The sequence below is a fragment of the Anopheles bellator genome, chromosome 2, assembly GCF_943735745.2.
Source record: "Anopheles bellator chromosome 2, idAnoBellAS_SP24_06.2, whole genome shotgun sequence".
Taxonomy (NCBI): Eukaryota; Metazoa; Arthropoda; class Insecta; order Diptera; family Culicidae; genus Anopheles; species Anopheles bellator.
In genome coordinates this window covers 78,103,677-78,239,943 of record NC_071286.1, presented here as the reverse complement: position 1 = coordinate 78,239,943, position 136,267 = coordinate 78,103,677, and the positions used below count along the sequence as shown (strand labels likewise).

The 136,267-nt window shown below is 51.9% G+C and overlaps 18 protein-coding genes across 22 annotated transcripts in view; 7 read left to right on the top strand and 11 right to left on the bottom strand.

The window, feature by feature from the left end:
• Window positions 1-18,560: 18,560 nt before the first annotated feature.
• Window positions 18,561-19,720, top strand: LOC131211095 (inter-alpha-trypsin inhibitor). The gene is made up of 2 exons (XM_058204448.1): window positions 18,561-18,904; window positions 19,526-19,720. Exons 1-2 carry the CDS (start codon window positions 18,561-18,563, stop codon window positions 19,635-19,637), a joined length of 456 nt encoding a protein of 151 aa, XP_058060431.1. The 3' UTR covers window positions 19,638-19,720.
• Window positions 19,721-19,982: 262 nt separating this feature from the next.
• LOC131208976 (dymeclin) lies at window positions 19,983-23,700 on the bottom strand. Of its 3 annotated transcripts, XR_009156843.1 has the most exons (12): window positions 23,497-23,700; window positions 23,284-23,430; window positions 22,824-23,120; window positions 22,330-22,760; window positions 22,098-22,267; window positions 21,913-22,038; window positions 21,513-21,842; window positions 21,259-21,441; window positions 21,074-21,196; window positions 20,857-21,007; window positions 20,463-20,782; window positions 19,983-20,409 (listed from the first exon to the last, which is right to left on the bottom strand). XR_009156843.1 is itself a non-coding variant. In XM_058201928.1 (11 exons), the coding sequence occupies exons 1-10, from the start codon at window positions 23,637-23,639 to the stop codon at window positions 20,858-20,860; spliced, it is 2,100 nt and encodes a 699-aa protein (XP_058057911.1). In that variant the 5' UTR covers window positions 23,640-23,700; the 3' UTR covers window positions 19,983-20,782; window position 20,857. The 3 variants fall into 3 exon arrangements, 2 of the variants coding, with proteins under 2 accessions (XP_058057911.1, XP_058057912.1); XM_058201928.1 differs by having other exon boundaries at window positions 19,983-20,782; XM_058201929.1 differs by having other exon boundaries at window positions 19,983-20,782; window positions 21,259-21,435.
• Window positions 23,701-25,571: 1,871 nt separating this feature from the next.
• Window positions 25,572-29,450, top strand: LOC131208122 (fibrillin-1-like). Its single transcript, XM_058200771.1, has 7 exons — window positions 25,572-25,672; window positions 25,729-25,849; window positions 25,916-26,076; window positions 26,139-26,416; window positions 26,484-27,107; window positions 27,178-27,303; window positions 27,364-29,450. Exons 1-7 carry the CDS (start codon window positions 25,572-25,574, stop codon window positions 29,448-29,450), a joined length of 3,498 nt encoding a protein of 1,165 aa, XP_058056754.1.
• A 194-nt stretch (window positions 29,451-29,644) lies between these two features.
• LOC131211211 (tenascin-X-like) lies at window positions 29,645-33,944 on the bottom strand. Its single transcript, XM_058204608.1, has 5 exons — window positions 33,698-33,944; window positions 33,439-33,624; window positions 32,378-33,249; window positions 30,256-31,720; window positions 29,645-30,196 (listed from the first exon to the last, which is right to left on the bottom strand). The coding sequence occupies exons 1-5, from the start codon at window positions 33,787-33,789 to the stop codon at window positions 29,863-29,865; spliced, it is 2,949 nt and encodes a 982-aa protein (XP_058060591.1). The 5' UTR covers window positions 33,790-33,944; the 3' UTR covers window positions 29,645-29,862.
• Window positions 33,945-35,911: 1,967 nt separating this feature from the next.
• LOC131211212 (epidermal growth factor-like protein) lies at window positions 35,912-37,643 on the bottom strand. Its single transcript, XM_058204609.1, has 4 exons — window positions 37,258-37,643; window positions 36,709-37,205; window positions 36,443-36,634; window positions 35,912-36,365 (listed from the first exon to the last, which is right to left on the bottom strand). The coding sequence occupies exons 1-4, from the start codon at window positions 37,597-37,599 to the stop codon at window positions 36,221-36,223; spliced, it is 1,176 nt and encodes a 391-aa protein (XP_058060592.1). The 5' UTR covers window positions 37,600-37,643; the 3' UTR covers window positions 35,912-36,220.
• A 567-nt stretch (window positions 37,644-38,210) lies between these two features.
• LOC131208121 (uncharacterized) lies at window positions 38,211-44,271 on the bottom strand. Its single transcript, XM_058200770.1, has 7 exons — window positions 44,088-44,271; window positions 41,935-42,061; window positions 39,691-39,865; window positions 39,516-39,633; window positions 38,970-39,453; window positions 38,513-38,915; window positions 38,211-38,440 (listed from the first exon to the last, which is right to left on the bottom strand). The coding sequence occupies exons 1-7, from the start codon at window positions 44,210-44,212 to the stop codon at window positions 38,211-38,213; spliced, it is 1,662 nt and encodes a 553-aa protein (XP_058056753.1). The 5' UTR covers window positions 44,213-44,271.
• A 1,062-nt stretch (window positions 44,272-45,333) lies between these two features.
• Window positions 45,334-96,031, bottom strand: LOC131208120 (angiotensin-converting enzyme). Its single transcript, XM_058200769.1, has 10 exons — window positions 95,735-96,031; window positions 95,017-95,649; window positions 93,888-94,046; window positions 93,713-93,820; window positions 93,517-93,649; window positions 92,866-93,450; window positions 92,553-92,796; window positions 92,379-92,477; window positions 46,809-46,949; window positions 45,334-45,719 (listed from the first exon to the last, which is right to left on the bottom strand). Exons 1-10 carry the CDS (start codon window positions 96,029-96,031, stop codon window positions 45,401-45,403), a joined length of 2,718 nt encoding a protein of 905 aa, XP_058056752.1. The 3' UTR covers window positions 45,334-45,400.
• On the top strand, window positions 58,028-60,231 carry LOC131209823 (skin secretory protein xP2-like). Its single transcript, XM_058202966.1, has 2 exons — window positions 58,028-58,120; window positions 58,362-60,231. The coding sequence occupies exons 1-2, from the start codon at window positions 58,109-58,111 to the stop codon at window positions 59,526-59,528; spliced, it is 1,179 nt and encodes a 392-aa protein (XP_058058949.1). The 5' UTR covers window positions 58,028-58,108; the 3' UTR covers window positions 59,529-60,231.
• LOC131209824 (uncharacterized) lies at window positions 75,786-78,279 on the top strand. The gene is made up of 2 exons (XM_058202967.1): window positions 75,786-75,873; window positions 76,538-78,279. Exons 1-2 carry the CDS (start codon window positions 75,862-75,864, stop codon window positions 77,615-77,617), a joined length of 1,092 nt encoding a protein of 363 aa, XP_058058950.1. The 5' UTR covers window positions 75,786-75,861; the 3' UTR covers window positions 77,618-78,279.
• On the top strand, window positions 88,415-90,275 carry LOC131209825 (skin secretory protein xP2-like). The gene is made up of 2 exons (XM_058202969.1): window positions 88,415-88,426; window positions 89,205-90,275. The coding sequence occupies exons 1-2, from the start codon at window positions 88,415-88,417 to the stop codon at window positions 90,273-90,275; spliced, it is 1,083 nt and encodes a 360-aa protein (XP_058058952.1).
• Window positions 96,032-98,616: 2,585 nt separating the features above from the next.
• On the bottom strand, window positions 98,617-100,747 carry LOC131208119 (angiotensin-converting enzyme-like). Its single transcript, XM_058200767.1, has 5 exons — window positions 100,508-100,747; window positions 100,075-100,438; window positions 99,643-100,006; window positions 98,698-99,578; window positions 98,617-98,630 (listed from the first exon to the last, which is right to left on the bottom strand). Exons 1-5 carry the CDS (start codon window positions 100,745-100,747, stop codon window positions 98,617-98,619), a joined length of 1,863 nt encoding a protein of 620 aa, XP_058056750.1.
• A 446-nt stretch (window positions 100,748-101,193) lies between these two features.
• LOC131208118 (angiotensin-converting enzyme-like) lies at window positions 101,194-103,327 on the bottom strand. Its single transcript, XM_058200766.1, has 5 exons — window positions 103,079-103,327; window positions 102,645-103,008; window positions 102,225-102,588; window positions 101,284-102,164; window positions 101,194-101,219 (listed from the first exon to the last, which is right to left on the bottom strand). The coding sequence occupies exons 1-5, from the start codon at window positions 103,325-103,327 to the stop codon at window positions 101,194-101,196; spliced, it is 1,884 nt and encodes a 627-aa protein (XP_058056749.1).
• A 601-nt stretch (window positions 103,328-103,928) lies between these two features.
• LOC131208117 (angiotensin-converting enzyme-like) lies at window positions 103,929-106,048 on the bottom strand. Its single transcript, XM_058200765.1, has 5 exons — window positions 105,818-106,048; window positions 105,385-105,748; window positions 104,960-105,323; window positions 104,020-104,900; window positions 103,929-103,945 (listed from the first exon to the last, which is right to left on the bottom strand). The coding sequence occupies exons 1-5, from the start codon at window positions 106,046-106,048 to the stop codon at window positions 103,929-103,931; spliced, it is 1,857 nt and encodes a 618-aa protein (XP_058056748.1).
• A 280-nt stretch (window positions 106,049-106,328) lies between these two features.
• On the bottom strand, window positions 106,329-111,356 carry LOC131212280 (angiotensin-converting enzyme-like). 3 transcript variants are annotated; one of them, XM_058206078.1, is made up of 5 exons: window positions 111,040-111,356; window positions 107,931-108,294; window positions 107,502-107,865; window positions 106,555-107,435; window positions 106,329-106,491 (listed from the first exon to the last, which is right to left on the bottom strand). In XM_058206078.1, the coding sequence occupies exons 1-5, from the start codon at window positions 111,310-111,312 to the stop codon at window positions 106,475-106,477; spliced, it is 1,899 nt and encodes a 632-aa protein (XP_058062061.1). In that variant the 5' UTR covers window positions 111,313-111,356; the 3' UTR covers window positions 106,329-106,474. The 3 variants fall into 3 exon arrangements, with proteins under 3 accessions (XP_058062061.1, XP_058062062.1, XP_058062063.1); XM_058206079.1 differs by lacking the exon at window positions 111,040-111,356 and adding an exon at window positions 109,652-109,914; XM_058206080.1 differs by lacking the exon at window positions 111,040-111,356 and adding an exon at window positions 108,398-108,535.
• A 510-nt stretch (window positions 111,357-111,866) lies between these two features.
• Window positions 111,867-114,559, bottom strand: LOC131212297 (angiotensin-converting enzyme-like). Its single transcript, XM_058206103.1, has 7 exons — window positions 114,136-114,559; window positions 113,706-114,069; window positions 113,417-113,637; window positions 113,211-113,353; window positions 112,435-113,142; window positions 112,196-112,368; window positions 111,867-112,137 (listed from the first exon to the last, which is right to left on the bottom strand). The coding sequence occupies exons 1-7, from the start codon at window positions 114,415-114,417 to the stop codon at window positions 112,103-112,105; spliced, it is 1,926 nt and encodes a 641-aa protein (XP_058062086.1). The 5' UTR covers window positions 114,418-114,559; the 3' UTR covers window positions 111,867-112,102.
• Window positions 114,560-115,438: 879 nt separating this feature from the next.
• LOC131210643 (centrosomal protein of 104 kDa) lies at window positions 115,439-119,840 on the bottom strand. The gene is made up of 10 exons (XM_058203920.1): window positions 119,797-119,840; window positions 119,553-119,720; window positions 118,520-118,972; window positions 117,858-118,464; window positions 117,415-117,798; window positions 116,860-117,343; window positions 116,220-116,794; window positions 116,019-116,161; window positions 115,853-115,954; window positions 115,439-115,788 (listed from the first exon to the last, which is right to left on the bottom strand). The coding sequence occupies exons 1-10, from the start codon at window positions 119,834-119,836 to the stop codon at window positions 115,652-115,654; spliced, it is 3,093 nt and encodes a 1,030-aa protein (XP_058059903.1). The 5' UTR covers window positions 119,837-119,840; the 3' UTR covers window positions 115,439-115,651.
• A 1,681-nt stretch (window positions 119,841-121,521) lies between these two features.
• On the top strand, window positions 121,522-128,481 carry LOC131208115 (uncharacterized). The gene is made up of 4 exons (XM_058200764.1): window positions 121,522-121,729; window positions 121,827-122,177; window positions 122,237-123,358; window positions 128,450-128,481. Exons 1-4 carry the CDS (start codon window positions 121,558-121,560, stop codon window positions 128,479-128,481), a joined length of 1,677 nt encoding a protein of 558 aa, XP_058056747.1. The 5' UTR covers window positions 121,522-121,557.
• Window positions 128,482-134,922: 6,441 nt separating this feature from the next.
• Window positions 134,923-136,267, top strand: part of LOC131211795 (aryl hydrocarbon receptor nuclear translocator homolog) — a 151,855-nt gene continuing 150,510 nt past the window's right edge. The window contains exon 1 of the mRNA XM_058205415.1: window positions 134,923-134,973. The gene's annotated coding sequence lies outside the window, so the exon portion shown is untranslated. The remainder of the gene's footprint in view (window positions 134,974-136,267) is intronic.

Below are 136,267 nucleotides of genomic sequence, written 5' to 3'. Positions count from 1 at the left end.
TTATGTCCCTCGCTTCCTTTGGCCTTTTATCCTTTTCCTTGCCCCGGTCCGGACCGGGTAATGGCAGGGTGGAAACATCGAACACGGAATTTGTGACCGGGATTACAACTCGTTCGGATTCGGGCCTTCCTCATTTGCCGTTTGCCTCGGTTGTAATGTTTGGCGCTCTCCTCGGCCAAGGGTCGGCCCGTTGCGCTCGGCCGTGGCGCAAAGCCTTCGATATGCCATTATCATATCATAGTTATCCTTGTTATTATCTCACATTATCATCTTGTTACTTCGCTTCGGTGCTTCCGGCCCGGAGTTCGGCTAGACCCGTGTTTGTGAAGCAACAAAATTACCTCGATGTCACTGTTTTCCCATTTCCCGGCCCATTGTCACCGGCCAGGTAGGCTGCGGGATGTGGAAAACTTTTCCATCCCGTGTGAGTTTCACGGGACCGGCCAGAGAGCATCGGGCAAGGTTCGTTATCGGTTTTCAATTTATGTTAATAATAGATCGTTTCTTTTTCCGAGCGTCTCGAGACGCTCCAGGATTGACCAATGGGGTTGTTGCGAGGGAGTTGTGAATTCCGCTGCCAAAAAGCAAATTAGAGAGTGTCCTTACCAACTGTTTTCCCATTCCACTGGCGTTGGAATGAAGCACAATAGGCCCAATTTAAATCAGTGCATCGCAGAAACTTCATTATCTGCATGCCACATAATTTATGTTTTCCCTTTTTTTCATATGACCTCCCCTTTTGCTAACATGTTTGGATGCCACACAAAAGAAAAATCTTCAACTTGGCATTCCTACTGGGCGGTCTCTGGTCTTCATCCACCGTCCACATTGTGCTAACAACCAATTACCTGCTCGATACCTTTCCAGATTTGCCAGACCGACTGTCGCTTAATTTTCCGGTTCCCGATTCGGTGGGCGATAGGCGGCTTCGGCGTATACAAAGTGTGATAGAATTTCGACCCAACTTGCCCTGAGGCGAAGTTCATTAGACCGATACAGTATGCACTCCAGTTGGGCATCGATAATTTGTCGAAGCAACGGCGGACGGTTTTTCGCACCAGACACTGCAAATTTTCCATTTTCCGCTGACAAATGAGCTTCCAGTGAGCGCGCCCATAAGCGCAGCTAAAGGGCGGGTCCGTTGCGTCGCCGAAGGCCCACTCGGAGAGTGGCTTGAATTCTTTGCAATCGCTCTTTTTCCGCCCGGCTCGGCGATACTGTGGATTGTGTGCTCCGGGAATGCTCCGAGAATGGGCCCACGTTGGCGCCGTTCGAGTGATTATTCGGCAGTTGGCCGCTTTTTCCACCCTCATTAACTGCCGTACGATTTTTCAATAATCCCACTAATGGAACAATGATTGATGGTGATTGTGTCTGCGGGTTGGGTTTTCCTCCCGCTCGTAGGGAAATTCCGGCCGCGGAAAGCCCTGGCCACGGAAGTGATGGAGCACGGTACAGAAAGCAAAGCCCAAGCAAACACAAGAGGAAAAAAAAACGGAAGGAACGCTGGAAAGATAAATATTCGCGTTAGTCAATTATCCGTCTTGAGGCCGCTGGATTGCCCTCAAGAGAAGCTGCTGGTAGAGCTGGTCGTCTTACGGGGGTTGATCTTAAATAACCTTAAGCGCCGGGCGCCACTCCATCGCCGGATAAACGTTTCGCTTTTTATTTCGTCCTCGCTTCGTCTTCATCCAGCGCGAAGGACACCGAACGGCAGGACCTCGTGTCGATTGTGGGCCTTCCGTGGGCCGTGCCATAAACAGACGGCTCGACACTTGTAAACATAAAAACATTCCGCGTCGGGCTCACCGAGTAAACAAGGGCCGGGAATGCGGTATGTTTACCGTGTTGTGTTTAATAAGTCGCGCCGGTGTACCATTTGAGGACAGTGGCACCCGGATTGGAGGGCGAAACGAAAAAGAAAAACAAGCCTGTGGCCGAGCACCGAGATCGAGGATGGTTTGGAAGCGATTTCCTTTTGTTTTCGTACCGCGTTTTGACTGACAATGATGCAAGGGAAAACAAATATACTCACGCAGAGACAGCTGCTTGGAATGGCGGACAATGATGGGTGTAGTGATTGAATGGAAAATATGATTTTCCTTCATGATGTCTTCCTGGCTTGGAAGGTTATGTTGTGGCACGAATGATGCTGAACAATATTCTAGGCAAGCGAAACAGGACACCAGCCTTTGGGTGTTATGATTTTAAATCATTGTACATTCGGCAAAGCATTCAAAAGCCGCATGACTGATCTTTGGACATGTTTGACAACATTTATTACAGTCTATCAAACAAAGTCTAGAAAATTGAAATGGGGTTTGCCCAGTTAGATTCACACCTTTACCACATCGACTGCCACCAGCATCCACCTACTTCATTGACTTTCCCGTTTCTTAATGCCCAAAGAGGTACACTTTTCTCATTATTCAACTCAACAGCGTGGTCATGGTCCGGTGGCTTTCCGCGCCACTCACCGGCATAACTTATGCGAAAGCATTGTTTTGCCTCGATAAACACACCTCCCCCGGATGGATCACTGACCACCGAGGAAAGAACGTTGACGCTCACACAAGAGCACGGGGCCCCCCTCCGCAGTCCGCAGCTCTCCACGGTGGCCGCATAAAAACTCAGAAATTATCCCACACAGGCCGCCCGCGGCCAGCCCAGCAGCGCGGCGGGAAGAATTACGGACTACAAAAGATTTTCCCGGCTTCCGGACAAAAGCCGCGCGGCAAGGACGCACCGCTGATGAGGATGATGGACAGCTCGGGAAAATCGGGCGAACCGGGGCGACCGTTAATGAAAGAGTTGTTTTTAGAAGTTGGCAAGTTTTGTCTCCTGTTGCTTCACGGCACACGGTCCGCCGGCCCGGCAGGTCCCGGTGATGGTCACTAACCGGATCCCGGCTGCCGGCGAGCGATATGAATTGCTTTCATATTTGGGCTCCCCGTTTATCCCCGTTTTTCCCGCGGAATGCCTAGAGATAGATGCCGGGCGGCACCGTGTCGCTTTGTTTTTCCTCTTCGCCGTTCTCGCCGGTCCTCGGAGTTTTGTTTTCCGGAGTCGCGCAAATTTTCCTATTTTTATTTGGCCATTCAGCCATTTTGCGCCACACGGCCCAAGGGTTTTGTGTTTTGCGTTGCGTTCTTTATTTCCGGACTTTTTTTTGTAAGGGGCGCGCGCGAGCATCGTTTTAAAGCGCCGGTGACAGTTTTTTGAGTGATTAAATGTTCCACGATGGGCCGGCGAACGGGGAAGCCGGTGCCCGAGAGTGGACAGTTAAGTGAGGCAGAGCCGACGAACCGTAGCGGGGCCGAGGACCGCAGTACATCAGCGAGATCACAGAGCGGCCACCGAGAGAGAGAGAGAGATGTGGGATGTAAAAGTTGGTGAAATAAAGAGCAGCAACTTGGTTCGAAATGGTCGGCCCGTTGAAAGATTTGTATCGCATCGGTGCGCAGGAAATGTCCTTCGCGTGGGGACGATGGTTCTTCGCAGACCTGTACTGCAAACTTCTATGCTGTGTGTCCACTCCCCGTATGTCTATTAATTATGGAGAATTTTCTTTGTACATCGGCGTGCAGCGCGCCCGTGAGACGAACTGTGTCCGCTTTTATATGCAAAGTTTTGCTCCGCTTCGGGTGCTGCAATTATGCAAGAAGCACCTACCGGAAGTTATGCTTTCAAGATGATTGATACAAAAAAGCCAAAGCAACGCAACGCCGTGGTTCATTGTGCCGTCGGTCCGCGCTCCGATGGCACGTAAAGTAAAGCCGGCTGCACCTGAAAAGGAGTTGTTAGAGCAAAACGGAGTTTGGCGGTACTTTTTTTTTGGAAGGCTCCTTCTGCGAGTCACCTTGGCAAAGCTTCGAGTCGCCCTGCGGTTGCTTTCGAAACCAAGAAGGACCAAATACCTCAAACATCAATTCAAATTCCTACTATCCGAGGCTCCAAAACCTATTTGTTTCCCTTAAGCCCGTTCCCCGTTCGAGCGTACGTTCGCCGATCGGAACGCGGTCTCTTGTTGATTCGCCCAGCAGTCAGAGAGCAGCAGCAGCAGCAGCAGGACGGTATTGATCTGTGGTACCATCCGTAATAGGGGACTGGAAAACAGACACCGGAGTCCAATCCGTCCCATTGCCGTGGATTCATTGCCAGGCGTAATAAGACGACACCCGACAGGACGCCCGGAGCGGCCGCAAGGATCCGGCGGGGGAGTTTCCGGCTCGCTCCCTCGCACCCGAGATGGGTGGTTTTGATTTACCACGACAAACAACCGCCATCTGCTGCTTCTTTTTTGTCTTCTCTCTCTCTCTCTGGCTCTCTCAGCCATTGTATTTCCTAATCCATCTTCTTGCACGGAAAATGGTGCAAGTGGCTGAATCCATCGTTCCACCGTGTGGGCCGCGCGGTGAGCTGGGACGGTATTACGGGCATCGTTATTATTGTTATTATTGTAAATTCAATGATCCCCAGTCCTTTACGGTGTCACCGAGTCCGGCCCGGGGGCGGCGGTGGCAGCCGCAGTAACGACCCTTTCTCTTCGGCAAAGTCTTCGGTCTTTGGTCGCGACCGAACCATAAACCATGCGCTCCGCGATTTGTTTTGTTTGCAACGTGAACCAACCGCCCCTCGGTGGGGCGTGGAAGAGGTCCTGGCCAGGACCGGCGGATCGTGGGCTAGAGAGAGCCTCTCCACCTCAGTGCCCCCTTCAGCGGGTCGGTAGCTCCGAAGAGGCATAGATAAACAGAGCGAAAGAAAATAATGCACTCGAGTGCATCGAGTGCCGCTGGATTATGATCTACCGTGCGGCTCGCTGAACTACGGTTGGACTGCGTTGGGCGTTATGACGTTCCTGCCGAGGAGAAACTCGAGATGCAAATGTCCCTCAGAAGCTGGGAGTATCTAACGCAACTTTTCCGTTAAATTTTGGTGCGTCACCGCAAATGATGTCGGCTCAATCGTTTCGTTGACAATCGGAGACTGAGCCATAATCAGGGATATGATGCTTGAGTTCTTCACAGTTCTTTATTCGAGCTGCTGCTGAACTTTAAGGACGATCGGAAAGCTCCGACGGGCAATGCAACCCGTTACAATTCAGTAGTAAAAACGGATCATTTATTAGTTACATTCTCTCAGAGTAATGCACTCGTTAAACAGCTTGAAAGCCATACATTGCGGCACGTTTTGAAAGTTGGCTCGCACAGAAAGCGCTTCCGAACGGACGGAACCACAGGCATCATGTTGATTAACAAGCTCCGCAAGCGTGGCGCTTTGGGTGTTTCTCCCAATCCATTTTCCATCCCGTTCGCCCCCGCCGTTCCGTATAATAAAATGCTTTGGAAAAAGGGGCAAACAAAACGAAAATCACTACTCCGGATGGGCCGCCCGAAGGCCGCCGGGCAGTGCCGGCGGCGTAAGGATGCGGTTTTAATAACACAAAACATATGAAACACCGAACAATGTTGATGGATGAAAGGGTTTTGGGTGTATGGGACGGCCGAGGTGGGTTTAAAAATACAAATACGGACGTACAAAAGGCTACCGAGGATGCGCAGGGCCGTTGGGCTGCAAATTAAACCATTCGCCAAATGAGCCCCTCGTCCCGATCGGGCTGGGGAAGCCGGAATGCGCCCCCAGGTGAGTTTCGCCTGGTTGTCATCCAACTATCCGGGCTCATCTATCAAAATCCCCCCGTGGTGGACTTCGGCGGCAGGTAAACCGGGGCACCGTCGAGCGTAGAGCGTTCCACTATTTTCTGACTGATTTTGTTTTCCACCACAAGGTGCCTTGGCTTTTGACACGTCTACACGTCTCATCGTCCGATTCCGAACCGAGACCCCAATCCCGTTTCTCTAAGACCGGCGCCATCTTTAACGGTCCGCTTTTCAATTTGCCCACGATGATTCGACCGGATTGATTACGCCGCGTTCGGTCAGTCAAAAGCCCGACCCCAAAGGTTCGCGGTGCCGCAATCCTCTTGGCGTTCGGTGAATTCAATAAAACCGTATCCTTAAACTTTAATCATGCAGTAAATATGTTCTTCCGGTAGACGACGGAGCATAAAACAACGGGCAAATCCACGCCCAGACCAGGACTGCGGCCAAATTTGAAATCAACGAAATGCAACGTTCGTTCGGTGGCCACCCGGTGAATCAATGCTGCGCACTACGGCGGCGGAAGCTGAAGGTTGAAATAAAAATTTCACAAACCCATCACATTGCTAGGGCGAGGCAACAAATTCTGTTGACCCCAAGGACACGGTGGTCACGGGAACCTGTATGCTCGATCCTCCTAGGAGAGCAGATTGTACTTCAGGAAAAAATCTATTCCATTGCACGATGATTATATTTTTTGCATAGCAAGAATTTTAGAAAATATAAAATTGGTTTTCCGTACTTCAATAAGATTTATTGAACGATCCTTAAACGCTTTGCCATAAAAATTCAATCATTGATCGCCCCGTCAATCGTTCCTCCGGCGGAATCACCCGTGAGAAGCTAATTAATTTCTTGAAAACTAAATTAAACCCGGTTCCGATGGAATCGAAACAATAGCGACCGCCTACGGCGCCCTGTTTGCAGGTGAAAATAAACGAAACTAACCGTGGAAGTTCGGCCAAAACTACCGTTATCGCCTGTCGAGGAGGACAAAACACGGCAGCATAAAACAACGGAACCGAAATTGGAAGCCGAGCATAAAAGCCGAAACGAGCTGCATTTTATGGAGCATCCGGCTGGGTTTCGGCGGGTGGTCAGCGCTACACAACACAACCAGGGACGGAGAACCCGCCAGGCCAGGCGCAACATATTCGTGCGATGGCAAACAAACGGCACCTTGTCTGCGCGGTGGCCGAACCGACGACAAGGACAACGCCGGCGGTTGAAAGGGCGGCTTTTCCCACCCGGCGGCCTCCGTTAACAAGCCAAAGAAAATGAATCCTTCGCTCCTTGCTTCTTCCAAGGATGACGAGCAAACCGAATCCGTCCGACCGACCGACCAACCGACCGACCGTCCACCGCAAATGGACATCAACGAGCGAGCGGGCATCATGATCTCACTGGCCCGGGTGCGGTGGTTTGGTTTCGGTTTTCGATTTGCTTTCCACCACCGGCGTGCATTCGGCTAAGTCCTCGAGATCGAGCCCCCCTCCCGCCGCATTTCCAATTCCGCCTGCCCGTGCAGTATCGATGGCCAAGCGTTGCGACTTCATCGGAGTGCATAAAAACCGGCATCCAACGACACCCAGCTTCTTAATCCTGCCCGGGCAACAGAAGCCGCGCACGGTCGAGCACGAGAGAAAGACATCGTTCGCGTGCAGTGGCCGCGCCCGTTGCAAGATATAAAACACATACACCCCTCGTCCTGGGCCACTCCATTCCGGGACCCGGAAGAGGCGAGTGCATCTCTGGTGAGCATGCAGCGAAGGTCCTTCGGCCCGAACCGCGGTGTGCCCGCCAAACAAGTGTAAAACAACCACAATAAGGAACCGGGATTGTGTATGAGTGTATGTGGGATCACTAAATTTGTTCCTTTCTCGCTCCACCAGGCCACGTTGTTGGTTGGCAACCTGCACCGGTAGATCCGTAAAGTAGAATAAAAAATGCCCGTTGAATATTTAAAAATATTTTTAAATTCAGCACCAGCAGCAGCAGCACCAGGTTTGGGAGTGGTTGGTGGCCGTGGATCGGCAACTGCATCCTTGTGGCCACTAGTCGACGCGAAAGGACACTCTCCGCCGGTCGGTGGACCAGTGTCGGAGTGGTTTAATGGACTCAGTTTAATACACTTCAGCCGGGGGGTAAAACGGTGCAATGGACCATCAACCATTGAGCCACCGTTTGGACCAATTCGCTCGGGTAGACAACAAGCAATTGAATAATTTTACTGCAACCGAATGACCTTTTTGCGACGCTGGCTATAAAGTACGCCGGCGTGGTTCGGACGGCAAGCGATCCAGTAAAGGTTACATGGAAGTTACTGCATTTAGCTGGAAAATGTTACGAATCGAGTACATACAGCAATAAAGTACACGATAAGCGGCGCGCTATTCAACGAAATGTCGACACATTCCGCACCGTTGAAAGGAGTGTTCCAAGAAGTGGTAATTATTTAAAAAGAAAATTAGTAAACATTACTGTCAGTGTTCGCAACACTCGAGACGCGAGCGATTTGAATTGGGCGAGATTCACGAGATTTTCTCGCACATGGCCGTGACTCTGGCAGACCGTTGCTTGATCATACCGCTGCTTCTGAGAGGGCCCCGCCAGTACCCACAATAATTAATGTAATTTATCGATTTTTACTCGCACGATGGCGCACGAGCCCCGGTCCCCTAAAACCGACGGACCCGTTCCGGTTCCACACGGAAGCTAAACACTGACGTAACACAAATGGGGCTCGTGCGCAAAAAGTTGGCATCTTTCAAAATCGTTGGAAAATAAATTTTCTCACCAACTCACCGGGGGTGCCGGAGCGCCGGGGCTGGTACTCTCCACTCCATTAACTCGTTTTCAACGCGCCGTAACCGAATCCCCGGCTCGGGGCGACAAGAAAGAAAAATAAACCCTTTCCCGGTCAGAAGGGGTTCCGGCACGACGACGACGACGGCACGGCGCGAGTTTTGTCGCGAGCAGCAAATGCGACAGGTAATAAATAAATATTTTAAGTACTTCCGAGAAAACGCGCCCCGCCACCGGGTGAAGTAGGGTACGGTGCGGATTACGATTCATAATTGGTCGGTCGGACTTCGTTCGGCGCGAGTTCTTAATCATATTTTCGCCGCCGGAGACGCGGTTTATCAATCGCCGGTTCGCTAATTGGTTCACGGTGCCACGGTTCGACAGCGAGTAAGTGGTTATTAGTTATCGTCATAAATCTTTCGCTTTTTACTGCGAGGTTCGTAAAATGCTGAAAATGATTCCATCGCTTTTCCGCATTTTCGGGGCTTGGGAACATTTTATGTCACTTTCGATCGAACTTTACTAACCCAAAGTGTTCTGAAAGTTCCCAATAAATGAGTGCCGAATAGTAGTAGTGACTGCCGATTCGATTGGGAGCAGTTTGAAGCGTTCAAAAACAGGAACGGCATGCAGCGGTCACCCGTCGAACTCTTAGCAAAATTGCAACTTCAAACGTGGTGGCCACAACCAGAAGTCTACAAAGGCAACGGACGGGCAACGGAACTGAAAAACCGGCGTGAATAAATAATTCAACCGAAATCCCTTTTCCCAGACGGTGTTTGGTGTTTCTTCTCACGTTTCCACCGGCAAATGAAGCAAACTGTAGCAAACACCTTGCCGTGTTTCGGGGTTCCGGAATACGCTAAATAAGGATTGCTAACATAAAATTGGTGGCCTTCAGAACTTACTTAAAATTGGCATTAAATTCGAAAAACAATAAACTAAACGAGTGCTTACCGAAGCTGGAATGGATGGAACAATTCTCCGGTTCCAAACTGACCGGAACAAGCACCGGTCAAAACTCATCATAGATTTATACCATGCATCGTGTGTTTGTGTGTGGCACAAAGTGTTATCCGTGCGGGCAGCCATAAGAAAGCAGAAGAAATTCACGAGTGCCAAAGACGCTAGAAAAAGTCGCTAGCTGGGAGGTAACAGCCCCGAAAGACAGCATAATCACCGGAGGGCGGTGGCCTCCGGAACCGGCATCTTTTCGGGCCGGGCTAAACACGTGGCCACGAAAGGACTCCGAAAGGAGTCCCTTCGGCAGGCGGACAATGAAAGCCACGTAAATTTGAAATAAAAATGTTTATGACCGTTGTCGTTCGGTGGCTGTCCGTCAACCGGTGCCATTGCTCCGCTTGTTTTCCAGCCGCCAGCAACTTTAGTGGCCCACGAAGCCGACCACAAGTGATTATGCTATGCACGGAACGAGCGCTTTTGGTGCATGTGTCATGTTAGAGCGCCGTCGCTTCCGTCTACGACGAAGAGGAGCTGGTTTTCGGTGGCCAAGTTCGTGATTAAAAGTCGTCCTGCTTAGAAAAGTATCAAACTGGCGGGCTGCGTGACTTAAAGGAGCGAAAATTTAAATGCAAAAATTGTTTCGTAACGTGAAGTTGATAGAAATTTTTTTGTGTTCATTAAAACAATTATTTCCACTTCTCACGGAGCACAGAAGGGAACACCGAATAAGTTCCACATCTTCCCGCAGTACATAACCCGGAAAGAAAACGTGGAAAAAACCAACTTTTCCACCGGGGAAAAAGTTACGGCCGGCCAAGAGGCAAACAAAAATCCGACTCCGAACAGCTGCATCCGACACCAGCCAGGGCCGGTACGTGCCGTGGTGCGAGCTCCAGAAGCAATAGAAGAAAAGCGAAACACTCCTTTCCCGCTCATTTGAATGTTGGTGGTCGGGTTGGCTTCGGTATGATACCTTCGTTCCGGCCAACGGCCAACATTCGGAGGCATGCACTTCTTATCGCATGCATGCGTTCTAATGGAAACCGGTCTCCGGCCCTTGGAATGTGCCACTGGCGGCTGGCGAAGTCAGCGAATGCCGGTTCAGAAGCTAATTGCGCACGTACCGCATAAACATGTGTACCATTGGCTGATTATTAATTTGGACCGTGGACAGGGTAAAAAGTGTGCCCGAAAAATGGTCGTAAACTCACTTGGCATCAGTTGGTCTTGGGTTGAGAATAAAAATCATGGCAATGTAACAGTTCGTTAAGTTTTTTAATCGCTCAATGTCTATGTCCTAACCCATTCTTCGAAAGTACATTTTAAATGTTTCTAAATACTTAACTTGAATAAATGTTAATAAACGTTTTCAATTCCTTAAGGTTACTAAATAACAATACAGTATCCATCGCGGCCACTTAGTTGCGACCGTCCGACCTGCCGCTGGGTCCTATCGCTTCTTGGGGGTTGCTTTGCAAAACATCGACACCGTCCCGATGGCATGTCGGAAGTGGTCAACCGTCCAGTTCTTAAATGCCAAGTTTATTGTCTTCAGCACCGTAATGCAGCCACCTAACCACGCGCAGCTCAACAGGCCGCTTTCCCGGAAGCTCATCAAACCGCCAGTGTCTCATTCGGTGAGGGTGACAGCAAAACCCGATCCTAATGGCATTGATGACAAAAATTATTTACACTTCCACGGGTCACCAAGGGCCCACCTATCGCCCCGGTAGCTGACCAGTCCGTGGTGTCCCCCGGTAACGTAGCGTGTAAAACAGCTAAAATATACGATCCAGCGTGATGGGAATGTCTGCAGAATTATGCTCTCCCCGATCGGCCCCACTTTCCTGCGGAGCTCACGTGAAACAATGAAAGTCATCCGATGGTCGGCTCGACTGGGAGTTCCGTCCTCCGTGTCTGATGCTCCCCGGCGGAGCGTATCGTACAATCGCAAAATTGCATCTCCCATCACGGCCAAACGACCTTCGGTCACTTTGGCCGGACGCCGGACAAGATGCTAACCATGGGCCCATCACGTCGCCGGCAGCCTCGCCGTGGAATAAGTTTTCCCGGGAGTCCTGCCGGCCCCCCGGCGGTCGGGCATCACATTCGCGCCAACGACGACAAATGCATTCGGAAATCGAAAACGAACCGTCCACTGCACACACTGGCCGGGGCGGTGCTCGGCCCGTCATGTTCGGGGGGGAAATATTTTTACGGTCAAGTTTTACTCGTCAGGTGGCCATAAAGTAACGAAATTTACGATCCCGACTCCGTTCTGCCGGGTTTCCAGTCAGTTTGTAGTTCCAGTTCCAGTGTCTTAGACGCAGCGCTTCGAAGGACCCGGCGAGGGTTCGATCTGTAGCAACACATTCGTTGCCACCGGCGTAACGGCGGCGGTATTGATTTCGTTGTGTAACGATCGGTGGGGAAATGGCCGCATACTTAGCTCTCGGAGCAGTGGAAACGTGTGCGGGCAGCATAATAATGGACGCGAGCGAAGGCGAAGAGATTGGTTTTCTGGTGACAATACGGTAAAAATGTTATTCAAACATTAATAAACCATAAATAGTCCCGTAACTGGCGGAATAATTGATCAGTTAAAGTTGCAAGAGAGCAGCCAGAGCGCAAGACCCTGCGTCATTATTGGCCTTCAGTATTCCAGAACGTTCCGTACATTTTTGTCAAATCAAATTTTGAACTTAATTTATCGAATTATAGCTAAGTTTTTCGTAGTATTAATTTGTTTTTTTACTTTTGGTTACTCCAGTATTGGATTAATTTTGAAGAACTAACGGACTAATTAATTGGCACTCAATTAAAATGATGGCAATTAAAGGTAATTAAATGTTGGTTTCGCTCACCAGCAAATATCCCTTTTCAATATCTCTAGCGTAAAAATATAAATCAAATCTAAGAGCAAGTTTCTTTAGGTAAATTATGCCATTTGTTTGCTAAACAACGCACCAAACCGACCCGTAGCGAAGCAGCATAACACAGATTGGGACGCCTGGTGCCGTTCGTACCGCAGCTTGATGGATGGAATAATAACAATAATAATAGCGAAACTGCTAATAACGCCAATAATCCGAACGACACCCGCGCGACGCCCGGTTGGCGCAACGTGTCGCCTGCCATTTCCCTGCCACTTGCCGCGAGGGGACCTCCGCAGGGAAAACCGCAAGCACGCTCGCGAAACCGGGACGCAGGTGAGAAAATTTATACCCTCCCGTGCACTGATTTATTCCGATATAAAAATAAATCACTCCGCCAAGCCGTGAGATGTCGCGGGACGCGGGACGCTTGCCACTTGCGGCTTGCCGCGGGTCCTTGTAGACTTTTCCCGGGGAAACTTTTCCTTCGTGCGCTTACCCGACCGCTCGGCTTTCCTTCGGCCGGCCGATAATACCGAGCGCGACACAATAGACGCACGATGGTTGTGGTTAGGCCTATTCTCGTGTACGGAGCCCAACAAACCGTCTCCACTAATTGGAAACTCAAAACGGTAGCGTCGACTAATCAGTCGATCTGCGTGCGGCAGGACGTTTTTAAAACTCCTTCGGCACCGACGGGTGGCACAGATCGAACGTTTAATTGCATTTAAACCGGTGCGCACTGCTGGTAATTAAACGCAACGCAACCTGTTGGTGGCGATAAATTTCGTAAGGATACGCGCCGCGGGTTGAACATTAGGTTAGCCTACGCCAATACACAACTACTGCATTAAGCAATCGGCGTTCGGGCCAAGAAGCGAAGCTGCATTTACCAAGCTGTGGGAACACGGCCCAAGAAATGATTATCCCGAGCCCGAAACCTTAATTTCCTGTGGCTTTCAATCATATCGGAAACTTAATTTCCATCCCCAGCCCGTACCAAATGAAGTGCACGACGACGTTCGTCAGAAAGTTGGCCCACGCGCTGAGTAGCCAGGAAGATAGGGCCACTTGCCGTCACTGCGTAAGCGGCAGGCACTCCGCACCACAGTACCACAATAGTTTTTCCTTTCGAAACATCCACCGAACCAGGGGAAAACTCACCCCTTGGTAGACGCTCGGCATGTGCACAGCTTCGTTTCAATAGACATTGTGCTTCGGGAGACTGGAAACAGCCTGCGCGTTTGTGATTTGAATGCTTTGCCGTTTTGTTCGATTAACAACTAAATTAACAATTGTATAAAAATGAAAAGAGCACACGGAGCGAAGTTGTCAATGTGTTTGGAACGAAATCCCCCCCGCAACAAAGTGAGGCACGAATCGGAGGCTCACCAACACCTCGCCCTAGACAGTGGCTTAGCACTAGAAACAAACAGAAAATAGTAGCAAGTCGATGGGCAAACAAAAAGAAAACAATGTCCCCCCCCGCTTGCTGAGCCAAGACAAGACAAGCACCGGCTAAAGTTGAGAAAGCAAGTTACAAAAGAGCCGCAAGTCGGTGAAAGCAAAAGGGTAAAGTTGTTCGTTGCATGTTCACGAGATTTTAACACCGTTTTCCGTGTACGGGCTAGAGTTTAGCAGAAAATGTCAAACCGAACCCCAGCGGCACGGGTAGACTTCGGAGGCAGGAAGGAAGTACAGCTCCATGTACGGTCGTGTCTCCCGGCACACGGACCGGCACGACAAGATCTCCAACTTTGGTGCAAAAGTTGCGCGAAAGTTATTCAAATGAAAAACAAATTGATTATTGTGTTCTGCACAGTTCAGTTGCAGCCGCTTCCCATCGTGTTCGGGCGTGCTCTGGGCTCTGCCGGTAGCATAAACTGGCACGCAGCATAAGATCCATTCCACGGAGCTCTACCGCCTTTTTTGCGCATCCGGACCGCGCGGGAAAATCCGGATCCATCCTTTTTCCACTCGTTCAATTGTTTATCTCAGTTTATGGCTAGGGCTTTTCCGCCCCCAGCCGAGCGCCACCCCAGGCCCGGCTTGCCTCTGGGCGAAAGTTTTATGAATCTCAAGATTCTGCTCCGCAATAGTCGTCCGGTTTTTTTGCTCTTTCCGAGCCCGTCCTTTCGAAGTCGAGTCAGTGACAAAAATTACATGATTGAAAAAGAGAGTTGATAAGTGCGCTGGTGGTAAACGGAAAAGTTTCGATGAATCGTTTTCTGCGCCGTCTATCGACGTTAAACAACACTGTTTAGGTGGAAGTTGTTATGGCATCTTGTCGGAAAATTAAGAACAAGGTTTTCTTCTCTGATAGCTCCGCTCGAGAATGTGATGCCGGCCATATATTTTGGGTCACCGAAATAAATGTTAATCAAAGCTCCCGGTTGACCGAATCTCTCGGCAACAATATTTAGCAACTCCATAATCGCTGGCTAAGCCATCCGTTAACCGCACTGCCCCCAGATTGCCCACAAATATCCTTTAAAAGCTATTTCATTACCTCCCGATAGTCGGCGAGCCGGGCCGGAAGTCGCCGGAATGGTTTGCTCTGCCGTCCAGCCGTTTGCTGCCGCTGACCAGCTGCGCTTGGCTGGCCTTCCGCTGGGAAATGCCGCTACAAATCGAAATCCGGACACACAACGGAGGCCACTCGCTGGAGGAAGAAGCGAAGCACTAAATCACGGCGGAAAATTGTACCGGGGCGAGAAAATCCATTGAGAAATGAACTAACCCTCCCGGTAACGCCGGCCGCACATGCTGGCCGTTCGGCTCCGGTCGCTGGGAAGACCGTGTACGAAGGGCGAATGTGAAATTAAGCTTCGCTTTGCTGAAAGTGCAACCAGCGGACAACCCCAAACGGCGGACTGGGTGCGTGCCCATGTTGTGCTTGTGTGGTTTTCGCATTGTTTCCTCAAGGAAGGATTACGATTACGGTAGCATGGCGTCACCCGGCCAAGGAGTAGCCGGGAGTGTGCCTTCAGCACCGAGCGTGTTGTATCACATGATAAATCCGGCGCTCGTCCAGCTCTGCGGCTGCCGAAAGGCGGTAACGGAAGAGTTGTTGGATGGAACAGATTGTAAATTATTTCATTACTTCAACACCTGTTGCTGTTTGGGAAATATATTTTCCTCTTTGGCTGCGTTGCGCTAGATTTGTTCGAGCGGTTCTCGCATTTTCGAGTGTGTCATCGGCTTTTTATCGCTCCTTTTCCTACGAATAAATAGTTAGATGAATGAAAAAGACACAAATACCAATAAAGCAGATTCCAAATCAGTTTTAAGAACATTTTAAGATAATTATAATCAGTCTTGCATAATCATAGAAATTATGTTAGAACGGTTCATCGAAAGAAATGTGCCGATCCTTTTTGGTAATCGTTGTAACTTTATTGCTTAATTGCGAACAATTGAAATATAGTATATAGTATTGTTCTGAGACTATTTATGATTCGTTCAAGACACGTGCTTTAAGAGGACAATGTGATGACGCGTCAATTTGAACTTGACGTAAAGTTAAGCAATTTTCCAATTTCATACCCTACACGCCATTTGGGGTGTAGATTTGATTGGCTCCAACCAAAAGATCAAAATGAAAAGACCAAAGCTTCTAATGGAGTTCCTCTAACACAACATAATCCTTCCAATGTGAAGCGTTTTCCTTTCAACAGCCTCCCAAAAACGCTTGCCAGCGTTCCCGGTCTCTGTTTTTCGTTTGAATTCAAAAAGAAATCGCCAAAAAACCCATTCACTCTCTTCACAGATCTCTTACGCCGATCGTACCGAAAGCGTCGATCGCTTGTTTGGGCATTTGTTTTGATCGCTTGCTTCGCGTGAAGCATACTCAATGAAGGGTCACTGAACCAGCCGGTGGGTACGTCATTAATCGGATCGCCCGGAGCTACGACAAGACGACAGCCTTGGCACGCGATCGGCCGCAAAACGTGAAACTTAAAACGACTTGCGACTTGGCCGGGCGTGACTAATGCTTTTTGCCGACCCGGCCCCCGGTTTGATGGCGCCATAGCCGTAGCCCTCCGGACCGGGTCCCAATTGAAACGGGCAAACAAATTTCGCCGTCACGTCGAGTGCCGGTAATCGATCTCAAGTGTGATGAATGGATGACAGTTTTGCGGTAAATTTAGCAAACGAAAGTGAATTTTGATCCATGTTTGAGGTTCGGTTGTGGATACCATTTTGCCCAACGCAGGCGAAATGTTTGACAGCAAAGAGCTAAAAATCATTGGGTACTCAAAATTGGGGAATTTCGAAATATTTTTTGACATTTTGAACTAATCCGCTCGAGTCCGCTCGAACTTACGGTTCCTCACCCTTGGCCTACCGTCTAGAAGCTTCGGGGACATTTCTGGAAAATTCGTAGTCATTCCCCTCGGTCTCGCGGCTGTTATGCAATAATACGTTCAACTTCCCCCCATTTCATTGAGTCGTGATTTTTTGCCACTTTTACGAGACCACGATCCGCTCCACCTATGGCCCCCCTCCGGTGCCAGTAGGTGAATGCGAAAAGATTAAAGCCAAAAATAAAATATTACATTCACGATGATGTCAACGTGGGTATCCCGGGCTCGGGCGGGCGCGACCAGAATACCAAGAAAGTGCCTCGCGCGCCCACCAGGGTGAGCGGGTATACGGAGCTTGGAATCGGACACGGGGCCAGATTCACCGCTGCCCCGGGGTGCAAGAGAAATGTTGCCACTTGCATGATCCTTGAAGTTGTTTACGAGGTGGCCGCGCTTCGAGGCGGTCACGCGTTTGGCAATTGTTTTCGCCGCAAACGGTAATCGATTTCAAATGCCGTTCGTTCATGTCGGTGGCGGTGTCGCCACTCTAGGAACAGCCCACACCTGTTGGCACATTCTTGCATCAACAGTTGACGTGATACAAATATTTCATAATCGTTGATTAATTATCATTCTAATGAGCGCCGAAAACCGTGTCCATTTTATTCTACTCGTCTAGCGAAACGCTTGTCAAAGAATTGCTTGGTATGCCGTAAAAGTAAATCCCAGATCCCCAATTGGCAAAATTATGACGTCAGTCCTCAAAATGGTCACAACCGTGTGTGATCACCCATTCACGATTCCCAAACGATGGCTTATGTTTATTTATGTGCCAAGCACGGCGACGTGACGTCGAACATGGCGGCCCCGTTTGTGACCAGCATTGGGAAACAGTTACTCAACACGTGTTTACTCACAACCACGCCCGCCCCGGTTGACCCAGCACACCATTCCTCCGCAGCTGAATGCTGCCCGTTGTCTTGTTGTGGTGCGGAATCTCGGAACCATCGACCGGATACCGGGCGAGGGCGCGCGCTCGCACCATAACTGTGCCACTTGAGCCACTGGCTAGCGGATATCCCAAGCGCAGGGGATTTTCCTTCCCAACACGGAATCGGCCCACTAACTGGCCCCGCGAGCTGACGCTGCGTTGAGCCAAAGCAGAGTTGCGAAAAGCGAGGCCAATCGGTTCGGTCGGCTTAGGTTTGAGCTTTTTGTGCAACTGTCCGCTTGCGCTTTCTATTTTCCATTTCCGCACGCCGGCCAAACCAGGCGGCATACGCTTTCGGTTGTGGTGACGGCAACTGAAACTGATTTTCAACATTTCGATCACCGAACCAGGGGCGGTGGTGAAGCAATCGACATTTCCCTGTCAACGGATCTCTGCATTAACACTTGTAATGGCGCCAGAGGATGCCGGTACGGAGGGGTGCGGGGTCATTTATGTGAGGTCAATGGCCACCGACCGTGTGCGACCTGTCATGTCCGCAACGGTCCCGCGAGTGGTCAGGTGGTGAAAGAAAAAAAAGGCCGAAAGGCACCACCGGGTTGAGGTTCATCGCTTCACGTACCGTTGAGATCTTTCGATCCACTTTAAACCCTCCGGGAGCGCTGGCGACCCCACGGATGAAGAGGATAGTGAGTTTTTCCCCTTCACGTGGACACAACCGGTTTCGATGGTGTGCGCGCTGTCGTCATCGTTGCGGTGCACTTGGTCCTCTTGCTCTCCGCTGCCTGTGACGTGCCCGGCCCGGTGGTGCGAGACCCAAAGTAAATATAAGATCGCGCGACACACCGAACACCGTAGTCAGTAGTGAACGTGACACGAAACCGAACGGATCAGGTGGTGCCCAGACTCCGCGCAGAGAGTGAAAGTGACCCAAGCAAAACGTGCTGGACTCTCGGTGTGCAGAAATAGTTTCAATTCAATCCTGCCTCACAAACGACACAGAATGTTGGGCTTCCATAGGAATCGCACGGCAGGCGCGCAAGCAGTGGCCACCGTCCTGGTGCTATCGAGTGTGGTGCTGCTGTGTTGCGTGCTGGACTCAACCGCTGGTCAACCGGTCGATATGCTCGACCAGATTGGTTCGGAAAGCCGTCGAATGTTCTACAAAATGCTCGAATACCTGGGCGACTACGACGAGCTGGAAGACGATGGTGCGCAGGAACGTGAGCAGAAGGGTGCCTCCCTGCCCCTGCAGACGAGCAATCGGGTCGAGGTGGCCGGACGAGACGAACAGTGCAAGCTGCCTCCACGACGTGGCGTGTGCCGAGCGCTGCTGCCCCGTTACAGGTAAGCCCCTGCTGAATGTTCCGGTTAACCGACGTACGGTATCATAACGAGGACTACTTACAGCTGGAGTGCCGTCTCTTGAGCAGACTGCCGGTTTCTCCTCGCTGGCTCCCTCTCGCTCTTTCCTTATCCTTTGACCATCTTCGCGAGGAGCGTTGATGGAGCTTTCAAACGCAAATATTTACTGTCTCTGCTGGCATCTTGAGGTGTGAATAATTGCAGTGAAAGTTGCGCTAAATTGCGACGCTTCATCTGCACCGCGATGTGATGGCGCAAATTACACCACACCTTCGGGGCGCGGTTCAAATTCCTTCCGTTACGCCAACGGCCCCCGTGGGTTACGTGGATAATAATTTGATTTGTTTGGTCATCGATCGTGACATCGCCCGTTGGTTTGGCAGGTCAATGCCTTTCCAATGGGACAGAGCTGCATATTACTTAATAAGTAAAAGTAAGGCATGATAATTTATGAAGTAACCAAGTATGACTCAAAGACCTGATGCCGGTACGAGCAGCGATTGAAAGGTTGAATTCTTCTCTTCTAAAATATCGACACAAACTAGCCGGTTTTTTACAACTTTCTAAGCCATCATTCATTTCTTCACTAAATTTCATTCACAGATATGACCCCGACCAGAAGGAGTGTATCGAGTTCAAGTTTGGTGGGTGCGACGGCAATGCGAACAACTTCATGTCCTACAAACAGTGCATGGAAGCGTGCCAAGGAGTTTAACCGTCGTACTGGTCGGTGAATGAACCACCGCGGGCGAAAAACACATTTGCGACACGTGCATCATTTGACGACATTTTCGTAGCCGACATTTCAGCAAACCGTCGTCCCCACCAAGTGATATATAGTGTTTTAAGTAACTGGCTGCCGAAGTAGAGGAGACATTCCAGAACGTTCTCGCTTCCCGGGGGCAGTGCATTGGGTTAGGTTTCCTTCAAACTCAACCTCCTATTTTTACTATTTATTTTATAGTTGCTCGAACCATTACATTGTTGTAATAAAACATTAAAACATTTCCAAAACAATGGTCAAGCTGTGCTCATCTGTGTCGTTGTGTGATGGGTGATCGAATGGTCATCATGTGGAAGAAATGAGCCCCACGCGGTACAGTTTCTTTTCGGTTGTTTAAATTTTTTCGTTTGGTTAATAATTTTAATTTGTTTTTTTTTTCATTTGTATGCGCTTCTAATGCAACGCGATTAACGTTTTCCTTCACATTCCTAACTTTGCACATTGCCCTGCACGGTTACATGCGCTTTGGCGCTTCATTTGTGGCAGAGTGTCACGAAGCGACTTGTTAAGCTTTCTTTGCAATTTAAGAATATTCTAAACATCCTGCCCCAACCTTGCTTGCGTTTCATTCGAGTCCATCGTTCCCTGCGCGTAGCTTTCCTTCGTTAAAGTTTATCCTCTCACAACAACACTCTGCTGAGCGCAAATAAGTCTCGTCTTAAGAACGCAGAGAGTGTTGGAAGTTATTATTATCATGCCCTCGCTGTAAAGGGTTCGTTATTGCCTGTTACTGTAGCCCGTATGTTCCAGTCTTACCGGTTTTGCTGCCAAGGTGCATACGGCCGTTGGTCTGCTGAGCCCAGAGTTCGATCGTTTCTTACACGGTCACCAACACGAAAACATTTCATAAAAATTGATAAATTATTCACGAACACAAAAAAACAACAACAAATTGCATAAGAGAGGTCATAACCCAGTAAGAGCGTGACTGCGGCGCAAAAAAATCCAATAAGCAGCTTCTTGTGGGAATGCATTTTAAAAGTTGAAAAAGAATTGAAAAACCGCAACTGCATCGTGCAGTTCAGTAGCATGATCAATAGCGCTCTGCAGCATAGAATTAATTCAAAATACCAAACCTTAAACATAGAAAGGAAGGGATACTTTAAAAGACCAAACAATAATCTACAGCGTCAAGGGTACGGGTGCTTACGTTAACAAACGATATCCGTCGTGACACCTTTGATGGTTTCGGAACTAAAGTGTACACAGCCAGCCTTACATACGAGGGTCCAGACGTAGGGTATGAAAAATTCCTCTGGCGCATCTTCCTCCACGTACTTGAACTTCAGATCGGGGAATTTCTGGGGAAAGAAACAGGTACCGAGTGAGGATTTCCTCTCGATTCACACCGTTTTGGTGACACCTACCCGTAATCGATCACTAGACCACTGACTAGCACCTTTCGATATAACTTCCAGCACCTCGTTCACGCCCAGCTCACCACGTTGGTCCTGTACCCGTTGCAGCCGCGATGAAAAGAATCCTACCACCTGAAATGGACAATAATTCTTTAGATAATCTGTCGAACGCTGAGTCAATTGCATGTGTCTACCATATCAATGTTCTGTATGATATCCTGAAATGCCGAATGACTTCGGAAGGCCTCGAAGACGCTGCGTTTGTACAGCAGTGTGTACACCAGATTGGGACAGTACACTAGCTGATGGGACAGACAGGAGTTTAGTATCTCCAGCACCATGCGGAGCACTTCCTCTAGCACCGAAAGATCCTGCAACTAGAAACAATATCATTGTATACTATGAGGAAACTGGTCGTTACTGCCTAAAAGCTGCCTGCCATCCATACCATGTCTTCAGAGGTCAATGCGCCTGCCATCGATATCGAGACGTCCGTATCACCGTTAGCTTCGGGATTTTTGAGCTGTTGATCCAGTCGTGCGTGCTTCTTGGCTAGCGTTTCAAACAGACTCACCAACCGCTGGGCGACGTACGGGTGTAGGGAGCGAAACTGGCCAGACATGTTGGCCAAGGCGGCGAGACAGTTGGTGTGCAGATACTTGTCTCTCATCTTTAACATGTTGTACTGAATCGTCCGGATGACGACCAGTATCAATAGGCCACCGAGGGAGATCTCACTGATCGAACGTTCCGTGTACCAGGTGACGTTCTTTAGCATCTACAGTGGAGCATCAGAAGCAAACGGATTGAATTCTATGCGCAGACCCGAAGCACGATGAATCACTTACTGTCTGGTGAACGCTCTTGTTGAAATTATCGTCCTCGCTCAGAATGAGCAGCACAATTAGCGACATGTAAATGTGATGTGACGTACTGTCTGGAGCGTTGTAGAGGGTCTGTAGAATCGGAATAACCTGGCCGAAAAAAACATGTCGCGGATTAATCGGCCAACATTGCCACCGGATATACTTACAAGCTGCTGTAGGTTCGACTGTGCCATCACATACTTGTGAAATCTTTGGTTTCGATAGAGCAACAGATACAGCAGCAGGGTGGCCTGATCGATGGTCACTATTCGGCACAGTGTGTTGTATAGGGAAGAGAAATCGATCTTGAACGTTGCCGGTTCATCCTTGGGAGAATCTGATAAAAATCCGAAGCACTTATTAAAACCCGCTGGTGGAACCAGTGTCCGACGGCACTACCTTGTGAATCGCAACATCCAAACAAGCTGATCCGGTACGGGTTGTCTTTCGTCGCGTGGTGATTGGTGAGGATCAGGATCAGCAGCAAACTCTGGTTAGCCAGCGGGTAGTGCTCCCGAAACGCGCTTGGAAGATCGTGTGCGGTCAGTATATCGGGTTGCTTGCGTGCAAACGTCAGTATCGACCAAAGCGACTCGGCGATACCGAACACGAACGAACCGCCCGTCCCGAAACCGAACATGGTTTGCGGGGATTGGCTCATACGGCTCAGGAAATGCAACAGGGCGCTCATTAGCGTGTTGGCATGCTGGCACCGATAGATCGCCCGATAGATGGTTGACTTTTCCATCGCGTGCTGCGAGAACAGGCTGACGGAAAGGAGAATGATCATACAGTTCACCGCTTCCAGGTGAAGATGATATGTGAATTCCCTGAAAACAAGAAAACATCGCATCAGCCATCGACCATGCTGATCGCCGGGCGCATAGACCTACTTCACCGGTATCACGACGATGATGTTGACCAGCGCTTCGAGAAACGTTTCGAACTTAGTTCCATCGACCAGCTTCGCTACGGCGGCTCGCGTTTCCTCCACGACCCGCGCGTCGATCGCAATAGCATGCGTGTTCGGATCAGGCGCCGCACCCGACGGAACATCGCTATCCGGCGTTTGTGCGGGCAGTGCTTCGAAGTGCTGCAACAGCTGATACTCCGAGCCCGTTTCGATCATATATTTCACCAGGCAGCGGATGATGAAGAGCGCGTTGAACGCATGCCAGATGTGTACATTGCTGCAAAAAGAGGAAGTTGACGGTAAACTTTGGTTTCCCAAATTTCCACCAATAACCACGCTCCGAACCAATCTCCTGATTCGTCACCATGATAAGAAGCGGGTTGTAATGCTATCGCTGGTCGTGTGTCTCGTTTGCTCGTTTGTCGAACATGTTCACTGACCTTTCGGCGTCCGATAACGTCAGCAGTTCCGAAACTTTCAACAGGAACACGTTAACCAGCGAACCGAAGTTCCCGGTCAGCAGATTGTGGCTGATGAAGCTCTGGCAAAGCGTTTCCAGCCGCGAATCCAGACTCAGCTGCTCTTGGCTGTGGAATGAATGGGAAACACAGCATTATTGAAACAATTACGGTATGGACCACCGGAAGCTGTACCTATTCGTGGGCAGATTGATGTGGTATTGTAGGAAGTTGTTCCAAAAGTCGTCATCGTATGCCGGGACGTGGGTTTTGCCGACAAAGCGCTGCAGATATTCGTTCTCACTCAGCTCAACCTGGCGGCTTACGTTTATGCCCATTCTGCGGAACTGCTTCCGTGGCACCGTCCCCAATCACCTCACCACCAAAGGAATAAGGAATCGCGCGGATTTCAGAAAAACGGAACACGAAACTAGTTCTGGAACATCAACGAGCGCATCGAAAAAGTGCCAGCAAGTTGCTATATTTTTCTCTCTGTTTTTCTGCGCTCTCTCGTTGCTATCTCGCTCTTCCATTCCACGCTCTCTTTCGTGTTACGTTCCCGAAGGGTTATTGCGTTATTTTGACATTTTGACAATCGTTTGTCAAAATAACTTGTTGAATTATGCTGGTCATGCAAAATATGGCTAATTCTACTCATGCAAAAAATATGGCTTTTTCTGTTCATCCAAAATATGGCTAAATCTGCTCATGTAAACAGTGAAATATTTCATCACGGTGGCGAAAAGTATCAATCGGAGTAGTAGATTTGATTATGAACCGACAAAGTTCCAAACGGATGGCCAAGAAACCGAGAAACCGCAACCGGAAACCGCACGCACCGGAAGCCAAACTGTGGCATTGCATGAACGGTGCCGAAAAGAGGATAATTGCAACGTTTGGTGGTAAACCACTGACCAGAGAGAGTCAGGAGAGGCTGGTGCAATTTATCTGGGCCCTACATCTGCACATTCCGGATTCGAATTTTTAAAACTCGACTTTTCGCACATCAGGTACATTTACTTTTTAGTAATTTCGTGTGTTTTCTTTAACTATTTTGCCTCCCGCAGAAGCGCTATGCTCCGTGGAACGTAAACAAACCCTCGAAATAACAATCAAATCCGAAGTTTACGTGAAAATTATGAACAAATCAGAACCAAATTGTTAAGGTAACAGATTTGCAATCGAGCCGAGGCAAAAGATGAGAAAACAAACAAACCGAAAAATCCATCATCAAACCGATTAGTTCTGGACCTCGTTAGTCATCTGTTGACACACATAGCCAAAGTCCCATGCAAATACGGGTCATCCGATAAGAGCAGCGGGTGACTCGATGACCCAACGAGGACCCAACGTTTCGGTAATCTCAAACATATTTTCAGGCTACATGGTGTCGAATTGATTAGGTTCCGGAAACGACTGCGCGGATTACGCACTAACAATTCTCTGCACAATGAAAAAGGGAAACGAAGTGGCATCTTATCGCTGGCAATTGATTTATTTTATTTTTGCACAATAACTGTCGCTTTTCGCATGAAGCGATAACAAATTCATCACTCTGTCACGGCAAATTTGTGTTTGCCTTCCGGTGAAGATTATTGGCTATTAATAAATGGTAAGTACCTTTCGGCACCAACGCTTGTAGATTACCGATTCCTCCGTCCACTTCGGATGCGCTTTTGGACCTTTTAAAATCAATAAACGTAAGCGTACTGTTATCAGGTATTTTTCAGATAATTACTGTATTAAATTATGAAAGCACTTTCATTTGACGGAATGCACCCATCAAATTCTTTGGAACCGTTTCAGCGCGTAGTACTGATTGCAGTGTCCATTTGAAGCCCCAGCGATGCCTTCGGACCCGGTTCACTAATCGAGTTGCGTGAGACCTTCGACCACGAAAATATTGTCATCGGCAAGTGATTAAGATTAGGCGATGTAGCGAGACAGCATGGGTGATGGACGTGTCCACGCTTTACAGAAATACCGTCCGTAGAATTTCGTAACATTTTCCACAATCACCCAGCCAGATAGGAGCCGAAGCACCACGGAAGATTCGAGTGTCACAGTGGCCCGTTTTTTAGCAATACCATCGGCCCATCAGCGGCTCAGCTTCCTCAGATTAGCACTTGTCGCACGTCGTTCGACATGCCTTCGATTGCTCAGAATTTTGTCCCGAGGCCAGCCCGAAATCAGTAAGCATTTGGTGGCCGTTCCGGGATCACGCATCGCTCGTGGGGATTCTGGAACCGACGCGCCCATAGAGATCCAACATGGGACAGCATGTGGGAGCGCTATCCGCCGCGTTTCTGGCACTCTCGTGGTGTCTGCTTCCAGTTGCGGCTGTGGGAAAGTTGTGCCACGAAGAAGAAAAGTATATGAGCGTTAATGGGTTCGAGAGTGGTTCCAATATCGTTTCGATCGTTCCAGAGTGGCCAAGCTAGTGGAAAACACCAGCCAGATCCTGCAGTACGGCAGCACCACGTACTACTGCATGTTCAGTGAGCACAGCATCCGAATTTCGGTTCCGGTTGATCAGTTGAGCTGTTCCGTGAGTACGCCGAAGGGAAGGCCATTCGGTCGCACTGAAGCTGCTACTTTTTGTTCTGTTCCACAGCTGGACTACGAGGTACACAAGAAGCCGGTCTGTTGCGAGGGATACCACGCAGTCGGATCGGAGTGTTCGCCGACGTGTCGCTTCAAGTGTGTTTTCGGCCACTGCGTCGGTCCGGATACGTGCGAGTGTTACAGTGGCTATCGTAAGGTGGACGACCATCGGTAACTTCCAGCTAGCGTTGCTATCCACAGCTCGGGAATTCATTTCTCCACTCATTTCTCAGTTGCGAGCCGATCTGTGCGGCACCTTGTGAGCACGGCCAGTGTGTAGCACCGGATGTCTGCCTTTGCGAGGAAGGTTACGAGCGTGAAGCGGTCAGTGGGTTATGCCACCGGAAATGTGACCGGGTGTGTCGGTTTGGCCGTTGCGTAGACGATGTCTGCCAGTGCGACGAAGGATACCGCCCAGATCCGGTCGATGGCGATGCCTGTGTTCCGCAGTGCGACGAGCCCTGCCAGGATGGCGTTTGTGTTCTACCGAACGTGTGCCAGTGTGCGGCAGGTCAGTGGTGGTCACCGATTGGACACGAAAACTCCTTCCCCATCACGTCTTTTTTTCGAACCCACAGGATACACCATTTCGACCGAATCCAAGTTCCGCTGTGAGCCGGTCTGCGCCGACGGCTGTGTCAACGGAAACTGCACCGGTCCGAACGAGTGTCGCTGCGACGAGGGATACGAACAGGACGCGACTAGCCGCTGTGTGCCCGTCTGTGAGGAATCCTGCCAGGGTGGCCATTGTGAGGCACCGGAGCGCTGTAGTTGTGCTGAGGGCTACAGTGTGAGCCAGGATAGCGGTTCCGTTTGCGTGCCAACCTGTGCCAATCCTTGCCAGAATGGGGACTGTGTAGCGCCCAACACTTGCGTGTGCCGGCTTGGCTATCGGGTCCTGGATCCCGGATCGCCCCACGTCTGCGTCCCGGAGTGTGTGGCCGGATGTGCCAACGGTCAGTGTGTTGAGCCCGGCGTTTGCCAGTGTGCCGAGGGGTTTGCCTTCAACGAAACCCTCGGAGTCTGTCAACCGAACTGCCAACAGCCATGCGCGAACGGCGTTTGCATCGGTGGAAATCGGTGCCAGTGTAACGACGGCTATCAGCTGGATCCGAAAACGACGAACAAATGTGTTCCTCGCTGTCCCAAGGCCTGCGTCCACGGGGTCTGTGTGGCTCCGGGTGTTTGTGAGTGTAAAAAAGGTAAATCCCTCCTGCATGGTGCCCTTGGGAGCCGCGTCTGCATTGATGGATCTTTCGATTCTCGTTCCAGGGTACGTCAAGAGTGAGAACAGCCGGACGGTGTGTGAACCACAGTGCCCGAAAGGATGCTCGAACGGGCGCTGCGTGGCACCGGATCATTGCGAGTGCCTGAAGGGATACTTTGCCACCACAAGCTGTAAGTTCCGCCGCTTAGCCAACTGGAGCCCCAATCCACGACGGTTCTTTCCTCTTGCAGCCATCAACTCGAAGGTTTCCATCTGCACGCCGTACTGCCGCAACAAGTGCCTCAACGCGTACTGTATCCGGCCCAATGTCTGCCAGTGTCTGGCAGGTCACCGGTTCGCCGCCAACAGTAGCAACGTCTGCGAACCGATCTGCGACGAGCTGGTGGTGGATTGTACGCACGGCCGCTGCACTCAGCCGAACGTTTGTGAATGCAACGAAGGCTACAGCCTCGGTATCCGCAACGGGCGGATGATCTGCGAACCGGTGGCCTGTGGGGAGCGGTGCGTCAACGGGTACTGTGTGGAGGAAGGACGCTGCCAGTGCCATCCGGGATATCGGCGATCGAACCACTACGCAACGGTCTGCGAACCGGTGTGCGACGGTGGCTGCTCCGACGGAGTCTGTATCGCTCCGAACGCTTGTGTCTGTAATGAAGGCTTCGAGCAGGACCACTCTGGCCGCTGTCAGCCTATCTGCGACCCGGCCGTAGTTGACTGCTACAATGGCGCTTGTTTCGGATCGAATCGATGCCAGTGCTTCGAGGGTTACTACCTTCGTGCTCCTGCGACCGGTGGTCCTATGGAGTGTGTTCCGGTTTGTGTCGGAGGATGCAGCAACGGAAGGTGCCTGGCCCCGAATGAGTGTGTCTGTGACGAGGGTTACGAATTCCACACCGAAACGAACCGCTGCGAGCCAGCCTGTTTCCCGGAGTGTCTAAACGGCCTGTGCGTAGAGCCGAACGTGTGCAAGTGTCTCGAGGGATTCCTCCCGGCGGAAGTGGCTTCCCAGGAGCAACCTCTGAACGAATGTGTCCCGCACTGTGACCCTGCTGTGGTCGACTGTTCGTATGGGATTTGTGGTGGTCCCAATGCTTGCCGTTGCTTCGATGATTTCTATTCCACCGCCGATCCCGTGACCGGAGTGCAAACGTGTGAACCGGTTCCAGAGCCTCCGGGATGTGGTGAAAGTGTTGCCGTGCCGTTCAGCCAAGAATGTGTTTGTGAGAGATCCACCCCATGCCCTAGCTGTCCAGAGGGAGTTCCGGTGTGCAACGCAACGTGTCCCTCGGTGCCATCGACGACTCCGTGCCCGGAGGTAGTCTGCCCCACCGTTGCACCTATCAGGCCCTGCCCACCAGTTGTGCCATGTCCGGAAAAGAATTGCCTAAACCCAGCACCGTCGTTGTGTTCGGAGTGGCCATCTCCGGACCCGTTCTGCGATGAACTGTACGTGAACTGTACCTACGGCGATTGTATAGAGCGGAACGTGTGCTCCTGTCACTACGGGTACGAGTTGGCCATTACTCCCGAATCTGTAGTCCACTGTCAGCCCGTATGTACTGGCGGTTGCGGTGCCCACGGTGTCTGCGTAAACCCGGAAGAGTGCGTTTGCCATCCTGGGTACACCCAGACGTCCGACGGTCTTTGTGAGCCGTTCTGCGAGAACGGCTGTGACGCGGATGCGTATTGTGCCGAACCCAACCAGTGCCAGTGTCGGGATGGGTTTTCGGAGGACGTTGAGGGAATTTGCCGACGACGGTGTGTCCTGGGCTGCGTTGACGGTGAGTGCGTCGATGGACAGTGCTTCTGCCACGAGGGTTCCGTACTGCGCGGTGGACACATCTGCGTCGAGTCGACAGCGTGGCAAGTCTACGATGCTAAAGATGACCTAGAAGTGGTAGTTCCCGAGCTGCCCAAAGTTGGTCCCCGTTGGCAGCTCTACGACGAACAGGATGCCAGTGGTGACTGTGCTGCCGAATCGCAGCAGGATTGTGCGGAAGGATTTCGATTTGTGCCGGAAACGAAAAAGTGTAGCCCTGCCGTTCTAGTCTCCGGTGGCAATTGTCTCGTTGGTGGCCAACCGTCATCAGAACCCGGGTCCAGTTTGGAGCTGGATGAAACGTTTGCCAGGATCGAGAACGCGGAACTACTCGTTCCGGTGCAGACGGCGGAGTCTGGCTTCTTGTCGTCGATCGATCGTGATCAGTGGATCCTAATAGCAGTGATCGTAAGCTGTGCGATCATCGTCGTGACGGTAGCCGTGTTGATGTCCAAGTGCATGAAGCGAAGAAACACCATGGAAACGACCATCGACTAGCTTCACGGACTGGGGAAGGTTTACCGGAATTAGTCTTTAATAAAAAAACAGTCCTTAATCGAGCTCTTCTCTTCATCACCAAATGACTCGGGTTACTCGAATTAGCCAATCAAATATGAAACATTTAAATTCAGATGGTTTCCATTTTCTTTCCATTCTTTTCAAACATGCCAATTCGCATCCATTAAGGACCTTTCATCAAATCGTTGTATATTTCATTCTTCGCCCCCAAAACCCAGTGTACGCTAAGAGGTGATCAGTTCGGTTGTTTGGTGCGTTACGTGGTCGGTTACTCGAGAGCAGTAACTTTAAGCCTAAGCCCTACCGCAACTACTAGCAACTACAGGTATTTACAGAGAAATAAGGAAAACCAGCCATCTCCTTACGCGAAGTGCCGTAAAAGGGTTGCCCCTCAAATGGTTTCGATTTCGAGATTCAATTTCGTTAGTTCGTCGGTTTTCGAGTCCGGATTCGGCATGAAGTAGACGCAGTTTTCCTTGCTCTCTGTAGGGAAGAGAACGACCAGATTGTAATCGTTATAGTCGGCCGAACTGGCACCGTGGTTGGCGTGGCGGTGGCGCGGCCTTCGCCGTACGTTACCCAACTTGCCCACGTGGTAGTCCTTCTGGCGGTTCCGGACGATCGTTTTCACCACGAGAATCGCCACGATCAGGGCGACGGCCGCGATCAGCGGGACGAAGTAGTGGATGTAGGACATCTTGTAGTAATCGGTCCCGGTGCTGCCACTGGAACGAGAGGTTCGAGGTTCACTGGCCACCCCGTTGGGTTGTGCCCTGCGGCTTACCTTTGGTCTTGCGATTGCAGGATAACTCTGGCATCGATGTGGCACAGGAGCGTGTCGTCCTCGTCCAGGTAGTAGCCATCCCAGCAGCTGCACTCGTTCGGTGCTACGCAGACACCGTTCGTACAGCCGCCATCTCCACAGACCGGTTCGCAGGTGTTTTCGGCCCCGGCCGACTGGACGTACCCATCGTGACACTGACAGCGCCCGGGCGCCCCGCAGAACCCATTAACGCAATCCATTTCGCAGATCGGACCACAGACGAACGGTTCCACGAGTTCGTACTGCTCGATACACTCGCACGAGTTGTTGCCAATGCAACGACCAAACTCGCAGGGTTTCTCACAAAATGGTCCACAGTCCAGCGGGTTGTCCTGCGCCTGGCGGAATCCCTCCCAACATCGACACTCGCCGTCCTCGCACCATCCATTGTGGCACTCGAGCTGGCATTCGGCTTGCCGCATCCTAGACAAGCGTTCTTCGGGAGTTTCTTCCTTCAAGCACACGTTGGCAGCTTCGGTGTCACTTCGCACGTAACCCGCGTCACAGGAGCACTCATCGGGGGCTACACATCGACCGTTGACGCACTCAGGATCACAGACCGGGTCACAGCGATGATCATCGCCGGGGCTAAGTCCGTACCCTTCCCAACACCGACAGCGATCGTTTCCAGCACACTCGCCCTTCTCGCAGGACCTCTCGCAGATCGGTTGACAGCGGAAGGGCTCCCCGGCGGGGGCCTTGTAGCCCAACATACAGAAGCACTGATCACCGTGACACTCTCCGTTCTCGCACAGAGCCACACACCGTTCGTGGGCTTCCTGGCGAAGCTCTTCCTCCACCCGACAGTGACTGGTGCTTCCGTTGACGAACACGAAACCCGCGTTGCACTCGCACCGCTCCGGCAGGACACACGTCCCATTCCGACATGGTTCACCGCACACCGGGCTACACCCGCCACTACCCGCTCCTTCCGGTTTGGCGTACCCTTCGTCGCACCAGCACTCCCCAGCCCGGCACTTGCCGTGGCGGCAACTGCGCCGACACTCTGCCGCTCGCTCCTGAGCCGCCCGTTGCCGTGCTAGGTCCTCGCTCGACTCACAGCGGGTCTGGTTTGCGTCGACGAACTCGTATCCCGCGTCACACTGGCACACGTTGGGCCGGATGCAACGTCCGTTGGTGCAACCCACGGGACTACCGTAGTCGTAGTCCTCGCCACAGATCGGCTCACACACGGAGCTGTTGTCCAGCTGCAGCCGGTAGCCGTCGTGGCAGAAGCACTCCCCAACGCGACAGTCACCGTTCGTGCATCCGTACGGACACGTCCGCTCGCAGTGACCATCGAGGGCACTTTTCACGAATCCGGTGTTGCAATGGCACTCCGTACCACGGCACTGGCCGTTGACGCACCGCAGACGGCACAACTCGACCGGGTGGATGCACGAGTGCTCATCGTCCTGCAGGTATCCTGTGGGGAAGCAAAATTATCCCATATTTAATTATACTATCGGACATATGAAATTTGAGGTATTTGATCCGCTGTTAGATAGATTAACTGAAATGCCTTGGTTTGTGGCGAATAACACAAGACCAATTAGATCTTAAGGCAAAGAAATCGGCATTCAGATGCAGGATTATCTACCATTTTTGAAAATAAATCGTTTAACATAAAGAACGAGTAAAACTTTTTAAATTTTGGGTCCTTGACGACAAAGACATGAGGAAAACGCTAATTTTTCAATCAAAATTAGCTTCGACGATGAGGCAGATTTTTCACTTGGTGGCTACGCAATATTTCCGAAGCAATATTTCCGCATCTGAGGCACTGAAAATCCTCAATCGCTGGAAGATACTATGTTCCGTTATATTCCGAAAAGGCGACTAAGAACCCTAAGATTTAAGAAATGACGAAGCAATTCCGACCGTTACTGCCAGATGATGACAATTAGTTTTGGGCTGCAGTTGAAGATATGGACTTAGAAGATATGTGCTTTCAGAAAGACTGGGCAAATGAATGCTCAAAAAAGTCATTGAAAATTATCTTTTCAAAATAGACTGTTGCCATAGCTCCTGAGCAAATCACAAACGGCTGGATTGGTGAACGGTCGCTGGCAGGATCTCTTACCTTCGTTACATTCACATTTCTGCGGAGCGACACACCGCCCATTGATGCACTCGGCGTCGCAGACCGGCAAACAGTCGAACAGGGCGTTTATGTCCGTGTAGTTGAAACCGGGCAGGCAGGTGCATGCGTTCGGCCCGGTGCAAACCGCATTCTTGCACTCCGTCTCACAGATCGGCACACAGTCCCCGTCGATCAGCTGGTAACCCCGATCGCAAATACACACATTCGGCCGCACACAGTGACCGAGGGAACACTTTTCACACAGCGGCACACACTCGTCTCCGATCTTGCCGTACTGGGGCCGGCAGATGCACTTCCCCGGTGCAACGCAATCCCCATTGCTGCATCCTCCGTTGCACACCGGCCCACACTCGGCCGAGGAGCTCGAATTGTCCGGGGCCGAGTAGCCCGGGAAACACTCGCATCGATCCGGCCCCACACAGACCCCGTTCCGGCAGGGTTCGGTGCAGATCGGCTTACAGGCCCGGCTACCGTGTGGCTCCTCGATCGTCTCTTCGTATCCTTCCGCGCAGCTTGGCGTCGGGGCCGGTGTGGTTGGGGGCACGCAATCCCCCGAGGGTCCTGCTTCGAAACCGTCCCGACAGAGACACTCGCCCGGAGCGACGCACTGCCCATTCGGACATCCACCGGGGCAGACCGGGCGACAGGAGCGCTCGTCACTCGCGAGCCCTTCGAACTCGTACCCCTCGTAGCACTGGCACACGTCCGGCTGGGCACAGAAGCCGTTCGGGCAGTGGCCACACTCCGCCAAGCACGTGCCATTCTCGGACGCCCGATAGCCGGTGTGGCACTGGCAGTGGCCCGGCTTGGTGCAGATACCATTATCGCAGTCGCTGCAGTACGGGATGCATCTGTCGGGGGAGATAAGGGCGGACGGACATTATGCTCTGTGCCATTTCCTTTTCTCACGCCCGACCGAGGCCGAGTGCAATTCCCCCCGGTGGGGTTATCAAGGGGTCGGGCCCAGCCCAGGCCAAGTTGTGCGTTGGGATTCAATTATTCGCACAGCAGCAGTTAGAGCCGTCGTTTAAGGATCTTACCTGTGATTCGAGAGCTTCTCGTAGCCCTCGTTGCAGCTGCAGACGTCCGGTGCGGTACACCTGGCGTTCTCGCAGGTCTGCGAGCACGTCGGTAAGCAGCGTAGCTTCACGCGCTTGTAGCCCTGACAGCACGGCTGCTTCACCACCGGCACCCGTTTACCGTTCTTCGACGTGTACTCGATTTTGCTGCTCGATCGAGAAAAAGGACGAAGAGACATTGGAGTTTAACACGACGGGGAACCGGACTGCAGTGACTTACACCGTCGTCTTGGAGCAGGCGCCATTGACCACGGTCGTGCCGAGGGCCATCATCAGCAGGATGCCGGCCACGATGATCTTCAGGTAGAGCATGGCCACACGGAACACTGGCGCGCGATCGACTAGGACCCGGAGAAGTTGGCTGGAGCGCTGGACTGGACGTCCTGCGTGGTTCCCGCTCGGCACCCGACTGATTCTCGGCGATCGATATTCTGCGCTGTCCGTCACTTCCTGTGCGTGCGACCTCACCAGGGATCCGATCGTGCTTCTGGAGACGGGCTGTGTGCGGGATGATTTATGCGGCACCAGAAACCCCCGCTCGACGAACCGTCGCTCTTGGCGAGAGTATGACAAATACCATAAGCTCCGCGCGAAAGGGACGCTCAGCGTCGCTGGACTTATCAAGAATGCTGAAACCGTCTTGGTCGTCGTCGTCGTCGGCCACAACATATGCTAATGCGCGTGCGAGGCTCATGTTGCGGCCAACACCACACACAAGCGCACAGTTCCTCGCACACCAACGAACCCATTCTTCTTTCACCCGACAAGTGGGTTCTCGGCGGGTGGAATGACGAAAAAGGGATCGCGTTGCCTCTGGAGCCTCTGGAGAGGAACTGCTGAACCTGGCCCAATTGAAATGCAGCGCACGGAGCACGCACTGGCAGCGCCCCCGGCCCGGGCGCCATTACCATCCGCGGAAACAATCGAATTCTCGCCTTTCCGGCAATGTGGCAACCCGCACTAATGGCGGGTTCTAATGGGTCCCCAAATGCGGGAACACTTTGATCGGAACCGTTGGAGAGGGGCCGGTCGGTCCGTTACTGTCGCCATCGAGCTATTTATGGTTGCCCATTTCGACGCCGATCGGTCCACATTGTCCTGTGGCTATTTCTGTGCGCTGTTCTGATAAGAACAGCCTAAGTCCATCCCAAAACACATGGCGGTGGCGGTGGTGAAAGCGACAAGTGCCCCAGCGCCCGGGTGTTTGGGAAACGTACATTACATGAAGTGTTGAAGTGTTGAGAAACGGCCGCACTCGAGCATGGACGAGATGAAGGCGGTGGGAAACAATAACAAGCTTTGTAGATTAATGGGCCGCCAAGGGTGGCGGTTGTGGCGAGTAAGCAGCTAATTGCTCCGAGGTTCACGATAACCGACGGTTGGAAAGTGATTCATGGGGCGTGCGGATTATCGGAGGGTTTTCCTGTGACCGCAAACCTCAAACCCGCTGTTTATGGTTGTGGTTAGCAACAATGGTTTGAAAGGTGCCATGCCATGGTGGTTGGCCATCGGAATACCACAATTTCGTTTCATTCTGAACCCTTTGGTTAGTCTTCCACATCCTTTTTTTTTCGGCATCGAAATACTGGAACCATGAAAATTAAATACCTTTTTTTCTATTTATTGGAGAAATGTGTTGATTGAAGCCTTGCCTGTAGTCCGTAGTGCTGGTACTGAATTGAGAAGAACAATGCTGACGCGAAGGAAACGATGTTCTAACCAAATTATTGTCGATTTGGGAGATTTAAGACGAGTGACAAATACCGCTTCGGGGAAAACAAAGTTCATTGTTTTTGAGTGAAATTCAAAACCATTTTACAATGTTTCCGATTGTTGTTACCATTTTTGGTCAATCGCTAATTAATTTAATTAATTAATGAATTAATTTTCGATTAATTTTCACTATTTCTGTATTTTTATCGACATTTTCGACAACGGCCCGTGTCTGTACGTGTTGTTTCTTTAACGTTTTAAATAACTTAACCGGGTCGAGGAAACCAAAATCTAGCAACTAGCTGTTAAAGTTAAACCAACATTATAAACACCATGCACAATTGAGGCGGCCTAGATTGAATTTTCGCCTTTATCAATGAAAAACTGTAAAATATGTCGAATTTTTTCTTTGTTGACTTCCATTGATAAAACCCTGTATCTAACAAACGGAATGGAACACACACAAAACAGTGAACGCATTTTTTTGAGTGTGAATTTCCAGCATGAAAACGATCGTAAACTTGAAGCTGTATGATTGGTACTTTACGAGATATCGATAACTAAAGCCATCTATCGAGAAAATAATGGATTTCTTTCAGATCGGTAAGTTTTGTAGCGAAGAATTATCCCAATACAGCTCATGAATTTGGATGTAGTTTTTGGCCATAAACTCGATTAGTGAAGTTAATAAGCATTTTACTCAAAAGATGTAGTCCTTCACAGATCCTGGCTGCGTAGTTATTTAATAAGCATATGCCACAACATTCATCTGCAATCGGAATGAAATCGGATCGCTCGCTTTATTCATTTGTTCCGTTGTTTATGGTCGAAGCATACGCCGGTCAAGATAGTTTCCATCTTGCACCATGATAACCGCTATCAAATCAGCGCTGGTGGTAGTGGCGTAAACAAATCTGTCAAAGAGCCGAGGTCCGAGTCTTGCATTTGCGAATGCATCCGCCACTTCCATTTCTGCGATCGGTCTCTGGCAACCAGCGCAAGGCGGAGGCGTGCTATCTCGCCCCACGCGTTACGATTTGACGGAATCATAACGCCGCACGCAAGCTTGACTTCCTTTCAGCGAACGATCCTTGACGTAGCCATCATTGCAGAGGCACATGTTGGGTCCCGAGCACACACCGTTCCGACATCCGTTGGGGCAGTGGGGAATGCAGCTGTTGAAGACAGAGAGAGAGAGAGAGAGCATAAAGCCGAGCGGATTGATAGCGACATTCACGGCATGGCAACTTACTGGAAGGGATTGGCCGCATCGTTCTCGTAGCCCCAATCGCACGTGCATACGTTCCGTCCGGTGCAATCTCCGTGCAGACACGGTTTGTCACAAACGGGCATACACTGGCCCACGACGCTCAGGATGTAGCCCGGGTTGCAGGAGCAGGTTTCCGGAGCTACGCAAGTCCCGTGTAAACATCCGAACAACATCCTGAAACATCCCGTGGAAGACCATAAGAAACCCGTCACAGGACCCGTCATCCGGCGCGCTTTTCCGGTACTCACGGGGAGCAGATCGGTTTACATCCGGTGTCCCTCCAAGCGTAGCCGACGTCACATTCACAAACGCCGGGAGCGACACACTTCCCGTTCCCGCAACCATCGGCACACCGTGGGGCACACTTTTGGTGCGGGTGGAACTCGAATCCTTCGTCGCACTCGCATCGCTCCACGTCCACGCATCGACCGGCTTCTCCGCAGCCACCGGTACACCGCGGAACACACAGCTTCCGGTCGTTCCGATCGAGCTCGTAACCCTCGTGACATTGGCAAACGTTCGTCCCGGGTTGACACTCACCGTGATCGCACCCGATCGGGCAAGTCGGAACGCAGCGGCCCCGCGAGTTGCGGACAAAGTCCGGATAGCACTCGCAGGTGTCAGGTGCTACGCAGAGTCCGTTCAGGCACGGCTCGGTGCAGATCGGTTCGCACTTGCGGAAATTGTAAACATTCCGCTCGTACCCGGCGCAACAGACATGCACCCGGCTGAGCGACGGATCCGACTGGAAGATCGAACGATCAGTTGGGGCCTTGGTCCCTCTACCCTATACTCACCGCGTTGCCAACCGGGACATTACCGCGGTGATAGTGGCTCAGCAGCGAAGCAATGGGAACCTCCTCGAAGCACACTCCGGCCGGCATCTGAGCCTTGGTCTTGTTCAGGAACCGATCCAGAGCGCTAACGGATTCGTTCGATCGGTGCAGGTCGACCATCGACCCGGTCTGGTTCTGGCCCAGTTCGGCAGCGTCCACCATTTGCGTCCCATTAGCGGCCGGTTCGTGGCCACCCTTGACACCACCCTTGCGCCACGTTTTCACTCCTTCCTGGCAGGGGGCCAGTCCAAACTGGCACAGGAGAGCCACCGCCACGAGCAGACACCACTTGAGGCTTTCCATTTCGCACGACGAGAACTACGACTGGGCGCTCTGGAGGCTCCTGGTGGATTAAACCCGGACGACCCTGGAGACGGTACTTATCGAGAGTTTTAGAGTCCGGTCAAGAGGCGGCGATGACGATATCCCGCGTCCCGCGCGCGATAGTCGGCGGTTGAGCCGTGGGCGACGTGATGTGATTTCTGCCAAGTGTTAGCCACCCCCCGAGAGGGCATTCTAGGAAACGATTAAGTTTCACCGAGAGAGGGCGATGGCATCCAGCGTTCTACAACGCAAATATTATTTCTTCTCTCAGACCCCGACGATCCCCGTCGGGGACTGGGTTTAAATAATTCAGCAGCGAGAAACGACAGCCCGATGATGGATGAATTTGCACAGAAATTCATACTTCGCTCACGGTTGACAGTAAGTTATGGTAATTGACGGGGTCTGCGGCCATCGCCGTCTGGTGAAGACGATACGATGATGAAGACGTTCTCTGAAGGATCGGTTCTAGTCGAAAGTGTTCTGGCGAACAAAAAAATACAGAGTCGGAATAGTATTTTGTTAACAAGTTAGGATATATTTTTACAAAAAAAAAAAACCCCGAAGGCAAGGTCCTTCACCGCATCGGGCTACGTGACGACCGCCGGGTTGCTGTAGCTGGCGTCCGTCTCATCTCGCGCGAGTGTCGCGGTGCTGCTTCCGGCCACGTCCGGCACCGGAGGATACTGGATTTCGTCGTAGATATGCTCGAGGCTGTACTTGCGCGGTGCCTGTTTGTTGTTGACGGAGAAGTTGTAGTTGTACGGTGAGGACTTGGCCCGATGGATGAAGCTGTTGTTGGCCGGTACATCGTAGTGTTCTGTGGGGTGCAAGAAACCTCAAAGGAACGTTAGGCCCCTAGGCATGGGAAGAAACAGTGGCTGGGACGTACCGATATCACCGTTTCGGAAGGGCTTTGGCTTCACCCGAGTGTACGTGACGTGCGGCAGCTCCGGCAACGGTTCCGACGATCGGTTCGGATCGGGCCCGGTCTGAACGCTTTCGTCGACGATCTTCACCGGGGCCGGGCTGACCACGTTCGTCGGTTTGGCCAACGTTTTGCGATCCAAACGCTTCAGGTACGCCACGACCGAGATCAGCAGTGCCAGCGTGATGAGCAGACAGGAGATCGTTACGAACGCCTGCCGATCGTTCACTTCGTCCTGCGCCCGGTTCCGATCGGCCCCCGGATCGGATATGCCGACCAGGACGGGTTGATTCGAAGACTCGAGGTAGACGAGCTGGGTGTCGGTGGTGCCGTTCGAGTGGACAACGGCTCCTTCGCCGTCATCCTCCTCCCGAGAATCGTTGCCCGGTGGCTGATGATGGTGATCGTCGACTTTTTTGACCGCCGTATCGATGAAGGTGATCTCGACGCGGGACGTCGTCGTCACGAGCTCGTAAACGCTGTCATTCTTGGCGTGCCGCGAGTGTCCCTTCGTCAGCACCATACTCATCTCGGTGTTGTTCGGCAGATACTCGTGGTAGGACTCGGCGTACGTCGCACTCGAGCTCGCCCCATCCGTGTCGGTTGCCGTCGTTGTTGTAGTGCTGCTGCTACTATCGTTAGTACCACTAGCAGTAGTAGTAGTAACTGGTCCAACGCTGCTCACCTCCGTATCGTTCCCGACCTTAATCCACTGCTCCGCCGAGATGCGCTCGGTGCTCTCGACCGAGAAGCTGCTCTCGACCGTGCGCGTAATGTTGTCGAACATCACCACCTCGTCGTCCGGCAAACAGGCTCCAGTGTGCGGATGGCAATGTCGGGTCCGACAAGCGCACCGACTGCCACACATCGTCCCATAGTGACCCTCCGGGCAAGGCGTTTCGCAGCTGCAACGAAACGTGATCGGTTTAAATCGATTCCGAATCCAATCCGATTCCCCATACTCAACTATTTGCCCATCCAGCCTTCGACGCACCGACAGTGACCCGTTTTCGTGTCGCACAAAGCGTAATTCTGACAGTGGCATCGGTTTTTGCAGTTCACACCCCACGTTCCGTTCCGACATCCTGCGACGAAAGAATCGGCTGAAAAAGTGGGCCCGAAATGATCCGATCATAACTTACGCTGCAGACAGTGCTTGCCACTGAATCCGGCCTCACAGCTGCACACGTTCGGGGCCAGGCACACCCCGTGGACGCAGCCGCCACGGCAAATCGGACGACACTCGGTGCCGCTTCCGGTCCGGTGCTCCTGGTAGCCCTCGCAGCAGAACTCGACGCGCCTCGTTTTGGTGACGTTCTAGACAGGGTTAGACTATTATTAGATGCCGCCAAAGAGGCGATTTCCCAATGCCTCGGTCAAAGCCATTCCCGATGCATCGCCACACTGCAGTGGGTGGACGTTTTGTATCATTTGACCGACCCAAATGATGACGGATGTCGTGTCGTGCCGCGTGTGGGTTTGCAAACGCGCTTCAAATAAATTACACACCCAGGCTGCGCGGTTCATTACGGATTCAGAACCTCATTCGGTTCGGTTCGGTGCACGGGCCGTGCAGGTTTATGAGAAGCGGAAGAAACGGACGTTCGGTACCGCCGAACATGGTGTGGCGCAATAAAACACGATCAACATGCAACATCCGCGCGCATTTTACGATCACAACAACGCACATTATGTTCGAAGCCATTTCGCACTTCCATTTTGGGGTCACCTGGATGCCTGGGTTTGATTGGAAGGCGGGTTTTTTTTAAACTTAGAAAAAGGACACCGAGTTGGCCAACGAGAGGGCACCTCACAAGAAAAGGTACCCATTTTGTGATTTATTAAATGCTTTTAGCCTCTTCGCTGCTGAAGGTAGTTTAAATAATTGTACATTGATATTGTAGACTTTTAAGACGAATAGTGTTATGCATTACATAATAAACAAAACATGGAATGAATAAAATAATACTTGAAAATCACGGATAACAATAGAATGTCTGGAATCATAAATTTACTCGAATTAATTTAAGATTCCAGACAGGTATGAAAACTGAAGATATAAAGGAATCTTTAAAATGAGCAGAAAAAATATCCAAATGATATCCAAAAGATCGAAATCATGGAATATAAGAAGATGGAAACTGAAAACCTCCAAAGACAATTATTCGAAAACGTTAAGGTAACGTGCGACAGACGAATCTTAACCTAAGTAAAATGAGAATTAAAATGTTGGATGCTTGTTGACGAAATCCTTTTCCAAGTAGTGAAGATGTAGATAAAAGCTACATCCAGCAAGAGAATATTTTTTTTACGAAATTGATTCGTTTTTCATTTATTATCTAAAGCGCACGGTCAAACAAGCTTGACAAAACATGCTCGCAACATATTTTGGGCACATAAAATTCATTACGCTTTGTTAACGTGCACTTCCGCTTCCACCGGATTCCCAGCGCAGGCCGTCAACCGGTTAATGTCTTACTTAGGTCCCACCTCATACCATCGCCAGATCGCCATATCGTTCCCATGACCATGAAGGAAGAAACATTCTTCCGAACCGAGCCGAAAATCACAAGTCCCAAACCGTATGCCCCGTGCGCCTGTCGACAACAAAGGGCGGACGTAATGGACGGAGCTTCCCGGTCCGGATCCGAATACTAAGTGAGCGTCGGACGGCCGAGTCCCAAGAACGGCAGAAGATGGACGTTCTCAGCTCACTTCAGCGCAGAGGGAGGCGCGATATCTGCCGCAAGATAGCTCATGATGGGTCTTTTGTTTTGTGTTCGCTGAGCATCGCTATGTTCTGCTCAGACACTTCCTGCCAGGCCGGGGCCAGGATGTCTCTGTGTGTTCGTTATCGTTCCTGGCGTTTGGCGTTTTGCACAGTGTTTTGGTTCGCCCTGTCATGCTGAAGACAAAGCGCGCGAGTCCTTCTTCGCGAGCGGAAGTTGCAATCTAAACCCCGTTCAGCGTATGGATAGCCGATGGGCCGATCGTTTGAAGTTGGCCGTTATTTTGGCGGGCCACCAAGGCGGGTGTCTTCACACCCGATGACGGTAATTGATGTTTATGAGCTGTTGCGGGCGCACAGCGCCCCTCGTTTCGCCATTTCGCCATGTTCAGTGCGCAAACGAGCATAATGGGAGAGTAACCGACGGGAGAACCGCAATCTGATTGGGCGGCGTTCGCAGCGATATGCAAACGGTCGGTTTGTTTTCATAAGTGCCTTTTTTTTTGTTGATTTATGTTTATTGTGCGTCAGGTTTCGTGTTGGGTTTTGCTCTCAACAATTTCACGCTTTTTTGTGGGTTTCGAAACCCCTAATTAAATGTTGCATTAATTCGAGTAGCGATGCGATCGCGATGAGCACTGAAAGATAACTCACTTACCTGCTTCACAAACACTTCCTTGATTTCGGTACGATAAGACGTGCATCGGGGAGGAATCTCAAGGCACCACTGTCGTGTCAGAACCTGCACCGTTTGATTGCGCGGAATGGTCTCAGTTTCAGTGTAGCTACAATAAGGAGAAGAGCAGATCGACGAAGTAATGCTCCAGTCTGAGATGATCAATAATAATAGTCACCCTTCAGCCTTTCGACACCTTTTGGGCCCCATTTAGGGCTCGTTTTGAAACCACTAATCATGTTGTCAATTTCATAAATATCCCTCACGAGTCTCATCGCCACCACACAAAATCCACACACAAAGAAAGTGGTTAGGTTAGTGATCAACGGCTGTGGCAACATTTTTGCAGTTAATTTAGAAACATTAACACGCACACCACGCGGCAAAGAATGGGAATCGACGCCTCGGCAGCGGGATCGCACGTGAAACCCGCCACAGCATTGCATTGCATCACTCACGATGTTCACATTTAGTGTACGTACACCTCGCGCGGTTTGCTTTCGTTCGGCCCGCAATTGGAAGATTTGGATTTCTTTCACTTTTAATTGCGCCAAAGATGCAAACTTTGCACTTCGTGCGCCGCACGATTAACTGCCATCTGTGCGCGTGTTGCGTCTCTCGGCGCTGCGCGCTGAGTGCGTAACGTTCGGCAGGTCTGGAGATGCTGCGTGCCGGGCTGGGAAATGGGAATTGGGAATCCCCCATAAATCGACTTTACGGGTGTTGGACCTCAAAACTTATGTTCAACGTTCAACCTCTCAACTCGCAGCATGCAACTTCCTAATGAAGCTGTCGGTGATCGATCTTGGGGTCCTTTTCAAGAACACGGCACGGCTCCCTTTCGCCGATACGAAACCGTTCGGCACACTGGCGCAATTGGGCATGATTTATGCTCAACAAGCACCCAACCCGACCACCCGAGAGCCGCACTTTCGTTACGCAAGAACGAACCACCGAACGATGCGATGCGTTTACATTTTCCTACGCGTGCCAGCCAGCCAGGGCTCAAGGGTACACTGGCCATCAAAGTTCCAAGACCATCTCCGATCATTTATTTATTCGTTCAGCCTCCTTTTGCTCGCCTTTTTCTCAATCGGTCACCCACCGATCCATCGGCACACATGCCCCATGGACTCGTTAATGGCCGCCGGGTGCACCGACTCGGCTTTTCCCGGTCAGATTTTCTCATCAATCATCCGCCGGTTGCGTGGCGCGGCGATTGGAAAAGTGACACCCCGGGGAGGGGCCCGTAAAACGGTCCCGTTTCCCGGTTCATTTTGTTGGCCAAATACCACTCGAAAAAAAAAAACAGGTATTTCCCTCTCCGTTACGCAATGGCGCGCCACCGTAGGACCAGCCGTTGGGACGGGCAGGAACTAGCAAAATGCGGAAAATCTCCGGCCAGCCTCCGGGAAGGAGCGCTGGAAGGCCACTAAAGAGGTGTCATTATCATCAATGTTGCGCCCGCAGATCGGGCGTGAGTTTCTGACCCGGGGACAGCAAAGTGCAACATAACGACCGATTAAGGAGGGTTCAGGCCAGGAGATCGCTATTATGGCGATGCAAAAACGCGACAGATTAGTGCGACCACAATTGGCGGGCCGGGCCTTGCGGGTTCAAGCCCCCCTGGTCCAAGGGTCGTCGGGCTTCAGACAATCGAGTCACCAGTCGACGATCTCCGGAGTGCGGTTATGTAGTGCGTTTTCCCGCGCTCCTCTTCGGTGGCGAAGGACGCACCGGGCTTAACAAGCCGACAAGGTTGGTTGGGAACGGCCTGCCTCCGCTAATCGGCCCACGGGGACCACAAGGTGAGACTATTACGTCCTAAGCAGTCCGGCACTGCGGGCTACGGCTTCCGTGGAGGCTGCTCTTGTTGGTGGCCTCTGCGGCCGGCCATTCGCCGTAAATTGCAATCTCCAATACTATCCAATTAATAAATCGTCAATTGACACCCGAAAGGCTAGCGGACAAAATGGCCGGCCGTGAAGGCGGTCACGCACTTTAATGCACTTTAATGAGACGCCAAAGTGTGGACAGGTTAATGGCGGTAATTTTCCGTTTCTCTAACCCACTAATGGTTATCATCTCGGGGAACACAGTAATAGAGCCTTCGCCCAGGTTGAATCGTTACAAACCTCTCGTAGCGGTAGCAAACGTTATCGCCCTCCAATGATAGCTCTCCGGATGCGATCCGCGAGCATATCGCCAACAGAAGGACCCCGAAGAACTGGCCCACGCAGCGTGCGGCTCTAATCCTCATTTCGGTTTCACTACACCAATATTGGCATAACTTCCAGTCAAACGAGGACGAACTCCTTTATTCACCAACAAAACTCGACCACTAATAAACTGTTCGCTTCACTCTCGATTCCGGAAGTGGTTTCGATCCCGGTTGCAGCCGAAAGCTGACTGCGCACTGACTCACTTCTCACGCACCGGTTGCCGTTTCGTATCGGTCAGAAGTCACCAGAACACTGACACATCCGCATCAGCGGCCAAGATCATCTTGGCCGCCTGGAAAATCGTAGCTCGGAAGCGTAACAAGATAAAATGATCAAATTCAATTTAGCTACCCATCCGCGGCGAGGCCCCGGACATCCGCGCCGACCGCCGCATTTGGCCTGCACTCGGCGCATAAGGCGGCACTGATCGGGTGAACTGCACTTGATCTTGGCCGTTCGCGTCCGTCGTCGTCGTCGTTGTCGCTGCCGTTGCCCGTTGATCCGTCAACGGTTATGGCAGGCAGCAGGCAGCCCCGCATTGGCCCCGGTAAGGGCAACGTCGCGCGATGTTGACCCTTGGCAGGCTATATTTATCAGCGCGAGCAGCGCAAAGGGCTACGCGCCATTCCCCGTGCGGGTTGGCTTTGGAGCTGCAATTAAAACATGCTGCTCGTACATTCGGGACCCGCTGTCGCTGTGTTTGTTCTGGGGCAAAGAACTAATTAAAAGTGGCCCGAAAAGGAGCTTCACGCGTCGTTGTGACCCTAGAACACCGGAGTTCGTCAGCCGAATCATAAATGCGCATAAGATGGGGCAAGTATTTGAGCGCATCAACTCAAGTGCGGAGCCTCCGTCCTCCGTCTCGAGAGGGTCCGAAGCGAATCAACGGAGAAAGATCATCCAATCGCCAAGTGCCGGTTCCCCGTTCGCCATCGCCTGAAATCGAGTCGGCGAAACGACGGAGAAACAAAAACCCGTCACTCGTCAATTGAAGCAAATTGTCTTCGCTTTACGGCGCTGGCGAGTTCCGATTTCCTGGGTGCGGCAACCGAAGCGAAGCGGCAATGAACTTGAATGGGCCCCGGGAACTGCACAAACATAATTTGGAGCGCATGATTTATTACTCAACACTATTACTAAACAACGAAACAGTAGGGGACTCTACGCACGGTGCGGTTCATTTCCTATCTCTATTTTGCTACGAAGCGGGACAACGGTTATGTTGCTTATGCTAGCTGATGGCGCACAAGGGCACTGATCAAGCAGGAAATCGTTAGCACCAGCCAGCTGGTTAGCTGCGCCTGCACGGCAACATTGTAGAACCCGCCAAACACTTGCAGGTTGGCCGTCTCGATGCTGTGCTTGCAGTAGTCCCCGTCGTAGATCCAGCCGACGTACTCGTTGTTGCGCAGGTTCTCGTTCCGCAGCCACTCCTCGAGCGGGCGGAAAAATTCACGCAACGCCGACCCGTCCAGCCGGCCCTCGCCGATCACCTCCTGCAGGACCTGCTGCCACGGCTGTGACGTGCCGCGCTCCATTAGCTTTCTGTAGGGCGAGAGAGAGACAGAGACCAAATGGAGGTAAAATGAGCAGTTTGTGGAGACTTATTTAGTTTAACATCGCGATACGGATTGGCCTCACAGATGGCGGTAGCTGTACTCGCCGAAGCCTCTTGAAAGGACCGGACCAAACTGCACCGAGCTGCATACGGTGGCCATTTGGCGCCCAGCTCCACGCATTACGCAAGCGGCCCGCGGTTGGACCCAGCGACCCGTTCCCAGCGGGCGCAAATCAAACGTTGCGAGCTACAATTACGCGAGACGGTCGATGGATCATCGCCGACCTGAAAGGACCGCGCGAGCGGCTGATCTGGCCCGCGTTTCGCTATCCGTCAGTCATCCGGGCAACGTCAAGGCAAGAATTATGGGTCTTCTGATTGGTGTGAAGCTGGGAGAAGCCTGTGTGACAGCGAACGGGACCTTTCAAGTGACAGCCCTGCCGGAGTGTGATGGTTGATTTGGTTCCCGGAAAAAAGTGACTGAATCGGACGATCGGAGCCTTCAAAAACATCATAATCCGAGCCCCGAAAAGGGGCGCTCATCGACCATCAAACTTTTATTAGGGACCCTGCGTTTTCTTCTTTATCGACCACACTATCCACAAACAAGGTACTTATCGTCTACTTACGTGAGCGCTCAGATAAACTGTCACTGCGTCTAACAGCCGCGGGATCAGCCCACCTTTCCCGATTACTTAATCGTCCAGAAAAAGGTTCCCCCCCGATCCCACATCATCAACCAGGCGAAGGGACGGTGAATGGCACCGGCCACCCGTAACAAGTGTTTCCATCCATCAACCGGCCACGCACCGGTTGATGTAACTATCAAAAACAAACTTTTGGGGTCCGGCCAAAGAACGGTAGTCGGTCCAATTAAAACTCCGCCCGAAACTGGGTCACATTGGGGTTCACTTTTCCCCGAATTTCGTCCACCGTCGACGCCGTTCCCGATATCGGTGACATTTCGGTGTCGGTGTTCGTTTTCGTTTTGGGCGCCAGTGGCCAGTTGGGATGGTAGGAAAATCTTACGTTACGAAGATAGCAAACAAATCCCGAGCCAACGGGATGCCACTTACTTGAGAATGTTGCCGGCCGCCGGCTGGCGGTAGATGTCACACTTATGCAACGGCTTCGTGGGGTCCTGTGGGTCGTACTGTCCGGCGGCGGTGCAAAGCGAGCGATAGATTTGAAACTGCAGCACGTTCGAGAAGAAATACCTACGGAGCAGTGGCGAAAGGGGTGAAAAAAATGAATAATAATTAGACATACTCGGACAAGCGGACAATCGCCCGACTCGACCGGCCGAAAGTCGGTAGATCGGCCGGGTCTGATATGGGGGCTGCATTGCCTAATCCCTCCAGCCAGTGCACCGAAAAGCCTACAACAAAATGAAAACAAGATCAGGAAAAATAATGGTTCCCTAAACCCGGGAGAAGGAACAAACCCGGTGCGCTGCATTGCCTGCGCCATACACGATCGCCGCATTGCACAATGATGCTGCGGTGCTGGTGGGTCGGCGTAAAAGGTACCCCACACGTGGGGTCTCTTTTCCTAAACCCCACAAGTCATTGTGTTCTGGCGGAACCCCGGTGGGGGGAGACCCATAACCGTAATAAGCTGGGATCGTCGATAGCACCCTCGCCCCGAAAGGGAGCAAGGCGATCGCTGATCAGCTGAATTGAAGAAGTGTGTTTCGCAAAATCGCGTAAGCAAATATTGTAATTGCTCGCGAAGCCGACAGCGATAATGTCAGTCATTAGCGGTGGTTCCGTCTGATGGCCGTATTTAATTAATTAAATGTAGCTCCCCCCGGTAGGGTTCGTCGTTTCACGCCCGTCGAACTCTCCCGGCACGGTGCCGAAATCTGATCGGCGTCCAATCCCGCGGCGGGCGATTAGCGATGATTGATTAAATTCCACTCCACGCTGTCGATGCCGCGGCCTCGTGTTGAACTCTGGCGCGGCGCTGAAGGTCCTTTTCAGCAGCGGCTTCGGTGGAGCGTTTCGCTGATTGATAATTCTGATCGATCAATTTGGAGCGCGCGCGCAAGGGCCTCGATCGGTGGCGCTGATTGATAGCTGCCGGTAGCCGGTGGCTGACTAAACCCCAGTAGCCGACCCCGGGATCACTATTTTGCGAACGATTTGATACTAATCTGTGGGCCACTGATCGAGGTAAGCCTTTCATCGGCAACTGACAGAATGGACAGCGCGTCCGTTCGTTCGTTGGATCGTTCATTTTCTTTCTCGTGCAATTGGCGAGCAAAGGCTCGGTGCGTTCCCCGGGCCCGGGAAAGTACGAGCCGGTAAAATAATGATACGGCCACAGATAGTTCACTTTTACATAATAACCGCCCGACAAACGGGAAGCCGTACGTTCTGCCCCGTCGACGATCGTAATCATGCCCGATTATGCTCGATGCTTCGAGGAAATTGAAAAGAAATGCTTGCGAAGGGATCACTTTGCCGGACGCCGCTAAATTTATCGTTTATCTCGGCTGTGTGGGGTGGCCACGGCCTCCCCGAAACAGCTCACCCGGGATGAAGCAATCGAACGTGCGGCGGCCAATCTTTCGGCAAAGCAGGTCGCAGTGAGGTTTAAGTTTCTAATCCCAATCTGATTTAAGGCCTGGCCACGACCACGGCGACGGCAAAGGTCAGCCAAATGATGATCGAATGGAGGCTGCGTGCGTTCAGGTGCGCTCCACACAAGCCATTTCGCAGAACGTGCTAAGACGGTGCCGAAGAGCCGATGGCCGAGAAAGAAAATGTCATAAATGGCATCACGAGAGCGTGTGGTTCGTGATTTACTGCTCTTCGGATTATGGATTGGCTACGAAATTTGCGCCTCGATTCGCACCACGGCCGGTGACGACGTCTTCTTATTTAATGGGCCCCAAGTGAGTTTGTAGCGAGCGGCCCCATTTGAAGGTGCAGCCAAAAATTAATTACCCACTAAAAGCCCTCCCGGTTCGGGCTCACCCGAGGCTCAGCAATTTACGGACCGCAAGAGAAATGAATAAAAAAATCGACAAACAACAAACAAGTTGTCATCTCGGGGATGGGAACAGTCTCTGCAACTGGAATTAAATGCTACATTATGCAACGCTCGAATTGAACCGCAAATATCAAGGCCGGCCCGTGAGCGACATTCACGACATCGAAATCTCGTTCTGACAGACGGTGTGTTATCAAACCAGTTCATCTGGCGATCTCGTCGACAAATGTCGACACCACCGCCGCCATTATTTATGCTGGCTGAATTGCGCTGAATGGCCTCTGAGACGGGGCAGCCCATCTGAAACGTTTCTATCAATCGTCACCGATTGGGAAACGATCGGTCCGCCGATCGGTCATCTCTCTGGCCGCACAGAACCTTCGGTGGGGTGACATTTTTCACTTGTCAGCCGCCGGAAGGCCGTTCCGGGCCTCGGTGGGGTAGGGTGAAGAAATTGGAGATTCGCACCGCACGGGACATTAGCCGCCTAATGCGTTGCGCGGGGGTCTCTCTCTCTCTCGTCCCCGGAGAGAAGCCGGTCACGGTTCGGCCGGTCCGTCCGCGACCATGTGGTGAAGCTCGGTACGTTAAGTACGGCGGAGCACTACGCTGTTGCGTAGTGGCGCGTAGTCGATCAGCGTCGTTGGCCGGTTAATTAGCCGACCGTTGGCCCGGACCCGGGCCCGGGACCCGTTTAGTCCGGCGGTCGCATTTACGTAATTTGGCTGCTCGTCCGAATCACATCGTCTCCTTTCGCGCGATCGCCACTATTGAATCCGCTTCAGGGTTGTTGTCGCTACCTTTGTTTGTTTGCTGCGCTGCTGACCCACATCGGGCGGACCGCAAGCATATCTTGCGCCCTTCATTTATTCACCGCACCGGCTGCTTTCACGAACGACGACGACGACACCGTCGCGAAATCGGGCTCCGCGTTTTTTTTTTTTCATTTTCGGGGCCTTCCTTTTTCCGCCAGCCATTAGGTCAGTGTTCAAGGTCGTGCCCCTGTTCCGTGTTTCCCGTCGCGCGCTGCGATGACCCAATTTTCACCCGGCCCGCCAAAGGGCTTTCACTCGGCGCCCTCGCCGGACTTGGTCGTGCATTCCGCTCACCGATGATGGAATTATGTCCGGTCCGGTCCCCGGTGGTCACGATGGGGCTTGCTTCACCCGGGCCCGAGTCGTGATCGGTGATTCCGCATTAGATCAGGTCTCTCCAACTCGGTTACCACATTCGACGGACGGCACGTCGCGGAATCCGGATCGCCGGAGCCGGAGAACCGTGTCAGGTTGCGCGATACCGGCGTGTCAGGTTCCAGCATTTGTCCAGCGCCAGACAAACGAGACGGACGCGTGCCGATCCGATGATCTGGTTCGATCCGTGCGATCGCGTGATCTTAACATTTGTTATGCTTCTCTGCTTGAGCTTGAGCCAGTTTTTGGTTATTTTATTTTAATGATTAAACGCACTTACGGGGCAAAGTCCTTCAGCGGGTCAAACGATCACATTTTACTGCCGAGCGATGCAATGCGCATGTACCATTTTTATCGCACGCTCATAAACTCCAAACTTCAACTGCTCCACTCGGTTACTCGGTCGGTCCTCGATTTAATGACAATCACCGTAAATCAACGGAAATCGGCGTAGCGATTTGATGTAGCTCGACCGCAAGCGTGTCTCTCGGTGCTTCCGATTCTGTGGCACGTTCCGGAGCAAACAATGCCAAATCGATTACCAAGCTTCTGGTGGCGGCGGGCGAAAGGAAAGGCTCGTTTGGGATTGCATCGCACTTGACCCAATTGAACCGGAGTCCTTCTTCGATCGAGTCGCCGTTAAAGTTCACGGCGTTTCTTTCCCCTCCAACATAAAAATGCAAGAAAACCTCAAGATTCGCGTTGGAATAAATTCGGATTGCGATGGTCCTTGTGATTTATGTGCGCTAATCGGGGTGTCCAGCCGGCACGCGGCCTATCACACACTGTGCCGCACCCGATGTCTGCCAGCGATTCGATGTCGATCGATTTATTACCCTCGGTGGCGATTAGAGCCTTAGACCCCCCCGCGCCAAACAGCATAATTGTCGATTCGTGCCCGGCTCGATGCGGGCTCGCGAAACCGTTTGATTTATTGTTTATTTGCTTCTCGCCTTTCAACGAGCGTTCGCCAGCGATTGATGATCGGGCCCGCATCGTGGCTCGTGGATGGTGTGGCTCCGGTTAGCATAAAAGATGGGCCACCACCAAACCCAAAGATGGTTGTGGCACGAACAACCCAAAACCAGGGCACACCACCGAAAGCGTACTTCAGACTGGAGGCGCTTGCGAAAACATCCTTCGGGTCCATTATTTATGCTCGCGCGCGGCTTGCGATCGTTCGTACCGCGTAAAGTGGCGTTCTTTCGCTCAGGCGTCATTAGTACCACAAACTTGAGCACTTCAACGAGCTGGCCGATCGCCGTGTCCTAAATGGATTCTGACGGGCCGACCAGGCCGATTCCAGCTGGCGGCAGGGGCCGGGTGTAATTAAATCTCTCATCTCACCTGCTCGCCGCGAACGATCACTTTTTTCCTTCATCGCACTCTAATGGTGTGCGATCGTAAGTCGGGTTTTTTATTCCCCCTGCGCCTAGGCTCGGCACTTGACTTGGCACTCGGCCCAACACGCAGAAAAATGGTTTGCCGGTTCGTTCGACAATGTCATTAAATTTCTTCCACCGCCACCGTGCTGCAGAGTCGAACCGACGGGGTTCAAGTACGTTCATTGGGGTGCACCAGCCGCAAAACATCCGCGTCGTTGACAGCCGCTGCGCCAGGCTTGCGATGTGAGTAGAGCGATAGAGAGAAGCACCCAGCCGGAGGCCGATTGCGAAGAACCGGCGACGCGACTGCGCGAAATGTCTCAGTGACGGAAGGGACACCGGTCGCCCCATCGATCAGCCGAGGCCACCAATTGGCCCGATGTTAATGTGCGCTTTCAATCAATCGTCGCGATTCATCGAGGCTCAAGAATTTGTTGCAGAGCGAAGCGATTTTAACGATCGTTATGCAATTATTGGATTGGTGATTCTCAGCGTACACCAGGTTGCAGCTGGTGGTGGTCGATGGATTCTTTCTTTTCGAGTTAGAAAATGGCACTTTGGGCAAAAATAAACATTTTATGTAAAAAATCCTAGACCGCAGTGCAGTGCTGTCCGGTGGGATGATGAAATCCTCCATTTATCCCACCGCAACTGTAGTGTCCGACATATCCCGCAATCAGATAATCTGCTGCTGCTGCTGCTGCTGGTTTGGGTTGGTTGTTGAAACGGCTTTTGTCACAACTTTGTAGCGTGAACCGGCGCCACCGCCGCACAGTCGGTGGCAGAGATGCAAATTCTATTGCAGAACCGGCCACCCGGGGGCAGCGTGTGGCTCATCTTGAGTTGTTTGTGCCGGTCGCCACCATCGTGACTGACCGTGGTGTCCGTGTTATAACGAAACGGTTGCAGGAAAACAGCAAGCCGAAGCAAACTCACGTACCGTACCACTCGAGACGCTCCGGGCCGGCTGGGAGTCCGGGGCTGTCGTGGGAGGCCGGCGCAACGATCGGTCGAACATGATTTTCCTGCCGTGGCCGGTTTGCCGGGGCCAGCCACTACCGTGACGCTCAGGCCCACCTCAGGGCGCGTAAGACCATCATAACCTATTTTTTCGATTTACCCGGGCGACGCCGGGGTCCTTCGCTTACTTTTCACCCGTCCCGTCCCCGAGAACACCAACCCGTGTGGTGGTGGTGGTGGTCCCCACGGGTGGCGGGCACAACCGGGCCAAGGGGACTCATTACATAAAGGCTCTCGAGAAGGCTGCTACGTAGGCCGTTGCTGCGAGTGGCAGCCCCCTTGTGTCTATTGCGCTGCGGTGGCGCCGGCCTTAAACGCCGCCCCAGCCACCCCTCCTGCTATGCATATCCTGGATCGATGAGGTAGGTCTGGCAAACTAAATAGATCAGCAACCACCGGCCGAACAATATCCATCCAAATGGGCTCGGTTTATCTCATTACTACCGTAAGTGGACAGGGCCGACCGCCTGCCCGGTGGCTGCATGATCTGTCGCTCTGAAGCACTTGGAAGCAGCGTTCCGAGCGGCCCAGCGGCTCGTTTATTAGCTTAAGGACAGAACAAAAGTGTCCCAGTTGGTATGATTTGTGGGCCGCTGACAAATGCGCTGTAGTTCGCTCGCCGTGGCCATTAATTTTGTCATTCACCTTGCCTTGCGGTCCGATCGATCGGCCAAAGAATGGCAGACGCCAACCGCACGACACAGAAGCGCTCCCGAAAAGCGAATGTTATTGTAATGTTTTTTCCCCCCGCAAACGGGACAATAAATCCGACAAAAGTCCGACGATCCTCGGGCGCGAAACCGTGTCATTCCGGGTTATGCAATGCACGGTCAGACGATCGAACGTGCGGCGATCGTCTGGCCGGTGGGGGGCCCCGGGCTCGTAAACTGATACGGTACGGTGAGATTTATTGCACTTCCGTGGATGTTTTATGTGCGCTGCGTTTGGCGAATTTTGTGACGTCTTATCTTTGGCCGGGCCGGGTGGCCCAGATAATGGGTGCAAGTAGGGCAGACCTTTCGGAGTCGGAACTGGTCGGAGTGGTTCCGAAGGTTGCAGCGTAAGCCATCTTCGTCAACGGCACGACGACGACGACAGGCCGACGATGGCCGGCCGGTGAAAGATGCATAAATAATCAATCATGCATGCGGCCCGCCCGGAATACTAATGGCTCGATGGCCGGCTCCGGTTGCATGATAATTATTTTATTAATACATTTTTTTTGTTAAGCGAATATTCATCGCCAGGAGGTTGTGGGATGAGTGTCATAAATAAGTGCACACTTCTGTGTTTCCGTTTCCCAGCGGGGCTGGACGGGGTGACAAGCGACAGCCAGAAAGCCCCCCAACCCGCCGGGGGGGGTTCGTCGCTTCGCAGATGATGAAATCGTTCGTCTGCAGCTTGACTGTAATTGACTTACCGCGAAACCGTACCGGCGTACCGAAAACCGAGCCGGCCGTGGTCGTTGGCGTCAAACCGAGCCGGGGTGATGCAATTGTGCATCGCGACGCGACAACGGCAGGATGGCAACATACATATGCGGCCCCGAGCATAATGCATGACGCATGCCTTCCCGGGCTGTGGTTGCCGGGGAAGAAACCCGAGCGGCGAAGGCGGACGGTATGGTGCGATCAGAACGTACCGAGCAGGGGACACTCGGGTCGTTCGATTCGAGTGCATCGAATAAATACAGACCACTCGGGAGCGGCGGACGGTTTCACAACACATCCACCCGGTGAGGTTCCTTTTATGCGATCATTTCGATGCCGGGGGGCAGTACGTTGCAATGCAGTGCATTATGACCCCTGCGAATGCCGGACAAGCGAACTCGCGATTGTGACTGTTTCGTTTCAAAACAATTATGCTCCTTGAAATGGACATCAATTCGTTGAGTCGAGCTGAGACGAAAAATATCATTTCATTGAAATAAATGATGAGTTTTTTTCAAGAATTGCTTCAGCCATTTTAACCAAGGCACTGATTTCGGATCTGCATTCGGAGCTTTGATGCCTTGTCATAAACAGTCGAAAGCGTGTTATTATCAACCGCAGCGATGGCGGCAAGTTGGGCAAGAAAATATGATCCCACCGAACGGGTGAGGAAACTGAGCTCGCTGCGATCGTGAGCTCCATTAGGGCCGATCTGTTCTCTCGACCGGGCTTCAAGTTCCCACTCAACCGGCAGTCGACTTCTTCAAGCATACTTCTGCCAGCCGAGCCGTTCGAGCCGGGAGCGTCTGCCGCTGAAGTGGAAGAAGATTAAATCATTTCATGCTTGTATCGCACCACGTCGTGTTTGGCACGCTCTCGCTCTCATTATCTTGTCGCATCTTGGAGCGAGATGATGAATGAACTTATCACTGGCCGTAAATTTATCGAGACGGCCTCGGTTGGCTCACTAGCGATCTCTTAAACGAACAACGTCCCTAGCGGTCCCATTTCAATGTTGTTGTATCTATTTACAATTTCACTTTACCGGAACACTATTCGGCGGTGACAAGCAAACGGAACAGGTTTTTCCCACGACGCGACGCATGACGATTCGCATTCCGCCACGCATTTGATCATTGATCAAAGGCGCGTAACGGTTACATTGTAGAGGCTCCACTCGGGCGATTGGAAGTCGATGGCGATCGCGAAAAATGGGATCATGTGAACGAAGGCGTGCCCCGAACGAAGCCATCACGCAGTCAACTCACATCGGTCATCGGCGTGGGACGATGACGTGCATCCTTGGGAAGCGCCGTCCAAGGGTTTTGGGGACAACCGAACTCCATCGGAAGGGCGATGCCCTAAAGGGGCGCGATAACGAAACGCCATGCTGACAGCCGTCGGTCGAGCGCGGACCATAATTTATGCTGTCCCTTGATTTGATGAATTGAAGCGCCCACCAATCAGTCTGACCACCGTGCGGATAAGGCGAACGGTGACATCATTATGCCGGTCAGGAGCACTTGTGACGTGCGGCTAGTGAGACAATTTATGGCGCAATTGGCTTAATTCATTATCAAAATCTTACTTAAACCACAAATTTTTCTTCCTTGTTCTAATTACAGATTAATCACCCAAATGTTAATGCAGCCCGGATTGAGCGGGGCCGATTTACGGACCACACCCGCCAAAGACCCTCACGCTCGTGATACAGCGTTTTCCACTTTTCTCGAACCCCTTTTGCCACGACCGCACGATCACTCGGTGTGAGTTCTTGTGTAAACAAAACACAATTATCTCACCATTTAATGTATACCAACGGGCGGCCATTCATTTCGCGCCCGGGGTCTCCACCGTGCCGTGATCTGATGCAGGACCGGAGATAACATTGCGGACCCCCGGGACACGTTACACATTTTCCACATGCCATTTAATGCTCGACATTTGCCCGGCCAACCGCGAGGTTCTCAGCGTGAAGCCGGGCGTGATCTAGAACGTGGTGCCCGTTGTCGGTCGAGTCGGCATGCGGAACCCATAATTCTGGGTATCCGCCGGCGGTATCGCCCTGACTTCACATGGGAGGGTCACAGCGACTGCACGATTGCCGAATATATTGAGTAATGGAATCGAAATCAGCCGTCAAGTCAAGGGTCACGTCGGGAGGTATGCTGCCTGGTTTTGTTTGTCGAGCCGATTGTTGGCGCCGCTGATTGCCAGTAGGTCACACCGAGTGCGTTTCTCAGCATCGCAGCGCAGCGTTTATGTTTATGTTGCAAAAGAACTGTCCCCCCTCCGGTCGAGCAACATACCTTCGGTTCAGTTCACATTCCGAGGCACCCCAAAACAAACCGAAACAACGAAGTGGCCCACCGAAAACGGCCCCGCACGAACCGGCTGATGGTTAATTAATTTATGGATGGTCATTTGTCGGGCACTTGATGCGATTATGCCGCCGCAAGGTGTCCCGCTATGCTCGGTGGGCCACTCGCCAGATCGCTGGCGTCATCGCTGGCGTTCGAGTATCGCAATCGGTGCCGGTAATCTTGAACTAATTATGCCGACCAGACTACACGGCCGCCCAGGGCCACGGTGCACTGTCACGACAATGTGCAGACTGCCCAAGGCTGAGAATTGGTCCGACGGGCGATGATGCTGATCATTGGCCACCGGGGGCCCAGCTTCACGCACGTTGACCGTTGGACCGTTGGAGGCCTTCGTCCTTGCAGGCACTCGTGCCAGAACCTTAAAAAGGTTTCGATCCCACTAAACGACACGCTCTTTTTTACGATCTGCGAACAAACGACACCCAGCCAGCGGATCGGTTAATTTATGATGCGAAGCTTTCCAAATCGCCATCGTCGCGTGCCCTCGGCTCCGGTAGCCTAATTTATTGGTGATGATTGGTTTATCTATTGTTCAACATCGCGACCACAGTCAGCAGAAAATGTGAGAAAACTGTGTTCTAAACGTGACACGCATTTTTCACAATCTTCGCCGAACCGGAGAAGGTTGCTGTGGCCAATTGTTTGCCGGTGGGTTGTCTAGTTGCCATCAGGTCTACGACTTGTCACGGCTCTTTGGCGATGCCTAATGACGTCGCCGTGAATTACCTGAGAATGATTAAAATGCTATCATCATCCTTCGCCGGGTGAAGACCCGGTTAAGACACTGCGCGACCTCCGGACCAAGAATTAGACGAGTGCTCGAGCTGTAGAACCGCTACTGCACACTGCGGGCCGTACGTCATTAGGCGTGGAACGAGTGCCTTAAATTACCACGCACTTAACACACGGTGCAGAATTTCCCTGTCGACGGCCAGGGGTTCTGCGAGATGTAGGCCACCTGTGGCCAAGGTTTACACTTACACCTCGCACAAAACATTGATCAATTATGCAGAATCTCCCCGCCATTGTTGGGTGGCTGTGACTCCAAAACCCGGCCTACGATTGATTGCAATGTATGGCCGCGCAAGGAAGTCAACTTCCTCCCCGGAGCCCAATCCGGTGCACCGCGGCCCTGCACTGCCAGAGGCCAACTCAATCAACAAAAACAACGAATTTGCAATCGCCCCTTTTGCATGGTGCTTGGTACCACCGTTCAAGGTCCCCAGTCAGCACCTCGCAAGGGTGGGTTTCATTTTCGTCGCGGGAAATTATCTGCGCCATCTGCACCCATTGCCCACTTCCTGGAACTCACGCGCGATCGGAAAACTCCGCACGAAGAACGCACAGCGCGAACCGAGAAGAATTAAGTCATTAGAGCAGTGGCTGGTCGGGTCGGGTTCGGGTCGACCCACTCCGGTAACCCGTACCGAACCTCCGGGGGTAGGGTGAACCTTCGTGGCCTTCCGGCGTTCCCACAGCACGCCACCCCAGGACACGGTGCGGTGCTCTAGATAAAGAAACCGAAACCGATGTTTACGCGGAACGATAGGCCATGTTGGGGTCCATGAATGAAGCGTGGTTTGCCACCACTCCCGAGCGGCACTCACCGAAGCACTCACCGAAGTAGTAGCAACCACAGCAACCGCCTAGTAGACGCACGCACTTTTCGCAGTCACTCAGCTCGGGTAAGGGAGCTCAGCGCGCTGAGCTTTCGGTTTCGTTTCGAAGGTGGGATGGCCGCCCCAAAAACCAGCGGCACTCACCGCGAACGGTACGGCGGCGGGGCGATCGCGTTGCCGATCGGGGCGCACACAGAATCGAATGAAAGTGAATTCCGCAGTTTTAAGTAGTATAAAAGCGGCGACTTAGCACAAATCAGCATCCAGTGCAGTGTCTGGAACCGCACAGTTGCGCACCGCCTAGCAGGAGTAGCAGCAGCAGCAGCAGCAGCAGCCGTCCGCTGAGTCGCAATGAAGTTTTTTGTGAGTACGCCGTTCGATTCGATTTGTCAAGTGCATCGCGGGCTCTTGGGCCACAGTTGTGAAGTTTGTGTTCCCCGCCCCCAAAAAGTGGTCCAAATTGAATGAACTTTTCCGCTGGATTCAGACAGGACATTCCTTAGTGTAGTTGACGATCGTAGCGTTCGACAAAAAGGACCTGTTGCTGGAATGGTTCGAAGCTCGCTCGGTTCTAACGGTTCCTTTCTTCGTCTCGCCTTCGCAGATCTGTCTGTCGGCGCTTTTGCTGGTTTCAGCGGTCACCGCTGAAGCAGAGCAGAAGAAGTCCGAAGCCACCAAGGGCGACAAGGGTGCTGTGCCGTTGGAGAAGAAGCTGGACAAGCGCGGTCTGCTGAACCTGGGCTACGGGTACGGCATTAATGGGCTGGACGTGGGTTACATCGGCGGTGGCCATCACGGTGGTGCGTACCACGATGTCCACGATCATCACTACGGCCACGGGGTGTTCCTTGGGGGGCACACGGACGTCACGAAGACCGTGACGCTCCTGAAGGGCGTCCCGGTACCGTACACGGTCGAGAAGCACGTGCCTTACACGGTCGAGAAACACGTCCCGTATCCGGTGAAAGTGCCAGTCCCGCAGCCTTACGAAGTAGTAAAGCATGTCCCGGTGCACGTGAAGGAATACGTAAAAGTTCCGGTCCACGTGCCGGCTCCGTACCCGGTGGAGAAGAAGGTCCCGTATCCGGTCCACGTTCCCGTCGACCGTCCTTACCCCGTCAAGGTGCTGGTGCCACAGCCGTACGAAGTAACCAAGCATGTTCCGTACCCGGTGAAGGTTCCGGTTCCGCAGCCGTACGAAGTGACCAAGCACGTTCCGTATCCTGTGAAGGTCGAGGTGGCCGTCCCAGTGCCGTACACCGTCGAGCGGAAGGTCCCGGTCCCGGTGAAGGTCCCGGTTGACCGTCCATATCCGGTCCACGTGCCCGCACCGTATCCGGTCGAGGTGGAAAAACCCGTCCCCTACACGGTGGAGAAGCCGGTCCCGTACCCCGTGAAAGTGCCCGTCGATCGCCCATATCCGGTGCATGTCGAGAAGCCTGTCCCGTACCCGGTGAAGGTTCCGGTCCCGCAGCCCTACTACGTCGAGAAGCACATCCCGTACACGGTGGAGCGGCCAGTCCCAGTTCCGGTGAAGGTTCCAATTGACCGCCCGTATCCTGTGCACGTGGAGAAGCACGTTCCGGTTGAGAAGCCGGTGCCCGTACCGGTGAAGGTCCCGGTTGCGGTTCCGGTTCCGGTGCACGATCACCACCATCACCACCATCTCGATCAGCATCTTGATCATCTGCATGATCATCATCACCACCACCACGACGTGAGCTACACCAGCTTCAGTGGTTACGGACACGACTACAGCTACCACCACTAGATCCTGCCTGTGCCTGTGTCCTGTGGAAGTGATGGCACTGCCAACCGGAAACCCCACTAACCCACGTACATCGGAAGGGCGGTTAGAGCGACCGTTAGGTCCGGTTCTCTCTCTCTCTCTCTGCCTGGCTCCCTCGTGTTAATAGCTATTATCACCATCGACCGTATCCTTAGCTCTCACTCACTCACTCACGTACCTTCGGCGGAAACGAAGGAAACGAAGGACTCACCACACTCACTCATTGACGAGCGGTTCGAACCGGAAACACTCTCGTAAAAGATCTACGCACTCGATGTGATAATGTGATCGTGCAAGCACTGTGCCCTTAAATCCCTAAACTTTCGATCACACCGTCCCCGTCTTTAATTGTGCATTATTTTTACCCATTGTTTCGCTGTTGCTGCCTGGCCGGGCCGGGGGAAAATGGAGACGCCCAACGGTGGCACCAACCTTTTTTGGGAGTCCAGTCCTTTCGGACCCAACGAAATTCTCAACGAACCCGCGACCGGCTATTGTTTTTTAACCACTTTTTGTGTACAAAAATTGCCCATAAAAAACAAAACTCTCGGACACTTCGAACCGCCGACGGCCGGCCGGACGCTGAGGCAGCATTCGCCCGAGGTGGGCAACATAATGTATATTTTTTTTATGATATTTTATGTGTAAATAAGATGAACAATAAACGAAACAAAGATGTTGTACAAAAAACAAAAACGGAGTAGAAGTTTCCCCCCACAAACTGGTTGAATATTTATCAGAAGACCCGTCACTTCTGGAAACCTGCCGAGGTTTAGGGCTCGTTTCAAGGGCTTTCTCACCATCGCTGGGAGATGTTGACCTCAACCGCGATCCACGGACAATGGGCGACACTCCGGGCTAGAACTCCGGATGTGAACGGCCCATTAAACGCGAGCGCCAAGAATCGCAGGAAGTGATGGTCCCACCACCGGCGGCCATTCATTATGCAAACGAGTCGCCCTCCTCGTCGGTGGAGGCGCCTGCCTGCCCAGCGGAACCTCGAGTGACATCGAGTCGTTCTCGACGGCACTACGGCGAGGCTGGCGAGGCTGGCGACGATTTTCCGCGCTCAAGACGGGCCTTGCGCAACATCTGTGCACACACGCGCATAACACGCGTTGCGTTGGTGGTGGTGGGCGAAATTTACGGCGCAGGTTGCCCGTTTTCCTGGGTCGATTCACCGCACGACTGTGGAATGTTGGGCTCTCTCGCTCTTTCGCCCGCCCAGAACCCGGCGCATCTTCCCAGCGGCATCACGGCGTTCGGGCTCAGATCGACCCGTGGCATGCCACAATCGTAAGACACCCAGCCGACGTCTTACGAGCCGAGCCAGCCGAGAAGGTATTCACTTCTCAGCCCTCACTCGTAACCGATGGCGCGCGAGGGCCGATTGTTCCACGCGCGATGCGGTAATGCTGGGGAGATTCGCGCAAGCCGGGCTCCCTGGCGGGTGCCCTCGTTTCTTCAACGCCACGGTGTTTCTGCCCGCCAAAGGTCAAGTGATCGCGGTTTTGGGAGTCGCGTGTCTCCGCGTGTTTTCGGGGTGTACATTTTCCGCCCACTTTTCCCGATCCCGCCATCGATTCATTGTTGTTTTGGCTGGATGGGATGGGCTGGCGGGGCTCGAACTCTGGCTCCGGGATTTCTCAATCGTAAATTGCATGGCATAACCATTATTGGTTCGGAGCGCCTGGTGCCGGCCTGTGGATGGGTATTTTGGAGGGTGAATTTTGCACCATGCCGGAGCGTAATGAACGGAGAGACAGAGTCACAATGCACACCCGGCCATTTGATCTTGTTTTTGGAGCGTGCCGGCGGGAAAACTCGGAGCACGAAAGGTGTTGGCGTTGTTGGCGGATGGCGGATGGATACAAAGTGCGAGGCGATGAAAATGGTTAATTTGTTGTGTGAGACCCACGAGCCGCGATAGGAAAGCTGTGTTGTTAGGTTAATGATGCCGATAACGTTTGGGAGAATTAAATTTACTTCTCATGGAAAGAAAATTCTTCTCTTTTGTGGGGTTCGTTAATTTTATTTTATCTAAATTGTTGATATTGTAAATTCACCCTCAAATACAGAACAAAAGAAACGTTTTTAAAATTACTCATTTCAACTTTAAAGTCCACAAATATGACTTACAAACTGTAATTACGGACGGTGAGAAAACTAATTTTTATCCTCAGTTTTTCATACGAATATTATGATAGAAAAGACAAGATGATGTTTAAAACATAACGTTACAGAAGAAAATTAAAATAGAAAATAAATTATTAAAACTGATAATCAATGTTCAACGAAGAAAATGTTCAGTAAACTATTTTGAAATGAAACGGATATCTAACACCACTAACAGATGTTCTTCTGAAGACGTTTCAAAGTCGGTAAGTAGTCAGAAACGAGACACTGGCCTTCTTCGATCGCATTAAGAGAACAGATGGTGTCAAGAGCATGTTGGCCCTAGCCTGCTGCGTTGTCCTATTTACAACAGTTCGTTTCAAATTATGATGTCATTTTCTGCGTATATTTTTCGTCTATTTTCTACGAACAGGGAATTGCGAAACCCAAACGGGAAGCATTATTTAACATCGAACGCGTCTCAGGCGCCGGACTGTAATGATAACGTTACACGGAAATCATACCATCTACTTACAATGTAGCCATGGGGCGGGATCGGGACGATCTGCCCACCGATGCCGATGTTTTCTGCACGAACGTCATAACGATCGCCATTGTTTTTATTTTGCGCCTCATTAATATTAATCCCTCCAGAGGTAGCGTCCGCAGGGTCCACCCTCGGGTAGCCCAGTCTATCGATAGATCAGCCCAGCCCGACCCTCTAATATACGTTACACAGGGCCCAGCAAAACATCGTTCCCTGGTCAACTTTTACTTTCGTCCATCCGGGTCCAGCCTCCGCGGCCGGGCCCACGGCGGTTACGTTGCGGCTCACGAACACGGGCCACTTTGCATCGCAAGAATCGAGCGCGGCGAGTAACGAGCCCGGGCGGTTCTGACTTACGAGCTCACGGACACACGGAATCCTGTTTTAATTGCTATCCGACGGATCCGCATTGTGATCGGCTATTAGATACATCTGGGGCAACCTGCTTTCAGTCGGCCGGTGCCGTGCCGTGTGCCGGTAATTCCACTTCACGACGGGCTGGTCTGTCAATCGCGATGACCATAGTGGGTCGCGATCGCGACTCAGAATATTCATCTGGCCCGTGGTCAAGGCCGCGATCCCAGAGGCTCCGGGTGGTCAGCTCACTTCCCAGCGCCACTTAACGACATTCCGCCGGCGAAGGATGCCGTAATACCGGATCGGGTAGTGCAAGCCGAGAAATTGGACGACCGTTCGCACGCTAATTGCGACCAGTGGGGCCCGGACCGGACTTCCTCTCCAACGGACTGGGGTCGCAACATAATTCAACTCGTAAGCAAATTGGTCCTCCGGTTCACGCCATGCTTCTGGCCTACACTTTTTCCTTCGGCGCTGAAACGAGCTGTTTATGATCACGGTCTTTGCACTTGGCTTTGAGCCGGCCAAATCGGTGACTTATGTCAAGTGCAAACAATGAATTGGCCAACGGATTACGTGGGACCTCTTTCTTCGTTGACGGCGTGAGTCGGCAGTTGGCGGGCGAGCATGGCCGGTGAAGGCCAACCATTTCGTTGGCTTAATTTTCCGCGCTTTCATGTCTTCATTAATCCCTTCCAGTCCCAGTTGTGGCAGGTGCGCTAGGAGTGAAACAATAAAAGTGTCGCGCCACGATTGTTGCCCAGTGTCCACTCCTTAACACCTTTTGGGGTACACGTTTTTGGTGCGCGGTGTGGTCGATTCTGCTCGAATCTAACGACCAGCCCGTCCGCTCGTGACCGGTGGAGGAAGATAATCAGCGGTTTGATTGTCGGGTGTCTACAGTAATTTGTGGCCCATTTGCAAACTGGTTCAGGCGGATCGATCGGCACTGTTGCTGCTGATTGCTGATTAGTTTTGTGCTCGATTTTCTACACGCTCACGACACACCGGCTCACACCTGCTTCTGAGTCTGGATCTCCTATGGGTTTGCAGTGTGGCCATTGATTAGGTTGCTGCTCCAGTGTCGCCCGACCGAGCAGAAAGGATCTTAAAAGCAATCGCCAACGGCGGGGCCCATTATGACCATCGGTGTTGAGTTAATTACACTCGGAGGACAAAGAAGGACAATCGTTTCTCGCTCGTACCGCAACGTTCATCACGGCCCTTAATGAGCGTGTATCATGTTGCGAGAAACTTATTTTACGTTTATCGGTAACTAATCTTCGATGGGCCCGGATTTGGAAACTGACCGGTTGCCGAACTGCAGTTGCATCACGATAAAAACAGGTGTTGAGAGGGCGCGCGTGGCCAGCAAACGGCCCGAACCGGAGACATTCCAAAATGTCAATCAACCCAAATCCATCAACGCCAGCCGGGACATTAGTTTATCTAATCCCAACCGACTAACCCAATATTTTCCATTTGACAGATTGTGGGGCGCCCGTCAATACGCCGGCTGATAGGGGCGTGTGCGATGCTCACGAAGCCATCCGATCCGGTACACGCTTACGGCCAGCGATCGGTTTTCAATTCCCCGCAAAACAGAAGACTTGCGCGAGCGAAGTCTCGGGAACCCGTTATTAGGGCACGCCAACCCGGGTCCGTTGGCTTCTGTTCGGTCGGTCGGTTCGATTACATAAATTCTTCAAACCCCGGCCACAAACGGACCCCGGTGCATTCACGTCACGTCTCACGACGACGGCCAACCTGATTTGAATACTGGAGGAAGGCGCGAAAAAAGCCCGAATGCTGCGTTCGCGAATTCGCCGAACCGCGAACCGTTTATCGATCGCTGCCCAGCCGGGAGGCGGAAGAACTGGATCGAGTTTCTTTCACTCTCGAACCCTCGCAAACTGTCCGCAGAATCCCGCCCCATCGACAATGGGAAGGCACATACGCGAAATGACCGCATGTGCAGCAGAACAAGTTTCGCTTTCCGTGAGTTCCCCACCCGAATGTTGAACCCGAACCCTTCCCGCGGCAACGCGGCTTCCATTGCAACGGGAAAACTGGCCCGCGTGTGTCTCATAATCCTGGTCTCGTTAATTTCGTACACTTACCATCACGGCGGGTACCCGGTTGGTCCGGGACGCTGGACGACTATTTAAAAGTTTTCAGCTCGGCCAGCCACTTCCTTATTGCTCCGGAGCGCGGCAGTTTGCGACTGCACAGCAGACGAAAAAGAAACACAAGACGCAAGTTTTGCTCCACAAAACAGTGGAGCATTATTTGCATTATTCCTGCCCGATTCGCGCGAAACAAAATGGGGCGCCTGATTTGTTCCGTCCGTCCGTGGAGCGAGGCGTAATGTGCGAACATTATCCTTTCGCCGGGGCGGCCATGCGAGAGTTACGGTGCTGCGATGCTGCATGCAAATGATGTGCGGTGCGTAAGTGATTTAAATCTGAGAACTAGCAAACTGGTACTGTTGCGCAACCGGCAGGACCCGTCGGTGACTAGCGTGAGTAGCGGCGGCTAATGATCGCAAGCGCGGTGATCGTGATTGCGCACCACACCACGCGGCGCGGAAGAAAAGAATTTATGTGTCCCATTTGTAACCGTCCATCCACAAAGAACGGTGTGGATAAAAAGGTCGGAAATTCGTTTGGTTTCCGAACGCTTCGGATACGGTTTAAATAAATCCACTAGCGCGTACCATCTAATAGAGACATCAATCAGCGATTACTGGTCGAATAGGCGAATCAAGATGAACCTGCAGCGATTTAATACTTTTTCTTTTCTCCGCTATGCCAACCATTTCTGCACCTTTCTGCCCACCCAGCGATCGCGTCCCGCTGCTTGGGCGCACGGTGCGATAAAAATGCACGTTACGTAAGTGCTGAGTGCCGATCTGAAAGATCAAACCAATTATTGGCCAGTGACCAGCGCGGTCGTCGCAGCGGCCAATGCAATCAAAGTGGTTGCCTCCGGTAACCAGCTTATCGGGCCACTGGAGTGTGAACAATAATGCACGACGATTGGTTGCATTCAAACAGTTGCCAATAATTGATCATCTGTTTGCCGAGCGTCCGGTGATGCATTTCGTTGAAAGAATGGTTTTAATGGGCGCGCACGGATCACGGAGTGTTGTAGCAATTAATGTACTAAATTTTACTAACAACCATGTTTGGCCATGTATGACAACTCCCGGCAGCCGGGTTGGCAAATATTAACAAAGTAGCAATTTGGGAGCCACGAGCCGACTGTTTCATTTGCGGCTGACTTATAAAGGCATCCATCGTGGTCGGGTCGGCCGAAGCGGTCATTTCCTTCGATGCCGGTGACCACTAATTAACATTTCAACCCTGCCACACGTTGCCTAAACACAGCTACACAGGTCGGGTGGTTCCACAACCAAACCATCCATTTCGAACTCTACCCGCACTTTTCCATCAGAAGAAAAGTGTCCATCGAGCGTATGTCCCGGTGATGTGTTGCGTAGCGTTTGGCCAAACGGTAATTACGAAGATTGATTTCAGCAAAATGTTCTCCAACGAGTACGGTCCGCTAGCAAACGGTGGCTCCATTTGGTAGCTCCAAGGTCTACCATGCTCGTCGTATGTATCCCCGGGAAGGATGGCTTGCCATTCAGCCCTGCGCGCGATCGAATCACGCCAGATCCGCTACGGCGGTCGCGAACCACAGTGATCTCGTTCGTTAATCATAACTCGGTCGAGCGCTCCGAACCCGTCGCTCGGCCGAATGGCCAAAAGACATTATGTATAATAACAGTCACATTAAACGAAAGCAAATTAATTTATTGCAACATCACGACCAGGCGAATGTGGAGCGCTGTACTGACTTACTGACTGACTGACTGACTCGCGACTTGCGAGTTGACTGATTGATGTACTAGTTTTCCATCAACGTTGACTTTTGTCGATGACATGCGAACTCATTGCAATTCTTTTTTGCGGCAATACCCTCTTTGCGTCGTCATTATGCGGCCGGCAGTTGTGCATAGCTGCGCCTCAACTGCGCCTCAGTTCAAGTTTCAAAAAGACCAATCAACGCACCAAGAGCAAAAGTCGCTAACGCGGCGCTCGGAAATGGAGTGCGAAATATTTCGCCGTTAGAAAAAAGCGTTGAAACTTTTCAACCGAACCCGGGTGCCCAGGGTGTTGCCTACCCGCAAGGGCAAACTTTCCCACGATCGCCGCGTGCCGCTTTGGGGGAGAAAAACAAACCCCCGATCGGACGAATCGCTCGAAACCATAGCAACGGGCGGACTCACGAGCGGATCGCTTATCAGCAGACAGCACTCACTCTCTCGCGGAAAACTTTGTTGCCCCCTGCCGATCGTGAGTGACCGTGACGGGGGGGGATGGGGCAGTTTTTCACCCCGTTCGAATATCGCCCCGATGCGTCAGTGCCGTGCGTTCCGTGCGTCGAGTGCGATCGCTCGCTGTTGACGCCACGCCACAGCCAAAGCGTCGGACCATCGATCATCGTTGGCGAAGGCTTACATAAGCCATACGTGCCGTGCCGGTTTGCCACTACTAACACAGTTATTTTCCCATTTTTCCCGTTCTTTCTGCCTCCGCATCCAGCATCGGCTTTGTTTTTTTTTCTCGCCAGCCAATCACTTTCCCGAGACCGGACCGTTTTGCAAACGGCCCCCCGGGGTTCAGGTTTCTGATCTGCAACGGCCGATACGGCCCGCAAACGGCCGGAAAACTAGTTTTGCCGACTCCCGCCAAACGGCACGGCACCATAAAATGATCAACGACCCATCATCAGCATCAGCAGCACCGTTCTGGGCCCTGGGCCGGCGGGTTATGTTTTATGTGCCAGCTGATTATGGGCCGGTTCGGAGTGTTTGGTTGCAGTTGTGGTTGCGTGGCGTTTAATTGTTTATTGGCAGCACTGGTTGGGCACTGGTTGCCCACTGCACCCCCAAGGCCATGGAGTCCAGAGTACAAGATTGACAATAAAATTTCCCCTGTTTGCTCCCGCTCAATGTGGACCCCTTTCTTTTCTGCATTCCTATATTTATTGCCATCGATTGCGTCTTTATTGGTTCCTATTTTTATACCGTACGAGCGTGAGTTAAAAATAGTCGGGGCCAGTTTTTCCACTTAAACGGTTATTTGTTTCAAATCAAACAACCGATTCCGGCAGCAAGCGACGAACCCGCGAGGCCAACCAGCCGACCCATTTCGCAACAGTAGGAAATCCTTTCGGGAATTCCTTTACCGATTGAAATCGCGCCTTCGTGACTGAGTAATCAAAGTGAAATAAACTCGATTAGTTTGTACGCTGGCGGCAGCGCGCGCTTGCTTTCGTTACACTTCCCTCTCGTTGTCGCATGTATGCAATCAACTTCGCTCCTACGCAGGACCACCACCACCACCACGAACGTAAGGTTCAAACAGACCCCGGCCGCAGTGGGGTCCAACGTCATGCACTCTAATAAAACGCCAATAAATTAACTCACTTTCTCTCTCACTCACTCTTCGCGTTGCTTGAGGGAGTTTTTGCGTGGCTTCTTTACCACCCGAACCAACCTGCCTGGGGGTCTCATTAGGGGATCCGACCTGTCCGTTTGTCCGCCCGTCCGCGTGTTGTGTGAATAATTGTGTGACGCGTCGGTCGATCGGCACTAATTTTCCACCCCGTTTTATAGACACTTTTCACCCCGCTCGCCCAGATGGCCCCTCGCTTTTCACGCATTTTCCACCAGCGGGGCGAAATCGAACCCATATTTGTTTATTGCTTCCGTTTGGCCCGCTTGGTTGGCAATAGGTTGCAGGCAGCCTTCGGCGCCGCGTTCGAAAGAAAGAGAAACCGATTGCATCCTCCGAGTGGAGTGGCCTTTGGGAGGCGATTTTAAAGATGTGTTTTTAAAACAAAAGCCACAAAGTGGAAGGAAACCCATACACAGAGAGAGAGAGAGAGAGATGCCGATGGCCGCGTAAGGCGATTGGCTTGATTGATCAAAAGTTATAAAAATTCGAACCACAGAGGGGGGGAAGTAAGACGCCTGTTGAAAGGTGCCAACTGAACCGAGGAGCTGATGTGCCAACCGGCAGCGGCGGAGGATAGGATAAACGTTTAATTGGATTAACTGAAATTTTCTCGTTAAACTACGCATGAAATGAGCACACCTCCGGCGTGATCGCCGGTCGCAGCGAACATAATGTCGGCGATGTTGTTGGCAGATTGGTACCAGTCACTGGCCTGCCTGCGATTGGGGCAATCGCTCCCGAGCCCGAAAACCGCACGCCGCCGCCAGTTCACTTTTATGTGGTGGGCCCCCGGGGCCCGTAGGGCCGCAGTAAATACAGGTGCTCCATTTCTACCGTCTTCTTTGTCGGCAGAGAGACAGGTGCCGGGGCCGTAAGAGATCGGTTTGCATAAAATTTGCACCCGAGAAGTGTGCTTCGTTACGTGGGGAGCTGACGATGCACCGATTGTCTTTCGCCTTCAGCCCGAGGACTGCAGCTCGATTGCACGCTGATGAATGTGGAGCAGCGCAGTTGGGCAGCAGTGCCAGAACACACAGCATCCCCCGCGCTGCATTCAAGGGAACTGAAAAATGGCGCACTTACGAGAGATGTTACGGTTGGAGGTGTAGCCTCTAGCCGATGAACGTGCTCCGTCAGGGTAATAGGAAAAGACCCACAAGGGGGGGCCCCACTAGCCCAGACAAACAAACGGACCGGCCGCAACAAAAACAGAAACAACGGCGAGCCCGGCGAGAGGTGAAGTAATAGAGGAGCGCGCAAACGGCACTGCTGCATCGGGAGCACGTGTGCCGCGGGAAGAGCACCGTGCGTCTCGCAAACGAGAGCGAAAGTTATGTTGCGTCGTTACGATGTACGTGCCCACCGGCAGCATCGATGGACGGTGCCCGGTTGCCTAATTGAGTCGCTGCCCAAGGTTACTGCTGCGACGCTGGCCGCGGACGGCTTTGGGGCCACTCAATTGGGCACAGCGAACGGAGTTCGGTGTGGAGTTTTTCATTACTCCAAATTCCTTATGCTCTGTCGGTATTATTATTTAATCGTTTTAAAAAATTAGCTCGAATCCACTTACTGGACGGTGTCTCTGCCAATTTTGCTTTTTTGTCTCTCTCTCTTTCGGGTCGGTCTCGTAATAAAATTTGCTAGAAAAATGTGCAAACCATTTTTCAGGATGATCGCAGCTGTTTGTGGCAACGATGGCAACATGTGATTGACCTCACCGACGCACTTCCCTCAATCCGGCCATCCGGGACCTTCCCTGTCAGTCAAGTGCAGTGTGGCAATTAATCGCGAAATGGTTTCCTATTTTCGTTCCACCATTTTGTTTTCGCCATGCATTCGCCTGCATTCCTATCTCGCTCTCACTCTCACATTTGCCCACACGATCACGCTCCGTCGGAGGTCGTTAGGTAATTGAAACGAACTGCGAATGCAGAGCGCGGTGCATCGATCGACCCGCAGCTGAGGATTGTAAGGATTCTTTGAGGAATTTCGGGTGATGAAATAACTATTGGAAGCGATCGGCTTGTCACACGGGGGGAGGACTTATTGAATCTTTTCGAACCGAAAGTGTCGTGCTCGAATCGGCCAACCAAATCAATCCAACCGAACGATCGCGCATTTATGCGGCTTTATGCTCCCCTCGTCCCGACGACGCTAGCGAGAAGGTCAACAATTCAATTTGTGTTTTCTCGCCAGTCCGTCGACAGGTCCGAGGTCCGAGTACCGGTGCTCCAGCTCCCGTAGTCCGGGCAACGGGCACGTGCTTTTTACGGTCACATAATAAAAAGAGAATGCGAGTTGATTTATGTAATGGTCAGCGGCTGCAGTCGCACTGTCGGGATGCATTTTGTCATCGGGTCAATAAAAAAGGGGCCCAGAGGGCTGCACGAAGCGGCAGCGTTCCCCTTGCATGTGATTCCATAAATCAGTTCGAGCGATGATTGGGGCCACCGGTGCTAAATAAGTCATTTGAATGAATTTGTTCCCGATAATGATTGCTGTCGATTTAAAATTATAACAAAACATGTAGAGTTTTAGGATTTTTTTTTTGTTCCTTTTCGACCCATTCGGGTAGCTCGTTCCGTTGAGTTGACCAACAAAGCTGGCCTTAACTATCGCACCACAACATCTCCACGGATACCAGAGGCAGAGCAGTGACGGGGAAATCGGCCCCCACCGGGCACTGTTGGGCGGAAGGAATCTTCAGCAACGAATTCTTACACCGAATTTAATTACGCCAAGCGCCGTATTTCCGCATTGTTGGCCGCGTGTGTGCGCTTTAGCGCTGCGCTGCCGGAAAAGGTGGATGGAGATTTGCGCTACGACGAACGGATTCACGATCAAAATGTGACGATGGCCCTGAAGGTGCTGTCAACGAAGCGGAAAGCGTTTCAAGCTAAACAGTGGCGTTCGGGTAGAAGTGGTTTGCCGTTTTCCCATGAAAATATACAAGGCTTATAAATGTGTTACATTTTTCAACTTCTTGTATTAACAGACCGCAACCAAATTTGAAGCAACAATCATCGTACTTTTGTAAGAAATAAATAAACAATGATCACATAACGGAGGGCTGCTTCCTTGTGCCACGATCACCAAACGGTGGCCCGCTTGTGAACATAACATTTCAATTGCCAATCGTGGCCCAACATCGTGCGTTCGGCCAGCTCGCCGCACCCTACACTTAAACGGCCGCGCCTCAACCCTTTGCGCGCCGGCGGGACAATAATGGAAGAGGAAAATTAGATTCCACCCACCGGAATGCCGCCCATCGAGGGCCCATCCTGTTTCGGAAAAAGGCGGGTAAGGTGAAAAAAAACCCCAAACATCAATAGTCCATGACCGGCCCCGAAGGATTACCGAGAAGCCCTCCGCTGATGCAAATGTTTATGTGTGCTCATCGGGCCTCACTTTGCCAACTTGGCGGGTGCGATGCAACCCATCCCTTCGTTAAATGCACCGGCCCGACGGTCACCGAGGAGCCCCATAATTAGTTCGACTTTAGCGCGTGACCATCATCGCCGGGCGGACGAAAAGGGCTGGCGATGTGACGACCGCCATTATGTCACCGTTGCACCACCCCGGCCGGTCGTTGTGGCGATTGGAAAAATGATGCGAAATCAATGGAATTAACACAAAGTGCTGTGTCAGGTGGTCGAACCGCGATGACGATGGCTTTCGGCGTCGATGATTGATGCACTCGAGTGGCCCCCACCGAATGGGTGCTAATTTTTTATTTATATTTTCCCATTGCCCACCGCCGATGGGCCGCGGGCCGGGTTTAATACAATCGCACCACTTTCGGTAACGGCTCGGCGTGGAAATGATTTCCCGAGGAAATTGAGTTACCACCGGGCGGGGAACTGTTTTGTCGGTGCTCGGCATTCAATTTATGCAACCTGAACGGTCCGTTGTCCGGGTGATGGTTTTGGGGCTTTTCTTTTCTTCGATCGTCATTAGGAGACGTGTCGGTGAGCCGACAAAAACTCTGCTTCTTGCGATGCTCCAAATTGCCGAGAACGAACCGTTTGCCGAAAACCGCGGCGTCCGTAATTGCGTCGCCAGTTGACGCTACCTTGACATATGCGCAGGTTTTTTGTCCTCACACAATCCCTCACAATCGACTGACCCACATCGGGCGCGCAGATCGTGTCGATCGATCGGCGTCCGCCGAACCAACGGAAGCCATCCGCGAGTGTCACGACGATTGGCCACCGATAGCCCGCCCACCGAAGGCAGAGAATTCGTAGAACGGCGTCAAGGCCTACTTTAAGTTGTCAGCCCCATTTAGAAGTCGGCGTCGAAGTTGGCGCCGAAATGGAACTGAGACGCGCACTGAAGGTGAAAGTATCGCGAAGCTGACGTACGGTAGGATGCTCGGAAAAGCGTCCGCACGCTCGTCCTTGGTGAACCCCCCGCGACGTGATAGCAAACTTTTATTTTCGATTTTATTTTTATCAACAGCACCGGTTGCACCGCGCACGAGTGACTTTTCGGTTTTAAATCCCCCTCGTAAACGGGCCGGCGGTCGTGTGAAAGCGACGTGCACCTGAACCGGTTCGTGGCCACGGGTACGTGTGGTGGGCAGGTCGAGCGTAAAGATGTGCTCGAGTTGCGTTGATACTTTCTTACCACTGGCCGGCCGGCGATGGTGCAAAGTCGGAAGAAAACTCCAAGCGGGCCCGATTAGCTCGGGGTTCGTCGCTTCACGCTTTGCCGTTGAAGTCTAGTGAACCATAGCGCTCGGTAGCCGAGGAAATGGACGCGACGCGTCGTCATAACTGGCCGATAGTGGCACCCCTGTCACTGGTTCGGGAAGGGGTGGCAGTGGCCGCGTTGTTTACTCGCGGCCGACCGAAGTTTTCGTTTTCCACCTTCGACAACCCGGCCCGATTATCGCACGGCTAACATCGGTCGGTTATGTGATACGGCTGCCTCGGCGGCCCCACATGCGGCTCACGGCCACGGACGGTCAGGAAAATGTGGCCAGTCGAGTCGCGCTTTCCGTATCGGCAGAATTTTCCCACTCAAAGGCGGTCAAAAAAAAAAACGTCACAAAAAAGGCGAACCCAAAACCAGTGACCGGCCGGGTGCAATTGGCAAAATGGGGCTTCAACAACACGGCACGACGTAAATCAACCAATTACGAGAGCCTTTTCGAGGGAGGGGGGCTCCGCGCGAGAGGGAGCCTCTTTGGGTTGTCGAGTTTTCCGGTGTCTGGCCGCGTGCGAAGCGTCGAATCAGTTGGAACCGAGTCAAACGAACGCAAGGTTTACATAAATCCCGACCGGTCACGTCATTAACCCGCGCTGCCCGGGGCCGGCATAGGCTTGTGCCTCTTTATCTTCGGCGGATCATCGGCGGCGGTCAGGTCAACAACATCCGCCGTAAGCGTAAGTGCACCGTCCACCGGCGGCTTGTCAAGCGGCCCCGGTCCGGTCCGGTCCGGTCGGTGAAGCGGTGATTAAGAACTGTGACGATACGCCAGTACCAGAATGGATCGCGCGGCCCCTGTTTTGCTTCCTCTTCCGCTCATTGAGACGAGCCCGGAATAAATCTTCGGGCGGGCGGAATTAATGAAGCCTTCTCTTGGGCCAACATCGCACCAGCGAACATCTTAGTGCGGCGCAAGAAATAGGGAAGGGCAGCCGGAATTTGTGCTGCTTAAGACGTTGAGAAGCTCATTATTTGCAGATGCTGTTTGAGAGCATAAATCATCCCAAAAACTCTGTTCACTAGAAACACAATAGCTTTGCGCACTGTTTTCTACAAAATACCAATTGGGGCCCCAATTGCTTACACCTCACAAATAAATTATCTATAATAATTAATATCAAAAATGCATCTTTAATGATGGAAGAATGTTTCCGTGGGCGTATTTATCAATTATCTGTTGGCAAGTAAATTTTCTTCATATTTTAATCTCTTTGCGTTATTTTATGGCACTTTCTCCCTTATTATTCTCGTCTTTCTTTACTCGTTTATCTGCTTAAAAATTTTTAATAAAATTTTTCTCGATATCTTTTCACAGTGTAACTTATTTTGTAAAACTTCTTGGAGGTCGCAGAGCCATGCTTACGACACGGCCATTGTTTTTCCAAGCGGCAGAGACGCTGTTTTAATACTGTTAATCGCTGTAAATCGCAACGATCTGCTGGCAACCCAGCGGCGATCGATTATCACCATTATTTGACAGCAACTGGCAAGCGTCCGGTGAATTTCTATTTTCCGAAGGACTTTTGAACATCCATTTGAAGGACGCCTGAGCCGAGGCGGCTCGGCTCAGGCAGCTTAAAGTTCACCTTCACGCACCTTCGCGGACTCGCGTTGCGCGCGTACAAACTGAACAAATCGGCAACTTGGGCAGGATGTTGCAAGTGTCGCCAGCCAACAACACGCGTCCAGTTGTCGGTCGGGGATTGGCTAACAAGTAACGATTTCTATTAAATTTTGGCCCAGACTCGCTCGATCGCGCTCGATCATCGTGTGTCGCGTAGCCATTTCCATCTCCTTGAGAGCGCGTTGGTTTGGCGATTTACGAAGGAAAAGCGATCAGATGGCCGCCGACTGACCTTGCCGATCACCGCTCGAGATGGTGGCTTTTTCTTCTTCGGTAGGTCGCATTTTAGCGGAGCTGATTTCTATTTTTTTTGCCTCTCTCACTCGATACCAAAATTGATGTCCCAAACGAAATGCATTAACCGGTGACGGCTGCGGAATCGTTCGTCCGAGTGGCGTTCGGAGCAATGCAATGGAGTTAAATCTTGACACGGTGCTGTCGAATGCATGACCAACGGGCTGAGGCTGGCGACGGTGGGCTAATGAGCGGCAGATTATCGCAATCCGGTGTGTTGCATTGAAGCGCTGGCTTAATGTCGCTGGCGCGACAAGTGCCTGACGCGAAACTGTCACGTGCGTTGAACATTTATGTGATTGGCCAATCCGCGGCAGCAGAACATTAAATGTAACCCCCGCCAATGTGGCTTTCGAAAATTGTCACCTTCACCGGTGCAGCGTCAGCTTTTAAGATCTATTTTTCTGCACCAAAAGATGCACCCCGTTTTTCCCGCGTCACGGCACGTGCGTCGGCTCTTTCAACAGGACTCTGCAGCGCCGTGTGAACAATTTTAGAAAACAGCATATCGCGTGCTCCTTCATTCGAATCCGATTCCGAACCGCAACACATCATATTTCACATCTTTCTCGCAACCGCTTCCGGTTCCAGTCCGTTCGCCACACGCCAAGAAAATGGCCAAAGAACGGCGCGAATGCAAAGCCTTAGACAGAACCCATTCGGCGACCTTCGGACGGTCAGTCGGTGGGTGCGAAACGATTGAGAAATGGCAGAAAGGCTCACGGCTCACAGGGAGCTCCACGGATCTTCCTGGGGAAGCGATCGAGGACGAAGCACCGATCGAGCAGCAGGATGCCTTGCCCAGGGAATGCCAGCGCGCGAGTGCGCAATGTCACTCACTGGCTCAGTGGGTAACTCTCGCAATCGGCGTCACTCACTCCGGTGGCCCCGCAAGACCCTCTAGTAGGGGGGTAGTAGTCGGTGAATCGGGTCGGTCGAGCGGATCGCGCGCAGGCCCGAAAGCCGCGCAGTCTCGGGTGTTGGGGAGCTGTGTGGGGCGCCAAAAGTGTACCATAAATGCGCCTTTTGTATAAAAGACGTTGGCGGCCGTCCGAAATCATCCAGTACCGCTTCGGACTCTGGTGCCTCCAGTAACCCACGACTGTTAGTTAGTACAGTTCAGATTGGCGTATCACAATGAAGTCTCTGGTATGTGTCCCTGTGGAGCGTTCTGTGTCCTGTGTGGTGTGTGTGGCATTCTTGGCGCAGGTGGATTTCGGTGACATTTTCCGTGAAACAGTTTTTGGACTTTGATTCGAGGGAGCAATGGATCTCTCCGAAGTGCCCGTGCGAAGATTGCCCCTTCAATTATGAAAGCGATCGAGTGCGTAATCCTAGACCCGTGTCCCGTGGCGCGGAGTGAAGCACCGCAGGACTAGTTAATCGAGCCGCGCAACCACATTTGCATGCAAACGGCGGACGGCGCTAGTTCCGCAACCGGGTGACGCGCTGTCAAACGTGTTTGACTCCTTCGGTCCAGTGCAACTTTTGGTCCAGGAAGCTTAACTTTCGCCCACTGCGGTGCGCTTGGCATTGGCGCACTGGAGTTGCAGTGACTTCTTTAAGACAGAGAGAGCGAGAGAGAGAGTGAAAACTAGACCGTGGGTTGTCGCGGCTGACTTTCTGGTCACCCTGGTGGGCAGACCGTCGGAAGATAACGAGACGTGGAAATTAGCCTGCGGCTCACGGAGGAAGCCTGCCAAGAGCCTCATTACGCGCTACGATTACGATTACTCCTGGTGATCGATCCGATTGGTCACCGGAAATTGATAGCCGCACTCCAGTAACGCCTTTTTCGTTTCGTTTCCTCCAGGTGTTGTTAGGTTTGGCCACGCTGCTGGTCTTGAGTTCAGCGGCCGAGCAGAAAGAGCAGTCGGCGGCGGCCGAAGAAGCGAAACCAGCGGCGGAAGCGGCGCAGGGCGACAAGCGCCACGATAAGCGCGGTCTGTTCGACCACGACTTCGGAGGACACGACTTTGGGGAGCACTCGTACGGTGGCCATCACCTGGAATCGTACGGCCACGGGCATCACCACGTTGATCTGCATCCGCACCACGAGAAGACACTGACCGTCGTCAAGAAGGTCCCGGTGCCGTACCCGGTCGAGAAGCACATCCCGTATCCGGTGGAGAAGCATGTGCCCGTCCCGGTGAAGGTCGGCGTGCCGAAACCATACCCAGTCTACAAGACGGTCCACTATCCGGTCAAGGAAATCGTCAAGGTGCCAGTCCATGTTCCGGCCCCGTACCCGGTGGAGAAGAAGGTCCCTTATCCGGTCCATGTGCCGTACGATCGTCCCGTCCCGGTCAAGGTGTACGTGCCCGCTCCTTACCCGGTCGAGAAGAAGGTCCATGTGCCCGTGAAGGTCCATGTTCCGGCCCCGTACCCAGTGGAGAAGAAGATCCACGTGCCAGTGAAGGTTCCGGTCCATGTTGAGAAGCCGTACCCGGTCGAAAAGGTTGTCCACTACCCGGTCCATGTCCCAGTCGATCGTCCAGTTCCGGTCCACATCGAGAAGCCAGTCCCAGTCCCGGTGGAGAAGCCCGTGCCGTATGAGGTCATCAAGAAGGTCCCGTACCCAGTGCATGTCCCGTACGATCGTCCAGTTCCGGTTCATGTCGAGAAGCCCGTGCCAGTCCCGGTGAAGGTTCCGGTTCCGCAGCCCTACCCCGTGTACAAGCACATCCCGTATCCGGTCGAGAAGCACGTCCCGTACCCGGTGAAGGTCCCGGTCGAGCGCCCCGTCCCGTACACCGTGGAGAAGCACATCCCGTATGAGGTCGAGAAGCCGGTGCCGTACCCGGTCAAGGTTCCGGTCCACGTGCCAGTCCACCACCATCACGAAGAGTACCACCACGACGCCGAGGAAGACCTGCACCACTATCACCACTAGAGATTAGACGTGTAGCATTGTGATAACCATAGGAATACCCTTCCCCCGTTTCTTCCTCGACATCCTCTTCTCAACGACGCCCCAGTAACCTTCTCGCCTCAGTCCTTCCACCTGTGTGGCCCAGGCCACGATCATCTCACACAATACTCACCAAAATCGCCCACTCGAGAGGTCGCCGTTGGGGCTTCGAGAATCGATTTCAGTTCGATTGATAAGTTTAATGTAAGCGAAAATCATCGTAATCAGACCCATACAGTCACACACAGCATCGCACACACACCGGCACATGCCTCAGAAAGACAGCCTTAAACAGGCCCTGAAGTGATAAGCGGCGGGTGAAAGCGGATCATAAATTTCATATCATGGATTCGGCGGGGAAACCGACGGTGACGACTCCCAACCCATCCCGAAGGGTTTCCCGAAGGGAAACTGTTCCGGCGGGAGAGTTTCGTCGGGTCTCGCCGGTCTTGCCAAGTGCCTTTTACCTTCGCCGGAGCCCGCCCGAGCGTCGTTAGGATCACAGCTCCAGCTCCGGTTGAGCGAAGATGGATGTGGTGCGGTGTGAACTATGGTAACAGCGATACTTTACTAATACGAAACCGGAGAAGACGGTGGCCGTTCCGGGGGCGAGAAACGTCGAAAACTGAAATAAAATTATTGTTGAAACCAAAGCCCCGTTACTGTGCTGTGCGATCGTGGCCGTCTCGTGAACCGGCCGCGGTTTATGTGAGAGAAATTCCATTACAATTATGACCCTGTTTCGGTGCGAAAGTTTGTTTTCTTTCACAAATTGCTCAACCGTATCGATAGGCGCGGGGGGGGGTCGGGCCCGGGGGGCCCCCCTTTCCCCCAGCCGGCCTGGGGGGGAGCCCCGGGGGGGGAGGCAGCGGGGTGGTCCAGCACGCCACGCTGTGCCAGATCTTATTAATCATTATGCACCGCTAGATGTCGATCATCGTTTACTCTCGTTTAGGAGCGCACGAGCGCGAAGGTTACATATCCTTATAACTCGTTGGGCCATTGCGCAACCAGAAGCCTCGAAACGTTGCGCACTTAAGAAGGCACCCACCACCCCCCCGCATCGCAGCGCATTCTCATACGATCTCCCCCGATCCAGTTTGATCTCCACCAACGATCGCAATTAAGCGTCGTCGTCGTTGCGGTTGCGCCAGGCATTTCCTTTCGTTCCTCGTATGCTCCAAGAACACGCTCCGCGCTCGGGCGGCCGGGCAGCAGTGTCGTAATGGCTGCTGCCTGCAACCGTTCGAGCGGGCACGAAAGAACTGCGGCCACCACTCTGCGTGGCCCACTGCCCGACATGTGTACCGGGCGCACGATTCTTGCGCTGTTGTAATACGGTTTCCTGCCATTAATTTCCAAACCACGTGCCGCGGCCCACCGTACCGTTTCTGTAACATTCTTCTTCACCGTCGACTTATGCTGTGCACGGTTGTGGTGGCTCTGGAAGCATGAGACAGCAGCAGACCAGCGGGGGAGCGTTCCCTTCGCGAGCCCTTTCGATTTCACCTGAGCACGGAAAACAATGTCGATTCTAATGTCGGCCACGGTGCGCAACAAAGGTTGGTCGTCGAGCCCGTCCTCGGGAGCTACCACATCTGCCACCGGTCGTCTGGCTGGCTGGACGATCGTGACTGTATCTGCTGTGAAGGATCTTTCCTTGAGCCGACGACACGAACCGAAAGTGGAGCACAGGCGATGTGACTGGCCCGGACAAACTGGTCCTGGTCCCGCTGTGGGCAAAGTCAGTGTCATCGCATTAGCGATGCAGAAATGCAGACAGCTTAGTAGCAATTGAACAGTTTCTTGTTCTACGTGTTTTGCATTCGCATTCTGCTGCTGAAGAAGATTGCTTTATGTTATTCTGAAAGAATTGTGATAATTTAAAAGTGAAAAAAAGAATGGTTTTGTTTACGTAGCAACATTGTTCGAACTTCATTTCATTATTGGAACAAACACGGACACTTTATTAAAGCAATTTACAGATTCCGTTCCAATTTCCACATGCTAATTTACGAACCGTTCAGGCAACCGTTAATAAGTATAATTTAAAAATCCAGCACGTGCCGAAACGGATCGGTGATTTCTTGGCCCGCGAAATATTTCACAGTACCGTTTCAATCGGTCCATCGAACGGTTGAGCGCCTTAAGTTATGCAAACACAACGCAATGAAGATTTGTTGGTTTGCAAAAGCTTTGCAAAGCTCTGAACTTTTACCAATAAACCCTTTGATGTTAATATTCACAACTAATTGTTTTGAAATTCTTTTTAATCGCACCTCTCTCAATAACCATCCAAACAAGTTTTAAATTTAAAACATACATCACCAAACAACAACAAGACGGCTTCAAAAACAACAAGACGGCTTGCTCCTAAATACGCGTAAATTATTCATTTTGTATGAAGAATTTACATTTGAGTTGAATAGTTAAAAATAATCGTTACATTCAACAGCCTCTGAGTTCAAAATAGTTCCAAAATTAAAGTGTCTCGGGAAAACCGCACTGTTAACAAAGACAAAAAAGTGTGAACATAACAAACGACTAAAGATTCTTATAAAAATATGTTCATAATACCCCAAGCATCTAATATTTTTTACCATTTTCATATTGCACTGATTAATATAAACATCTTGGCAACAAGCTCACGGTATCTTTTGAAAACGGTTTTGCAACAGCTTCTACAGCATTACTGTCCTTTGTAACACACTGGCCACGGCCAGCGATCACCTATAAGCCCTCCAATGGCACTCGTCAATCAGTTCAATCTCAAAAGGTTTTTCCTATCGCCTAATCATACAGCGCCGAGAAATCTCCGATTGGCGAAGAAAAAGCGAAAAACTGCGGCAAAAAGCAGAGAGCGAGAGCGAGAGCATGACAGATGCCGAAAAAAAGTAAACAGTGTTGAAGAAAATCGCGCTGTGCTCGCTACACCAGCGGCGGCCGTTACCGATCGATCCTATTTACTTTGCCGCCCCTCGATGGTAATTGCATAATTTATGATTGATCAGCAGCAACAGCTCTGGGTGGTGCCGTGGTGGTGCATCGATGTGAGACGGCACGGTGTCATTAATCCACCGCACACGTTGGATGCAGAATGTTTTCCAGGCTCGGGAAACCCGATCTGCCGTTTGCTCGATCGACATCCCGCGGTGTGTGTCTTTAGATTGATCGTTCACCACCAGGCGTACGGGTCAAACGAGGCCTATCGTGTGCCATGTAAGCCATTACCACCACACACGGTTGGATGCAAAAATCGATGAAGCGAAAACCAGAAAACAAAATCCTACTAAATCACCGGCCTGCGGGCGCGATCGTGCCGAGGCAGCATAGAAGCGGGATGAAAGTGAATGAACGCGAGAGAGAGCGAGAGAAAGATCGCAGCATAAACACACTGGACACACTGGCGCCTGCTTTTTACCAACACAAGCCCACGCCCGGTCCGCGGCTCCGCGCCTCGGAATGGCAACCGTTTTGGGGGCATTACAGTGTGTTGGCCCGGTTGGCTTCCCGGTTAATAATGGTGCAAAAAACAGTAAGCATTCGCGCAAACGCCACACACCACCGTACGGGGTGCCACTGTGCAAACTTCACCATTTTGTCCCCTCACTTTGGCCCACCCCACTTGGTGGAGTGCCGGGCGGATGGCGTGATGATATAATCGAACATTTAGAAGAGCCCATAATTGTCCCGCCCGGGCGAGCCTATTGAGCGTCACTAATCGATACGATGCGCGGCGACGCGAGGTGCCCCCGAAAAGTATTACGAGTGGCACACTTGCGACGCCCCGTCTCTGGTCGCTGATCCTTTCTGGCGCCTGTGGCTCCGACCGGGTCCGGGGCTGGATCGGCGCAAACCGATCCGTCATACAGTTCGTGGCACCCGCTGAAATGTGTCGCAACAAACGCCACGATGCCATAGAGAGAGAGACAGAGAGGGAGCGAGAGAGAAATTGGAACCAATCGAGAACGGCATCGGCACATTTTCTTTGCTGCCCCTTAAGAATCTCGTTTGACGGTGTCCCCGCCACTCATCGCACCACACCCGGGTGATTCAATCCTGCCGACAACGATCCGGACAATCCGGCCCGCCGTCGGAGAAGCCCGCGGATCGGTTCGGCGTTAGATAATTCTGCGCACGCGTCTGCGCGTGTATCTGTCGAGTGGCGTTTGGCGCATATGTTTCTGAGCGTGGCCCCTCATCCTTACGTAACCGCGATCTCCCGCACGGGTGGCTCCGGGTGGCCTGGTTCGGTTCGGCGCACGAATGGCGCCTGATTGGCGGGCACACGCAAAAGGATGCAAAAATCCGCGCAAAAGTGCGTGAAAATGCGCTGACCCAGTTTGCTCCCCCTCCTGCCCGCACCGCCCGAGTGGAGCCGAGGAAGGATTGCAAAACACTCGAAATCAATGAACGACCCATGAGAAACAGGATCGGACAGGTTTCCTTCGGCTCGGGCCAATTAACGGGCAGTCAAATGTCTCGCGCAGGGTCTGTCCTAAAATAGATGGAAGCATTTCTTTGCCAACGTTTGAAGTTTGTTTGCCTAGAAAATAAAAATCCTAGAAATTATTTTGTATTTTGCCAACCGCACCGAACCAAAGCTACCGTCAGAAATATCCACGAAAAGTAGGAAAACCTGTCTCACCCAGTTACGTCGTGTTCGAGGAAAGAAACTTACGTTTCGCTCGATTGAGGTGCTCGCAAGAAGCAAAAAGCCTCCTCGCACATATTGGCGGCGAAATGGATTTGATCGGCCAGCGGTACGGCTTCCTGCTCGTAGTTACGCTGTGGACCAGGTGTGGCTTTCGTGGGGCCGTTAACCATTGGCTTTTAGTTTTCCGCTTTTCCAGAATGCTTCACGGCTTCACGTTGCCTCGCGCCCACGGCTGTCACACGATCGGTGAGCCCATTTTTCACATCTTCCCGAACGCCATTCACCAGTTTCGCCCGCTCTCGGGGTTTTCTTCGCTGCGGGTCGTTTTTACTACCAGCTCTTCGGTAGTAAAACTGTCCAACCGGCGAGCCAAACGGACGGCCAGCTGACTGGCTGGCTGGCTGACACATGAAAGCGGAAAATCCAAGGCTGGCCAATTTTCCACCCAAACCGATCCCAATCAGGGCGATCCGAAATGCATTCACCGCCCAGCGCCCCGCACCGTCCGCGAGGCACACCGAACGGAGGCCTCCAACTTTGGTGGCAGAGGCGCAGAAAACTAATAAATTTAATTGAGTTTCGCGTTGCGTACATCGATGCATCGAATCGAACATAACGAAAGCTGGCCTCGTGGCCACGATGCAATCGTGTGGTACCCGCAGAGGGGTGATGGAAGCACGGCCATCTTCACGATCATCAGCGGCCGCCAAAGGGATGCCCAACCGGTTCGGCGAAGCTGTTCGGATTGCTCTCTGATTGGGCACACGGGGAATATACACGCTGCTCGGTGTTCGCTCAGCCATGAAGAGTGAAATTTTTCGATTGACCTCACCATAGGACACGGTCTCCGGATGGGGCGAACAGCAATTTCAGAACACCCCACTACGATCCGCAAGTGCCATTATTATTTGCTGAGCTTCGAATCGAATCGATTCATTCTAATGCTTCCCCAAGAGGCGCCGATCATCTCCCGGCAACATTGTAACCTCCGTCGGGTAGGGCCTGATAATGCTGCGCACATAATAATCAACCCACCATAGGCCCGGGGCGGTTGTCTTTTATGTAATGCACGAGGAAAATTCGGTCGTGCGTGTTCGAACGAACAGTGGAGCTGAGCGGAAAATGCATTACTCAATCCCCGGCTGCCACCCGCTTAGGGTCACCAAGGGGTGGTAGCGACGGTGATGGCGTGTGCTGCCGCCTGTGTCGGATCGACATTTTCGGTGAAGGTTGCGCGCGGTGGCGATTCGAATTCACTCATCGACCACCGAAGGATGTCCATTCGGAAGCCACGCGGCCTTCGGCTGGAACACGTGTAAAAAGTTTTCACCCGACCTGGCCCCCAAAAAAACACAGGCCGCTAATGGCCATTGCCGAAAGTCCGGTAGAATGAATCCAGCTCAAAATCGGTGTTGATCGTTGATCGCTGTTGCAACATCAACCCAAAACGATCGGAAGGCTGTCAATCGACACATCATAACGTCGCAACCTTTAAACCCGTCGGTGTTTACGTAAGTAACAATAATCGCAAACACGCGCGACCGAACGAAAGACTTCAATGCACGGCAACGCCCGTCGAAGCGACGAACCCGGCCCCAAATCCATCCTATCCCGCTCCGGCTCCGTGCCATTGCTCTAAATACTGATCGACCTAGTTTTGGGGTTTGTCTCACCACCCCACACACCCCTCTGTGGGGCTCATCAAATGAGCCTCCGGTGGAACACGGTGGCACGGCAGCGCACACTCTCCGTCCTCCCCGTTTTATGCTTCCCCCCGGAGGCTTGGCCCCTGGGCTGTCGTCACCGACCGTTTCCAATGCTGAATCCCCCCCGCGGAGGCCCGGCGCTGGTTAAAACCATGCCAATGGGACACCGATCCGGCGGGTGACGGTGGTGACCAATTTCCCGTCGACCCGGTGAGCTTTCGAAGGGCAAAAAACCTATCTTGAGGGCCCCGCTCCCCCCCCACGGGGTCCGCGCGCTCGGTGTGAAGAGCGAATAAGAAACACAACAAAACGAAAACGATCAAGAGCAGAACTAATAAAACTATTTACGTCCAAACATGCGGCATCCGTGGCGCTCGGCCCGGCCCGGCGGGAGGTGTGTTCACCTCGGAGCGTCTCGGAGGCATGAAAAGTGAAAGCATAGCGGGTCAGCGCCACACTTTGACCGTGCCACCCCTCCCGGGTGGCCCCAGCTCGTCCCTTCTAGTGGTGGCCCCAGTGGATGCCTCCGGGGCACGCTTGTTCAATATGGCGTTTTCGCAGTGCGAGTGCGCATTCTTTCGATCGGCCCGGGTGCTACGAAATAACGCCAAAAGCTGACGGGCTGAATGAAATCTTCATCCGCCAGCTGCGGGAAGCGAAATGGAAGCGCCAACGAACGCAACAACGACAAAGGACAAGAAAAGTGCACTCATGAAGTATTGGTTCATGGGTCGAAAAACGGCATTAACGTCTTGCGCGGCGCCATCAGCGATGGCAATCACGCCATCAAGGGTCTGGGGTGCCTCTGCGTGCCCTCCGCCCGGGGTGGGAAGCCATTAGACGGCACGCGCAATGCTAAAAACATACACGCGAAACACCACCACCACAACAACAAAAGAAAAAAAGCGGACGGACGGACGGCCCCGGCATTGTTGCATAATACAAAGACCTATCATCAAGACCGTATAACCTATATCTCGCTAATTAATCTCGCGTACCACGCCACCGGTGCGGAGACGCACACGGAGACGCAGAAAATGCATCCTTCTTCGGGCGGATCGCCCTCGGAGTGAATTATTGAAATTGCAAGAAAGTGCGCGCTGGCGCAGATTCCTTGGTGCAAATGACCGCACCGGCACTAATCTGGCCAATCATCTAATTAGTGATTTGCGCAAACCCGTAACCGGGCCCCGAGGTTCAGCACCCTTTTATGCGGCCCGTGGCACCATTGTTCTGCCGCAGCCTTTTATGAGGCGGAGGCCATTCCTGCGCTCCTCGAGATGTCGCTCGATTGTTTGACGGTGGAGACTCCATGCTAAACAATCACCTCGACAAGCCGCCGGTCGCTGGTCGCTAAAGTGTAGGTGTCCTCAGACGCACGGCAGCATGTCGAAGTTGTACGGCCCACGGAACTCTCGACCAGCCGTTCACCGGCAGCAGAGCGATCGGCTAGTTGGTGGTGCGGTTTGCATTCAATCGTCATAATAAAGCACCGGGCTTGGGACTGACCGAGGGCCGAGGGCCGTCCGTCGCGGGTACCAACATAATAGTGATTACGATTATGATTTATTTATGACACCTCCGATGCCTTACAAGATTGCACGGCGCTGGTGTTCGTGCATTTATTATCACACCGGCCGGTCCTGCAACACGGCACGGTCCGAGGGGCCCGAAAGTCATGCAACTCACCCCAGGTGCCCAGGGCTAGAAAGTGCGATCATTGAATCAATTAACCAACCATTCTGTCCCAGTGGGTGGTGGGCGGGTGGTCGGTGGGTGGCCGTGCGCCAAGCGGCGCGTGTCGCCGAAATTATAAATTTCAATTCGGTTGCAACGATATTTTCTCGCTCTTCCGTTTCGGGACCATTTTCACGATCGATCCTCGGTGATAAGCGATGGGGGGTAGGTACCGACTTTGATATGCTCCGACCATCGGCCATCGGTGTTTTGGGCGGGTTTCGTCTTTTTTTCGAAGGGGTGTACACAGTGCGATAAGTATGTTCGGGTACTGGGGCTGAAAGGATTCATCCTGTTTTACCACAGTCAATTGCGAAGGTTTCCACGATACATTTCAATATTCCAAAAGCTACAAAAATGTGTTCAGGATAGTTAGTGATAGTGTTTTCGCAAGCTTTTCAAGGTCTTAAAAATGTCCAGTTTAAGAGAGTCCTCGAAATTTTGAAAAGAAACTTCCAGCAGAACGCTATCCTTCGGGCCGAAAAACGATAGATATCCATTTGACACCACGTCAAGTGTTGCACTTACAAGAAGTCAATGGGTTTGATTTATTCATATTAACCTTTCAATGTTTAAACTTCACAATGTTCAAGGACATTTTGAGGCTCTTAACGAATACATAATAATTACTACTAATATCAGAACAATTAAGAAAAGTACACTTTGAAAGAAGAAAACAAAAGGACGATTGCTTCCATTCACTTTTACCCCGCAGTACCGAAATGCAGTAGTCGCACTGTGCGATGGGCCCACCGAAGCCACTCGTGGCGTTCGGTGCAGAAATTCGCACAAAATTCTTGCGCACACAGAATTTGCCAAGAATCGGTAGCCCATCCATAACCTAACCGCCGAATACGTGAATGAAGGGAAAAAAACGGAACCGCCTTTTTCTTAATTTGCCCAGCTCCCTGTGGCGTGTGTGGCGAAAAGTTTCCCCAAACCGGGTGGGCGCGAAAAAAAAACCCGAACCAAAGGAAATTAGGTTTTTGGCCAGTTTGCCAATTTTTGCACACATTTTCGCAAAACCCCCGGGGTCCGTTCCGTTCGCCCGTGTGGTTATGTACCAACAACAACGGCATCGGACATCGATTGCATAGCACACACCCATCGGTCGGAGCCGGCCGCTCTGTTTGCGCTTTCCGCCGGGTGATGTGCATTGATTTTTCACCGCCCTCCGCCACGCGTTCAGGCGCTTGGGCCATTCCATTTCGGCATTTTCCCGTAACCGACGACTAGCTGTGGCGGATTCGTTGCGGATAGGCGCTAACCAGTCGTGCGCCCCGGTGTTTCATTTCTCTGCCCGCTGCCATTTCGCTTCTTTCGGCAACGTGGCAACGCGCTCTTTCTATTAATTTATATATTTTAACGACGGCCACTATTTACTTTTACTTCTTGTGCCTCTCGGTTTGCCCGGCCGGGCTTAATGGCACGGTGCACGGTTTGGTAAGCAACGCACACGGCGGTGACGCTGGGCCGCGGTGATCGAAATCTGCGATCTCATTAGCCAAAAGCTTTAAATGGGGAGGATTTTCCCAGCGCAGCCGGGCGCGAAGAGGTCAGTCACTTTCCCGCCGTTCCGGAGCGCATCCCGTGCGGAAATAGAATCGTTAATCGAATCAACATGATGCGCGGCTGATGAAGCCTGACTTGATTGGGCTCGAAGTGCGGAGCGCCGAGAACGAACCCCAAACTCCTGACCCGATTGTCCACCGTGGAAAACCCTATGCAATCCGTATGCCACACGGCGGAAAACCTTATGCAGCGTGTTACGATCGGCCCCCGGGGCCGAGTCGTAACGCCGATGGCCCAGGCGGCGAGGCTTGTTTTGCTTTTTTTCTTTAATTTTTATTTTTATTTCGGGGTTTCCGTGGTCGACCGATCATCGACCATAGCACCGCCGGGCCGCCACATGGCCGATCACATGTTTCTCTTCTCTTTCTCGAAGGCTCCAAGGCTTTCCGCGCACTACTGCGCAACACTGGTTCAGATCATCAAACTTTACACACAACCTCCCCGCCCCCGGTCGGTCTGGGTCTAGGAGGGGTCTGTTGGTGGGGAGCCCCGCAGCCGTCAGAATCGGCACAAACACTCTCGCGCACCGGTGGTGGCCGTTCGCCGAAGGCGCCCGGGAAGCTTACTATGTTGACGGTGGTGACGGTGGCTCCCAGGGACCCAGGCTGCCTGAATTTCTTTTGCCCAATCCACCCGGCGGACCCGGGGCCCCGGAGGTGGTCTGGGGCCGAAGAAGAGCACGGGGAGCGCGGAGAAGCCGTCACCGCTGCTGCTGCGCTTGGGGTGCGCTCCGTTGCCGATCCACGAAGAAGAAGTTGTGTCGGTGTGGGTAATGGGTTGGAAATGGTCCACCCGGTCGGTGGGTGGCCAGGCTGGGCCGGGGGGGAGTGGCGTGAAAATGGCGTTATTCACTCTCTTTCTGTGCGTCGATCGCCGTATAATCCCCACCACACGGTGGCCGCCTGGCGAAGGCCCGCGCTCGAGCGCCCCGAGAGACCATCGAGGAAGCCACCACTTTCGTAAGGGAGGACCTAGAGGGGGACGGACCGCACGGGGACCGCAGAGCGGGGCGAAACCCGTCGGTATAAAAACCATCGGCAGCGCCAAACTCACCATCAGTTGTCTACTTGCTTGGTTTACAGAACACAGGTTTCGCTCGGATTAAATATGAAATTGTTGGTAAGCGGCTAGTAACAGGCTTATTGGAGTTCAGCGGGGTCGGGGGCCCAGTGTAGGGTCGGGTGCTAGGATTGTTGTGAGCTGAAACTGTGACAGTGCCCAACGGAGGAACTCTCCGAGAATGGCCGGTGAATCGGTTTTCGTGAAGGAATAGTGGATGTGCCCAGAACTCCCGGGCAGCTCCCGGGATTCTCCAGTGACAGAACAGTGACCGACTTACTGGTCTAGAGCGCTTCAGCGTGTTAGTGTCTGTGTGCCTGTGTGTGTGTCTATCACCGCATTCCTGGTGCCAATTGCCGCCCCCATTTCTCTTTTGCTTTAGTTTGGTCTTTCAGAGCGAACTTTAAATGATGCCGTTCGGGGTTCGAACTGTCGCCTTTCGCATCAAAGGATCGAAAGATCGGTGCAGCGTAGACGGATGATCGTTGCTTTCCCCGGAGAGAAAAAAAAAACAGAGCACAGCTGTGGGATCTTCGTTCGGTTCTGTTACTTTCTGGCGGCCGGAAGCGGTGCACATAAATCACTTGCTACACTGCCGATCGAGATCGAAATCGACTTTCGTTGGGCAGCGAAACGGAAAACTGGCCGCCTTTTGCTGCGCCCAATTATTTCTTTTCCCTCTTTTTGGGGTCTTTTCGGTGGGGTGGGGCGGGTTGGTTACGGTTTGTGGAGCCGTGTAATTGTGTATTCCACAAGGTCGTTGGGCTTCCGGTGAAAACCCGACACGCTTCGCCCAATGGAAAATTCCTAACAGTTCTTCCTCTTCTCCACTCCGCAGGGCGTTGTCTGCCTGCTTGCCCTGGTGCTTTTCGCAGCGGCCGAAGATGAAAAGAAACCAGTGGCGGAGGCCAAAGTAGATGACAGCAAGGCCGACGAGAGCCAGAACCTGGACGATAAGAAACAGGACAAACGGGGTCTGCACGGATGGACCGGAAGCTTCGGTGGCTACGAGGAACACCACGAAGTGCCACACTTTGAGACGCACGAGGAAAAGACACTGACCGTCGTCAAGAAGGTCCCGGTGCCGTACCCGGTCGAGAAGCACATCCCGTATCCGGTGGAGAAGCATGTGCCCGTCCCGGTGAAGGTCGGCGTACCGAAACCATACCCAGTCTACAAGACGGTCCACTATCCGGTCAAGGAAATCGTCAAGGTGCCAGTCCATGTTCCGGCCCCGTACCCGGTGGAGAAGAAGGTCCCGTATCCGGTCCATGTGCCGTACGATCGTCCCGTCCCGGTCAAGGTGTACGTGCCCGCTCCTTATCCGGTCGAGAAGAAGGTCCATGTGCCGGTGAAGGTCCATGTTCCGGCCCCGTACCCAGTGGAGAAGAAGATCCACGTGCCAGTGAAGGTTCCGGTCCATGTCGAGAAGCCGTACCCGGTCGAAAAGGTTGTCCACTACCCGGTCCATGTCCCAGTCGATCGTCCAGTTCCGGTCCATGTCGACAAGCCAGTCCCGGTCCCGGTGGAGAAGCCCGTGCCGTATGAGGTCATCAAGAAGGTCCCATACCCAGTGCATGTCCCGTACGATCGTCCAGTTCCGGTTCATGTCGACAAGCCCGTGCCAGTCCCGGTGAAGGTTCCAGTTCCGCAGCCCTACCCGGTCGAGAAGCACATCCCGTACCCGGTCGAGAAGCACGTCCCGTACCCGGTGAAGGTCCCGGTCGAGCGCCCAGTTCCGGTCGAGATCGAGAAGCACGTCCCGTATGAGGTCGAGAAGCCGGTGCCGTACCCGGTCAAGGTTCCGGTCCACGTGCCGGTTCACCACCACGAGGAAGAGCACCACCACGAGGAGGTCCACTCCGAGGGTCTGAGCGAACATCACGACTTTGACGAACACCATCACTAAAGCCCAGAAGAGCTCCCATCATTTCATTATTTATATCGCAAAACTTGTGATCTTAGTTGCTAAATCAAGCCCATGCTCCCGCACTCCCTTCCTACCATCCCGCGTGGGCACCCCATCCATCCGGCCAGCTCCGGCAGTGAGCCCACGGTCCGGGCCCACAGCTCTGACAGGTTTAGCTCAAGTTTCATCCAACCGCTCTGTAAAGTAAAGTCGAAAAACTGATCAAAACGAAACGAATCTACGTGACGGAGGACGACGGTCAAGAGGTCGTCAGGGTGTGCGGGGTTCCGGTCAGCCCTCGGCGCTCCAACCAACCAACCGTTTCCGGGTGGCCGGGTAAGTTTCAGCGGAATCCTAACCTCGAATTCCGGGAAGCGGCCCCACGAGAGAGAGAGCGAGAGAGCGAGAGAGAGTCCAGTTCCTTTCACCCCGTTCACGCCACGACCGTCACGACGTGAAGTTCCAAAGTTCCAACGGTGAGCGAGCGAGCGCGGTCACGGTGGGCGCGGTGCTTTAGTCTCGCCAGCCAGCCCCCCCAACCCCACAGCTGGTCCCAAACCCAAAACGTTCCTAGATCTGCACTGGCTGGGAGCAGAAAGTCGGGCTGTAGGCCACTCTAGTGACAACTTCCGCCAGATGGCAAGAGAAAGCACCGCGCGACCTCACGACCACACGACCCGCTCAGCGCTCCCGACAACCCAACCCAAGACTTTCCCGGTGAGAAAAAGAGAGAATGGGAGAGCGAGAGAGAGAGAGAGAGGAAGCCCAAGACAACGAGAAGCGAGAAAAGATGATCATCCACAATTCTTTGCATATGCACATCTACACCGCTAGCGGACACACGCCGGGCCCAACGCAGGATTCCGGTCGGTCGATCGGATCGGTTGAAGTTGTTTTTCTGTTGTTATGTAGATTTTTAAAGCAAGCCCGGGGACGGGTGTGTGTGTTGGAGGCGGTGTGACTCGGTGTGCAGTTCCTGACCGTGACCTGGCGAAACCAGGCAAAATCTTCTTCAAAGTCGGTCGGGCCGAAGAGCCGAACATTTCAAGATTTTTTCCGTCGAAACGCTTTACGTCGAAAACCAAACGAAAACGGAGGCCCCAAACCCAAGGGCCCGTGGAAAATCGGGATCAGGGTTCCCCCTCTAGGGGGTTGCCCGCCCCCAGGCAGCTTTCCCCAGTGCGCTCCTTCTTCCCACATATGCATTGATTGTTGTTTAGTTTTTTTTGTTTTTAAAGCTATTTTTTTTTGCTCTGTTTACCGAATGTAAAAAAGAATGGAAAAAATGAAATAAAAAAATGTGATTATAAAAAAAACGCTCCCCAACCGCCGCTTGGTCACTCTGTGTTCGCCCGATCCTCGCTCCGATCGTACTCTGAAGGAACTTTCGCGAAGGAAAGCCATTGATGCAAGATGCGGCTCGGAAAAGCGCTTCGGTGGAAAGAAAGGCACCGCCGGTTGGTTGCGCAAGGACCGGAGCCACCAACAACGCCGACGACGACGATGGTGATGATAGTGATGATGAGAAGGAAAATCATTGGCCGGCACCAATTTATGTGCATTATGACATTACGCCACGCGGCCGCCCGCGGATCGGGGGCGGATTTTCTCTCGCCCAGTGTGGCCGATACCGTGAAGTAACAGACAGGGTCTCACATGACTTCCTGGCCCGGGGGGCGCCAAAAAAGCCGAAGTGTCGAAATGTTGGGCCACTCCGACGGTTACGCATAACCAGCCCGGTGCACGGCGTGCTGCAGTTTGCGCAAGATAATGGGCAAATGTCAGTAACGGAGCTGATTGCGCGAATCCGAGACACGGCGCGTTTGGTAACACATATTATGCTCCAGTGCCGATCGCACACACGGAGCATAGCCACGGGCGCACCGTGAAAGTGCAACCAGCCAGCCCGATGCACCCAACGGCGGAGCCGAGCACGATGAGCAAACGAGCTAATAACCCGTTTTGTGGGCCGATAAAAGGGAAATCCTTGGGGTCGGAGAAAGATTTTCCCCCTTCGGGATGGCAATCGAAATCGCGAGTGTTACGAAGTGTTCATATTCATCATATTCAGTTCATTCATCGTAAGAACGCCGAGGTACTCACTTGATGTACGGTATGTTCGCCGCGACGTGGTACTTGGCACCAGGGTCAAAGTCAAGTTCGGACCTCAGCACGGGCGGCTTAACACCACCGTACTCTTCCCTGGGCACGAAAGAAACGAAAAAGGAAACAGTTCACCGCAATGCCGGAATTTTGCGACTCCGAGGCCGGTCTTACCTTAGCAACCACCAGTGACAATTGTACTGCTCCTTGCGTATTCGCTTGCTGAACACGTCGTACCGCCAGGCTTCAAGGGCGAGCGCGAACGGGAGAAAGACCACCTTCTCCATGGCCAGCGAAAACAGGAAGTTGATGTCGTGCGCCGTGTCATCGACCGACTTCTGGACGAGCCCCAGGTTTTGCAGATGCTTGGGCGATGCCACCGACAGCGAGATTGCGTCACCGAGGGCCTCGTGGAAACCTGTGGACGTGCGGACGAGAAAGTGCGGTTAACGAGGGGTGAGGGCCCTTCCGCGGAGGGCTACCTTACCTGGATTGGCACCGTCCCGGAACACCTTCGGATTGTTGCGGTAGTTCAGGAAGTACTGTATGTGCGCCATCTCGTGGTGCACCGTGATAAAGTCCTTGTGTGTCACCTGCGTGCACATCTTGATCCGGTAGTCCTTGCCGGTGCAAAAGTCCCACGACGACGGCTGGCACAGGATCGGTCGGTTCGGGGGCTGCGTGAGGATGGAGTTGGCCCAAAAATCGGGCGGCATCGCGGACATGTTCATCGACACGAAGAACTCCTCGGCGATCTGGAACATCACCAGTGGGTTGTAGCCCTGCCTCTGCATCTCAGGCGTCACCTCGAGGAAGCTGCGGCCCGGGTACGGAATCACGATGTCCAGTATGTTCTGCCAGCTCTGCCCGTACATATCGCCCAGGATGTGGTCCGGTAGCGGGGCGTTTTTGTTGATCTTGTCCGGCCCGTAAAACTCGCGCAACTTGCGGCGTACGTACGCGTGGATCATCTCGTACAGGGGCAGGATTTCGCGCCACACCTGTTCCATCTCCTCGCGGAAGTTGCGCGATTCGTACGGAAAGGTCCAGTAAGCCGAGGCGTCCGTGAAATCTATCAAAACGGCAAATGGTATCCACATCATTCAGACGACCGGATCTCCTTACACGGGTTACTTACTATTGACCCGCCCAGCATCGTTGGTCAAATCGACGAGCTGCTCGAACAGATCGCGCATGTTTCGGCCCGACTTCCGGCGCCACTCGATCCAGGTGTACTGCAGTTCGTTCCAGTCGCGACTTTTCGCCATGATCTAAAGCAAAGATGCTGTAGGTATTGAATCAAAGCTCGGAGTCCCTAACAGTCGCTAACTTACATCCTTCAGATGAGGCTGCAGACGAAGACCACACTCGAATGGCTGCTCGTACGCACAAATCGACGCACCGTTGAAGATGGCCAGCATATCGTTTACGATGCGATTGTACTGCAAGGAACGGGTAGGTGATGGGTTGCCGATCGGCACGAAAATGGCGATCAGGAGAGCTACTTACCCTATCGAGTTGATCGGGTGGCAGAGCACTGGGACCAATGATTGACATTAGGCGCACCTGGCGGTAGAGCTTATCGTCGAATATTTTCGTCTGATCGATTCGGCGCATCTGATCCCACAGCAGACGTTGAAAGTCGTTGTATCGCTGCTGTGCGGAAAGCTAGATACGAAACGGGCATAAATGATTATTCAAACAAAACTAATCAAAAACTAATAACAGCTGCTACAAAATAAAAAATCGAATTTAAATATTCATCCATTTTCTCCAAACCCTTTCACAGAAGGCATCTTCTAATATACGGCAACAATTTTTCAAATATCTTTACATCGCTCGAGACGATATCTGAGAATGGACCTTGCTCTTTCGACATTTTTTAAGTTGAGTTAATGGTCAAATAGATCTGAATAGACAAGTTAGACTTGAAATAGAGCTGTGAGAAACAAACTAGTTGGAAGATTTGAAGAGGCCTTCAAACTTGAAGCCATTACATCATTACAGTTTGATCAATTTAGTAAAATAAGATTCTCAACATTAGACTTATTGGAGAATTGATACAAACATTTTTTTTTTTCAAACAAGAAAGTACAAACAATCAATCCACGAAAGATCTGTGGGGCATGTCAACTAATTATCATAAATCCAATCATCTCGCCGGCCTAAATCAAAAATACAATTTCATCAAAAGAAGTTCAATGTTAGGTCAGTTGTGCGTTCCCCACAAATTTCCCACATATATTTTGCTAATCAGCAATGCAATGTGGTCGCCGGGCCTCACCCCGTAGTTCGTGGTTACCCGTTTTGCTTGTCTCTAAAACTTCGCCGGCATCGGCAACCCGTTAAACAATGCTAATTCCCGCATCACAAGTACTCCCAGGCTCGGCGGGTCATACATTAACCACCGGTGGACAAGGCGAGTGGCCGTGGCTTACTGGAACCCTTACCAACGCGCGCTCCCCATCGAGAGACTGCAAGTCAATGTCAAATGCCCCACGACACAAATCTTGCGCACCAAGGGACGTTTTCCCACAACTAATTTTCATCCGTCAAATTAACTGCAACGGTACTGTCCGGGTGGCAACTGAGGCCCCAAGTACCGTTCGGTGTAGACTGACACGAGTAAACGACCTACCGCTTCGACCTGAGTCGCATCGTTGATGTTCGTCTCGAAGTTCCACTGGGCCGCAACGTTCAGCGAACACTCGAGCGAGCTCTTGCGATCGATGTCGGCCAGAAAGGAGCGCAACTTTTCCATTTCCGCCCGGAAGCGTCGCTCGTTCTCCGCCCGATACCGTTCTTCCTCCGGACTGCGGTAGGGATCACGGTAGCCCGGATCTCCCGGGAACCGTCCCGGGTCACGATAGGCTGGATCCGCTCCCGGGTACCGTTCGCGGTTCGGGTCCCGATAGTTCGGATCACGGAAGCCCTGATCACGGAAATTCGGGTCCTGATTGCGTCCCTCGAATCCCGGATCGTTCGGGTTGTAAGGACGCACGTTGTTGGGGTTATTGTAGCGATTGCGATCATCGTCACGGTTCGGATTGTACGGCGTACGATCGCGATAGAGCAGCGGATTTTCCACGTCCGAAACGAACCGATTCGGCGGACCCCGGTTACCTTCCCGGTCGCGGTACAGCTGCGGATTATCCACGTCCGGCACGTACGGATTGGGACTGCGATCTCCCGGGTACCTGGCTTCCGGTGTCCGCGAGGGATCGAACCCACGGTTCCCATCGTATCGATTACGATCGTTGATCGAATAGGGCTGTGGGGAAACGAAACATCAGAAAGGATATCGACCGTCGATCGAACTACCTCTGAGCCGGGGAAAACTGGAGTCCTGCTCTTACCGAGTCGGGACGGTCCCGTCTATCGTAGTCATTGTTAGCCCGACCCTGCGGTTGAGGATAGTTTGGCCGTTCCTCCTCATCGTCATCGTCGCCGTACGGAGGTCCAAACCGCTCGCTGCGACTTCGATCGAACGCACCGTTCGCCCCGGCAGCACTGTCCCCGGGTGAAGTCCTCACCGATGGTCCCGGCGCTGGGGCCAGCGGCGGAAGATTCAACTGGGGATCCGCCTCACAATGGATGGATTGTGAGAGTACCACAACATAAATGGTGCACTTTATCACCACGGACAACAACATTGTGCAATCGGTAGCCTCGCGTGAAGGTTTCTAAGGGTCGGTAATGTAACAGCACCTTTGACTCAGCCTTTTGAGGGCCTTCACCTATGGGCTATGCGAGCGAAAATTTTCGACCGGATTATGCTAATCGCATGAGGGTGACGCTGTTTTCGTATGCGTTTTCACTTTCACTGCCGCTGTAATGTATGCAGGTAGCTGATGGAATATTTATTTTCATAAACCTTTACTTGACATTTCGAGCAACTCAACAATCGCTTTGTCACTTTTGCCCTCAATCAAGCCACGCCTCAGCACTTGGAAGGCTCCAACTTCACTTTGTAACACGGAACGTACTATTCACGCACGTTTGCGCTCATTTCTTTAACGAGAAAAGAAAATTAACATGAAACGGTTGATGGGGAACAACAAAATTGTATAAATTAAAATAACTCTCTTGTTGAACTTTTGGGAACTCCTTGACACGTAATATTTCAAGCAATGCAATATCAAAAACTCGATCACTAGAAACGCATTCACAAATTACCCATCACTCGGTGCTTGACTATAATTGATTTTCTTCCAACTAATAAGAATGCCTGTAGTGCCCAGAACTAACGACTTTCAACCCGCGACTCAATCTCAGTTACACACTTAGTGATCTAACGATCTTCCTCGAGTCGAGTAGCACTTCCGCCAACTGCCTCAGACTTAGAACGCTTGCGAAACAGTCCATCCGCGACGAGCACCCGAACGAAACTGAAAGCTCCCGGCGCTGGGATCCCTGCGGTGTCGATTTGGGAACAACGTCGCCGTAGTGTCGGAAGTGCAGGTTGCTAGTCGCCAGCCCCGACCGGCCGATTGTTGTACAGCATTAGCGTCCCTCTAACAGCATTCAAATTAAGTGTCAAAGCGAAACGACTCTCTAGCTGGCCTCACGGCCATTCGTTGGTTTTTCTCTCATTTTGACAAGAAAACAATTACGGTGCACCCGGCCACATATCACACAACTGGCGACGGTGGTTTACTACGACACAGGAGCTTCTAGCCACCGTTCTTACCGGCCCGTGCACACCAACATGGCCGCACCAACACACGGACAGGAGTGACTCGGCACGCACAGAGACTCCCCACCGCTTCCTGGGGGTAGATGAGATAAGAATGGCAGCATTCATGTGGCGAGCGCATGTTAATGAAAATTAAACTAAACTCAACGCGCATGACTCAAAGTGCACACCGCTGGTGGTGGTGGTCGCAGCATGAAACGCCTCCTACCACCCCCGCCGCCCGCACCGATAGTGGCGCATACACCCCCTATCGGTGGCCCCTGATACGGGTCATACGCGCAAAGCTTCGCGAAAGGGCTGGCCGTGGGAAAACAGTGGGAAACCCCCCGGCGACGAGGGCTCTTCGTGCGATACGCGGTTCCTTCAAGCCCCTCACCTAGGGGCACCGGAAACAATAGGATTCTTTCTGCGGTTTTCCACCTTCCGAAACCGCACATGGCTGACGAAGGCATTTGGTGAAGTCGAAAACCGAACTGTCAACCAATTTTATGACCCTCCGGAGCTCATTCCGGGAGGTCATCTGACCGGGACACGCGGTGGTCAAGCGGTGGCCGTGAATCGGTCGTGTTGAGTTAGCGCGTGCCTCGCGGTTACCCTGTAAAGGCGTGGTTGCAGTTCACAATCTGCCCATTGCTTGTCACCGAAATGTGTCGTAAAACTAGCTGTGGCAGAAGGTTGAGTGGCCAGGTGACTGCGTAACCGTTCGCCGGAACGCAGCGGTGACTCAGGGTTTCAGGGGATAAGTAAACCAAGATGCTCAATATTAGGTAATCATAGGGTTATGTTCATAGCGTGCCCGTCTACCCTTGAATGGCTAAAAATGTGAGAATGTTTTGAGGTATTTTTAAACAATAGCCACTAATTCTACGTTCAGCCATTGGTCTAGGAAGAATTCGTTTTTATATAGGACGGTTCCCTATCATTTCAGCACGTCCTAAGACACGTCATGCGCAAACCGAATCTTAGCCTATTGCTCTTGCTGATTAGTTGCACCGTTTTCCTGGTCGCTGCTGCCAATGGCTGCTGTTATGCAATCATCAGCAACACGACACACGAGTTTCTTGTACCGAGTGCCCTAGCCGATCCGGGAGAAGATGACAACCCGTTCGTGGTGGCCTCGAGAAGCAGTGGATTTGCCAGCACCTGGAAGCTAGGACAGCATCGCATCGAAGGAAAGCTGTTCGTTACGTTCCAGAACGTGCGCTCCAAGCAGTACCTATTCACGGGAGTTCACGCTTTCCTGTACACGGCCCCGACTATTGCCGGTGCAAGCTCCTACTATCTGCTGCCCAACGGAATCCAAGGAGGATTGATAGCGCAGAATAAACCAAGCGGCGTTCAACCAGTGTATGTACGCACCGAAAAGTACCCCGGCTACGAACATGCGTTTGTGAAAGGCGGAAAAGTGAGCGTTAAGAGCTACTGGACGTTTATTGCTCGACCGTGTGTTTGTTAGCGTAACGGAATTTTTGAACTTTGTCGAACAAAGCTTTGTCCTAAGCGCCTAGTGGGTATGCAACCGGTGATGCGGCAGCGCTCAGCTCATCCAACGCACACTGGAATAAATGAGTAAAATAAATTGTAGTTTGTGTTCCACGCTGCTTTCGTGCACAGTAGACTTACTATTGGTTTCTTCCCAGCCTACATAAGCATCCAGCCGGTCGTTCTCAACCACCAACCAATCGTAGAGCGGTTGGAAGTATTCGATCAGGGCGTCGGCACTCATACGCCGTTCTCCCGTCAGGACTTCCATCGCATCTGGCCACGGTTTCGACGATCCCATCGCCAGCATCGCTTTAATTAGGTTTCCAGCATCCGTGCTCTGGTAGATGTCACAATCGTTCAACGTTTTCTCCGGATCGTCCTTCACGTATTCGCCCGCCTTCTCGCATGCTGCCCGATGGAACTGGAACTGAATAATGAACGATACGAAGTACCGCAGGTATTCCACATCCGCAGACACATGGTACTTTGCTGGAGCGTCTAGATCGGCTTCGGAGCGCACGACCGGTGGTTCAATGCCGGAGTATTTCGAACGCATCTCCCAGAATTTGCAGTTGTACTCCTCCGGTTTAATATCACCCCGAAAGATGCCCCAACGATACTTATCGATCGTGTAGGCAAATGGCAAAAATACAAGCTTATTTAAAGCCGCACTGTAAAACTGGTTCAACTTTGACTCCTCATCCTGCACGAAGTCCTTCAGCAGCCCAATCTTCTCCAGGTGCTTCGGAGTGGAAACGGAAAGTGAAAGAACATCACCAACCGCCTCATGGAATCCGGGATTGGCTCCATCTCGATAGACACTCGGCAAGTGTTGGTACTGCAAGAAATACTGCACATGGCCCAACTCATGGTGCACAGTGAAGAACTGATCCATCGTCACCCGGGTGCACTGTTTGATCCGTACGTCGTCCGTTTTCGAAAACTCCCAGGCACTGGCATGGCACACCAAATCACGGCCATCTTCTGGCTTCACGAGGATACTCTTTTCCCAGAAAGTACTGTCAATGGGTAACGAAAAACGGATTAGCTTCCACGCTCGGCTTCTCTCAATAGGCTCCTTACGGTGGCAGCTTTGTCATGTTCAACGATTGGAAAAATTCATCGCCCATCTCGAACATCTGGATCGGATTGTAGCCCTGGCGAACCATCTCTTCGGTCACGTCCAACAGCTGACGGTCAGCGAAGGGGCTTGTGATGGCCGCGACACCAGCCCAATCCTGCGCCCACATGTTGCCAAGCAGATGCATCGGAATGGGTCCTCTCTCCGATACTACCTCGTCGCCGTAGTACTTTCGCAGCTGATAACGCACATTTGCATGAATCTGTTCGTACAGTGGGCGCAGCTCCTCGATCACCGCATCGACCTGCTCTTCAAAGGTCTCATCCTCGTACGCCTTTAGCCAATACTCGGCTCCGGATGCGTAATCTGCAAGTAATATCTTATCTCACCCAATTGTTTCGATTTGAATTAATTTCCTCCAAAACCAACTCAACTGTTCAGCCTTGCCGCTTCACCGTTCAGATCGACATAGGTTTGGAAATCAACCCTCGTCGGTGCTCCTGCCGCATCGTACCACTGCTGCCAATAGTACTTTAGCTCCTCGGGGTCACGGCTGTTGGCCAGTATCTCCGTCAGCTCAGGCTCTAGTGCCAGGTCGCACTTGGTACGATCATGGTAATCGCAAACCTTCACCTTGGCATAGTTTTCCTGCATGGCATTGATCGCGTCCAACATTCGAGCAAATTTATCTTCTGGCAGCGCTGCGTAGCCCAGGCTGGATAGCTTCTCAACGCGACGTTTCAAATCTTCATCCTGGAAACTTTCGTAGTCGTACTTGGCCAGCGTATCGGCCACTTCCTTCCAACGAGATCACGTGTTGTCGGTTATATAACTATCTCCAATCACACAACGTTTCGGGGTACTCACTTTGAAGAATGCGGCGTTTGCAGCAGCCACCTCGTTTTTCACCTGCAAGTTTTCGTCGTTAATGTCCGACTCGTAGGCCCACTCGGCTTCGGTGCCAGCATTGCGACGATTGAGAATTTCTGCCTCTATTTCTTCCAAGTACCGCCAAGCTTCTTGCTCATCATCCGCAGCACGGATTGTGCCACCGTGGGCACCGCTCACGAGAGCAACCGTAAGCAGAAGCAGCTGAACGATCCTCATACCTTGGACAGATGAGATGCACCTCTCAAACGAAACTGACCTGAAACGGATCATTTGCATGTGCTTTTATAGCTACCATTTTATCTGTCCTCACAACATGTTCAAGGTTTATCTAGAGCCTGTGAATTCATGGGGGCTTCTTATCGTGTTATTTGGCGCACGCTGATAGATTTCATGCGCGTGTTATTTGCTGCATTACATCATTCTGGTCTCTACGCACGATGACACGAAAAATAAATGATATTTGATTATTTTAAATCAAAATCATCTCTACGGCTACTAGTATGTGACCGACTACTGTAACGAAACCGTCACATAGCCGAAAATGACCAATTTGTACATTTAATTGATCAGTCTAAAGATCATATGAATTTCAGATGTTTTGCTATTAAAAGTAAGTATTGCAATGAATGTACATATTTATTGAAAAGCGGAAGAGACATCATTTAGTCTTCATCTTCTGAGATACATTCTGAAAATAGAAAAGGCAAAAAGGTTGGTAAAATATTCCTTCTCCTTAATCTGCAAAAACCTACTGTCGGATGGTTCCCAGCCAATGTATACTCCAAGACGATCGTTTTCAACCACCAACCAATCGTAGAGCGGTTGGAAGTATTCGATCAGGGCGTCGGCACTCATGCGCCGTTCTCCCGTCAGGACCTCCATCGCATCTGGCCACGGTTTCGATGATCCCATTGCCAGCATCGCTTTGATGACGTTACCAGCATCCGTGCTCTGGTAGATGTCACAATCGTTCAACGTTTTCTCCGGATCACCTTTCACGTATTCGCCCGCCTTCTCACAAGCTGCCCGATGGAACTGGAACTGAATAATGTACGATACGAAGTATCGCAGATATTCCACATCCGCAGACACATGGTACTTTGCTGGAGGGTCAAAGTCGCCCTCAGAGCGCATGACCGGCGGCTCAATACCGGAGTATTTCGAGCGCATCTCCCAGAATTTGCAGTTGTACTCCTCCGGTTTAATGTCACCCCGGAAGATGCCCCAACGGTACTTATCGATCGTATATGCAAATGGTAAGAAGGCCAGTTTTGTCAATGCTGAGCGATAGAACTGATTAAGCTTTGATTCCTCATCCTGCACGTAGTCCTTCAGCAGCCCAATCTTCTCCAGGTGCTTCGGAGTGGAAACGGAAAGCGAAATAACATCACCAACCGCCTCATGGAATCCAGGATTGGCTCCACCACGATACATGCTCGGTTGATGCTGGTACTGTAGATAGTATTGCACGTGGCCAAGCTCATGGTGCGCAGTAGAGAATTGCTCCATCGTCACTCGAGTGCACTGTTTGATACGCACATCATTCTCTTTCGAGAAATCCCAGGCACTGGCATGGCAAATTAAGTCCCTGCCATCGTCTGGCTTCTCGAGAATACTCTTTTCCCAGAAGGTGCTGTTCGAAAAATTGGATTTGATTATGAAATTTATTTTTTGTTAACTAAAACCTACTTACGGAGGAAGCTTCGTCATGTTCAACGATTGGAAAAATTCGTCGCCCATCTCGAACATTTGAATCGGATTGTATCCTTGCGCAACCATCTCGTCCGTAACGTCCAACAGTTGTCGATCACCGAAAGGGCTTGTGATGTCGGCAATGTGCTCCCAGCCTTGGGCCCACATGTTACCCAGCAGGTGCATTGGGATTGGTCCTTGTTCCGATACGACATGCTCACCGTAAAACTGCCTTAACCGATATCGAACATATCCATGGATTTGTTCGTAAAATGGCCGCAGTTCTTCGATCACCGAGTCTACTTGTTGCTCAAATGTGTCGTCCTCGTATGCTCTGAGCCATGATTCCGCACCCGACTCGTAACCTGGATGAAGAAGAAATTGTAAACAGCTACCGAAACTGGTCCCTATTCTACTCAACCGTTCAGCTTAGCTGCTTCGCCATTGAGATCGACGTATGTTTGGAAATCTTCCCTCGTCGGCTCCCCAGCTGCATCGTACCACTCCTGCCAATAGTACTTCAGCTCCTCGGGGTCACGGCTGTTGGCCAGTATCTCCGTCAGCTCAGGCTCTAGTGCCAGGTCGCACTTTGTACGATCATGGTAATCGCAAACCTTCACCTTGGCATAGTTTTCCTTCATGTTGTTGATAGCGTCCAGCATTTCGCTAAACTTATCCTCCGAAAGAGCGGAGTATCCTAGGCCAACAAGACTCTCAATTCGACGCTTCAAATCCTCATCGCTAAAACTTTTATAGTCGTATTTGGCGAGGTGTTCTGCTACTTCCTAAAAAACGGTGCAAACGTAACAAATCGCGTATTGGTGCTCCATTTAAGACCTCTACTTGATGTGATACCTTATAGAAGACAGCATTCTCGGAAGCCACTTGATTTTTAACTTCCAAGTTTTCGTCGGTAATGTTGGAATCGTACGCCCAGTTAGCCTCACTGGCCGCGTTCCGGCGTGACAAGATCTCCGATTCGAGTTTGGCTAAATATTCGAAAGCCTCCTCTTCCGTGGAATATACTCGCCGATGCGGAATGGCACCACCACTCACGTGACACACAAGCCAAACGGCACACAATATCCCCACGAAGAGCTTCATTGTGACCGATCGTCAGCCTCTACAGTGACACTGGGCTGAGCTCCCTGTTTTGCATAACTATATATTGAATCCTTTTATCATGCTTGTCTACAAAAGTTTCAACCATTGATAACGATAAGGCGCAATCAGTACAGCATTCTAATTTAGGTATTGCGGTTGCGCAATCCGTAACGCTGATACCTTAATGACTGTCAATGGAGCGAATGGTGCATTACAAGCAACTGTGATAAGCGAACTCATCGAAGATGTAGATTACTTCTAACTTGTTAAATGAGGAAAATTTATAGATAAGTGCATTATTGAGGCGAGCTTGTTAGATACATGGTGCCGCGTAGATCGATCAGTTTGTGAGTACTTATTGATGACAAGCAGGAACCATTCATTTTTAAACAAATTTACATTTCTTTCAGAATACTATTTCTAAGAGCCAAGGTGCATGACAATTGTGAACCCTTTATTATGGGCAATTCTACAACTAATTGGTTAGGAAATGACGAAACTAATGCTACATTTGAAGATCTGAATAATGATCTTTATATACCGAAACTCAAAAAATCGAGATGCTCTTATCATGCTGTCAATCCAATATGATTCCAACGCTTTATAGGGATTTACATTCTGCATAGAAAACAATAATAAACAAATATAACTTTGGTGCCATTGAACGGTGTTTCTTATTGTAAAGTACTTACTATCGGATGGTTCCCAGCCAATGTATACTCCAAGACGTTCGTTTTCAACCACCAACCAATCGTAGAGCGGTTGGAAGTATTCGATCAGGGCGTCGGCACTCATACGCCGTTCTCCCGTCAGGACCTCCATCGCATCTGGCCACGGTTTCGATGATCCCATTGCCAGCATCGCTTTGATGACGTTGCCAGCCTCCGCGCTCTGGTAGATGTCACAATCCTTTAACGTCTTCTCTGGATCACCCTTCACATATTCTCCCGCCGTCTCGCACGCCGCCCGATGGAACTGGAACTGAATAATGTACGCTACAAAGTATCGCAGATATTCCACATCCGCCGAAATGTGGTACAAAGCGGGAGCATCCAAATCGGCTTCAGAACGCATTACTGGTGGCTCAACGCCGGAATACTTCGAGCGCATCTCCCAAAATTTGCAGTTGTACTCCTCCGGTTTAATGTCACCCCGGAAGATTCCCCAACGATACTTATCGATCGTGTAGGCAAATGGCAAAAACACAAACTTATCCAATGCGGCGCTGTATATCTGATTAAGCTTCGACTCCTCATCCTGCACGAAGTCCTTCAGCAGGCCAATCTTTTCCAGGTGCTTTGGAGTGGAAACGGAAAGCGAAAGAACATCACCAACCGCCTCATGGAATCCAGGATTGGCTCCACCACGATACACGCTCGGTTGATGCTGGTACTGTAGATAGTATTGCACGTGGCCAAGCTCATGGTGGACAATGAATAAGTGTTCCATCGTAACCCGAGTGCATTGCCTGATGCGTACATCGTCCTGTTTCGAAAAATCCCAGGCACTGGCATGGCAGATCATGTCTCGATCATCTTCAGGTTTCTCGAGGATACTTTTTTCCCAGAACGTCCTACAGAAAAATTAAAATTCTTAATAAAATTATTTTTTTCATGGCTCAAATTTGCTTACTGCGGAAGCTTCGTCATGTTCAACGACTGAAAGAACTGGTCGCCCATTTCGAACATCTGCATCGGAGTGTAGCCCTGGCGAACCATTTCATCGGTCACATCCAGCTGCTGACGGTCTGGGAAGGGGCTTGTGATATCGGCGATTTGGTGCCACGCAAGAGCCCACATGTCGCCAAGCAGATGCATCGGAATTGATCCCTTTTCCGATACAACATTCTCACCATAGTACTCCCTCAGGCGGTGCCGAACATAGGCGTGGATTTGTTCGTAAAATGGTCGCAATTCTTCCATCACCGTTTCCACTTGTTGTTCGAAAGATTCATCTTCATACGCACTGAGCCACGATTCGGCCCCAGACTGGTAATCTACATAATACAACATATTTCAGTGACTCCATAATATGTTTACGTGTGGACGATACTCAACTGTTCAGCTTAGCTGCTTCGTTATTCAGTTTAACGTAGGTTTGGAAATCATCCCTCGTCGGCGCTCCAGCTGCATCGTACCACTGCTGCCAATAGTACTTTAGCTCCTCGGGGTCACGGCTGTTGGCCAGTATCTCCGTCAGCTCAGGCTCTAGTTCCAGCTCGCACTTTGTACGATCATGGTAATCGCAAATCTTCACCTTGGCATAGTTTTCCTTCATGTTGTTTATGGCATCCATTATTTCGCCAAATCGATCCTCCGGCAGAGCGGAATATCCTAGGCTAGCAAGTTTCTCAATTCGACGTCGCAAATCCTCATCGCTGAAATTGTTGTAGTCGTATTTGGCGAGGTGCTCTGCAACTTCCTAAAGTAGTTCAACATTATTCCTTATAGAGTGTTTCTACTGCACTAAAGCTTGTTCCCAAAGTGATACCTTGAAGAAGGAAGCATTTTCGGAGGCCACCTGATTTTTAGTATCCAAGTTTTCGTCCGTAATGTTGGACTCGTATATCCAGTTGGCTTCCATGGCTGCGTTTCGACGTGCTAGGATTTCTGGCTCGAGCTTAGCCAAATAGTCGAAAGCCTCCGTTTCCTCAGAACTCGTGTGTGGTCGTGGGCTGGCGTAACACAGTGTGACCAGCATCAAGACCACCCTGAACTCCATTTTTGACAAACCTTTAACTTCCTACTGAAATGTAACCCACTTTGCATTCCTTTTTATTTGACATTGTTATCTTTTCCTGAACAGCTGTCGAAAGATGATAACGTTCATTCGTCCGTATTGTTCGGATGCGGATGCTGCTGTCATACATAATCAACACCTTCACGGATGATGCGCCCTCGAAGATAAGGGCATTGTTTTAATGGCATGGATTTCCCCAAACAGTAAGCCTGACGTGCGACCATTCATTGTATTGAAGAAAATGTGCCGATTTTTACTCGGATGCAAGTACGTTTATTGTGTATAGTTTCAATATTGCTGCCCACGTATAAAGATCAGATTTATCATCAATCAATTGTAACGATGCGTTACCGAAGATCGTCAGAAAGGTGCTTCAAACGCACCGTCAAATCAATATGTGTCGAAGATTTAGGCTGATTTACATTCTGAAACGAAAGGGAAAACGGTCAAATAAATCTTCTTCATCCTAAACCCTAAAGCACACTCACTGTCAGTCGGTTCCCATCCAACGAAAGCGCCGATTGCTTTGTTTTCCTTCACCAACCAATCGTACAGCGGCTGGAAGTACTCGATCAAGGCCTCGGCACTCATTTTGCGCTGCCCGGTAAGGACCTCCATCGCATCTGGCCACGGTTTCGACGAGCCCAACGCTAGCATCGCTTTCAGCGCATTGCCAGCCTCGGCACTCCGGTAGATATCGCAGTTATTGACCGTCTTCTCTGGATCTCCCTTCACGTACTGTCCCGCCTTCTCACACGCAGCCCGGTGGAACTGGAACTGCACGATGTATGACACAAAGTAGCGCAGGTACTCGACATCCGCCGACACGTGGTACTTGGCGGCCGCATCAAAATCGTCCTCGCTGCGCACGACCGGCGGCTCGACACCGGAGTACTTCGAGCGCATCTCCCAGAACTTGCAGTTGTAGTTTTCGGGCTTCACTTCACCACGAAAAATCTGCCAACGGTACTTGTCCAACGTGTAGGCAAACGGTAGGAAGACCAGCTTCCCGAGCCCGGACTGATAGAACTGGTTCAGCTTCGATTCTTCATCCAGCACAAAGCCCTTCAGCAAACCGATGCGCTCCAGATGTTTCGGACTCGAAACGGACAGGGAAAGCACATCACCAACCGCCTCATGGAAGCCCGGATTGGCGCCCTCCCGGTAGACACTGGGCAAGTGCTGGTACTGCAGGTAGTACTGGATGTGGCCGAGTTCGTGGTGCACCGTGAAGAAATCTTCCATATTGATGCGAGTGCACTGCTTAATGCGCACATCGTCCGTTTTGTAGAAATCCCAGGCGCTGGCGTGGCACACCAATTCCCTGCCGTCCTTGGGCTTCTCTAGGATGCTCTTCTCCCAGAATGTCCTAAAATATTGGCGTCAAATTATCTAAACTGGCAAGGAAGGAGAGTTACCCTCCAAAGTAGCTTACGGTGGCAGCTTGGTCATGTTCAGTGACTGGAAAAATTCGTCGCCCATCTGGAACATTTTCACCGCAGTGTAGCCCTGGCGAACCATCTCTTCGGTGACGTCCAGCAGCTTCTTCTTCGGGAACGGTGTCGTGATGTCCGCCACATTGTCCCACGTTTGTCCCCACATATTGCCGAGTAGGTGGATCGGGATGGGTCCCTTCTCGGACACGATCTCACCGCCGTAGTATTTCCGCAGCTTGTACCTTACGTACGCATGGATCTGCTCGTACAGGGGTTTTATCTGTTCGATGGCTGCATCGACTTGTGCCTCGAAAGTCTCATCCTCATACGCATCCAACCAATACTCAGCGCCCGACGTAAAATCTAGAAGGTTGGTTTGTGGAGCAAACAAGTCACAGTCCCTGCTCCAGAGCAACGGTGCTACTCACTGTTCAGCTGGGCAGCCTCACGGTTCAGAGTGACGTACTCGTCGAAATCCTTCCGCACCGACTTCCCGGCCACATCGTGCCACTGCACCCAATAATACTTCAGCTCCTCCGCATCGCGGCCCTTCGCCAGCCTCTCCGTCAGCTCCGGTTCCAGCCCAAACTGGCAGTTGGATTCATTCCGATACTCGCACACCTTCGCCGTGGCGTAGTTCTCCTGCATGCGCGAGATCGCATCGACGAGCAGCGTAAACTTGTCCTCGCTCAAGGCCGCATACCCGAGGTCCGTCAGCTTCTTGATCCGGCGCTTCAGGTCGGCATCCTTGAAGCTGTTGAAATCGTACAGCCGCAGTTCACGGGCAACTTCCTATCGGTAGACGGGGGGGGGTGAAAGAAAAGATCAGTCGATCGCTGGGTAACAAGCCACACTGATCGCGCGAAAGCCACCACTTAACGGCTGTGATTAGCACCTTCCTAAACGCCGCGTTATCGAGTGACACTTTCATCGATAACTGGGCCGTGTGGTCCGTTATGTTCGAATCGTACTCCCAGGAAGCGATCGTTTCGTCGTGCGTTCGCTGCAGGTACTCCGGTTCGATCGACTCGATGTACCGTCGAACGCGCTGTTCTCCGATGCTCACCACACCGAGTTGAACGCCCCCGGACCAGTTGACGATCACGGAGGCCGCGAAAAGGACGGCGTGCCAAGGAACTGGCCCCATGCCGGGAAGAACACGCCACACGCGTCTTCGTCCAATCGGCCTGCCCGATTGTCGATCCGCGACTGAAGCCGGCATTCACCGCACAAAGTGTACCGGGACCACCCCGAACGAGGGTTCCGCGGTTCATTCTCAGCCTCGGCGGATTCGGATGATCACGTGCCGGAATGAGATGCAAAGCGGGCAAAAATGGTTTTATCATCCCACCTCCCACCAGAACGTGCTCGGTTATCGGCTCGGCTCTCGGTTGACCTTGAGCGTCAGGGGAAAAGCTGCTTTTACGGGGGGGGTCCAAGTACAGCACATTGGTTAACTGGCTGGAGATCTGGTCCGGGCTCGGCGGTGTTTCGGGTTGATTAACGACGGACGGAAGTGGTCAAATCCGTCGCTACAACGCACAACGCTCGGCTCGGACGCTCGGATGTACTCGAACCGCAGTGGAATGATTATCGACTCCGGGTGACTCACCAGAACACTTCCGAATGGCCTCCCGGGCCGCGGTGAAGCGGTTGAAGGTGGTGTGCCGAATTGATTAACGGCAGTCGCGAATAGCATCCGCCGTTTAGTGAAGCAAAGCGAATGGACGTGACTATTTCTACAAAACTTGTTTGTTTGTTGTCCAACATTTTCGACCTGTTTGTAACCTGGACCTTGGCACCGCACGGCAGTAGTGACCGGTAGGCAGCAGTGCTTAGGGGGAAATTGACTTCAAACTGTACGCTATCATCAGCTCATAACTCGCCGGTTCTCGCCGGTGTTCTTTCCAGCGGTTTGTTCCTCGCGAATAGCGTACGGCAACCTTCAGGTCGGTCGTGAGACTATCAACTTCATCACTGCGTCGACCGCGACCGCTGATTCGCGACGGTCAGAACTCGCTAATGACCTGCATACAAACTAACCCACCAACGATTAGGCCGGCTACCCCAGGGCCATTCCAGGGGCACACACAATCGACGCCCACGTCCACGGCACACAAACCGAAGCACGGCACTCGGGGAATCGCACCTTGAAAAAGTTCGCATTACGCGATGCGGCCTCGTTGCGGCGCTTCAGGGCCTCCTCGGTGATGTTGGACTCGTAGGCCCACGAAAGCTCGGTGGCGTTGTTGTTGCGGGCCAGCACCTCGTCCTCGAGCTCGCCCACATAGCGTTGGGCGGCCAGCTCGCTGCGCTCCAGGTCCGGATCACTGGCTCGGATGGTGACTGCAGCGAGCGCCACCACCAGCAGCAGAACCGACCACATCCAATTAGTTCCAACTACTTGCGCCATGCTCGATGCAGCGCGTCCGACTTGGGCTACGTTCCGGCGTCAACTGAGCCGTTCGGAACCGGCAAAAGCTTTCTTATAGCACCGGCTCCGCGAACCTGGAACAGCTATGCGGGTCCGCCGACACCGCGGGAGAAGGTTGCCGCCAAGAAGCAGAACCCGCGAAGCCGGCGAGGTCCACGGCTAAGCGGGTCCCCCACAGGAAGATTTGAACTGGATCGGCCTAATTTGTGTGCGATGCCAACCTAAGAAGGGCAATGCTCTCTCCCGCATGGAGGGGATTTTTGGCGGAATAATTGCTTATAGGACAGTGACCTTTGCCAACGCCAACGAAAGTCAACTTTACACGAAAGCAATCATGTATGAAGCTCAACGATGGAGACAATTTCGCTTTGTATGTATGACTTGCTCTCTCGACAAAAAACATGCTGTTTACGTATTCACCATACGCATCATGTTTTTTTCTGTTGATGTTGACAATCACCCCCCCACCATGAATTGACCACTAAACATTTGCACACAATGACTGTCCGAAAAAAAAAATAACGTTGTTTATAGAACCGACAGTCCAGCTGCGACATCCATAGAACTGCTCTCCAATTTGGATAATAGGCGGCTACTGGAAATAATGAAATAATATGCGTGAGCTTTTCGAGGACACAAAGAGAGAAAGTTTTGCCGAACAACGCTGCGTTTCCCAAACTCTCAATATTTAAATCAATTTCAATTCTTTGCTCCAGACACTACGCTTAAAAGCACGCAAAGAGCAGGGATTGCGGCAAAGAAAACAACGAGCGGCCACACCCAATGCAATAAATGCGGTTCCCTTTCTTCTTCCCTTGGACCCACTACAGCTGACACGGGCGAAACAGGATCAGTACTCTTCCTTATACCGGTTCCCGGCGTGACGAAGAACACGGCCGCCGCCGCCGGTTCCACCCAAAAACGGGAAAAACGAGTTCAACGAAAGTGAAGCACTTTGGGGGAATCGAGCATCGTTACGGGGAGTTTCTGGTACACTAAATCATTCCATCGTCACGGTGTGCATTGGACCGCAGGCTAAACTTTCTCAAACAACAGGACCCCAACAAGATGGATTGATAGATCGGTTGTCGATCTTAAGCTACCTTCAGAAAGCTCGTTTGCTCTGCGACGGCATCGTCGCGCAGCTTTAGCGACTCGTCCGACACGTTCGTTTCGTACGCCCAAGACTCCAGCGTGGTGTTGTAGTTCAGCTCCAGAATGTCCGGTTCGTAGCCATCGACGATGGCGCGAGCAGTCGATTCGCTTGCCGCCGGCTGTTCTCCGTCATTCGCACGGAGTGTCGCGGAAAGGCCAGCGATTGGGCCAATTATCACCAGCAATAGCAGTAGTGTCACCTGCCACGCAATTGCTGCCATCGCGACCCTGGCTCTTCGGCTCGACTACGACTCGGTACGACGTGTTTATTTGATCCGCAAGTACTGGGCCATATTGATCGGAACCGATCGTATTTATAGTGACCGGAACTTCGATGCGAGATCGATTGCGCAGTGGTAGCAGTGGAGATGTGAATGTGATTGATATTTTCACATCACGAGATCTCCCTTTGGCATCGATCACTCAAAGGGGACGGTAATTTGCCAAGATTTATCGACACATTGTTCACCGCAAATGCGTCGCGATCCGTTCACGGGCTAAGAAGTTGTACAGAAAGCGGAAAAAGAACTAATTTTGTCTGGAAAACCGAAATCAGGCGGAAAGATAAACATGAAGAACATCCAGCCACGAAAAAACGCAGTTCAAGGTTATATGTCGGGTAACGTCGAATGACGCAAAATCGATCCGATCGAAACCTGTTTCGGATTACTAATTACAGCGCCGTAAATCAGGAGAAATTACGCGAACGGCAAATTTTAAGCAAGCCGAAAGATTCTTTCGATGCGTTAGGACCACATGATAGGGCAAAGCAATAGGGTTAACAAACACACGCAAAAGAAACAATTTTATTCCGTATACATAAACCTTAAAGTGGCCTGCCTAACAGTAAGAATCATTGTTCAATTTCGCATTATTAACGTTGCTTAATGATAATGATAATGATGATTGATAATGATAATGATTTTGATAATGATAAAATTAGTTTGATGTTGATCATCTCTGTCCTTTCATTCCACAACAACATAACACGCATAACAACGAAGCATCCTTCTACTTTGCGATGAAATCAATAGTTTTGCCGCATTCTGAAAAAAAGAAATGAATAAGGAAGGTTTAGTTTTGAATTCCTCCCAAACTACTCACTGTCCGATTCGGTCCATCCGACGTTTGCTCCAAGTCGCTCGTTCTCCGTTTGCAGCCAATCGTGCAGCGGTTGGAAGTACTCCAGGAAAGCGTCCGCGCTCATTTTGCGTTCACCGGTAAGGATCTCCATCGTATCCGGCCACGGCTTTGAGGCGCCCATGGCAAGCATTTCTCTGTGAACCAAAACCATTTTGACCCCATTATGCTTGTGCCTCACAATCGTCAACCAGGGCGCTTACTTCAGTTTGTTACCGGCGGCCGTGCTCTGGTAGATGTCGCAGTTGTTGAGCGTCTTCTCGGCGTTGCCCTTCTCGTACTCGCCCGCCAAGGCACAGGCGGCCCGATGGAACTGGAACTGAATGACGTACGATACGAAGTATCTCAGATACTCCACATCCGCAGACACATGGTACTTTGCCGGAGCGTCCAGGTCAGCCTCCGAACGCTTCACGGGCGGTTCAATGCCAGAATACTTCGAGCGCATCTCCCAGAACTTGCAGTTGTACTCTTCCGGTTTGATGTCGCCCCTGAACACACCCCAACGGTACTTGTCCAGCGTGTAGGCGAACGGCAGGAAGACTAGCTTCGTCACACCGGCACGGTAGAACTGGTTGATCTTCACCTCTTCGTCCTCTTGGTAGTCCTTCAGCAGCCCAACCTTGCGCAAGTGTTTCGGAGTGGACACGGAGAGCGACAGCACATCGCCTACGGCCTCATGGAATCCCGGGTTGGCACCGGTCCGGTACTCGACCGGCTGATGCTGGTACTGCAGATAGTACTGGATGTGGCCGAGTTCGTGATGCACCACGAAGAACTCGCGCATGTTTACCCGCGTGCACTGTTTGATGCGCACATCGTCGACGGAGAAAAAGTCCCAGGCACTGGCATGACAAACCAAATCCCGTCCATCGGTCGGCTTCTCGAGGATACTTTTCTCCCAGAATGATCTGCAAATGGGTGAAAAGGGCACACGGTTACGATCGATGATCGCGCTCGCCTCATCAAGTATATTTACTCGGGCAGCTTCGTCATGTTAAGTGACTGGAAAAAATCGTCGCCCATCTGGAACATTTTCTGCGCCGTGTAGCCCTGGCGGATCATCTCGTCGGACACGTCCAGCAGTTTCTTCTCCGGGAACGGAGTCGTGAAGTCGGCAATCTTTAAACGGCAAAAAAGCGCGTGAGTTTTGAACCCTTGCTAGCCGCCGGCGTTGTTACGTACGTTGTCCCACGTCTGTGCCCACAGATTACCCAGCAAGTGCATCGGGATGGGTCCGGTTGGCGAAACGACCTTATCGCCATACTTTTGCCGCAGCTTGTACCGTACGTAGGCATGAAGCTGCTCGTACAGGGGTCTAATTTGTTTGATAACATCGTCGACCTGCTGCTCGAATGTACTATCATCGTACTCCTTCAGCCACGCCTCGGCGGCGGAGGTAAAACCTACCGAGATAGGAGTCAGTTTGGGTGCCGGTCGTTCGATTCACGTCTCTTTTCGGCCCTTTACTTACCGTTCAAACGGGCAGCTTCATTCTTTAGCTCCACGTACCTCTGGAATGCTGCACGCGTTGGAGCTCCCGTGCGGTTGTACCATTGGACCCAGTAATGCTTCAACTCTTCGGCATCACGGTGGTTGGCGAAAATTTCCGTCACCTCCGGTTCGAGTGCCAACTCACACTTCGCTGGCTCACCGTACGTACAGAGCTTCGTTTTGGCGTAGTTGGACTCCATACTGGCGATCGATGCGAGCAGTTCGCGGAACTTATCATCCGGCAGCACGGCATAGTCCAGTTTCGACAGCTTCTTAAGGCGTCGCTTCAAATCCTCGTCGTCCACTCGGTCGGCCGAATAGTTGCTTACCTCTCCGACAATGACCTGCAAAACGCCGGGTTCGCCATTGTAGTCCAAAGATGGCCCTTACAAAATGGCGCCACGACTTACCTTCGCCAGCTGGGCGAACTGACTGGCGGCTTCGGTTTTTTTGCGCAGATTAAACTCCGTCAAGTTGGAACCGTAAGCCCAGGCCGCGTGAGTTTGGTGTGCCTTCCCCAGCCGGTAGCGCTCCTCGAGCGCTTCGAGCGCCCGACGAACTTCATCGTCATACGAGGAGGACGGCGAGGAATCGTTCGAACGCCGCTGAACAGGCCCGGCTCCGATGGCCACGAAAGTACACACGAGCACCACCAGCCAGCTAATCGTGGTGCCTCTCCAGCAAAGCGTCATTTTTACTCTGGGATTTGGGACTTGTGACAATGGTCTCCGTTTGGTTGCTTTCGCGTACACCACGAATGGGTTAAGGACCTCTAGTATCGCATTGAATCAAGCTACAGTCCGCCTTGCACCGGAACGATCCTTACACTGTCACTGCCGATGGCACACTGAACACTGCAACCCTGCACGGGAGCGGGATAGCCTCCGGCCTGGGTTGACCCGATGAACCCGCTGGGTACCCGGGGAGAGATAAGGGATGCTGGACTAAAGCGGTCCCAGGAACCAGCCGTTGTGGAGAGTTGCCGAGGGCGAACAGCTAGACATGCGTTTAAATGTAATATTGCACTGAATGTGTTACTTTATTTGGTGAGAATTTTGCTCGCCCAAGGACGGGAAATTAGTTTACTTAATCCGAATGATTCGAGTTGGACTCCCGCTACTTTTGGTACCCATCGGCGCTACCGGTACCATGTTGGACGACCGTTGAAGAGATCGAACGTTGATTGATTGATAAGTGTAACCGTTCCGTTTTGAAATCCACTGCATCAAAACCGGATACGGAATGATTCGTTTGATTTGCTCGCGTTAAAAAATCTAAACAACAAAATTATGCTACCCATAAAAGTTTCAAGATTGAATCGACACATCGTCCCCCACGGATCGGGTGGACTCTCACCGCCTGTCGATCGGTTGCATTAGCTTTACATAGTGGCCCGATACCCGGTCAGAGCTTCGGTTCAGTCACTTCCGTTACTCTAGTCCACTGAGGTGATTGGCAGCCAACCGCTCGGTGGACGCGTGCTGGCCATTCAGAGAAGAGTCTTCTGCGTTACATTAGCCCGGTGGCCCTGTCTGTGTTACCCTTGCCCGATTCCTTCCGGCCTCAATTCCGACCGGAACGGGTTTGCAGTAGTGCGTTGCCAATGTTCGTAGCAAGTTAGCTTAGTCAGATGTAAAATATGAATTTGTAGTCGAATGACGCTCTCTATTAAGGTGTGTAACAGCCCACTAAAGCTTAACTTCGTACCGCGCTTCCAGCCGGCGTCTTGGCCGCTGCGATCCGGTTGAAGGTTTGTATCATTAGGTACTAATTTAAAAAAGCTCCGCACGGAATGTGGACTTGCCACGTCATTTTGCCAATCTGTTTGCTTGCTTGCACTGAATTGCTACCTAAACTGTGTGTGCTTGGAGTATTTTTAAATGGAAATATGAGAGAAATTGGGATCCCAGTACGGTGTCCGCCCCATCACTGCAGGACCACTCGACGCCGGGCATTGCCGAGGCATCCGGCACGGCTCAGTAGATGCCGCTTCCAACCACCGTCCAGCGGGAGCAGCACATCGTCATGGCAGAGTGGACAACGGGCTGCTCCAGTGGTTAGTTCTGGGGAAGAAATAGTCGGCTATCAGCCCGCACTGGAGCACGGATGAAGAGCTAATGCGCTTACCCCGACAAAAGTCTTCCATCAGATGGTACTCGAAAAGATCCTTGTGTACCGATTCGGTGCACCTTTCGCACGTCAAGTAACTCGTTTTGGCCTCACATTCATCTGCAAGTGAGGAGAAGTGCTGAATTGAAGTCGTGCCCTTGACGGGTCGTAGAAGACCACTTACTAATGAGATGGCCGGTAAGTGCTGCCACCTCCAGAATCTGGCTACACTGGGGACACTTGGTAAGTACCGGGCACGCCTTCCAGTAGTGCTTATCGAGCTGCGTAGGATCTCCCTGACAAATCCAGTCACAAAACGGACAGCGACTGAAAGAATTGGAGCATTAGTGGGGCGCCTTCCTGCAAAGTTGGGAGTGGATCTCACATTTCACTGTCGATCCCTTCGAACGAGTCCGAGTTGGAGCTCTTCCGGGAACCGTTCTCGGTACCCTCGGTACCGGGCAGGAAGCCAATCGTGCTGTCGTACATGTTGGTCTTGTGCTGGGACAACTTCTGGCGTCCGGCGTTCTTGCCGTTACAAAGGCTCAACCCAGTGCCAGTGTCCAGTTTATCGTAGTACGTGGATCCGTTGCTGTCCCGGGTGCCACCATCGTCGCCAGTGCCCGTTGTGCCGGTCCCGGTGGTTGCCGTCGTCCACTGACCATGCTGGCCGATGGCATGGCCACTTTTGCTCTTGATAATACCCGCCGTCGTTGCGTCCAGCCGACGCACCGGACTCGAGTGAGTGTCCTGCAATTTCATGGAACTGAAACTAGACTGCCAACCGGTCTGAGTGTCGGAGAAACTGACTATGGTCCGTCCGTCGTAGCGCTGGTGGGCCTTGTTGCGGGCCTCCACTGGCGGTGAGCTCTTCGAGCTGCTCGACATGGGCGGCGAGCAGATGCCGGAGAAGGATACCGGCCCACAGAACTGTTTGTTTTCCAGCATCTCCTTTTTGCGCTGCGGGACGAAAGGAAACGCTAAAGCATCTCCAATCAGGACCCACCACAACTTCCCCAGCTTACTTGAAGATCTATTTTGTCGAACTCGGCAAACAGCTGACGGTAGAGCAGATTGCGCCGCGTGATGTCATCGTCCGGTGGCAGCTGTTTGCGTACCAACCGTGGGTTAACTTTGTACACCAACAGCAGCACCCGTTCGGCCACCTTCCGCACCGACTCCGCCGGATGGTGGATCCCGGAACAGCCCGCCTCCGAGAGGGTGCGGCAGGCGAGTCCACTTTGCTTGTCGTTCGAGATTCCCTGACTCAGCACCAGCTGCTCCAGCATCTGCATTCGGCTCAACGCCAACCGCGGATGGGTCCCGTTGCCGACCGGTCGGGAAAGGGCCGGGGCGATGAGGTGCTGTGCGCGCACTTCCGGACATGCCGCGATGCTAAGGATTGTGTGCTGGGCAAGCGTGTGGACACGGGCCGAGGGGTCACCACTCTTCGACAGCAGCTCCGGCAGCAATCGATCGACCGATCGGGCCACTTCACTGCCCGCCACACTACGGAAGTAAGTGAAGGATGTGAAGGAAAGTGCCATAGCGTCCCCCCACCCGCCCGGGAAGGTCCTTACCGGTTTGGGACGAATTCCATGAACAAACTGCGCACCGTTTCGGTGGCCTGGCTGAAGGTAGAAAAGACGGCATCACGGACGCCCCGGTGGAGTAGTAGGGTCGCCCCACGGCATATCTTGTTCGGACCGGCCTGAGCCGCCTGCAGCTGGGGTTCGGGCTCAATCTCCTGCTTCAGGATGCCCCGCAGCCGGATCAAGCCTTCCTCACGGTCGGTAAACTGGCGGGAGTAGATCAGCTCCACCAGCTCCATGCCGAAGATCAGTATTGGCAGCGCGGCCTGGCGTCGTTCGCGATCGTTCAGCTTGCAGCGAATCCTGCCGCTCTCCTGCTCGATCATGGCCGCCGTGCCTTGGCACTCGCGCAGAAAGTCGTTCGCGTGGGAACTGAAACGGGGAAAGGTGCAATTTACTGACGGTGATAGCTGGGGGGAAGCTCAACCTACCCCAGCGTGGGGATCGCCCGTTCGTCGTAATCCTCGTAGCTGCTGCGCGGGGCACTCTTGTTGCGCCGTCGCAGCGATCCCGTGTTCGTCGGCGATCGCATCGGGCTGCGACCCTTGTGGCTGAGCAGGGGCGAGTTTTGGACGTAATCCTCTGGCCGGCCCAAGCTTTGCTGGGAGCTCCTACCTTCCGGTTTGACCGTGCAGCTGGAGGCGGACGCCGTCGTAGTCGTCGAATCGGTCACTTCGGCAGCCGCGATCTGCGTGTGGAGGTGGTGCGCCTGTGGCAGGGTAGCGTCAGACGATAGGGCGCTGGCCACATCCTGCAGGCTGGGCGGCGAAGGCAACGACGGTTTGGAAGCGTACAGCTCCGAGCAGGAATCATTGCTCGTCACGCTTTTGTCACTCTGCAGCAGCAACTCCACGCGCAGCTGATCGAACACGGCCTTCCGGTACATTTCGATCTGCTCCTTCCGCAGCCGTGCGGTCGTGAAGTCTTCCGCCTGGACCGCCTGCCGTTTCGCAAGGGCATAGCGCCCCAACCGCTCGCCAGCCGTTCGAAGGGCTCCCATGCAGAGCTTCAGCTTACGGGCATACTCGAAGCGTTCGTCTGGTGGGAAAGGTGCGCGTTAGAGCGGAATTACAACTCCGGGGCGATCGCTTACCTTGCACGGCCTGAATCTTGAGTACCTCCATCTTTCGGACCACTTCGCAGATACTCTCCTCGACGTACATCGAGTACGAGAGATCATCGCAAACGGAAGCCAGCGGTCCGTTCAACGCCTCAATGTTGGCAGGAACGGCGTTCAGTAGGGCCGACGCGTTGCCCTGCATCGACGACAGCTCCTCGGCGGACAGTTCCTCCCCGAGAATGTTGATTGCCAGCAGGGCCACCTGGCTGTTCTTGTTGAACTGATTCAAGTGGGCCGGCCCCAACCGTAGCTTCAGGTGGGAGCCAACCTTCGGGACCACCGTTACGCTTTGCAGCTCCCTGGACGTGTAATTTGTGCTGGCATTGTCCGAAAGGGCCACGAAGCCCATATAGTCGAAGCTCTGGCTGGAAGGTGTGCTTGGTGCACTTTTGCTCGAGTAGTGAATCCAAAGCTCGATGCGTTCGGCTGGGAAAAGAAACGAGATAGCTTTTAAGCTAATTGTTCCGGGTAATTGAAATAAATAATTCTAGTAAGCTACTATAAACGAGTTCCCTATCTCTATCTAGGTCTCTATCTAGTCTACGATAGGAGTAAAACATTCAAAAAAATCGCAAAACATGCCCATAGTTTCGTCGGGCGTCTAACTGCGACGAATTAGCCTAAAACAGAGGTCCTCGTCAGCATGTTGACACTACAATTCACTTCTTCTCTTCTTCCAGCAACAGATTACTACTAAGACGTGCTGTCATCGGCCGGCGAAAGTTCATTGCCACAAACACGCGCCGAATACAAACAGCACTAAATTCGCCACGTGTTTGGCGCGTGGCTTTTCCACTAGCCGCGCTGTGTTTTGATTTCCTTTTTCTGTTCCACTCGCACGCGCGAAAAACCCGGGAAAACTTCAAATTGACGCTGGTGCCCGCGTGAACACGGCCACCGCAGGACCAGGAACTTCGTCCTGGTTCATGCACAGTCTCAAATGAACCATCACGACCCACTGGCGAACCACCGCTTCTGTTGAACGGACGGACGGACGGATACTCACGGATGTAATATTGATGCGCCAGCACCTGTATCCTTACGATCCGGGCCGGATTGAAGAACCGCAGGACGATTTCTTTCGGGCTTACGCTGCTGTCCGCGTTCGATCGCCATCCGTGCACGGTTGGGTCATGCTTGTTCAGCTCGGAAGCCGGATAGTCGGAATCCTCGTCTGGAACGAAGACGACACAGGCGCTGGGACTAGTACGACGATCGATTGCGGATAGTGCAAGTTTAATGCGACATACCTGAGGAAAACACCACCTTGAATGGGATTTTACGAGCCATCCTGGTACAGATCGGGGCTTGAGGAACTTTACACACGGCGATTCATCGGCTGTCTGCCGGGGGGGGACATGATAGCCTCTCGGTGATCCCGTACGACGATGGACGAATTATGGATTTGCAATTTTAATTGGTGGTCGTTATATAACCCCCTAGGAACGCTGGCACAAGCTTGCGGTCAATACTCTGCAGTCCAGCGGGCTGCTACTCCGCATCATCGCGACGACAGGACAACGCGCTTATTGGGTACCTATCTCATCGTAACGTTACATATTTCACTTTCGATTGAAGCTCGATTTTTGTATGAGGCACTGATAGAGACGAGTCGGTGATACACCACGCCATTTAGGGGCATTCTTCGTTCGGGATGGATAATGTGATTCAATGGCGCAGAGAGTGTTTGAGATTGGTCATCATCATATTCATAAGTATGCTCACTTTTCCTCGTTTTATGCTGCACTGCACAACTTACGAGCCAGGGGAAAGGACAATCCGAAATCACTGCAAAATACTTGGTTCACAACACAGTCAAAAACCTGGGCTATCAGTGTAAACGGTGGTACGGTGTAGAATCTGGGGAGCCGCTGGTGAGCCGCAGAAAACTTCACACTTCCCCGAAAGTGCTGCTAATCAGGATGGAAGTGGTCCTTGCACGGTGGTGGCTGCAAAAGGTCTGTCTGGAGTGAAAAATGGAGAAAATGCTTCGGGAAACGAAAACGGCCTCAGCGACATGCGCGCTGCGGACGAGCTGTGCCACTGTCAACGGGCCAGGAATTCACGCACGGAACACATATAGTGCTGTAATTCATTTCTCCCCCTAGCGTGCCGTTAAAACACGCCAACCGGAAAGCGTGCGCTCTGCCAATCAATTTAAAATCACGCTTGTTGCTCGATACGACAGTTGCTGTTTGCAGTAAACACATTTCGAATCAACGAATCCTGGGGAGAGTGAGTGATATTACAGGCAAAATTAATTGTAATAGAAGAATAAATTCAAAATCAAATGCAATCTGCATTTTGTTTGAAAGTGTTTTTTTATTTTTAAATATTAAATCACGCTGCGTTCGAACTGCTCGATTGCGAATTTCGTGCAGTTCGTGCCCAGCCCTGCTAGATTTGACAGTTCTCAATTCTCACTTCTCACTTTGACATTCGTTCATTCTCACTTTATTTATTATTTATTTTTATTTTGTTTTGAAAATTTCGTTTAAAGATCATCATCCGCTGTTCTATCACTCATCCGCTCTTCTATCTCTTCATTTTGGTAAGTGGATAATCTAACGCCCAACGCTAATCTAACGATAATCTAACATAATCTAATGCACACAGGTTTCATTGGAATGGAATACAACAAGGAAGCAACCGTGCGACGGTCGGCCCGGAAGCAGCGAGAGGAGGCTCTTGAAGCAGTTCCTATGTCGAGCTCGACAACACCTCCGTCGGAAACGGAATACCCCCCTCACTCGCCGATCCTGCTTTATTCCGAAAGCAGCGACAACTCGGACTCGGACTCGGACTCGGATGATCGGGCAGGTCCGAGCCAGAGGCCGTCCAAGCGGCGGCGGCGAATGGATGATCGATGGACGAAGGACAGCGACTCGGAAATGGAATTGGTCGCTGAGGATCGGAGCAAAGGAGCAACGGAGCACGAACGTCGAACGGCGAGCGAAATAGCAAACATGATAGCAAACGTTACACAACTATGTCCGGAACACGGGACAACTATGATGCAGCAGATTGTGTGCAACTTGAGCCAATATATCCCCGGTATGCCAAACGATGCAAGGGTCGCGCTGCAGAGGCAATCGAAACATTGGACAGGGTGGGAGATAACGGAGAAACCGATCACTGACTCCGATGGCAAAGTGGTTGGCTCCATCTGGTATCGCGGTTTAAGTGAGTTCGCCTATATTTAGATATATTAACGTCATATTTACATTATTATTAAATTACTAATTATCATTATATAATTACATTTACATTATCACTACAGAAGCCGCAGTTCTGGAAAATTTAGAATGTGTGGAAACTAGCAACGTGGCATTAGACATCTTCTTCGACGAAGCGCCGTTGCCCCAGCCCCTACAACCAAAATTAACGTCCTGGGTTGCTCTAGGACGTTTGAACGAAGGAACCAAACTGGGCTATCCTTTCCCCATCACCGTGTTTTGCGGTGAAGGTAAGCCCCCCGTAGAAGAATTCCTCGGCCCTTTGTGCGACGAAGCAAGCGAGTTTGTTGGCAGGCGAGAACAACCACGCGAATTGGTGGTTGACGATAGTAAATCCGTGATGATCGGAGCACGAATCGTGATAACCGACGCCACGGCACGATCTTTCGTAAAAGGTAGGTGGCATGACGATATCCTTATTTATATATCAATAATTTAATTTTTACAATTACAGGAACAGTATTACAAACCGCGAATAACGGCTGTACACAGTGCACCATAATAGGAAAGCGCATCGCAAGTACAACTGCAACCTTCGTCAGCCACTCCACATTTCTCCCACGGACGCATGAAGAGTTCGTGACGGGAAAGTACGACCAAGTGGAGAGAAAACATCGGCTGAGGGCTACTCCTTTGGAGAAGTTCCCCATAGACATCGTGAAAGATGTTACAGTGGGCGATGATCGCCATTTGTTGCACATGGGAGTAATGCGTACATTGCTTAGTGCTTTCGTGAGTAATGATGGCATTACGGTAGAGGAGTCAAAATACGTCACATTAGTGCAAAATGTACTAGTCAAAGTACAATTTCCTAAAGAAAGGTGCGGCACGGTTCGGTACTTCGCAAGCAACACTATGTTATGGACGGCTGAAGAGTGGAGGTATTTGTTCGATGTTGTGTCGATCGTGCTGTTCAACCATGTCGGCCAACCGAAACTCTTCGAAGCCTTCAGTCAGTTGCATACGGCCATTGCCATATGCAACCATGCAAGGTTTAGTAGGTATAGAAATGTTGCAGGCGATTTAATACGTGACTACTTAAAAATCCACTCAGAGTTGTTCGGCAACGTGACCGCCTATTTTCATAGTCTGCTTCATTTAGTAGCTGAAGTAGAAAGGTTTGGACCTTTACCGGGGCAATCAAGCTACAGTTTCGAGGCTGATATGAGTATTCTCCGAAAGACCGTCGACATCACAAAACAACATTCGCCAACGCATCAGGCTGCAACGGCTCTGCTCATGCGCGAAAGAGGACGACGAAGCAGTACTGCCACAAATTTTCCATACCTGACGAAAAGAGGAGTGCACATTAGAAAGAATTTTTATCTAAACAATCTGTCTAATGATACAGATGGATGGTTTATGGTAGCGGGTTCGGGCACTTTAAGCCGTGGAATTGTAGTGAAATTTGTTTCAGCTACAATAAATCCGTTTGTTGTTTACGGGCGACCCCTGGCAAAACAACAAACGCTTACCAGGAATCCTTTCAAGAAACCTATTGGCTTGGATGTGTTCGCCACAACTAACAAAAAGAAACTGCAGGAAAAAACAGAATATAAGTTGGAGGATATAATTTGTAAACTTTGTATAGTTTGGATGCCCGGACAGACATCTTTTCATCCTCTGCCTGAATCGTTTGCAGAGTGTTAAAAAAAACGATGTATATGTTTAATTTTTAAAATTTAAGATTATACGACATCTGTCAAATAAAGTTCCGGCACTTCGCATTTGTCCATCACGGAGCATGTACACATTGCTTAGAAGCTAGGTAATTGCGTTGTGGGTTGATTTTTGATTGAATAAAGTAATTTTTTGGTTTCGTTCGAAATCAGTTCTTTAACTGATTTTTTTGAATTTCTCTTCTCTGGCGCCATCCGTCGGTCGCTGGTAGAACTAAACTTGCATTCATTCATCGCTTTTGTTTGCGTTCACCATTTGACAGATATGCGGATGAACACGGTTCCGATCCGATTTGTTGGCGAATATTGTTCTTTCAATTGCTCGTGTTTGTTGCGTATCCCGTTTTACTTCACGTGTTTTACGTGTTCCGCGGGCGAAGAACAGCCCGCGAGTTTGCCAATTTCTGTCCCGGTCCACAGCTCTTCCGCGAGTTCGCGTTGCTTTTCGCATTCGCCCGAAGAACGGTCGACACGGTCGGGGCCGACCGAAGTGAGTGGAACGTGAGCGGAAAATCGATAGTCCCGCGAAGGTAGATTTGGTGCGTAGATTTCCGTGAAAACCCGTGTGCTTTGGCGTGCCATTCGTGTGTGAAACACTGTGACAAGGACGATCGTCTGCCGACGGTGCTTTTGGGCGGTTCACGTAGCGTTTTATGTCGACAGCGGCTAAATCGTACTCTCCAGGTAAGAAACCATATGCCACCATTTGCGAGCAGCTTCAGCGTTTGATCCCGATAACCTTCCCGTGGGGAGAGAAACTCACTGGGCGGATGTCCATTGACCTTTCCTGTCGTGGCTAATCGTGGTTTAAGAATTCTCAGGTGATTCTCGTTGTGCCGCTAAACAATAAGAAGACGAGAAAAGGTGCCCGTGTAATATTCGGTGTATGTGCGCGCCCCAGTGACGGATTTATGAGGGCCCGAAATCCAAGCGATCCGTCGCCATAGCGAGAGAAAAAATCCGGACGAAACAAAACTGAATCTGTGCCGTGCTGCTGTGCTGCTGCTGCTGCTGCTGCTATTTGTTATGTAAACAAGCGTGAGCGCACGGGACCGTGGAGCATAAATATGTGTGAGGAAGATGATGGTGTGCATCGCGCTCGCCACAGATGATTGCCCAAAAAAGACAACAAGTGCCCATGTTGACGTTTTTTTCGCTGTTTTGTAGTTCCTTACGAGCTACTTCATTTGCGCGCGTGTTTTTCCGTTCTCTCTAGCTTTCATTGTTTTTGCTGCCGTTCTCTTTTGTGGGGTCTTTCGCTTTCATTCGTTCTTCCGCATGGTGAAAGTTTCCGCAGTGAGTACAAAGATGGAGCGAAGAACGCAAATAACTGCAATTACAAGTTAAAGATTATCGAAGGACACAATCCGAGATGAAAACAAAGGGAGTGTGTTGCTCATAGTTCACCATGGTGACGAACGGAACCGTTCACGATCACTGCCAGCGAGCGAGAGTGAGAAAGAGGAGCGGGTTGAGCGGGTGGCCTCTAACGGCGCGTCAAACGCTGACCCGAATTTCGCTGTTGGGCCGATCTAGAAAGTAACAGATCCGTCGCGGTCCAGTTTGGGGCAACATTGTGGAGTCGCGCGAGATCGCCATCCTTCGGATCGCATCAATGTGTCGAAACAAATCGGCCGTAGAGCGCGCTCGGGATTAAGCAAGAAGCGAGGACTACTTAAGCGCGGCGGTGTGGGGAACGGCGCGAGCGACACAGATTGACCCCGCGAAGCGAACGCAGAACGCGGCTGCGACTTGAACTCTTCTCATCCGCGGGAATGTCGATCCAGCGAGACAGACCTAAGCCGCCCGGAGTACACGAAGGGTGCCTACCTTTCGGTGCGAAAGGGACCGGTGCGACCGAAAAGTGGATATGACAGAGAGGCAGCAGAATCAAGTCACGATTTTGCCCCTCCGCGGCCCACCACCTTCCGGCGCTTTCGACTGCTTTCGCCCTCCCCCCCTGGCCCAGGCCACTGCAGAAGGTTGTTGGCGAACAATAATGTATACGACGATGGCATCCCCAGCGGGTGAAGGTAGCATAGGAGCATAAAACCTTCACGCCACACACATAAATGTTGCGCTTCGGCTTCGGTGTTCGGCCGCGGCCGCACTCCAAAGTTTTATCACCTTTTTTCGAAGCAGAAACCCCACGACGAACGCGCAGACCAGCGCAAGTCGCGAAGCAAGTTTGCCCTCTTCCCAGGCGACCGCACGGGGAGTTCCTCGCGAGCATAATTCGATCACCTCGTAGCCCGGGCCCGGAGCTAATCCCGAAAGGGCGCTCACCCGGGCCCGGGTGTGGTTACCGCCAGCAACGTGTAACGATTGTTCGTTCGGACGGTATGTTTGACTCACATCCACGACCAGGTTGGTTGACTATCATCATCCGCGTGTTCGATGGAAACAGAAATTTGGCGCCATTCGCCGGGCCGGCCGAGTGCGTCAGTGATAAGCGTGGTCGCTCGGCTAATCTGGGGCCCGGTTTTTTACGCCGTTTTTCGTCCGATAGTGGGCTATCGTTTGGGATGATAATCGGACAAAGGTAGACAGTTTAGAGTGGACAACCTCCAAGAGTGGTGCGAAGCATATGGTCTGTCAAGGAGGATATTCCACGGGGCATGTAATGTGTTACAACACTTCGGAACCGGATCGGTTCGAAAAGCCAATCGTTGAAATCGTTACGGAAATCGATTATCATTCCGTTTGGTACGATTGTCCACCTTACGGACGGGACCTGTGTATTTTTAGCCACTACTTGTCTTGCCAGCAGTAGAAACAAGCCTCTATTTATTGCTCATTGTTCAATAGAGCGACGTAAAATTATGCACCAAACCCTGGGTGGCGGCCGCGGCGGGTGTCGGATGCGGGAGGACCAGTTTTACGACGTCCGCGCATCGAAGGGTGCTAAGGTCGTCGGTGGCGTCGGTACTCGCACCGGAGATCATTAAATTTTTGCCTCAACCTACTACCCATTATTGGCTCCATCATCATCATTACCGTCATTCACCGCGCGGTACAAAGTTACTGTCCGACGAGTGATGTTTGTTTGGACGCAGTGTTGTCGTTGTTTTGTTCCTCTATTAGTTGTTATTGTTACAGCAGCGCTGTGCGCTGTCCTCGTGGGATGACACGTGGAATTGGGAGAGCACCCGAAATGCTTCTTCGACCGTCCGCTATTTGCTTCAATTATTCAATCAAGACGATTAGTAGCTACTGGCTACAGCAGTAGCATCACTACCTCTTAGAGCATCTAATTTAGTTTGGTATAATTTATCCATTTTTTTAATTTATTTGTCCTTTTCTAATCATTCCGTGCTTGATGATCTGTCCATTTGCAATATTTTCACTATTAATCGAAGTAGTATCTGGAACCAGCTCCGGAAGTCATTACTTCACTGTTTGTTGCCATGTCTCACTCCGTTTTATAACGCCTCACACAAATCGGAAGGACCGACAGGATCGTAAAAAGCTTTGTTGGAGGTAGAATGGACTAGCTGGAGTGGTTCATATTTCTGCGCTGAATCTAATTATGAAATGTAACCAGGAAAAAAATACCTTTCGTCTAGCCGCTTCCCGCTACGCTATAACCTCGCTCGAAAGCTCGTTTTGATGCCACCAGTCCGTCGTATCTTGCGCGACCAATCAGTTGACATGTGAATAGCGTTGCGATAATCCAAGATTTACTACTTCGCTAGTAGTACCTAGTAATAAAGCCGCGTGTCGCGACTCTGCCCCCCATGCGTGCCACCGTAGCCCGGGTTCGGTAGGTGATCTGTGCCAGACTTGGGGCACTTTTGAAATTAAAAACTATATCACTGTGTCAACGGTAGTGCCACGAACCCTCGTGCCACATCTCCGGGTGGGTCACTCTCGCGCCCTCCGTCTGACTGGCAGATGGTTTGGTTTTGGGCATACTCCATCGGTCAAGCTCGGTGGACCACGGGGCTCGGGTCTGCCTTCGCCATTTGACAAACTAATTCATTTCTTACCTAATTTATTAGCATACATCGCGTATGCACCCTTCTCGGATGGGCCCAGGTATCGTATCCTGCCTACCAGCGCCCAGGCGGCGACTTCAATTTGTTAATTAATCCTAATTTTACGAACTTTTATTATTCTGCTTGCGGCGGTGACCGCTCGTACGTTTTTATATCGTTTCGGTTCCGTCGATGCCACTCGTGGCACTAAAAGTGTGGTGCTCTTTTTGGCCTGTTTGAGCATATGTCTTCTTTTTTGTGCTATGTGTTATCAGTGGTCCGAGTGCGTACATATTTGCCTCACATGGCATCGGTCACCTTCTTTGTTTGTTTATCCTTACAGTGGGAACGGTCCAGTGGGAAGTATGCATCATTTTTGTCATGAATTAATTAAATGATTTGGTAAAAATAGATTAATCTTTGAAGGGCGCGACCGATGCCCATCATACGCAGGAAGCTCAATAATTATTTTGCGCAACAAATCAATCTTCCTCCAAAAAAGTATGATAAGTATACTGCAGCCTGGCTGGGGTCCAGTTCAAATGTGAATACAACTTCGGCAGGCCCGTAAAACTGAAAAGGATTAAAACACAATCCTACAATCGAGCCTGGAGCAGCCCTCCGCTTGCCGGGTCTCAAACGGTATCGTTTGAAAAACGTGTATTTCCGAACCAAAACCCCGCTTGGCCCGGGACCCTAGGGTTGGTGTCCCAATGACTGCGCCAGGCCGCCAATAAACAAGGGCAGTAATAAATTAAAAAAGTGTCAGCTTTTGGCCCGTTATCAAAATAATTGATCTTGATACTCTGGGGTGCCCGCACTACTCGCTCCGCCCGGCGATCGGACCTCGGCGACGTCGTGTGGTAGTGTGCGGCATTCTGGCGACTGGCAAGGGCCCGGTTTTTTGCTGGGGGGAGGGTCCCACCTGCCCCGGGACAGCCGGGGCTTTGAGGGCCGGGCTGCATCAAGCGCTCTAGTTTCTTTTTCTGTTTCTTCTTCCTTCCTACACAGTCCTCTGCTCCGCGGACAAACACGTCCTCTGAGCCCTCCTGCGAAAGTGTCGCATTTGGGACCTGGCCGGAGGTCCTAGCATGGGCATAAAGAGTGGCCAATGCAGAGGGTAGTTATGATACGGCCTGTGCCGATTCCACATCTTTCCCTGACCCAGGGCTTTTTGAGCGGGGAAATTCAATTTTTATTATTTATGAAGTTTGATGATACCCACCCAACGACGGGATATGAGTAGTAGTTTTCGTTAATCTTCCCAATCGGCCCGGACTCCGGCTTCGTTTGGGTGCGCACGTTTTACGAGCGACTGGCTCGCAGTTCGCAAACGCGTAACCGCTTTTCTTGATAAGCGCAAGATGAGCCACGTGTCTTCTTACTGTTGGTGGTGGTTGTTGCGCACTCACCTGGGGGCTGGACACCCGGGAACGGGGTCGATTGGCGATTACCGCGATGGCAGTTTGGGCAGCACGCCAACGGGAATTTAAAAAAAAGCATGATCCGTTTCCTTTTTAACACCTTTCAGTTATTTACGAGTCCCACTAAAGACATGATATTATTAGTTGGGTGTTGCGCGTTTTTATTTCACCAGGACCTGCCTCCATTTTGCGCGTCATTTAAGTTCGACGGTTGGCAGCACACGGCATCGGCATTGATGCAAAGCATTCCATTAAATAGTTATAGTTTTTTAATGTTTCGATATTTTAATGTTGATGGCTTTTTATTCGAATGCGAAATTCGCGCGTTTTTTCGTGGGAAATAAAACAAAAAGATGTTCTTTCGTCCGTTTCGGAATGTTCAGCTTTGGTACGCGCCGCTGGCTGGCTGCCGTTGCGAGTCATTGGCACCTTCGTTTCGTTCCGATGTGCTAGATAGTTAATTAAGATATTACTCTTAATGCCATTCGCAGTGCATAAAAATGCTGGAAATTAAATAATATTTTATTTCACTTTTCCTATCTACGTGTGCTCCTCCGACGGACCGGGACCAAAAGTGGAACGTTGGTTTGGCGAGGAATGATAAATAATGGAACAGTTATCAGGTGCCAGTGGGTCAGCCCGGGAGAGCCTCCGAACGCATCGCAGCTTAAGCAGCAAAGGGGGCTTACGTGCTACCGAGAGGCCGGCGGGATTGGCACTGACCCGGTCGAGGGCGCCTGCAGTCCCAGGCGATTGTATTAAATAATAATTTTAAATTATGGATCTTCGAACAGCGGGCAAAAAACAACACGATCTACAATGCAAAGAAAAACGAACTACGGTTCGGGTTTTGGGATGAAACATTCGCTAAACGTTTCATTACACACATTCCGTTCATGCTCTGCTCTCGCCCTGAAAAGGGGCCAGAAAAGCGAACCGAACCCAAATGCCATGATAAGAACGTACGTAGCGTACGGAGCAGCATAAAAGCATAAGACGTTTGCGGCGGGGCGAAGACAACAACGGTGTGCATTTTTGATGGTAAATTCTTGCGCATGAATTGATAATGTGCGCTCGAGTAACACGGAACGGCTCAGAGGTTCGTGCTAATGTGCGAGCAACGGTCAGTCGGGAGCGAGAAAAAAAAGAGGTGACGATGATGAAATATGCTTCAGCCGCTTCGGCCGCTGTAGTGAGCTCTATAGGGGATGGCAAGTGCGCAGACCGAAAGTAAGGCAAGATAGTTCATTTGCGTGAAGATTATTCCGATGAATAATCTTTCGCCAGGCTTGCGGACGTGTCTGGATAAGTTCCGGGCGACGAAGAATCGATCACCATCGATCGGTCCAATAAATTCTGCTCGGTTTAATGACGTCGCTTTTAATTAAAGTTAATCCACGTTGTCGAACTTTTTCGTGTTCTTTTCTGCATATTTAAGTTACAAGTGTGCTCTTTTATAGGGACACTACAGCTGGTTTGCTTCAAAGTTATGGTCTTGTGGCACTTTCAGGGATCACGATCTCTTATGCTCTCCGGCAGTTTTCATTGCATCCAGTGTAAGTGACAATGCTCCCCCGAATTGTCGGAATGATTAGTTGAATCTTGTGCTACATGTTTAGGGGTACGATGGAATCTTTCTTTTATTTCAAAAGATGGTCAAAATTTGGCTGTTCAAAAGAGCATTTTATGTTGAAACGTTCACCGATCAAAAACATGCGCGCGGAATTATCCTTAATTCGGACTGAAAAACGAAATCAAAAATGTTGCTAAGACATAGATAAATATTGTGAATCCTTTACGAATCCCACGAACTGTGTGGAATAATTTATTAATTTATTGATCATTCACTGATTCCTTCCCTCGTTCGTTCAATAACAAGAATTTGAATAAAATTCGTATTACTTTGATTCATTTTTTAATCAATCATCTGTGCGATTCTTTCTTTTCGTACGAAACGCTGAAATACTTTTATTGAAATGGCGTGTCCTTTAGGGTTCTCCGTGAAAACGGTGCCTGTGTCACGCCAGGCCAATTGAACGCCTGCTGACAAAAACTGCAACTAGTGTCTGGCTCCGGGTTCCGTGTCCAGCACACCACTACGCGGCCCACCGACGATGTACGTGCCATTTTGCAGTGCGTTTTCACCTGCGCATGAATACATACACATCCCTGGGCTACACGCCACACGCGGAAAACTTTACGTGCGTTCGTTCATTCAACATTCGCGCTCCATCAATCGCACCCATTATGCCACAGTTGGCCACTCAGCCCCAGCCAGCCAGCCGGCCGGGACGCGGACCTGTCAGAATGATGTGCACTTTCGCTTTCGCTACATCGACCATCGACCCGTCCGAGAGACCTGGGCCCCGGGGGCACGGATCCTACATTTCGTGTGCTGTTTTTAACGTCCCACACCGGCTCCCACCTCAGCAGGATGGGGGGCGTGCAAGGTCCTGAAGCATATGTCCCCTCGGAGGAGCAGCAGTGGCACATTAAACGTGGTCGACGACGGGGGACGCTCTACGGCACCCACTAATGACAGAGTTACGCCGGTGACACGAACCAAAAATTGACGTGTCCCGCTCCCGGGATCCCGGGTCCTGGGGCCGACGAAAAATTGTGAATGAATTGGCACGAACTCGGCCAAAGCGGGACAAAAAACCGAAAGCAAAACCACCTCCGGACTTGAGCTAATCTGGCAGAACGGATTGAATACCGGGCACGTAGTGTCTAGTTGGGTGCCGCTGCTCCCTCTTCCCGCCCCGTCCGGATCGGTACAGATCTGACCTTGAACCACATTCCGTCTCCCTGTGTGCCCTCGTCTCCCGTGATTGGCCTTCGTGTCGAACGTGCGCCATCGCGGTTTTGGCGTCGCCTCCAAGTAGGTCCCAGAACTTCAGCGGGGGAACCCCTTTTTCTGGCACGTGAGACCTGGTCTTCCGGCCCCCGGGCCGCCCCTCCCCGGGGGCCGGAAGACAGAACCCGGGCAATGACCGTACGCGCGACGTGTCGTCGCCGGTGGCCGGGAAATGGCCGGTGAACCGGGTTTCGTTCCTGTTCAGAAATTTAATGAAATCGATGACTGCCGGGGCCGGCCCGGCCCCGTTGTTTCTTATTGTGGTCTGCATCCGCGTTTTGCATGTGTGTGCGGGCGCGCGGAAGGATGGCTTCTCGATGATGGCGCGCGCGTCCGTCCAGTTGGGCCAAATCTTTTCGTCTTCGTGACTTGATTTTTTGTTGGTCCCCAAACCAAGGTCTGGATGCGCTCAAGGACACGCGCCACGAACCCCCTCCGCCTGGTAGTACCTGGCCCATCCTTGACCGGGGGCCCGGGCATAATGCATGCTGCCGCCCATATTAACTAAGAAAAGCTAAGAAAGTCCACGTACACGGCACGCGGCCGTTGTGGCTTTTCGGGGCGGACTCCGTACCCAATGCCCGGGCTGGGGATTGTGTTTTTTTCCGACGTTTCCTTTGCTCCCCTGCTTCTGCCGGCGGTTGGTGCTTAATGTTGGCCCTGGTCGTGGTGGCCCGTGGTTCTGGTAGCGCGAAAATCGCTGGACCACGCACCTACTCATTCGGCACGTTCGCCCGGAAAGTCCTGCCGCGACGGTTCTGGCACGGGTCCGGCGGCGGGCGTCTGGGTCGAGGTCGAACGTCGATATGACGGCTCGCTCTGCCCCCTCCCCGCCGTGCTGCCGCCGGTTGCATCCTAATTTTTGTTATAATTCCAATCATGCGCCACATAACGTACGGCTTGGCGGGGCGTGCACGTCTCGATCACGTTTGCCCAGTCGCTCCCGAAGGCGGAAGTACTTCCTCCGGCTTTCGGGTGTGGAGGTGTGTCTACGGCCCTTTGCCCGACAGAAAAGTGCGGCACTTCTGCTGCTGCTGGTCCGTGCTGATCAGTTCTGCACGTGACGCGGCCCGCGTCGTCCTGGGTTGGGGAAATTGAAACTAAACGACTGCGCGACTGTCAGTGACAGTTAGTCCCCCCCGGGGGTGGACCATTCGTCCTTTTTGGTTCTGGACATCTCCACTCGTTGGAATTGATTTTGGATGCATCACCTTCCAAAAGGGTTTTCATTCAAAAACCCAATTCGACCGCAAAAGAGTCTACCGTGTCAAGCCTGCCAGCGCCTGCATTCGCTTTAATGGCCACCGGATAATGTCGGTACCAGAGGTACGGAATGGTCGGTCCACATCGGATGGTCTCTCTTGAACCGGGGGCCGAGCCATTATTGAAGTCACTTCGACAGACAGCATGGCGAATCGACGGCACCTCCGCCGTTGCTATCCGTTGCGCTGGATCTCGGATCTGAATTCCTTCGCCCCCGGGGGAAGTGGCGGGGACAGCCCGTCGTTCCCTCCACCCTGATAAGATGAAGAATTGGGTGCAGCCAGCTGGAAGGAAGTTTACCGTCCCGCAAGTCCCGAAGTGCGGCCTGGGCCGAAGCACGTGAGCGAAGTATACGGTACGCGGCGTGGTTTGCATACTAATGGACCTAATCTAATCAAACCGCCCCGCCCCAAAACCCGGGCCCTGTCCCCCGTCCCGGTCGGAAGGACCATTACTACCGTTCGCGTGGGTTCACGGAGGAGAAGAAAGACCACAGAACATACCTTCACAGCGCGGTACCTGGCCCAGCCAGCCAGCTTGGGTGGAATCGGCCAGGAATGCCGAAACCATCATACGGGGCTGTTATCATCCTCCTGTGCCACACCATCACATGGGCGCGCGACTCATGCGCATTCCTGGGCAGTGCACCTAATGGGGAATCCAATTTGACAACTCTTGGGCTTTTGCCGGCCTCAGATTGAGCGGAGCGGGCTCAGGCCGCGCAGAGTGAGAGGCCCGTGCCACTGTTGACATCAGGTTCCTATAGAAACCTCTCTCTCCGGTGGCCACGGGAGAGAGTGATAACACGCTGGAGACGGCTTCCGTTGCAGCATCCTCTCCATGGAGTGTCCGGGATGTTCGTCTCCCGATTCCTGCACTAGACTGGACAGCTACATACTGTCTCTCTCTCTTTCGATTCGTTTGACCACCAGAAGGAAGTCGTTTGGCTGTCGTATCGCTTCGCTTTGGTATCGACTCCAGGACCAAGCAGGATATCGTCTGGGTCCTGCTGTCACGGGTCTCGTTCTCTGCCACGCGTTGAGTGCGGTGTTCATTACAGCTTTCAACGATTCGAATTTAATTAGCCAAGAGACAGGCCGTCGCAAGCTGTTTTTGCGCTGCTCCGAATTCCTTTTTGCGCGCGAACGTAAGAACTTCCCAGGAGCACGAGGAGGAGCTCCACTCGATTCGGGCCAAACAAAAAGTGACAGTTTGTGGTGTGTTTGCGGTGCTGTGGCCACTACCAGGACTACTCTTGGTGTTCACCGCCAGCCAGACAGTGGCGGACCAACCCGGGTTCGCTGGTACCGATCAGAGAAACAGGTGGTTTTAGAGTGTCACTCGCGTTCGAAAGGACCAAGTGCTGGCTCTCCTTGCGTGTATGTGTGCGAGGTGTAGAAATCGGACGGATTTTCGCGCCTGCCATTGCTCGCGCCCAGCCAAATTCAATTAGCCTTCACTTGCTGTCCGGCGGCGCAATCCGGAATCGCTCCGGTGGTGCCTAGGTCCGAAAGGGTCCGTGCCGACGACATCTCGGCCATGTGGGGCTACGGAATTTACGGCTTCGACATGGCGTACGCCGGCAGCAGTAAGTACACACCTCACCACGGCAGGTTGGCGTGATTCTTCCTGGGCACCCATTGAAAGGCTCCGCGAGCCCCCTAATGTGTGCCGCGGTGTCCGGCGCGTTTGATGTGACAGCCGCCCGGCGGCCCCGTGGTGTGTGAAAATGATTTCGATTTGTTTACGCTTCGCCGTGCACAGTCGCCACCGTGGACAGTTCAATATTGTGTAGCGCATAGTCAGTGTTAGGGCCGTGTGGCTCCCCTTTCTTTTCTTAACCGGCGCAACCGTCCGTTACGCGGCGGCGAAGTTGCGATTTTAATTTTCGTCTTACTTACTTTGGCCCTATTTCTTCTCTCTCTATTTCCAGTGGCTGACCCCAATCAAGTGGTCGCGCAACAGAAGCGTGGAGTCTCGGCGACTGTGGGGTAAGTCTGGGGCCCATCATTTCCCATCCCTTGTCTCACATTGCCAAGTTGCATAGGCTGGCACACCGATTAAAGAACACTCGCTGCCAGTCCAATCGATGGCTTTCCGCGCGAACGAAGCGTTTCCGGGCTCAAGTTTTTCCGCGTGGCAGTCGTCCCCGTCGGTTGGCATTCCTGTCGCCGTCCGTTGCGGCACATAAAATCAATAAAAATTTAAATAGATTTCAATAGAAGTACGCTATCGTCCCACCGGAATCAGCCCCGGGACGATGATGGTGGCAAATGATTACCCACTGTCAGGACGTTCTTCTTCGCGCTGGGTTGGGTCCGGATACGGTACACTGTTCGCAACCTGCCGCGCGATCGGCAGAAGAAGTTCCAAATGGCGAAGGTGATTTCCATTTTCTTACATTACTTTTCTCTCGCTCTCTCTCTCTCAACGTCATGCAAACGATTCCGCCCGGCAGGAGTCGTCGGGATGTGTTGGGTGTAAGTGCTGGACACCGTAGCAACTCTTGATCACTTGTGCCATTTACAGAGAGAGAGTGTCTTTACCGTCCCATTTTGTTTAGAATTAAGTCCCTTTGGGGTCCGCAAATAAAGCTCGTCGCGGTCTCTCAATTATCGAAGTAATCTTCGGCTAATCAACTCCCAATTGCCAGCCGGGTAACGAGACCATGCGCCTCCATAATCGAATATTGGATTGAAAAATAAAACCCGGTGCACTGCCCGGTGGTTCGGTCGGTGTCCACTGCGCGTCCTCCGATCACGGCACGTAGTTTGGTGGTTTTTCATTTTCCAACACCCAATCGGTAGCAGTTTAAACCGGTCGCTCCGGATTCCAATGTGATTGGAGCCCCACATGGCGATATAGCATTATTGAGTCGCGCGTTGAGGGTGACCACCGAAGAAACCAATTTCCGCATCCTCCTCCAGTCGGCCGTTCTTCGGTTGTGGCGAAGAAAATTAAGCAAAAGGCCAAATAACACAGCCCAACTCGAGAGCAGTGGCACAGCACCTGCCAAAATAGTGCCAATAGCGTGGAGGCACTTCGGCCACTTGATGACCGTGGTGCAGATTTTCTTCCGAAGCTCGGAGGCAGTTGGTGTGACGAAGCTTAGACGATAACAAGAGTACGCCAGCACCCCAGGACGAAGTCCAATTGGAACTCTAGCCCACAACGAACACCAAACCCCGGCGTTCCATAAACCGGGGCCTGGTAGAGAACGATCGAGGCGGGCGTAAATGAAATGAAACGCCAGCAGTTACCAGCGCCAAGTACTCGATAGTAGAA

Coding starts and splice junctions, on each gene's coding strand:
- LOC131211095 (XM_058204448.1), top strand. CDS start 18,561: ATGTTGGGCTTCCATAGGAATCGCACGGCAGGCGCGCAAGCAGTGGCC. Junction 18,905..19,525: donor GCGCTGCTGCCCCGTTACAG/GTAAGCCCCTGC, acceptor TTTCATTCACAG/ATATGACCCCGACCAGAAGG.
- LOC131208976 (XM_058201928.1), bottom strand. CDS start 23,639: ATGGGCATAAACGTAAGCCGCCAGGTTGAGCTGAGTGAGAACGAATAT. Junction 22,761..22,823: donor ATCGTCGTGATACCGGTGAA/GTAGGTCTATGC, acceptor TCTTGTTTTCAG/GGAATTCACATATCATCTTC. Junction 21,008..21,073: donor GGTCTAGTGATCGATTACGG/GTAGGTGTCACC, acceptor TTCTTTCCCCAG/AAATTCCCCGATCTGAAGTT.
- LOC131208122 (XM_058200771.1), top strand. CDS start 25,572: ATGGGACAGCATGTGGGAGCGCTATCCGCCGCGTTTCTGGCACTCTCG. Junction 26,077..26,138: donor CGTAAGGTGGACGACCATCG/GTAACTTCCAGC, acceptor CTCATTTCTCAG/TTGCGAGCCGATCTGTGCGG. Junction 26,417..26,483: donor CGTGTGCCAGTGTGCGGCAG/GTCAGTGGTGGT, acceptor TCGAACCCACAG/GATACACCATTTCGACCGAA.
- LOC131211211 (XM_058204608.1), bottom strand. CDS start 33,789: ATGCTCTACCTGAAGATCATCGTGGCCGGCATCCTGCTGATGATGGCC. Junction 33,625..33,697: donor GCCTGCTCCAAGACGACGGT/GTAAGTCACTGC, acceptor TCGATCGAGCAG/CAAAATCGAGTACACGTCGA. Junction 33,250..33,438: donor GAGAAGCTCTCGAATCACAG/GTAAGATCCTTA, acceptor CTCCCCCGACAG/ATGCATCCCGTACTGCAGCG.
- LOC131211212 (XM_058204609.1), bottom strand. CDS start 37,599: ATGGAAAGCCTCAAGTGGTGTCTGCTCGTGGCGGTGGCTCTCCTGTGC. Junction 37,206..37,257: donor ATGTCCCGGTTGGCAACGCG/GTGAGTATAGGG, acceptor TCGATCTTCCAG/TCGGATCCGTCGCTCAGCCG. Junction 36,635..36,708: donor TGTAAACCGATCTGCTCCCC/GTGAGTACCGGA, acceptor GGGATGTTTCAG/GATGTTGTTCGGATGTTTAC.
- LOC131208121 (XM_058200770.1), bottom strand. CDS start 44,212: ATGAGGATTAGAGCCGCACGCTGCGTGGGCCAGTTCTTCGGGGTCCTT. Junction 42,062..44,087: donor GTTTGCTACCGCTACGAGAG/GTTTGTAACGAT, acceptor TCCTTATTGTAG/CTACACTGAAACTGAGACCA. Junction 39,866..41,934: donor AGGAAGTGTTTGTGAAGCAG/GTAAGTGAGTTA, acceptor AACCCTGTCTAG/AACGTCACCAAAACGAGGCG.
- LOC131208120 (XM_058200769.1), bottom strand. CDS start 96,031: ATGTTGTTGTCCGTGGTGATAAAGTGCACCATTTATGTTGTGGTACTC. Junction 94,047..95,016: donor ATGCGACTCAGGTCGAAGCG/GTAGGTCGTTTA, acceptor TTTCGTATCTAG/CTTTCCGCACAGCAGCGATA. Junction 93,451..93,516: donor CGATGCTGGGCGGGTCAATA/GTAAGTAACCCG, acceptor CCGTTTTGATAG/ATTTCACGGACGCCTCGGCT.
- LOC131208119 (XM_058200767.1), bottom strand. CDS start 100,747: ATGAGGATCGTTCAGCTGCTTCTGCTTACGGTTGCTCTCGTGAGCGGT. Junction 100,439..100,507: donor CAAACGCCGCATTCTTCAAA/GTGAGTACCCCG, acceptor TCTCGTTGGAAG/GAAGTGGCCGATACGCTGGC. Junction 100,007..100,074: donor TGAAGCGGCAAGGCTGAACA/GTTGAGTTGGTT, acceptor TATTACTTGCAG/ATTACGCATCCGGAGCCGAG.
- LOC131208118 (XM_058200766.1), bottom strand. CDS start 103,327: ATGAAGCTCTTCGTGGGGATATTGTGTGCCGTTTGGCTTGTGTGTCAC. Junction 103,009..103,078: donor AGAATGCTGTCTTCTATAAG/GTATCACATCAA, acceptor ACCGTTTTTTAG/GAAGTAGCAGAACACCTCGC. Junction 101,220..101,283: donor TGGCTGGGAACCATCCGACA/GTAGGTTTTTGC, acceptor TTCTATTTTCAG/AATGTATCTCAGAAGATGAA.
- LOC131208117 (XM_058200765.1), bottom strand. CDS start 106,048: ATGGAGTTCAGGGTGGTCTTGATGCTGGTCACACTGTGTTACGCCAGC. Junction 105,749..105,817: donor AAAATGCTTCCTTCTTCAAG/GTATCACTTTGG, acceptor GAACTACTTTAG/GAAGTTGCAGAGCACCTCGC. Junction 104,901..104,959: donor AACATGACGAAGCTTCCGCA/GTAAGCAAATTT, acceptor ATTTTTCTGTAG/GACGTTCTGGGAAAAAAGTA.
- LOC131212280 (XM_058206078.1), bottom strand. CDS start 111,312: ATGGCAGCAATTGCGTGGCAGGTGACACTACTGCTATTGCTGGTGATA. Junction 108,295..111,039: donor AGCAAACGAGCTTTCTGAAG/GTAGCTTAAGAT, acceptor GTCTACCGATAG/GAAGTTGCCCGTGAACTGCG. Junction 107,436..107,501: donor AACATGACCAAGCTGCCACC/GTAAGCTACTTT, acceptor CCAATATTTTAG/GACATTCTGGGAGAAGAGCA.
- LOC131212297 (XM_058206103.1), bottom strand. CDS start 114,417: ATGACGCTTTGCTGGAGAGGCACCACGATTAGCTGGCTGGTGGTGCTC. Junction 114,070..114,135: donor AGTTCGCCCAGCTGGCGAAG/GTAAGTCGTGGC, acceptor GGCGTTTTGCAG/GTCATTGTCGGAGAGGTAAG. Junction 113,354..113,416: donor GGGCACAGACGTGGGACAAC/GTACGTAACAAC, acceptor TGCCGTTTAAAG/ATTGCCGACTTCACGACTCC.
- LOC131210643 (XM_058203920.1), bottom strand. CDS start 119,836: ATGGCTCGTAAAATCCCATTCAAGGTGGTGTTTTCCTCAG. Junction 119,721..119,796: donor CAAGGTGGTGTTTTCCTCAG/GTATGTCGCATT, acceptor TCTTCGTTCCAG/ACGAGGATTCCGACTATCCG. Junction 116,162..116,219: donor GAAGGGATCGACAGTGAAAT/GTGAGATCCACT, acceptor CAATTCTTTCAG/TCGCTGTCCGTTTTGTGACT.
- LOC131208115 (XM_058200764.1), top strand. CDS start 121,558: ATGATGCAGCAGATTGTGTGCAACTTGAGCCAATATATCCCCGGTATG. Junction 122,178..122,236: donor GGCACGATCTTTCGTAAAAG/GTAGGTGGCATG, acceptor TTACAATTACAG/GAACAGTATTACAAACCGCG. Junction 123,359..128,449: donor TAAGTTGGAGGATATAATTT/GTAAACTTTGTA, acceptor CTTCCTACACAG/TCCTCTGCTCCGCGGACAAA.